The sequence below is a fragment of the Gymnodraco acuticeps genome, unplaced genomic scaffold, assembly GCF_902827175.1.
Source record: "Gymnodraco acuticeps unplaced genomic scaffold, fGymAcu1.1, whole genome shotgun sequence".
NCBI classification, from domain to species: Eukaryota; Metazoa; Chordata; class Actinopteri; order Perciformes; family Bathydraconidae; genus Gymnodraco; species Gymnodraco acuticeps.
The window spans coordinates 4,286-131,777 of record NW_022990254.1 but is presented as its reverse complement, the minus strand read 5'-3'; the positions used below and the strand labels follow the sequence as shown (position 1 = coordinate 131,777).

Here is a 127,492-nt window from a genome sequence, read left to right as displayed (position 1 = left end):
CAATATGCTAATGTGGGCTGTGCTTTCTCTGCCCTCCTCTGGTTTCAGGTGCGTGTCCGAGCATATAATAGGAAAAAGGGAATTAATGAATAAGTCTTCATGCGGCATGACCTGATCTCTCTTTGTTGGTGTCAGTCTTTTTCATACATCACCCCCATCACAGCCAGGGTCCACCAGCTGGTCTCTAGAACTAGGGGTAACTAGTGACTGTAACCATGGTGACAAAGCCCTGCAGATGAGGACCCATGTGTGTGGTTTATTGCTTGTGAGTGAGGTTTAACAATGTTTTAATAATGCATAAAGACAGGCCTGTGTGTGTGTGTGTGTGTGTGTGTGTGTGTGTGTGTGTGTGTGTGTGTGTGTGTGTGTGTGTGTGTGTGTGTGTGTGTGTGTGTGTGTGTGTGTGTGTGTGTGTGTCGCATAGCCTTCAGGTTTTCTTGTCTGTATGCCAGACAAAGAGACAGAGTACACAGTGATGAGAGATAATCGTGTTGTTGAAACACACAGATGAATGAATGTGTTTCTTGTATTGCATGCATTATACTGTTAGAGACATAAATAATCTTTAACTGCTAAACCAATTGTTTTAAGTGTTTAGAATTGTACAACAACGGCCTATATCACTCTCTATAGCTTGCCAGGATACAAAAGGGAAGGAATGTTCTTAAAATAGGGGAGTTTTAAAGAAAAGGATATAGGGTGGGACAGAAAAAAGGGAAAGCATAAAAGGTGCTAGACTGTGACGGGTGAGGGTGAACATATAGGGGAGAGAGGACAAGGGGGGAGTTAGAGATGCATTAAAGGAGCTGCATGGTGGCTCAGACTACCTACCACTCATACAACAAGCTACATTTTAATATGTTGTTGTATGAAGCCCCAAAGAATATTTTGGTAGTTTATTTTTGTATAACATTAGGTGAATTAGGTGGAAAACTGGAGTGTTGATATCAATTACTGAACAATCTATGCAAAAAGTAGGATGGTTATAAAGTTAAAAAAAAAAAACAGATATTTTATTGACTTTCAATTTCGGACAGTTTTTTCTCCTAAATTACCACTTTAATCTCACAGGTCATCCACATTTTGTTCTGGTATATTTACGACTAATCTTATTTCCCACCTCCATCGGCTCCGTAATCATAATGTGTACTTCCAATGGCACAAAAACACCTTAGTCCACTGCTCCCAACCTTGTTTCAAATATGTAGTTATTAATAGCCCTGAAAACTCTCCAGAGAGGACTATCTGCATTTCTTGTGATTGTTTTTGTCCTACCAGGTGTCAAATTGGAGAGTAAATACAAATTACAGAACAAACCAATGTAAAAATAGATGTCAGAAATATTAAAATAATAGGAAGCTATATATTTCCCAGGTCGAAGTACTGTAATGAATGAGGTTACTGTTCACAATAAGGTTTGTGTTTTGGCTACAGGAGCAAAAGATATGTACAAACTCTTATACAAACATAATTACTAAGTAACCATGAAAGGCTATAATATTTTTTATTTCATACACATCTTAATGCTTGCTTCTGAAATGTAAGTATAGATAATTACTTAAAGCTACAAGTTTTTAACTAGTTTTGAGTCTGATACCTTATGACCTACATGCACAAACAGGACCATGAGCAATATGATTCGTTAAAACTGAGTCATCTTTAATGCTTGTCAATATCAAACAAAACTATTTACAAAATGCAGACCAGTAAAGTATATGCAATGCAATGGAATACGTGTATTTTATTTATGAAATACAGTGCAAACGTGATTTTACACCAAAATGAATGTACGTTGGAGGCTAAGAAAATCTAGCTAACTTTGGTTGAATGTAGCTTACGTTAGCTGCATTTGTCGCGCAGAGCAAGCAACGCAAAGATTTCTGTGATTATAAGCATGATCCCAACATGCAACAGATAATAGTTAATTATGCATCCTGCAAACAACGGTGTTAAAAAATAAATTGCATATTTTAACATTAGGTTCTGAAACAAATGCGCAAGCTAGCCAAGATCTAGCCCTTTACAACACTTGGCGATGGTGCTCATGGGAAATGCAGTCTTTATTCCTGGAAAACACGACTGCTTTTGTCCTCAAGTGACACATGTCAGAGTCAGACTAAAGATTAAGTGTCCACGATTTCCTGTCGTTAAACTCAGGATGACCTGAAAAGACAGAGGTCTGATTTATGCTTGTTAACTTATCATTGCTAGCATGGATGTTAAGTATAACTCAAGTTCAACTTTGACAAACATTTACACATTTTAAAGGTCCTGTTCAAAAGTGTTTTTCTTTTTTACCTAATTTACATTTTACATCCTAAATGTACCTTCTTATACATACACTTAAACATAGTTCAACCTAGTCTGTTGTCTATATAAGATTGAAATCCTGACAGTCTCGTTTCCAACATCCTGGGCCCCTCTTGGGCTAAACTTGGTAAACATTACTTTAACATGAGTTTGCTCCGTCTAAAGAGAGCTATTCTGGGACTTAAAGATACCTGAGGGGCCTCAGGGATCTATAACTATACTGCAGTTCCTCCTTTAGGCTTAAGGGGTTCTTTTTTGTTATCAGCCCTTCAATGAATACTCCAACAAGCCTCTGTCCTTTGAATGAAGCACTTAGCTCGGATGTCAAATGTTTTTATTACAGATCAGAATAATCTTTGCTTTCAGATGTCAGTGACCTAAATCAGGTCCTGCATGCTATCAGGTCAGCGTTAGCTAATACCACAACAACCTTTACGATCGAGCATTTCTATCCACATTTTGTATGCACATTTTCTACTTGGGCATAGAATCACCTAGTTGAAAACAAAAATTCTAGAAGAATCATGAAATGTCACAAAAAAGTATTTTGTCTTGGCAAAACGCAGTGCAATCAAAAAGAGATTTGGCAAACAAATGATGACATACATGAAGCATGTAACTTCGGTGTCCACTATAGATGGAAACGAGTATGCATTTGCAAGTATATTTTTCCATTTTCTTGAAATTCGATTAAAATTTGCCCTAGATTTGGATGTAAACTTGGCTTAATGAACCATGAAATGAACAGACAAAAAATAGGACCCAAAGACACCCGTTGCAGCAAAAGTGATGGTTAATTTGTCCAGGAAAACCTAAATGAAATATCATTATCTTTAGACTAATGTGAACGGTTCCACTAATCAATATCTGAAACAAATGAAACTTGGAAATCTCAGAGGATAGAAGTGTGTATTCTAGTGACAGCTGGTTTGAACACTGTAATGCTGTTTTTTTCGTGGCGAATGCTGCCTTTCGCTTTTATGAGCGTGCTGTAAAATCATTTAAACTAAAGAAGGGGTAGCCCTGATACCCCAAAAGGCTCTCACTATTGTTGGTGAACTTAACAAGAAAAGGTTTCTGTGAGCGGCCTGCATCCTGAAAATAGAGGCATATGTGTTTTGGAAAATGTGCCCCGTAAGATTGCAACTGAGATACTTATCCAATACTCAATCAAAGTCTTCGTAAATCCATGTAAGTAAAAGTTTGGTGTAAATGGGTGAACAGTTGAAAGTAAAGACATAGGTTGCAGTCGAATGGTCCATTTAGCTTAGGAACCTTCCTAACGGAGTGAAATGACCCGGAAGTACCTCAGTGGTAATATGAATATGGGTAATGTCAAAATTCAATTTTGAAATAGGAAAATCATTTGTTAAAAATATGTCTTGCAAAAGTGTGTTGTTGTTGACAGTGTTGGTCCTTACAAGTCTGGTAAAAGAACGTGTTTCGCAGTGCACAATGGTTCATTGCTCTCACCTCGGGCAGTGTCTCACTCTGAGAAGGTGTGTGTGCTTCCCTTCACTGGGTGGCTTATTTGCTCTATCACACATAAAAACACACATTCATAGACAGAGCCCTGCTTTTACAACAAGTGATATTTGTCCCAAAATAATATGTATTGGCACGACGGATTAAGACAATTGTGTATGGGTATTATCCTTTACTGGTTGCTGGTAGGAAACTATAATTGCAGGGTTTAAGATCATCTACTAAGTGAATGAATCACAAAGTGCTGTTTTATTTCCTTTTAGGTCAACAGTAGTGTCACGTTCAGACAGTCTTTCTATTGACCATATTTGGAGTTTTTGACAGGAGATGACGTAAAGCTCCGGGGGTCTAATATACAAGTTATTGTTTGCTGCTGACAAGCATGCAGAAAAAGATCAGCTCTGCTACACCTTACTCTGTTACCAGCAGGCCTACTAGTTCATCTATTAAGGAAGGGCCTCAGTCACGCAGACTGCTATGGTTTTTACATGGAGATTGATGATAAGATAACTAACTGCAGGCTTGTGATTGGCTGGCTCGTTCTCATGCTTCTGCTTCAATCTGTTTATTCTTTCTCTCCGGTAACTGTCACCAACCTCTCGTCTGTCCGCACAAATCTCGCAGCAGATCTTTTACGTCATAAATTGTCTCTGTAGTCTTTGACTCTGACTGTAATCCCTAACCATGCACACATACAGCATATTCAACTATTCAACTACTTCTAAGAAGAATATTTTCTTATATTGAATGTCACATCTTAGGATGTAAAAATATTAAATATGAAAATGTTTTGGACAACTTTGGATTATACATATATATAATTCCTGTATGCCTCTTCAATGTTTACAGTCAGCTCTGTGCATTGTACTCACTACTAGCCAAGAGTTTGCAAGACTCAAGTAGAGATGAATACCAAAAAGGAAAGCTCACATTTCTGGAAAGAGGGTGAAACACTATTTTTAGACATTCTAAAAAACGTATATAGGATAGGATATAGGATATACCAGGTTTTGTTTGAGAAAATCGCAATGCCAACCTCTTCAAGAAGTTGGTTGAAGGAATAAAAAAAGGGTGGTTGTGTTCCAACCGCCTGAAAAAGTCAGCCACCAGCATCAAAATGGCACTATGTACAGTATTGTCTTTGGTTTTCAGTCGTTTTTTTACTATCGAACAAGGGAGTGTGTGTGTGTGTGTGTGTGTGTGTGTGTGTGTGTGTGTGTGTGTGTGTGTGTGTGTGTGTGTGTGTGTGTGTGTGTGTGTGTGTGTGTGTGTGTGTGTGCATGCGTGTGCGTGTGTGTGTGTTTGTGTAAGATTCCAAGCACACCTGTCAACACCGAGACACTGGGCCCTTTATTACCCAAGCCCACGCAATTCAACCGACAAAATCCTTCTACTGACAAACACACACACACACACACACACACACACACACACACACACACACACACACAATTCAGGCGGTTGAACAGAAAAGAGGAGCCAGGTGCTGAATCAAACCATTTCCTCACCCCCCCTCGACCCCATCTTAATCCAAAGCGAGCCTACATTCAAACATTGTTGAGTTTGTTTAGAGAGAATTTTAATAAACAAAAACAAAAAAGAATACAACAAAGATAACTACAGTGCAAGAAGAAGCAGAAAACCCACTTGTTAACATTTCACAATATTAGAGTTGAAGGTTGAGTTTTAGTGTGAATTGCTTTTAAGTTGTGGGGCAAGCATGAACAATGGCATCAGGAAAGTGCGAGTTTAAATATGAACTGGCTTTAACACCTGCAGCTGCAGGTGCGTCACTTTGTACGAGTCAAAGTCAAGTTCATTTAGACTTCATTTCAGAATCAGAATACCTTTATTCGTCCCACAATTTACATTGTTACAGCAAAAGTGAAGATAGGGACAAAAAGATAAACTATTAGAAAGGTCATTCACATAATATTAAAACAAGTTATTTCAATGTATATATTGCACAACGTTTAATTTCTTTTCAGGCTTGTCATGTTTTCGGTTTCTAGGGCACATTCTGTGATCACATCAAGCCGCACAAATACAAGGAACATGCAATTGTCTTGCAAAAAGCTTCTTCCATACAGTGTCTATGTTTGTTGGCTCATATCTTACAACATAGCCAGACATGTATTGTCATGCTATTATGATGACATGTGTTTGTTATTTTTCACCCTGATAGGGCTGATTGCACATTTCTATTTTTTGTTGTAGCTTTTCTGTTCAAATATCACACTAAGGCTTGCTATTCAATCTTGGCTCTGCAGCTGCACACTTCAAACCGTTTCACCCAAGGGGATTTATGTTTGCCAGACAATGTGTGTTTTCCAGAAGCAGTTATAAGAACTGGTTATTCCCTCAGTTGAAAGCCACCTTAGATGAAGCTGCGGTTTGTGGTCACTTTTGAAACCTGCAGGAGTGTTGGCTGTGTGGCATCTAACACTACGTGATATCAATGCCAAAGAGAATATAAAACACATTGTGTTAACACTTTTTGGAGATAACCAAGTCCAACCCTGTTGAAAGACAAATATACAGGTGCCAAGGCATTGACGGAGCATGTATTTTAGAACATGTTCTCGACACCAATACTTATTAAGCCACTGAAGGGCATGTAATGATTGTGTGGCTTTGGAAAGGGAACATAACTCATTGTCCTTTAGCTCCTCCCTCCTCCTTGCTCCCAGATTCAGGGCCAGTCACTCTGACTGGCTTCCCGTTTTTTAACACCTTGCTGATAGAAAGTCTGTCAAGTCAGACAGATAATAGGACAAAAAGAGGAAATAACTTTGCCTTCAAAATAAAAGCGCAAAATTCGACACAAAAGAGATAAATCCGCTTTCATTGCCAAAGACTTTGAGAATGCAAATTGCTGTCAACACTCAGTGCATTGACATCTTTGGCCAAGTGCACTTAATATCCCAACAAGAAACTTTCATATTCAGCCAATGACACTACATTGTAAAAAGTGATATATGACAGCAGTACATGATAGATTATGCCATGCATTTGCCCAATCAGGAATTATATTATTTCATAATATGTCCCACATGACGTGACACGTCATCTTTTTTGTTTATTTGATGCAAAACAATACTTTACAAAACATTGTAATTGAGTAAATCAAGAAATTGTACAATTTGTAGAGCCATAACTTCTGTTCAATATGGCTTACAAACTTAAGGGAACAAATGTGGCTGGACTGGGACTTTGACAAAATCTAGAGTAAAACAATATTTCTTCATGAAGGTGAACTCATATCGACATCAATTATGAAAAACACGGTGAATTTAAGTGTGCTTTGGTTCTCTTTTAAGCCTGATGTATTTTGAAATTCTTCACCGGAAACAGCTTTCTCTTCATTGTAGCGTGGGTGACAGCTCTGGCTCACACCTCGCTCGCGCTGACAGTCTCTCCTTGAGCAGAGGCTCTGTTTGACTTCTTTAGTCCACGCTTCATCCCGGTGCCTTGTTCTTTGGATTTATCTATTTTTTATCTTTAACCTTCTCAAATATTAACGTCAGAAATAACCGGAGAGACAGTAAGTGACGGCAAATTAAGTTTGTTCAACCGTCTGGTCAGCCCTAGTCGTTGTTAGTGGTTGACTGATTGAACGCATCCATCCCAGGTGTCACTGCGGTGTGGAACATTAGCTAATTTTCAAAGCTGTCTAGATTTACATTTTTTACTCGGTCCAATTTGCACGGAAAGTGGCTGGAAGTTAGAACTGAAAGTGCTGAGCATCAGAAAGTATTGTAATCTACAGGAGGAGACCAATAACCCCAACTGCCGACAGTACAAGGCTTCTCAAGGTAAGGAAAAATACGAACCTTAAGATATTGAAACAAGCTCTCGTCTAGGCTATAGGGTTGTGCTTAAACGATATATATTTTAGCATGACATTTGCTCTTAAAGAAATATATTATGTGTCACTGTTCAATAATACAATTATTAAAGTGTGTTTTTTGTATTACAATACATATTAATAACTTGTTTTAATTGTTTATCCTGTAGAATTGATAATGAGGCAAACCTCATGCTGCCAATGGGGATGATTTTTTACTTTAATTAGCACGTAACATTTGGCTAATTATTGATTAAATTGCCTGATTTGCAGCCCTTTAATGTTCCCCTGATATCTCATCTATTCATGTTATTCGATAATAACTTGTTTTGTGGGGTTGGGGTCATGGAGGCATCTGTATTGTTACAGTAACATATGCCTCTTGTATTGTTCCATTCCTTATACTGTAAACCTGTCCCGTATCAAGAGATGATGTTTGTGTTCATGTTGCTGTTCAAAGATAGACTTTGAACTTAACCTGCCTTCTGCTTTCAGCTGTAGTGTGTGGTTTCCTGATGTGTGCAATCAAAAGATTTCACTCATGGAAAAAAAAACATAGTGTGAAAAAACTAGGGCATTGCATCACTTGAACCCATGCAGATCTAGAAGCTCTTGATGTTTGCAACTGAAAGTGACCAAATGACAAAACAGTAGGGATTTTTAGAAATGCAAATATTGCAGTGTGGATGTGTGACTCATTGCCAAAACCCCTTCTCCTTTGTGCACACTTCTTTTTTCATAATGAGGAAAAGAAAGCCCCTGATGGCAATCTGAACCTTGAGACCCACACCTTAAGGCCATGCTGGGGGGTAGTTTAGGCCCTGATAACATGCAGGCTTCTCTGTCTGTCTGTCTGTCTGTGTGTCTGTCTGTGTGTCTGTGTGTCTGTGTGTGTGTGTGTGTGTGTGTGTGTGTGTGTGTGTGTGTTGCAGCATTCCACCTGCTCCTCCAATTTCAGATACAGATAAAGGAGCACATACACACTCGTGCAGACACAACACTGCGTTGTTATGGTGCTATCACGAAGAATGCAAGGACCAACACACATGTAGCCTAGGGTACATTCCACCTCAGCCGTATTACGTCTCGCGTTCCTCTTCAACTTGATACGTTTTTGCCGTCTTGACTTTGATGCTCCTTCATGAATTACTGAAACAATGTGTTGCATCTGAAGAGAAGAACAACCTTTATTAGGAATACTTTCTATTAGGGCTGCTAAATTAATCGTATTTTAATCGCGATTACGATTATGGCTTGCAACGATTACGAAAACAACGTAATCGAAATAAAACGATTATTTGTTTATTCTTATTACTTTACTTTTTTTTGGTTTTTCAGTTGAATTATACTCAGGGTAATCAACTGTTAAAAACATACTGTTAAAAAAAAAAATTCTCCAATAAATGGATGTTTTCAAAGTCAATAAATAATCGCATTTAATAATCGCAATTACAATTATTGACCCAAATAATCGAGATTATGATTTTTGCCATAATCGAGCAGCCCTACTTTCTATTGGATGTCATGGCTTTCACTTTCAGAAGCTTCTTCAGTAGCTGCTCTGTGTATGACTGGAACCTACCATTTTCACACGCAAGTCCTGAAGTGATAATACCACACGCTATACGTCAACAAATGTAACAGCAGCCATAACATGCAAGTTGCTTCTCGTATTTTGTATCCCATGTTATCTCATAACCTTGTTGGCAGAAATGCACAATGTAGCAGTCTTCTCACAGCAGCTGCTTTTGCAAAAAGACTAAATGAAGAAGCGTAACTATGTCAGTGTTTCTTCTGAAGAAAACGTGAGAAAATACGTTATTTCTAATCAGTTGCATCAATGTGATAGGGCTGTGTTTTACTGCACCCAACACAATAAAACAAGTTATTTCCTACCCTTTTAAGGAGAGTTATTAAGAGCTGGAAATTAAACCCAATACATCCAAATACAATGTTAGCAAAGGTTTTGCAGAGAGCGAGAGCTGTATGTCGGTTTGTGTTACTTCTTCAGTCACTGGCTTAAACAGCCTTTAAAGCAGCCAGTGATCTTTGACCCTTATTCACGCTCGCTGTCACTTCAGCTCTAAAGCCCGACAACAAAGGGCAGCTTTTGTTCCTTTAAATTACTCTTCCGTGCACATTCCTTGCTCCTCACTCTGCTGTGTGTAGAGGACTGGGGTTAGTGCAAACTGAAACTGTCTAAGGTGAAAAAAACCGACAAAATATTCAGTCTACTGTGAAATGGGGGTGTGCAAGATAATGATGTAAACTTGACTTTGAGTCGGAGTTCAGTGATAGTTGAACCAAAGAAAGTGCTGTGCAAACACTCACTCATTCCAAAAGGAGATTGAGACACGAAGAAAAAGCAACAACGTTTGATTCAGGTGAGCAGTCGGCAGTTCAGTTGCTCTAACGTCTTGAAGAAAGGCAGGAAGTGGTCGTCTATTGACAACGTGTTTTACTATACGGAAATCAGGTCATATGGTTTTGAAATTTAAATCTGAAATGCAGCTGATCACCAAATGTGTTCTTTAATAGAATTCAGTCAAATATGTACAGGGCTGTGAAAATATCTGAACAAAGTATTGTGACAATCCGGCCTACAAATGGTATTCTAGTGGCTTCCTTGTTAGGTACAGATCAGATACAAAAACCACACCATTATCAATTAAACCTATTTGTAATACAAAGGAGAATGAAGTTTGAAAATCAATCATTGCCTTTTTTTTTTTTAAATTGCGATTTCAGTCAAAATAATCCAATTTTTTTTTCCAATTGTTCAGCATTATAACACAACCTTCACACAATGCTAATGTTTAGCAGCAGTACTGCGTCTCACTATTCTTATGATAGCGTGATATAGGGCATATCGTTTAGCAGGTTTTTGGTCATAGGCCAAACAAACCACTGGGGAAAAAGGTCATCTATGACGGTGTGCATCAGCCAGGCCGTCACTAAAGTCATGGCAACCCATCCTACAGTTGTTGGTACACGTCCACAAAAGATTCAAACTTAATGATGGTAGAGTCACTGTTAAAAGTTAGTATGGCCATATCCATGGACACAAGGTTCCCTCCCATAAAACCAGATACGTCATGTTGCGTGTCTCTTTTTGGGTGTTTGACATCATGCTTGATATTTTTGGGCCTGTTTATGGTCTTTTTGTGTCTCTTACTGTTTTTTATTGTGTCTTCTGGTGGTTTTACATCAACCACGTCACGGCAGTTGTGTGTCAGTCGTCGGTTATTTGGGGTCTATACTCCTGCTGTCTTGTTTGGTCTTGTTTATTTTTGGTTGTATGCTGTCTTTTTTTGGGTGTTACACAGTATGTGTGTCCTGGTTATTTTGCTCTTTGTGTGACTGCTTTCATTATCTTGAAACTCTTTTGCTAGTTTGGTCTCTTTCATTTCAAGCAAGGCACCTGGCTCATTCAGTCATTTTAGCATGTTACCATCGGAGCTCAAAATGAATACATAATGCTGCACTTCCTTATATCTTGAGTGGCTCAGACATTACTCGTTGCCCACTCTCTGTCTCTCACCCTTATGCTCCGTCTGTGTCACACATTGTTTTGGCTTCCATTGCACTTTGCATGGAGGCGACCAGACTTGTGAAGATGTCGGTATGAGTCATACCCCCATATGATCTGAAGCGGGACCAATCATTGGACCATTTTTACAAAGCAATATACATAGAGGTCAGGTGGCTTATCTGGGTTTTGTGGAGGATATGCATGCATGAACATAACACGCATCCCGGCTCTATATCATGTAGGAGTGACGAGTTCAGTGAAGCAACAAGTTTCAGAATGAGTGTGGGCACTGAAAAATTAGAAATGCTCCACTCTGTGAACAGTGTTCCACACACACACACACACACACACACACACACACACACACACACACACACACACACACACACACGCACTGGGAAGTGAAAGAAAAGGGGAAATTCTTGCGCTGAATTGATGCCTGGGCGTCCTGCTGGGACAATAGAGAGGGTGTGGGGGTAGAGAGAGTTAGTTTACACGTCATGCACTTCAGCAGGTTGAACAATTGTGCGAGAGAAGGAGATTATAGTTGTTTGAGCTGTCAATAAAGGTTTTCTGGTATCCAGGAAATGTCACTTTAATGTTAAATGCACACTTACGCTATGCATTGGTAAGAGGGGCACACAATCACATGTTAACACAAAAGGGTTCTGTGTAGGTGGGGGACATTTTCGCATTCTCTCAAACATTTCTAGAGAACTGAGCCGTCCACTGTGTTCCCCCCCTGGCAGCCTGTGGGTGGGCGACTGGCCGCTCTTCAGTGCCACTAGATTTCTTCTTCATCCATACACTGTCTATATTCAGTGAGGCTGAAATGAGTCAGGCATCCTTCGCCACCAGTGTGACACTGAATTAGTGTTGTACACTCTTGTTGTTCAGTTATGTGTCATTGCTTTCCCCGAAACGTGCTTACGCCTGATTTGGTTTCACTTTAGCCCGTGTGGACATTGTTCAAAGTATGCCATCGCTAAACTTAGGCACGTATAGTTTACATCATTTCTTATTACTTTGTTCAAAGAAAATCACTTTAACATCTATTGTTTTATCCTTTGATTTTCTGTCAGTTGGATTTGAGATATCAAACTGAACAGTTACATAATAAATGTAAGACGTTGTATTACTTCTAACAATATGATGTCGTCTTATTAGTGGCTTTTATTTCAGTATTGTAATCTCTCTGGTTGATTTGGGTCATTGTGTAATGAATGTGTTAATGTTGGAGAGTTGATCTTGTGATGTGTATTTCTTGTTGTTTTAATGCATTTTGAATGTCAGAATGAACTGCTGTTTTCAGTTGTGTGTCCGTAAAGAGAACACTTTGAAAAAGAGAACCCACAAAAAAAGTGCAATTTGAAACCAATGACCAGAAAAATGGGTTTACAAGCTGAAATACTGTCTTTTACAAAGTCAACAAACAGCCTTGTCTATATCTGTGAAGTTTCCATCAGTGTTTTTTTCTTACAAATGCATGCTGGGTAGTTTTCCCTATCTTGCATTACCAAAGTGAACAACAATAGCCGAGTTTACTGAGACACAGCAGGGTATTCAGTAGATCAGATCACAAAGATATGAAAGGTACATTTGATATACTCTTCTCTTGACCCTCAAACTGATAACGCCGTTGGTTTGAGAGGTATTTGTTGCGATTGATTCGGGGGAAAAGCAGTCCTGCTCCTTTGTTTCCACAACAATTGCAGATTAAATAGCAAAACTAAAAAAACACAAAATGAGAAGTTTCATTCTTAGATAACATGACGAAAAACTAAGTGACCTTCTGGTACTCTCTTAAATAACTGCCAGACAATGTTACTTTATCACAAAATATATAGATGTTACCTTTAACCCCTTTGTATTGTAATTGTAGATGGAACCCACGTTGCTGTTGGTTTATGTAGACCTCGGTGCACCCACGGCATGTTGCTTTAGCATAGTAGACCACTACCACAGCTGTAGGCTGCTTGACTGTGTCTTTGGTTGTTGAGAGCCACTTAACCAACGCTAGGCTGCACATATAAGCATGTGTAAATGCCAACCATTATTAGTTATTGAACTCAAGAGCACCCGAGGCATGATTTTCACGGGTTAATTCCATTCTGCATGAGGATGAGTTCATTGCATAAACCACTGAGAAGTCCCGCCTTAACACCCTATTCCGCACACTTTTATTGTCACTCTTGAATTGATAGAAAAGGGAAGTGCCAAACCACAAAAGAGAACCATATGATGCCGTGTGAAATATTCAATAGTTGCTGTTTCACATGATCTTCACGCGCTTTAACTGAAGTGAAAGTAGGGCTGTGCGATTATGGCAAAAATCATAATCACGATTATTTGGGTCAATAATTGATATCACGATTATTTTGACGATTATTCATTGACCATTTATTGAACTTTAAAACAAATAATATTTTACCAATAAACAAGATCAAATATGTTGGAGCGCACTTCCAAAACCATACTAAACATATATTATTAATATGATAAATAAAAATAAATTAGACCAAAATAAATTAAATCCAACATGTTGCAGTGCACTGTCACAACCTACTGAAAACTCCTTAACATATAGCCAACATGTTGGTAAAACATATTCAACATATTCCACTCAGTTAAACGTTGAAGGCTGGCCCACCGTCATGGTCCAGAAGTAACAGGAAATAAATGTTGAACTACAATTTAAGACCAAATAAAAATGTTTAGGCCACCATGACAAATGCTGGTAGGGCTGCTCATGTCATCTCTTAAAGATGTTTTGCAAGAAACACCAGCCTGTTGACATGGTCTGGTTTCAGAGATGAGCGCAGGCAGGTGACAATATTGCCACCTGTACTGAAGACCCTCAGCCACGCCCTGACACATGGGTGACGCCGGCCAATCACAAAGCTTTGATGCGTTCAAGTGCATTATTCTGGCACAGGAAGATTATGTTACAGGACATTAACGATAAAACAGAATATTGTTGTTCTATTTTTAGACACATCTCGCGATCGACTGGTTGGGCACCCCTGGGCTAGACCATAGGTCTGTTGTGGTCGCAAAGTAGTCAGCTGAAGCCACATCTCTCTCAACTTCCCCACGGCATTTGTCACATAGCGCAGGCAGCGCAGACCTGCTGAAATAATACCGAGACGGCATCGCGTAACGCTTGTCCAACGTGTTGACAAGTTGCTTAAAGCCCTGGTTGCTAACAGTGCTAACTGGGCACATATCTTTAGCGATGTGGAATGTAATGGCACCTGTAATATCTCTGTGTCTCTGCGAGCTCGTCGCGTAGGCCGTTGCTCTGTACAATGCGTCCTGAATCGATGACTGTGATGATGTGGTGGATGAAGTCGAGCGGGCATCTGCTTTTTGTTGTATTACTGCCCGGTCGTATTGCACTTTGTGGTTGTATTTCAGATGATTAAAGAGATTGGTTGTGTTAGCGTGTGGTGCCAACACAACCTGGTAACAAATCCTGCACTGTACTTTGTTTTGCTCCACGTCGGACTCCTGAAAGCCAAAGTACTTCCAAATAGTGGAAATAGTTTGACCCTTCTTTTTAACGAGTTGCTGCTCTTGATCTGACATCTTCGCTCGCGCTGAACACTCACAACACATGTCACTCCCACGTGGCCGAGTGGGCTTTCAGGGAGGGGCGAAAGCGCACCCAGCAAAAATAATCGTATTTTGTCAATTATGCTGTTTTCATAATCGTCGCAAACCATAATCGCGATTAAAATACGATTAATTGCACAGCCCTAAGTGAAAGCATATCATATTTTTTTTAAATGTAGAATGGTTTATTACAGTATGTAAAAAATAATTAGTTTTTCTTCCTGATAATACATTTGAATTGAAAATCACCTTTTTAAAGACAGACATACTTCAGAGTTCAGTTTGAACTAAATCTGAATTTGGGTTGGAGCTGGTCAGTTCCACAGATCCTACACCAGGATTTATCTGATGCAAAAACCCCACCTAAAACAAGCCGGTGTAAATACTGCCTGATCATCATAATGCACAACATCAATTCAAACGCATAGTGAAAACTGAAATATATAACTTAACCCACAAAATACATACATATAAAATATGCTTTGGCAACAGTTTGGTCTTCATGAATGTCCCTCATACTATTTAATCACACATTTATTTATTTTTGTCTTTAAACATGACATTTAAAAACATAAACAAACACACATAACTTTTGCTACAAAGCTCAGCCATGGGTCAAACGTGTATAATAATTTGATTTGGCTCCACTAACCTAATGCCAGAAATAAATGTGTTTTTTAAAAGTGTTGCCAATGTCAAGTTTTCAAAAGTCTTAACACTAAATAAGAATCACCACAACTACTTTATTCATCCCAGGGGACATTTGGTTAAGTGACAGTTGCTCCATTTTAGAATGAAATCTAATGAATGATAAGTCAAAAAATAAATATGTATAGAAACCTAAGAAGGGGCAATACATAAAAAAATATAGAATAAAGATATTTATATAAACACAAGTTAAAGCCTGGTGAAGCTATGAACCTAGGTGTGTTCTAATTTAAACACCATTCAATTTCAAGCAAATCTCATAAAGGACACTTAAACAGTGTTTTGCAATCCAAAAGCCTGAACTGTTGGTACAGTTTCATTGCAGTTGTTCATCGACATCGTGACTTCTGTAGTGAGACTTTTGCTGTTTTGAGGTTCCAGACAGCCTTTGAAAGATTGCTATGTGCAGGGAATTTAGCAGGATACCATCCTATATAAGCTAAAGGTTAACGAGCTAGATCAAGTCCCAACAGGAGATATATGCTGCTCGCACTGCTGATTTTGTGTAAAGAACTTTGAAACACATGAATCAGACTGATTACATTCAAAGTTAAGGGATGCAAGCTACTGTTAAAGTGTCACAACAAGTTCAGGATTTCTACGTTTTGCTGACATTTCTGTGTATTTTTGTTTATCAGTCTGTCTATGAGAGGTTGTCCACGGCTCTGTTTCTGCTCGAGTATCAGGTGTGTGCTTCAGCTAACCCTACAATTATAAATAGTCCACTGACCAGCAGCCCCCCACCCCCCAAACCCCCCAGAATATGCAGCTTGATATTTTTTTATTTTTCTCTCAGTTTCTGTCCGTCTGTCTTTTTCTCTGTGGTTCAACCTGTTGCCATCTCAAGATGTTGAGCCGACGACCGCGGCTGCTGTGTTTCCCCTTAAAAAGCTACCGTCTGGATGTAGACAGTACTAGACACACATCCCACTATATATGTCGCACACGCACGTAACTCCACAGTCATCACAGATCCAGTGTTTATTTGATGTGTTTCAAATAGCAACGTGTGACCACAGTGAATGTGCCAGTGTTGTGACAAAGCTGAGTTATCATACTGCTAGCAGCAAGAAAACCTTGAAGTCTGGTCGCTGACGACTGTCTGTATGAATTGTTTGATGACAGAGTTGTGTGTGTGTGGTAAATTGACACACGTCTGTGTGGTAACACTCACATGATTCTCAGGATGTCTAATTTGATGCAAAGTTGTGTTTTTTCTGGGAAATCCATGCTCTTATTGTCTGTGGTGTGTTGATATAAAAACAAATCGGCTATGTTACTTATTACTTGCTAGTGTGAAGGAAAGACTGCATTGTTGGAGGGCTTGGCTGAATGTGTGTGCGTCAGTTAAAAGGAAAGACTGTTTCCATTGATAACAGCGCAGAAAGGTCCCCTGTGTATTTTCGGCATGAACTCATTTGTATTCATTGATAAGAGTGTAGATAAGAAAGCAGTAAGAATTATATCATTTAAAGAAACGTGTTCAGTCTAACCAATGCTGCCTCGAGATAGAGACTTTTTGTTTTATTAAGGATGTGTGTTTGGAAAGAAAGAATGTTAGATATGTTTTCCTTTTATTGAAATGTGCCTTTTACAGTTTGGCTTTTTCCTTGAATCCTCCACTTTACCAACAGCACGTGCAGTGGTGGGCGTTTTTAATGTGTTGCCTATGCAGAAATAACATATATATATATATGTGTGTTCCTCTTTTACAACTGCATTTCTTTCTCACCAACAGCAGCAGTTAGAAATGGAGCCCCGACTAATGAATAATCTGAGGGTGGTGCTCCTCTTCTTCATCCTCATCTCTACAGGTAAGATAAGCACACATGGAAAAAAGCACCTTTTATCTTAAGAAGCTTTTTTAAACTCCTTTTCATTGTCTCAACAGTGTTGCTCAACTTTATGCTTGTTTGTGTACGTGGTGTTTCAGACGTATTCAAGACTAGACATTCTAATACAATTTATGATAGACTTCAAGGTTCAAGGTTCTTTATTGTCAAACTAACATAGCTACAGAGTACTTATGTCGTTGAAAATCTTAGGTCACAGGCTTCTCCAACAATGCAACACAATAATACAGATAAGCAGACAATAGTAAAACAATATTAAAGTATACTATATTAAAAGTAATACAAAAAGAAAAATAGTTTTTTAAAAAGTGAGAAAAAAAAAATACAAGTTATTGGAATGATATATTAGATAATAGATAAATAATTACTAAGTAGCAGATGAATGTTATGAAATAGTTTCAGTTGTTTAGCAGTCTTATTGCCTGCGGGATGAAGCTGTCTCTGAAACTTCTAAAATACACAACATGTTTATTATGACAGACAACACCATTTCTCAGGTAATGGTATAACTCATGAGCCAATTGCCTTTCTTTTTTATGTTTAACAATATACGATAACTGTAACATTGTGAGAATTAGGCACCTGAAGTGCCTCCTTTTTAAAACAACAAGAAGGATCATTTTGCAGGCAAAAAGGAACGCTTTTATCAACAGCAATGTGCAATTAACCATAAAACATACAAACTCAGACCAACAAGAAACATGCAGGTGCATCCGCTTCAAAGCCAACCCATTTTAAGTGCTACATATTCATACCTTTTATGGCCAAGTACAAGCAAAACAGGCTGGTTTTCAGTGTGCAACAGAAAATGTGTAACCTTTCTGCTGTCCTCTCTGAGGTAAATTAAAGCATGGTACCAGTAAAGGTCATTTAAATGTTGAGGTTGTCAAATGAACTCTCAGACACTGACTGAAACACCTGCATGTGTATATTTACACATCACTTAACACACATCACAAATGTTTTGTTGCACGCCAAAGGGGCTTTTATTCGTTGCAGCAACAACTCATGCATTTTCTTCTTGCATCAATAGCTGCTTTCACACCAAGTACTTTGCCGTCCTTAGTTCCCAGTACTTAGTCCCGCTGAACTCTTTAGTCCCGGAACTGTCCAAGTAAATCGCGTTCACACCGGAATAAGTCCCTGAGGGAGGATTACGCAAATGAGCCGCTGACGTCACTTCTTCTTCTTCTGCTTTGGGTTTACTGGCAGGCCGCAAACAACTTCACGGTGCATACTGCCACCCGAAGTCCCGGAGTCCCCCGGAGTAGGGGACTGGCTTCAGTAGAAGCTTCTGGGTCGTGTCTTCCGGGTAAATCGCCAGAAGCGCAGACACCTCCTCATAATTCCACCGCTCCCGTGTTTTATTTTGTGTTGCCATGTCTTTCTCCGTTGGTGCACTGGCCTAATGCTAATAATGCTAATGCGAGCAAATAAAATGGCGGCTTCACAAGACTTTTCGGAGTTTTACGAGGCGTGGTTTGCAATTCACCCAGCCAATCAGAAATTGGAACCTTTTCCTTCCCAGGAAAGTACCACCTCTCGAGCAGGGACTGAAAAGGGGTGAAAAGGTTCCCATGAACTAGGTTCTAGTTCCAGATGTTTTTGATGTGAAAGCAAAATCCCAAGAACTATCGGAACTATTCCTGGGAAAAGTACTCCGGTGTGAAAGAGCCTAACGCTTCCATTCCGCAATTCGACATGTACTATAAGCTGGGTGATAGGGCTCTCCCGAATACCATTTTTCGGGCTCCGGATATTCTGTAGTAATCAGCAGCGAACCGCTTCAACACGTGTATTTCGTTTTTTTTTTCACGCCATTGTTATTCTACAGTATTGTTGTTTTATAGTTATTTGTTAATGTATGTAAACCAATTTGTGTTCTTTGAAATTGAAAAGGATATTGCATTGTGTTTGTTACTTTCGTTGCAGTTGTGTCTTAAGTGTAATTTGGCTTGGCTTCCTATTTCGTATGGACATGCTTTTATTTTGAAGGAGAGTTAGCGCTGTTGACAGGAAGTTGTTGTTGCTATGGAAACAACGTGATGGAGATTAACGGAGAAAAAGTAATATCTATATATATATAATATAAAGACAGAGAAAGTAAACGATAACGTTTATGGTTAAGTGTTAGCACCCCCCGAAGAGACGCAAGCTCTTACGTTGATATTGGAGTTTTCAATAAATTCAATTTGAAAAAAAGAAACGAATAACGAAATTGAAACCCGAATAGTACTCCAACAAAACGAATATTCGCATATTCGAGCCCTACTGGGTGACAATTTTTGTTACTACATTTAGAACCTCCACAATGTTTTATCACCATTAATTGAGCGTATAAGGATATTGGAAAATATATTGGAAAAATAACACTCAATCAATGTTTTTTTTTTTTTTATGACCACTTTTTTGTTGTGTGAGCTCATCAATGTATTTCAGATAAATTATACCAAACATCAATCCAATGTGTGACTACGTTTTGTCTCTTTCAGCTTCCTGTGAAAATGACCTGGACTTGAAGTTTTGTGGCTTGTGGCAACACGGTAAGGGCAGTCTGAGTCTGAACGTCAACCTCTCCAAAGGCTGCAGCGGGATCTCAGTCTCAGCCAATCAGAGCGCTCTGTCCATCGAGGGCCAGATCACAGCTCAGTGTAAACAGGCCAATGAGATCCAGCTTGGACTGAATTTGAAGGAGGAAACTCCCTTCTGTCTGTACTGGGACCCATTGCTGGACCACTTGATGCTGCAGGTAAATCAGAAAAGAAGGAGGCTAGCAGCAGATTTGTTGAGGAATTTCCATGCAGTGGAATCTAACCCTGGCTTTTATTTTTGTTGTACAGGTGGGAGGAAAGAACCTGACTCTGTGCTACCCTGGCAGCCTAAAGGGTTCCTCCTGCTGCACCGATCTGTCTGACGGTCCCAAAGCAGACCAAGCCCCCTACGGCATCAAGAATGGAATCATCAAAACTGATTTCATCTCCTCTAAAACACGAACTCACTACAATTTCACAGCACAACCAATCAACTGCAGTAAGAGAGAATATTATCTACAGCTCATATCTGTCTATATGTAAATTCAGCTACTCAGTGTTTTGTTGTATCTTATTGTTGTTATTTGTTTACTTTTCCCTGCTGGAGGTGTTATCTGTGTTTCATTTTGTTATTCTGTTGCTGCTTTGACACAAACTTTCCCCACAGGGATTAATGATGCTCTATCTTATATTTTCTTTTCATTTTCTATCCTATCTTATTTATTTTCTGATTGTACATACATTTTCTGTATGGTTTTATAGGTCACTGCTTGTTAAAATGTTCCTTTTGTCCAGGGTGAATGTTATCCTTTTAAAGATGGTTTTAAAATTGTCTTTAGAGTCATACAAACTCCAATTCCAATGAAGTTGGGGCATTAAGTAAAACGTAAATAAAAACCGAATACAATGATTTGCAAATACTTTTAGACCTAAATTCAATTGAATACACTACAAAGATGAGATATATAATGTTCAAACTGATACACTTTGTGAACAGGTTAATTGGAAACAGGTGAGTGAAGCGGAAAAGGACCATCCAGATTGTTATCAGCGCAAAGTTCAAAAGCCAGCATCTGTGATGGTATCGGGGTGTGCATGGGTAACTTGCACATCTGTGAAGGCACCATTAATGCCGAAAGGTACATACAGGTTTTGGAGCAACATGTGCTGCCATGAAAGAGACGTTCCTGCTTATTTCAGCCAGACAATGCCAAGCCACATTCTGCACATGTTACAACAGCGTGGCTTCGTAGTAAAAGAGTGGGGGTACTAGACTGGCCTGCCTGCAGTCCAGACCTGTCTCCCATTGAAGATGTGGGGCGCATTATGAAGCGCAATATACGACAACGGAGACCCCGGACTGTTGAGCAACTGAAGTCGTGAACAAGAATTGGAAAGAACTCCACCTACAAAGCTTCAACTATTAGTGTCCTGAGTTCCCAAACGGTTAGTCAGTGTTGTTAGAAGGAAAGCTGATGAAACACAGGGGTAAACATGCCCCTGTACCAGCTTTTTTGGAACGTGTTGCAGGTATCAAATTCAAAATAAGTTAATATTTAAGTTTATCAGTTTGAACAACACATATCTTGTCTTTGTAGTGTATTCAATTGAATATAGGTTGCAAAGGACTTGCAAATCTCTATTCTTTTTTTAGCGTCAAAACCCCGTGGCGCAATGAAAGTGAGGGACGGCGCGCGCGCGGGCTGAGGTGGGATCCCGGCCCCTCGGGGCTGGGCGCACCACCGGCCCGCACTGTCGGGGAGGTGGAGCGTGAGCGTGTGCGATAGGACCCGAAAGATGGTGAACTATGCCTGGGCAGGGCGAAGCCAGAGGAAACTCTGGTGGAGGCCCGTAGCGGTCCTGACGTGCAAATCGGTCGTCCGACCTGGGTATAGGGGCGAAAGACTAATCGAACCATCTAGTAGCTGGTTCCCTCCGAAGTTTCCCTCAGGATAGCTGGCGCTCAGAGTCTCGCAGTTTTATCTGGTAAAGCGAATGATTAGAGGTCTTGGGGCCGAAACGATCTCAACCTATTCTCAAACTTTAAATGGGTAAGAAGCCCGGCTCGCTGGCTTGGAGCCGGGCGTGGAATGCGAGCCGCCTAGTGGGCCACTTTTGGTAAGCAGAACTGGCGCTGCGGGATGAACCGAACCGTCCCAACTTCATTGGAATTGGGGTTTGTATTTCAAGTGTCATGTTTTAACGTTTTAAATCCCCAGCTGTGCTTTTCTTTTTGCAGAAATGTTATGTGATCAACAGAGCCAGCAGTCCACCAGAGGCAACATGTAATTTCCTCTCTTTTGTTCTCCTAACGCACCGTCACAGTAACCGTCAACATCCTTTGTCACATGGCGTTGTGTTAATTTCTAAGGCCTCTTTAGTGAAGCCTATGTAATGAAATGCACTACAAACAGGAAGCTAAACTGTATACTATTTTAGGGTGGTGGGGAGGGGGGTTACAAAAATATGCTTGCTCCTTTACCATCGAAAACCACCGTTTTTAACGTAGTATCATGGTGTGTGTCCAGGACTGAACGGGCTGCGGTGAAGTCCTTCGCTGGTTGGAACATCGAGCATCCCTGCGCTCGCAGCTCCGAGGTGGAGATGACGGAGGATTTCAGAGGCGTCAACGTCACATCGCCTGTAAGACTAAGCTTCAAGATTCAAAGATATAATGGCTTTATTTTCATTTGCACAACAGTTACAGTGTAGTACTAAAGACATTAAAATAAATAAAGATGTTAAGTAGTGCAAGTGAGATGCCGGAACAAGTTAATGTTGTACACGCATAATCAAATAAGACGAGACATATTGTAACATGAAATACTGTACAGTAGAACAATTACTTAGATGTAGACTGTTATCAAATGTAAGTGACTTATATCTTCTTTTTTTCAGCACATTACAGACCTTATTCATGTTTTAAAGGCTCAGTGTTATAAAATAAATATAACAGAAAATGTACTTAAAAGTATTTCTGAGGCACCAGAATCGTATGCATTGTAAAAAAAATCCAAAGTCCAGGCAAGAATGTCTTTTTGTGCAGTTTATTCCAAGAAACAAAGGGTTTATCATTATTGCCTTGCATCGCCAGGTGCCCAAAACCACCTTCACAATAAAAGCATATAGAATGACTTTAACTAAAATAATTACACTAAATAATAATAAATGAATGTTAGAAAAAGTCAAGAAAATAAATATTTAACTATTACAAATTATAAATAAACATATAGCTCCAACACGCAGATTCAAAGACGTGTAAAGTAAACGGCACTAAAGAAAACAAACTTTCTACAAGGTCCATTTGTTTGCTTTTTATCGAGTCATCGAGTCATCATAGCATAATGTACATAAGAGCAGAAGAATAACTTCACACTTCAGAATTCCCACTGAAATGTCGTGTCACAGCCACATCAGCAGGATTTCATAACAGTGTTTCCATCTTAGTTTCATTTTAGCTGCATATCCAAAAAATGACACTAATTTCCTGGGACACAACAGAAACTGAAACGCATTACTTATGTATTTCCTTATGCATGCTTTGCTGTAAATTGAAAGGGTGTATAAGCAATCGTTCATAACACTGAAAGCAAGTGACTTCATGCCAGAAAACAAAGAAAGCTGCTATAAAGATGAATTAAGAAGTTCAATTGTATTTGAACAGAAAGCATGTCCGGGTAGAGACGGTAAAGGATTTAGTTATTTCTGAAATTGTTCATTAATTCAGTAAAAGTGCCATTGACTCCGCAGTATATTACAGGTCAGCTGAGTGGGCAGCATCTCTGTGACTGTGCACGTCCATCTTTAATCAGAGGCTAACTTTATAGCAGGTTTCAAACTCAGTAAATGAGTAACTTTTAACATTATATTTAAGTCAAGAGTGGTGGTGATTTAGTTGAGAAAATAGGTGAGAGGGTAACCACATGAAAGTGAACGATACAAGCATTTTACTGACAAGGACAGGACAGATTTTGGAAGCTGGCATTTTTCCTTCCTAACTATCTTAAAATAGGGCCATTTGTGTTAAGTGCCCAGCAATCCACATGCAGATGTACTCATTACAACTCTCACAAACAGAGCAGAGGCTGCTTCAACTCATTGATTTAGCTCCAAATATGTTTGACATTGTTCCTGCATCCTGTATTTATTGCAATATGAAGAACTGATGTTCTGTTTATGGTTAAGGGTTATCCAGTTCACTTTTCTTGCATTTACTAAAATTGACCCACTCTAACTTTTCAATGTATTGTTCCTTTTCTCTGTTTTCAGTTCTCTAAAGGTGAATCTGCAGAGTCCGCTACCACTGTCCACCTCCCTCCCGCTCTGAAAGAAGCTGCAAAAAAGTCAAACAAAGTAGTCTGCACTTTCTTCCAAAATAACTCTTTGTTCCAGGTAAGGCTCTGATTGCACGCACCTTTCTGTCTGCATGAATCACGCGAGCATGAAACACTTAAAGAGAGGACATTTTATGCCCATTTTCAGGTTCATATTTGTATTTAGTGGCTCCACTGTGACATGTCTCCATGCTTTAATGTTCAAAAAGCTCTTTATTTTTCTCATACTGCTCTTTTCCCCCTCTGTCTGAAACCAGAGCCCAGTCTGCTCTGATTGGTTAGCTGGACGGCTCTGTTGTGATTGGTTAACCACTAAGTCACCAATGTACAAGAGAACATCAGAAATATATAGGTTGTTTTTGCTGTTGTTGACACCTCGCCTAGCTTTGCATGGTGGGATCAATCTAGTCACACATTAGATTTTTATTTTCACAAATCAAATGTACTTGGTAATCAGATTTAGGAATAAGTGCATACTTTTGCTACATTGCTATGAATCGTGCCTATTCAGAAAAAAACAATATAGTGATATTGAGGAGATGAAAGCTTTTGTGAATCAGGAAGTGGAACACAATTGACAAATGTTCAATGCTGTTGCACCACAGTGGCAGTGGCTCAGTCAGTAAGGGCTTGGACTGGGAGCTGTAGGGTCGCCGGTTCAAGTCCCCGACCAGACCTCAAATATGGAGTGTTACTTGGAGAGGTCCCAGTTCACCTCCTGCCCTGCCGTGGTGCACTCGAGCAAGGCGCCGGACACCCCCCTTCCCCCCTCACTCCCATTGCTCCCCGGGCGCTGTACAATAGCTATTCACTGCTCCTGGTACTAGACTCCTGGTACTAGGATGGGTTAAATACAGAGAACACATGTCACTGTGTGCTGTGTGCTCTGCATGTGAGACCAATTATATCACCTTTGCGGGTGATGTGAGATGATCTTGCAAAGTAAAGCAATCAGTGGTTCCTTGTCAAAAATGTAATTTCTCTTTAGAATTTCTGACAAATATGTCGGGTGTGTTATATCATCATATGTATATCAATGTTTTTGTTTGTGTTCCAGGAGGTTGACAAGGAGGCCAGGATTCTTGATGATGTGGTGGGAATCACCGTGGAGAACGAGATCATCGTCAATCTTTCTGAGCCAATCAGGATTGCCTTTCACCATGATGTCATACCTGTACGTTTCAGGGTTTCCGCTAGGATTTTTTCTCGCCGGTCAAATGTCCGGGCAGAATTTATTTTACCGGACAAATTTGAAACTTACCGGTCATATTTCACTAATAATTATAAGAGTTGTGTAGCAGAGTTTCCGTTAGCAGGTAATTACCGGACTATGAGCAGATATGCTGATGTTTAAAACTCAGTTCACGGGGCTCATTTTTATATTGCTTCAGTTTATAATCGTAACAGATCGAAAAATTCAGATTCATTTTTCAATAAATTATTCCACAAACAACAAACAACATAATTATTACATTCAAACTAACTACTTGTAGTAGATGAAGTACATTATTCAAAAGTTTACATCAACTTTGAATAATAACAGGGGAGAAACGAATCCTCTCTCTCCCCCTCTCCCTCCCTCTCCCTTCCTCTCTCTCTCCTGACAGCCCGTCAGTTTCTCATGCAGCTCCTGCAGCTCGCTAAACAGTGGGCGGGGCTTCAGGTGATCATGCAGAGCTGCGTGTCTCGGTCTGACTCAGCAGCTGATCTGATCTCTCTCTCGCGTCCGGTTACACTTCACTCGCATTTATGTCCATATCGATCAGATCCAGCTCTCCTGATCGGCCTTTATAGAGAGCACCGATCAAACTATTAAGAGTGAATATCGGCCGATAATAACCGGCGGCCGATCTATCGGAGCATCCCTAATTATTACCAGACATTTTGACCGGCAGGTTTTGAATTTACCGGTTTTGAATAAATTTTACCAGCTAAAAACCGGTAATTACCGGCTAACGGAAACCCTGGTACGTTTGTGTTTTCTTTAATCTCAATTATCATTCTGAACAGTGACCACTTTATATTGTCTTAAAGATCTCCTATCATGCTATTTTTGGTATGTATATATATATATATATATATAGGGTCTCGGATATATACAAATATGTAAAAAACATGTCTATGATGTGTTTTGCTCAAAATACCAAACAGATCATGCATTTTAGACATCCCTCATATCCCTCTATCCCAGGCCTGTTAGAGAACGGCTGATTCTGGGTCCTTAGCTTGAAAAATACATACAGCTAAATGCTGCCGTGATTAAACGCCATATCATGTTCCAAATCACACAAAGGATTATTTCTGAAACAGTATGGAGCTCAAAAGCTTTTTCTCTTGCGGGTTTATCACAAGGTGAGTTCCTCTTTTTTTCCCCTGCTTTTTACACAGGGTGTTTCTCAATGTCGAGGAAGGCTGCTCCAGAGCCACTATTTCAAGCATACTACGTCATCGAGTGCTGCCGAAGGACTGTTCCAATGTCCAGCATACTTGGAATTCTACCAAGGCCGGCGTACTTCGTAGCGAGAAATTTAGAGGCTCCGCGGTCTTAAAATCCCCACAATGCTTTGCGCACGGACCAATTTCCAAATCTTTGCCGGAAATCGCGCTCCATTTAAGGCCGGGCCACGCATATGACGCACACCTGCACACCTGTTAGCCTGTTCCACAATTCTTCGATTTCCAAGGCTAGGAAGGATTCTTGCTTCGCTTCTGAAGCAAGTGACTCGGAAGACATGTGCTACCAAGCAAGCCTCCTCGACATTGAGAAACACCCACATACTCTCTCCAGTACAGGTTAGCTCTGAGTGTTTCCCCTAGATTCCACCGGGTCCATTTGCGCCGTGTTACGGCTGCGCCGCGGCGTTCACAGCGATTGCAGCCACTCGAGTCAATGGGTGCTATTCCACCAGACGCGCCACGTTGCGGCTAGAAGCGTTACGGCTAGAAGCGTCCCAGAAGCGTCTCGGCGCTGGGCTCCGCTAAAAATAGGCGGCTGGTCTATTTTCGACGCGAGGTGTTGCATAGCGCCGGACAGAAAGTGGAACGGTCAGAGCATCCAGTCAATCCCCAAAATAAACACATTTAGCAGACCCTATCACTCCGTAGTCTTTCAAGTAGGAGAATAAATGCCAGCGTTCTCCTCCGGTTTACTGGCACGGTGTACATTTTTTATATATATAGAATAATTATGATGATGAATGCATTTTATTACCACTAAAATACAGTAACACATCTTGTCGTTTATAACTGGACTATTACAATCATTAACTTTGTCTGTACAAAGTAGCCTGTCCAGGAAATATGCCCAAATCAACAAAAACTGCGAGCCGGCACGCAAGACGTTCCGCTTCTGAAACGCGCCCGGTTGGGTATGGCGCTGTAGGAGGTCGGACCAAAACCGCGGCGCAGCCGTAACACGGCGCAGACGGACCCGGTGGAATCCTGGGGTTAGCGATGCTTGCTAATGTAAACAAAGACCATATAAAGTCCAAACCACGTCAAGCATTGTTTCTGATGGCAACGTTTATGATTCAGATATTACGTCATACCGAACGCAAATCTGGATCAGCTCCGTTGTACCCCCGTGTTTAGAGATTTGGGTACGGAGGAAAAGAGAGTTTTATTTTCTGACACTTTGAGTTCCCTGACACACCGGGGACACATATTTATGTGCATTTTGCATGATAGGAGACCTTTAATCTGTACTTTCATACTGTATTTCTAACAAATTTGGTAAACAATATAAACATAAAATCTCTCGTACAAAGTTCAGCAAGTATTTTGATGCTACATAGATTTTGGTGAACTCAATTAAAGAAACGTCTGGTGGTGCACGTCATGCTCATTGTTTACCTTCGGCCACAGGAGTATATTGTTTTTATGAAAAGCAGAGTTGGATATTTCTCACAAACTTGCAACAAAATGTTATTTCAAAACGAGACACTTTTTTTTTGTTCAGTGACGTCTGCTTTAGGCAGTCTACCTCAACAAGACACAGAAACCACTTGTGAAGTAAGAACAGTAACTTTCATCTCGCAGAAAACCAATGCTGCTGTTTGTAACTTCCTCTCTGCAACGCGCACAAAGCCACCATGTCTGGTTCACATTATTTCTTACAGTGACACGCAACAAGCCAGATTTTGCACGTAGGTCTTAAATGAATGCAACTCTTTCAATCACTATAGAATCAAATTCTGCAGTGGTTACCTTTTTAAAATGTCGTAAATATGAATACAAATGGCCTGAAGATTAAAAGAATAAAACTCACATCTCTTTTTTTGTTTTTGTTTCAGAAAACGCATTCAAGGAGTTGTGTTTCATGGGACACGAGGAAAGGTAGGAAACCTTAGAACAGCCGAACAAGCAATATTAATTTGTCAGAAATATAATTTACTGTAACTCCCCGAGATGTTTATTAAGTACAGTACGTGTCAATCTGTGTTTTCTTTGTGCAGATCCGTTGCAGGTCAATTGGTTAGGAGATGGATGTGAGGTCGGACAGAAAGGAGAAAAGTACACTGAGTGCCTCTGTAACCATCTGACATACTTCACTGTGCTCGTGGTGAGATACAAACAGGAACACTGCTACTGCCTTCACACAAGAAACAAACACATGTGTACTTATCAATTGTTCCGTATGTGACCTACAGTATAGTTGGCATGCCCACATTTTGGAGAAAAACACAGTTACGGGAGTTAAGGCATCTAATCTAAGCAGTATACAGCTGCATATGAAGAACCAGCAACACTTGAGACATCTAATATACAAATATATATCAGTTTAAATATACGCTATATTAAGAATATTTGTAACCCTTTACTTTACATATATAACGGCTTCAGTTCCTTGTCAGAAAGGGCTGTTATCTTCCTCTTCCAAACTACCAGACTCCATTGATAAAAAATGCAATTTTACCATGCCAATACAGAAGTTGCCCGTCTACTGTTGCCTAGATACTGGTTAGATTGTGTTATTGTATGACTTTGGTGAATCTGAATAACCCTTTAAAAGCACCAAAGTCTCACATTAAGAAACACTAACTGTTGGAGGCAGTTTCCTGCGAGGTAACATGACTGTTTTTGTATGCAGTATGGTGGCTTTGAAGATAGCATAGGACAAGTAGATATACAGTAACTAGTTCACTTCAGCTTTGCTCATGTGCCGTAACTCATGTGTGTTTCTAAAAACTTGGGGCGTACCAACCACAATCTACTACACTGAGTATGGATGAGTACATATACAACCCCACTTTGAACAAATACGAACACTTATTGAGGAAACTGACATTTGGAATAGCAACACATTATGTTGGTGTATGAATTCCTTTCTTTGTTTCCCCCTGACAGCAAATAAAGCCTCGCCCAGTGCGCCACCTCCTGGCTCTGACTGCCATTTCATCTCTGGGCTCTGCTGTGTCTGTGATCAGTTGTGTGGCTGTCATCGTTTTTCTCGCCAGGAAAAGGTATTACTTATTTTTAAGGGATTATATAAAATATACTTAGATTTTTCCTTACAATTAACCCTGTTATTTCGCTCTCCCTGTAGCAAGCGATGTAAGGAGGCATCTATCCACATCCACCTGGGCTTAGCTGTGTCCCTGGCCTGCCTCAACCTGCTCTTCTTCTTCACCGGGGTCCTGGCTAACGTGGGAGGGGAGAGCGTGTGCGTCTGGGTGGGGGCGCTTCTTCACTACAGCCTACTCTGCTCCTTCGCCTGGATGGGTGCAGAAATTTTCCACACCTTCTGGTTGATCTGCATCATTTTCAACCCCTCCCCGAAGCCCTTTGTGTGGTACACGGTCGGTTTCGGTGAGTACATGAAGATATATTTATGAAATGTAAAATCATGGCACAAACATGATACTAATGGTCGAACTGAAATTGTTTTCTCCAGTTCTCCCTGCTGTTCCCACAGTCATCCTCGCTGCAGTAGGGGACATTTACGGAGTGAAAAAGGTGGCGCCGAGCGATGACATCAACAACCCGTATCTCATGTAAGCAACATTTGTAGGACCAAGATATTTGCTATGGAGAAAAATATGCAGTAATGCTTTAATAGTGTCAACCACAGCAAATAACAAAGTGTTACAACATATTTTTTAGGAAGGAGGATGTAGACATTTCTGTTTTTAGGGAAAGACGATAATTACATAATTCCTGGATTTGATTCCTCCCTCTTTGGGATTATTTGCTTTCCCCCTCTGAGTGCATTTTGGTGTTTCCAGGTGCTGGATGAAAGAGAACCCCAAGGCCTTGCTGGCCCATTATTTCACCAACATGACAGTCACAATGGTCCTGGTGTCCTCGGGCTTTGTGATGCTCTTCATGGTCTACAGAAAGATCCGCACCAGAGAGGAATGGAGGCAGAACCGCAAGGCTTTTCTCAGCATCTGGGGCCTCAGCTGCCTCTTTGGGACCACTTGGGGTCTCACCTTCCTGGACTTTGGACGTCTCGCTGACTTCATGCTCTTCATTTCCTGCATCCTCAACTCCTTACAAGGTCTGAGCTTGCGATATACCGTGTTAGTTATTTAGATAGATATATGGTTGTGAATGTTAGCTTAAATAATAGGTTTTGGGGTTTTCCCTTTACTGTAATGTGTTAGAGGTTTTTGTGCATGAAAATGGTCCGCAAAGGCTAACATCTCAAAGTTCTAGTCAGATGGAAAGAGCATGTTAACATATTACAGGAGAGGCACAATATACAAAAATGAACCTGAACATTTGCATAATAGGGTCCTTTAACATAGCATAAGGAGCTTGGCTATCACATAACTGTCAAAACAGGAAATAGAATTGCCTTTTTACCCATCTTATTAGACTGTTACCCTTGTGCATATCTTTAAAATGTTGAACAATTTCTTGAAATATTTATATGAACATTATTTTCCACTTTCACTTAGTTCAATCTTTTAACCAACTTCAGTCCTATGCCTAACCTACCAAATAATGTGTTATGATTTCCATTTTAAGCTTTGAGAGGCCAGTGTGTATATTTGCCTTATAGGGCAAACATAAGAAAATGGCTCAACCTGGTGGAAATAATTAGAATGACACTTTGAAGCCAGGGCTCTAGATCTAAAGCCATATAACATGTGAGGTGTAAATGTGTTTCTATGGGCGCATCTGTGTCCTTTAGCGTCCGAGTGTCTGTATTTGGCTTTAACACTTTATTATAGAAGCCCAGGTTCAACTTCCAACATTTGAAAAAAGAACTTGAGCCCCTGGAATAAATGAATTACATATGCATTAACACAGTCAAACACAAAATCATGATCTTATCAAAACCACTTTCACCGAAGGTTTCACTTGATATAATCAGGGTTGTTTTGTTGCTGACTATATTTTGAGCCAGTAGCCCATTGTATCAGCGTGGGAACGAGACAATGGCCGTGCTTATCAAGGCCTTCTGTTACTGCTGCCTATCAGAGGAAAAGCTGCTTCCTCTCACATGCAGGGCACTCGTTTTTGAATCGGGTCCAAACAATTCAACACAACCCCATTTTTGCTTCACATTACTTGGTCATTAAGAGCATTTTCTATGCTAACATGCTAACACTAAAGGGCGAGTTATGCTGAAAAGATGAAATAGATAAAGAACACAGATGAATGACTGACCCCTGGTTCTGCCCCCTCCTCTCAGGGTTCCTCCTCATGCTGCGGTTCTACATGCTGGACTGGTTGAGGAAAGAGAGCGGAGGATCGACTCTGGGCACCAGCAGCACCGGCTCCACCCGGCAACACATGCTGAAGGCCCAGGAGCAGGGCAAGAGGGACAGCGAGCAGAGCTGCAGCAGTCACGCTTTGTATGCCAAAATGCAGAATCCTTTTCAAAGAAAATGAAAGAATGTTCCTCCACCGACTGCCACAATGTAGACTGACTGCCTCCCCTGCTGGAGTTCTGTGGGAAATGTAACAACCCACGACTGAAGAGAGAGAAAGCAGTGAGCGAGCTTTCCTACACTTGTTCTAGTATTAGCGGCTTTGGAGCACCCGCTTCTCAGATGGAATGGATTCAACCAGTGTTGTGCATGCACTTGTGTCCGTTGGTCATCTTATGAAGAGTTTGGATCTGTTTTGCAGTAAATAATGTTTGCAGCAAATGAGAAGACAATTCTGGTGAATCCATTTTCTAAGTCTGATCTCAAAATAAATCTCATGTGTTTAGGACCTACTAGAAAAGTAAAAAATAGCTGTTGCCAGTATAATCTTTCCAAGTTCCTTAAGAAGGATGTAAAGTCATTTAGAACATGTGTTGCATGTTACCAGCCTCTTGTGGACAGAATGAGTATTTCCTCAACACATGTAAAAGAAAAGTGTGTTTTCAGATGGAGCCTGTTTGACCTGTTCTTAAGTCGTAAACACAGCAGAGGAAATATTTTAAGTTGGACGTAGGCATGGATACCAAGACTTTGACCTTCTTGTTGCCTCTCAGGGCTTCCATACATTGCACTGATGGAGAGAATCTGAATATAATCAACCTTGCTGGAAGTTTTTTAAATAACATAATCCGCTTTGCAGTCAAAACTGGTTAAAAAAGCCTTGATTCATCTTCTCGTGGACAGTGGAGAAGGTGTGACCCCATCACTCAGGAAATCATAATACAGGCCTGGAGCCTTTATTTATAAAATATCTAGACTGGGTCTAGATATAGAAGGGAAAGAATTTATTTCAGATTTGAAACTGGTAATAAAGTTAAGCTTTCTTTCCAGACAGCGAAACATGAGCATGCTCAATGTTTCAAGTGTCTATGCTGTCATTTCCATTATGTTGTCTACAAAAGAAATATATTATTATTGAAGATCTCCTTGAACCTTGGATAAGCTTTTTATTTGTTTTTTACTGTGTAATTGTTTTGTAGCTAATTGTAAGTCTTTTTAGCACTTTAGATTTTCAATTTTTTTTATTAGACCCTCAGTGAGTTGTCTTTTGTTTTCATGTATGCATTATGCAGAACGTTTCATATTCAGAGCTGAATGTTGTATAATAGATGACTTTTCCAGGCCCTGTTGAGACCTTCAGTAAACATTATATAAATAAAATATAACAGTCTTTCATTTCAACATGTTCCTAATTGCATTTCAATTGAGGTCCTTTGAACAAAACTGATGGCAGAATCTGATTTAAAAACATTTGATATTTCTGTAAATATAATTTCAGTGAATGTTAAGATACTGTGATATTTGCACTTTTTTATTTTTTTCTAATGAAATAATGTCACTTAGATGACTGTATATGATTTTTTGTTGATGTAAATAGACTGTTAATAAAAGTTATTGTGGCATAAAGGAATGAACAGCTGTGTGTGTCAATAAGTGGTTGTACAAGTAAGCACATTTCTGTTTCCCTGCTCTGTCATCCCTCCTGATCTGTGCCTGTGAGTTTCCTCCCTGGGGGTTTGGATGTGTTGTTCTCTTCACAAACTCGCGGTTTGTTTGTCATTGAATTACTCATTGTCTCTGCTACAGTTGTTTTCCCCCTCAGGGTGTTGGAGGCCACCAGGGGGGTATACTACGAAGCAGGATTTTCGCTTAGCGGGCTAACTTCAGGGAAAACTCGGGGTTTCCGGTCCTACGAAGCTGGTTCTCTTTTAAGCAGGCTAGATCTCCATGGTAACTTATGCTGTGCGGCTAACCTGGGGGGTATACTACGAAGCAGGATTTTCGTTTAGCAAGATAACTTCTGGGATTTCCGGTACTACGAAGCTGGTTCACTTTTTAGAGGGCTAGATCTCCATGGTGACTTATCCTTATGTCTGTGCTCCGAAACAGGATATGTTCCAGAATAAGAGATCAACTCAGGGAAAGCACCACGCCTGCTGACCAATCAGAGATCAGTGTGCGGAGGAAATAGTTTAAACTGCCGTTGCAGGAACTATGTGCAGGAAAGACGGCCGGCCAAAATCACCGACTGTGAAAATGAATAGAACATCACCTCCCATCTTCAGAGCAATCTGACTATAATAACTATTATACTATTATGTTAAGAAAGCTTAATTAAATATCTGCCACAACATGTAACCGGATCAAAGTAACATTACGTTGCCTACAGTCCGCGGCACTGTGAGTGCAGACGTCGATGTGTCCCATTATCATTCATATCACATCATAATGTATCATATATCTCCTTATCTGAGTCAGCTGAGCCGTATCTGGCCGTGCAACACTCACAGTGTCACATAGCCGCAGTGACCACCAACTGGCGGCCCGCGGGCCACATCCGGCCCACCAGACATTCTCATCCGGCCCGCACGACGGGGGTGACTGTGGCGTTACTGCGTTCGCCCCACACCCATTTTTTTTTTACAACGTCTCGTGAGTAAGGTAGAGTACCGGAGTCCAACAAAGAGGCAGCAGCTGCGGGACAGTAGACTGCGAAACCTTCCCTGCCTTGAAGAAGAAGTGATCCTTCGTTGTGAAGAGTCTGCTTTGTGCGCTCCGCAGCACAGCAGTATCCCCGCTGCGACAGAGTCCAACAGAGAGGCAGGAGCTGCGGGACAGTAGCCTAGAAGCAGGGTTGGGTTGTAACGGAATACATGTAACGGCGTTACGTAATCAGAATACAAAAATCAAGTGTATTCAGCTGGCGTTACATTTGAAAAACGAGTAATCTGATTACAGTTACTTTCGTAAACCTGAAGTGAATACATTTTGGAATACTTATTGGAATTATTGGTGGAAAAGTTTCCTCACAAAATGTAATATTCATTACCGGCATAACTGTGCGCACTGCACAGCGCTGTATGGAAGTCCTCAAGTGCCACTATTCGCCCGTTTTTTGTAAAAAACGCGCGTTTTTCGCGCGTTTATTTGATCAAATAAACGCGCGTTTTTTTAATATGATAATGAGCCCCACCTTCTGTTTTTCATAGCCAGTACATTTAAAGTGTGTGCAACCAATCAGTGAAGAGATAAGCCAGACTAAAGCAATCTGTTGATGAAAAGTTCCTGTAACCTACCCCATTGTGAGATTTAGATAGAAAATAATCACAATAATTAAATCTAAATTAAACATTTACAGTAAATAATATAAAGTATAAACATATCTACAGTCACAATTTCATTAATGTTATTCATACTTTCTGTTGTGTAGTTTATTAATGTTCCCGTGCTTTCAGTTTCCATCCAGTAATATAATCAGTAGAGGAAAAGTGTGTGTGTGTACAAGATAGATATTAACTTTACTCCACAATTTCCTACCGTATTATTAAATAAGTCTGCACAGCTGAGGGGACACCTGTAACTCAATTCATGTGATTTTTGGGTGATTTATTCAATAAAAAGCTCTGTATTTTCAGAGTTAATCAAATGACAGCCACATTGTTATCTAAAGTGTCTCAAACACGTTTTAGGACAGTCACAATTTCATTAATGTTATTCATACTTTCTGTTGTGTAGTTTATTAATGTTCCCGTGCTTTCAGTTTCCATCCAGTAATATAATCAGTAGAGGAAAAGTGTGTGTGTGTACAAGATAGATATTAACTTTACTCCACAATTTCCTATCGTATTATTAAATAAGTCTGCACAGCTGAGGGGACACCTGTAACTCAATTCATGTGATTTTTGGGTGATTTATTCAATAAAAACCTGTTCAAAAAAGACATGTCCTTATTATCCACTGCACACTTTTTTAAAGCAACACTGACAACGTGCGCCTGTGAGACATGTAATCTCTGAAAATGATTAGACATGCATAACTTCTACAGTGAAAATCGGTCATACTGTAAGTGCAACTTCTGAACACAACACTTTTTCGCAAATGTTTTACAATGCATAATTATTATAAAACCTTGGTTTTAGAAACCTTACCATGTAACAATGGTAACTGTGAGTGAGTGCAACAAAGTGTCTACCAGCTGGATTCTCAGTCTATTCACTTTTGGGCTCATCTTTTTCCCCTCCATCAGGACTTTTTGCACAACTTCAAAAGTGGATTGCAGTTATTTCTGATATCTTAAGTTCAGTCAGACAACTCACGTGTTCCTTTAACATGTTTATTAGAAGCAGCATATAGTTGAGTTTGGCGACTAGGCTCGGGCATCATCACTCCATAGATACATAGCACGATGAGTGATGATCAAATAACTAACCCCCGAGCCTACAGGTGGAAGCTGGGGTGGTGGTGGGGCAGCGAGCAGCAGCGACGTAGAGGTAGCTGCGGCAATAGCAGCAGCAAGCAATGCATGGAGAGAGATCTGGCAGGTTAAATAGAGCGGCATATTAAGGAGACTCTGTTTGGTTGGTTGTAGAGTGGCAAGGGGGCGTTATGTATGAATGCAGCATAAGTGCTCGAGTTGACTGCCTGAACTAGCTCGCAGGCTTCGCCCCATTTCAGTGCGTATATGAGCCCGAAGAGCATGGCAAAAGCTGTCGCAACCGAGGGCAAGCCGCTGAGGACCTCTGTTCCTTCGATGAGAACCTTGACGTCTTTGGGTCGATGAAGCTGATCCTCTTTCCCAGTGTCAAAGGCTTCCATTGTTGCCTGCTCCAGTTCTCCAGCCTCAGCGTCCTGCAGATCATGCAAAAAAAAAGGGGAATGGATGAGGACCACAGAGTGTAGTTCAACAGGCCTGAGGCGTCAGTTCAGTCGGCCCAAGAGGAAAGCTCAGGAGGTCATCACAAATGACTATCTTTCTAACCAAGCAGTTATTTGCATGCAGTACAAATATGTTTTCTTTTATGAACAAACTTCTTGTGAGTGAGTGGGAGGTCTTACCTGGAATTCTTTGATGAGATGGTCAACAGATTCACCCAGGTAGATCATTAGAGATTTGAGGACGCATTCTCTTCTGATGGTGATGTCCACAGTCTGAGTAAGAACAGAGATATATATATATAATAAATTAAATGCAAATAAAGGAGGATTCAGCCACTGATCCCACAGATAAAAAACTCATTCATAGATACCTCATCCAAAACCTGCAAGATCCCGGTGGTCTTCTGTTTCACAACTCCTCCCCTGCTCCTGATGACCTGAGTGTTTGTCCAACTGCGCCAAGAACTTTGTCTCCAATGGAATTGTTGTTATGCGCATTAACTCAGCATTTACCTAGAAAATATAAGCAGCATAGAAAACAAAAAATACTAAGAATTTATAATACACATGTTTTTTATAAAGAGCCAATGGTTTGATTAAAAGTACTCCAAGTCAGCTTGTATGAATGTAACATTTAAATTAATTAATCCACATATTTATTGAAAACCACCACCAAATAAAGACACTAAGAGTAATAGATGTAAAGCTTATATTGTGATATATATTAAAAAATAAACGTCAACATATTTGCCTAGGCTAGTTGTTAGTAAGTTTGGCCCTCAATTCTTCTCCACTACAGGCTTACAATCAAGGGTTTCATCAAAATAATTACCTCTTCCATGTGAAAAAGTGCAGGCCACCGCTCCAAGAGGCCTTCAATGCTTGGCCTCCGATGCACTATTTCTTGTCTTCAGTATCCAAACGCCTTCGCCATCTTTTCTTTATTGATTGCCGGTTGTTTCTTTTCTGTTGTTCAGCCAAAAGGGAAATTGTCTCTTGCTCCATGCTTTCTGGAGTCTCACCGAGGCGGTGCTAGGCAAGACTTCTTTGCTGGCTGGGTTGATCGTGATGGCTGTGGTGGAGGCCTTTGTCCCGAGGTGTATCTTAATCTTGTGGCAGATGGAGATGGAGGCCACTGTAGTGATGATGGTCCTCTGGTCCTTTGCGGTGAAGGCCCTTGAGCCACGGTAGATCTTGACCTGGGGGCAGGGACAGATGGAGGTTCTTGCTGCTAGGCCCAGGCAGCTGTGAAATCTGAAAAAAAATATGGGCAATAATTACTACTAAGTTTGTTAAAATAAAGTTCAAGTGGAATGTTTCTCAAGCACAAATAACAATGCACAACTCAAAATAAAATGATCTCTCTCTCTCTGGAGGAGGAGGAGGAGGAGGAGGAGGAGGAGGAGGAGGAGGAGGAGGAGGAGGAGGAGGAGGAGGAGGAGGAGGAGGAGGAGGAGGAGGAGGAGGAGGGTGTGAGAGATAGAAAGAGAGACGTTGTTAGTATTTGGTGCTAGCTCGGAGCTAACGGAGATTAGAAGCCGTTTCAACAATAAGGAGAGGGAGAGCTCTCTCCTGTGGGACTGAGAGAGATAACGTCAGCTCAGGGAGGTTTGGTCATCATATCCATCTATGTAATATTAGTTGTATATAAAATGAGTTAATAAATCATTCCACTGTGTGCAATAGGTCAGTACAAAATAAAAAACACAATTTGAAAGGGGAGTGATTAGTAAAATATGCATAAATAAAAAGAAAGAATGCAGACTAGTAAGATAAAGATAGGAGAGAGGAGTTGATCAAATATGTGTTATTGCTTGTGAGCAAGCAGGATTTTTGATGATTGAAATATATACTAGTACCCCCCCTAGAGGATGTGAGGTCATCACAAATAAAACAGGTTCACATGGATAGGATACTAGATAAGTGTGCACACTCATTATATACACTACACATTTTTCTTGGATTTGTTAACACTATAGTCCCTAATATATTTGTAGAAAGGCAGGAAATGGAATTAAATTGAGAAAATGTTTCATTGCCCCCTGTTTTGTGTCCCCCCCCCCACTTCGCAAACCAAAGTTACACCCTTACACCCACACAATGCAAGTACACTATTACTGTAATATTTACATTTACCTATCTTCAAATGGATCCTTGTTGCTGTATTCTTCTTCTTCAGGAGAGTAGAAGCCTCCAGGTTCTGATGCTCCATCTCCACTGCTGCTAGTGTTACAAGTCCGCTGTGCAGAGCTGGTAATCAGATAATAAGCCTGTTGATCAGGAGAAAAGAATGAAGCAGAGGGAAAGTTGCTGCCGTTTGTGTGGTCGTTCTAGCCAGAATGTATTAAACAAATTAATAAATTCACTTACAAATTATATCTGTTTTCTCTATTTATCATTCTTTGTGTAACCGGTCTGGATTGACGCCACATGTATCTCTGCGTTGTGTCGAATGAAAACGACTTCCTTCTTGTCAACCAGGTTTATTATCTGTGCAAACAGAATATAATGACAGCAGGAAATGGCTTCACCAGCTTTCTACCTCAATACTTCGCCTCGGTGAGGCCTGAAGCTAACTGAGAATGTAAACATACATTTAGCAAATCAAAATAACCGTATGACATGTGTCTCTAATAAAAAATGGACATAAATCCACATGCCATATTATGACTTTGATGAAGGATTAAAGCCTTTTTCATTTACAGTATATAATACAGTGATTACAGATAACACATACAACCCGGTCGACTGTACTCACTTTAACATTGCTATGTTGTACAGGCACACTATTAGCATAGCATTAGCGCTTTAGCATTTAAATAATATGAACAATTATGACCTCAGACCAGCATTTCACATATTTATACAAACAGAATAAACTTGAAATGTAAGCCAAACTAGTGCAAGGGAGTCATACACATGGTAACATGGTAGAGCCCTACATTATTCAGGGAGCAACAGCCTGCGCTAAAGAAGCTAGCGGACGCCATTAGCCACACGCTAGTGGCGTAGCTCACAGAATGACATTAAACTACACATAAAACAGTTTCAAACACACTTCTTTGATCGAAATATGACATAATCTGTGTCCACACTACTAACCTGTTGAACAGGAGACATGAATGAAGCAGATGGGAACGTTGCTGCCATGTGTCTGGTCGTTCCATGGATGTATAATCGTTCTTCTTCTTCTTCTCTCGGTTTTTTGGCGGATTGCAAACAACTTTAAGGTGCATACCGCCCCCTACTGTACAAGAGCGTGTATCAACATATCATCCTGTCAGCACTTGTGGAATTATACCACTGTGTTTACGTTGTTTTCAATTCTTCCAATCAATCCTTTTTCACTCAAATACTTAAGAATGGCCTTCCTGGTAGCTCTTACCCCCTCACCTTCTGTTCCCAGTATCCCCATCAGGCTCCACTCTCCCTGTCTCTTAGTTTTTCCCTCTCTGTTTTGTACATGTTGCAGTGTAATATGATATGTTCCACATTTTTTTTAACTCCACAGTTCCTACGACATAGAGTAACATTCAATGCTGTGTGATCCAGTCTGAGTCTAGCTATCATGATTTCCTAGATTAAGTTATATGAGTAATTCTTCTCTGACAGTTGTTGTTGACTGTATACTTTTTAAAATGGATAATGAATCTGTGCATATCACCACCCTATCTGGTCTGACCTCTTCAACCCACTGTAATCCTATTATTACAGCCAGCATTTCTGTTGCACACTGATAATTGATCTGACGCTCTTTTTGAAATTGATATTTTAAAGTCTGGGATATATATATACCAACTCCAACACACTCTTCCTTGTTCTTAGAACCATCGGGCGGTGGTGGCGAAGTCCATAGGGGCTTGGCAACTGGAAGGTCACCAGTTCAAGTCCCAGAAAGACCAAGTGCTACCGAGTTGTCCCTGAGCAAAGCACCGTTCCCTACACTGCTCCCCGGGTGCCGTACATAATGGCAGCCCACTGCTCCTAACACTAGGATGGGTCAAATGCAGAGAAACCGTTTCGTTACACGGTACCTGTACTGTGTAATGACAATAAGTTGAATCTATCTATCTGTGTTGGCTATATTTTGAGGTAATTGTGATAATGATTGATTAATTGTTGATTGCACCTATACACAACCGTAATGCTTTATATTGTAATCTATCCATTTTTAGTAATGACGTTTTTGCTGCTGCTGCATATATATTATACACCCGTAATCCAGAGTTGTCCTCATAATTGCCCTATAGATGTCAATTAGTGCCTGTTTGTCTGCCCCCAGTCTCATCCAGCCACTGCTCTTAATAGGTTCAAAACTTTTTGGGATTTTGTTTCCAAATGTTTAATATGGTTTTTCCATGTACATTTACTATCTAACCATAGCCCCAGATATTTAAATGCATTGACCTCATTCATCGGCTTTCCATATGATGTAAGCTTCTCAGTCTCCATCTTGCGTTTATTTGTAAATGTCATGAAGCAAGATGTGCTTGCTGACAGTTTGAAACCCCAGTTGTATGACCACTTCTGGAACATTTCTTCCCCTTATCCCTATGTCCCCGTCATCTGCATACAACGCAGATTTGATGCATCCGTCCAACTTAGTCAATATGTCATTTATCATAATGTTAAATAATATCAGGCGGATTGAACTCCCTTGGGGAATACCATTTTCTATATTGAAGTCTTTCGAAACCTCTGCCCCTACTTGAACTCTGAATTTCCTGTCTGAGCCAAGATCCTGTTACTGTCACTGTTACTGTCACCTGTCACTTAATTTGATGAGTAACCCATCCCTCCACATAGAGTCATAAGCCTTATCAATGTCAAAATATACTATTGCCATAACCTCTTTCATTTTCAGTGTCTTCACACTGTATTCCCACCTCATTGATCACTCTAACCAAAGCATTGTGGATCTTCCTTTGCGAAAACCAGTCTGGAAATTACTCAGCAACCCTCTTTGTTCTAAGACATGTCTATGTCATCTTCTCCATCCATTTACACAAGTGTGATGTTAATGCTATGTCTGTAGTTACTGAATACCTTGTTTTGTTCTTTAATAGCTCTGCTACATTCCTCATTCCACCACGGCACCACTTTCTTCCTATACCTTCTGTTGTTCTTTTTGGTATAATTATATTTGCTGCTTCTTTAATGTGCATTGTGATTTGATTTGAGCACTCCTCTATACTTCCTTCTAATGCTAACAATTGTGCTGACTCCTTACAGCGAATTCTACATTTCTCCCAGTCTGCTTTACCAAAGCACCACCTGGAAAATATACTCACTTCCTATTTGTGTTGATGATAGAGAATACTGGGTAATGATCACTTCCTATGGTATAGTCACGTTTACATTCCATTCACACGATTTAACTAAACTATCCGTCACAAGTGTGAGGTCCAAACATGATTGTGTCCCCCTATTCACGTCTATTCTTGTTTTTTGTCCATCATTAAGGCAAAACAATTATCTTTCCTCTAACATCACCATTACTGTCTGTTTGACTGCTTCCGCATAGGCTGTTGTGAGCATTAAAATCACCACACCATACTTCCCTTCTATGACTCGTCCCTGCTATTGTCTGTAAAGTTTCAATGTGAAGATTTTTACACGGGTTATAGAAATGTACAAGCTCTATGCTTCCTTCTTTCATTGGGCTGCACATTTCTACTATGACACATTCCTTGTCTTCAGGGGATGGAACTATGCTATTGGGTAGTAAATGTGTTTAGGTTAGGTAATTAATCTGGTACTGAGAGTTATTACAAAGCACTGTTCCTAAAGGCTAAATATAATTAATTGTTTACTTTTTTCGTTGTCTACTAAACCGGAAGCTAAAGAAATGGGCGGGGCAGGGCAGGGCCGGCCCTGACCAATTTGCCGCCCTAGGCAATATTTTAGCTGGCGCCCCCCCCCCCCAAAATGCAGACACTCACTATGACTCGCGTGTGCACGGTTGTGGCATGACCACCAAAACAAAGATATTGACACAAGATGTGTGCAACTGTATTTAGTTTCCTATCCATTTGAACATGATTTAAGTGGGGGGGGACCTCACCTCTTCTAGGGGGGTCTGGGGGCATGCACCCCCGGGAAGACTTTTTTTTAAAATATTGAAGTTAAAAGCATCAATCTGGTGCACTTTGAGAGCAACATTAGGAGATCTATGGATACATCTCTCAACATCCATATGAAACAGAACTGTAAGCAGATTTTCTTTTTCTTTATGGATATTTTACAAATCACTCCCCTTTCAAACTGTATTCTTGTTTATTAATAACAACCTATTTGTACTGTCAGTATTTTATACCTGTTTTTCACCTATTCTCTTATTTTTTTATAACTATAATGATCATATAAAGGTGTGCCTTTACCTCACTGAGCTGAGGTTATCAGAGCCTCTCAGTCTTTCAGGAGAGAGCTCTCTAAAGCTCGCCCCCGCGGCCGCTTACACAGTAAATTCCAATGTTAATAAAAGCACACAGAAGCTGTGTAAGTTTTTTTGGGAGTTTGATTTATTTTAAATGAATACAAATACAAAATTAAAACCTATAATTGCACACTAAAACCCTTATTTTAAAAAAAGAACAATTTCACATAAACCTCTGGTTTTTACTGGGACTGGGGCAGTTCAACTTGATTTTGGGGGGGGTGTGCCATAGTTTATGGGCGCTGTACGCAATATAGGCGTAGTTATGTTAGTATAAGATAATAAGATGTACTTTGTTGATCCAAAATCGGGAAATTGTGTTGTTATGAAATAAAAAACGTTTTTTTTAAAATTTCTAATTTATTTATTTTTCGGCGCCCCCTATGCGCCCTTAGCATTCGCCTATATTGCCTATGCCGAGGGCCGCCCTGGGCACAAGGCAGAAGGCAGAAGAAGAATCTTAGTTGTAGAAACAGTAGACTCGTCGAAAAATGTCCACGAGAAACTTCATCTTGCATTGCAAAAGGACAATAAATGACTGCACAAGACTTCTCCAAACAGATGATGGTCATGCTGTGTTACAATCCACAATAGTGAGGTAAGGGCCCAGCCTATCGCTACTATCGAACACAAAGGAATGCAGTTTGTTTTTGCATGTAACTTACTGAGGGGCTGCGAGATCTTTCACACTTACAAATTCTGTCTTCTCCCCTATTTCACCAAACCGTTTACTGGCAGGTTAGAAACAATGGAGAGGAGCATCGAGTGGTCACGGGGCAGGCTAATTAACGTCCATACAGATCTTTTACTTCAGGACCTTCGGGAATATATAGATGAAGTCCGGAGATCTTGGCCTACCACAACCGCACAACAAGGTAGGTCGATGTGATGTTACTTTGGTGTTCGTGACAGGTCCTGTTTAACTGCTATTACATGAACACAAAAACCATTAATCATCACCACATTTAATGTAACACCCTTTCAAACTGTAGATATTGTATCAGACTACTGGTGGTATACATGAAAAACTGCAGTAAATATACAAAGAATATACACCTAAGGGGATGGGCACATAAGAGCAGGAAATGTATCAAATTGTTGCGTGTGCCAGGTGTGATTCACATGGGGGGGATGGCTACATAAGGGGTGGGGGTGTGTGTGTGTTTTATCTGATCCGGATGGTTACTAATTCCTTTTCATTATGGCTGTCATTTTTGAGTAAATCATCCAAAATTCAATGAAAGTGGTGATCAGCAATTGTATTCAAATGTCTACTGTGAAGGATATCATAACGCCTTAATGCAATCGAATGTAAAACTAAAAAGTTATAATTGATGAAAGTAGTAAATCGGTCAGCTTTGACCCGAACACAACAGGAGGGTTAAAGTAATTATTTTGTATTAAAATATCGGTAATACCAATATAAAAAAGTTTTTAATCTGTAGTTGCCAGCTATTAATTAGCACATTCTGGTGAGACGCTGAGTCTGGAGTTGTCCACTGAAACCTTAAAACTTGACTCCAAATTCCACCTTTATCTCCTGCTGCACTAGATGCTATTCCCCCTCCCCTATCGTGGGAAGTCTGGCCAGCTGTCATTGTAGAACACATACCACGTATCATCAAACGTGGGAATGAGGACATTGAAAGTGCGCCAGAGGGGGGAGTCTCTGGCTCTTTCTCATTTCACTAATTCCCCTCCTCGACTCCTATCCTCATGTCTTAGTCCTTAGTTTCAGAATCAAACAGAGCACTGTCATAATAACGTCACACTATCAGAGACTGGATATATCCCCATCCACATTTTATGTTTTTGTTCATACTGTATACTACAACTATAGTGTGTTGCATGTCCACTGGTTTAATGCCAAACTGCATTTCCTTTTCATTGTAACTTTTGGCTGGGCAATGACACTAAAGTGTGGGTTTCCGGCACAACGACAGAAATGCAACAATGACAATAAATGTAATCTAATCTTTTGCTGTTGTTGCAGGTCATTCTGGCTACCACGCCCCACTCATTCTGTTGGGTGGCCGAGGTCCCCCACAATACAGCATTTCGAGGGAGCAACTCTCTTTTTTGAGGAGCTGTGGTTTTACAGCTACAAAGATGGCGCAGATATTAAAAGTATCTCTGCGCACAGTGAGACGGCGTTTGAGGTATGTAGCAATTTCTTCAATATTGGAATGGGCTTCTTGTCTCTTTATTGTAAACATCCCAAGGAGGGGTTGTAGCCATGTTACACTATGCATGTTGTAAAGTAATTCTGAATACCGTAGGTCTCATATATTTAAAACATGTTTATGTTTCAGGCAGTTCCACAGGCCTGCACCTTGTCGTGGTGAGTGGGCTTTCAACCAAGCCAGGCCACACCGTTGAAAAGTACTGATCTAATAACAGATTTGTTCTTGAATCAACTTTTTCATGTAATTTTATTTCATTTTAAATACAATGAAACATTCACAGTTAATGTAATTAGATTATACATTATTAATGCCATATATTTTTGCATACATTGACAGTACATATTTATTCAGTATGATAGTCTAACAGAAGTTACATCCATTTCTCACTTATTCTGACAATCTACTTAACCCAAAATAAAAGAACCCAATAAAAATAGTTGTTAAATAATAGAGAAGTCACGTTATAATATGAAGTCACGTTGTAATAACAATAACTAATCTAACTAATCTCTCTCGTTCAGATTAATATTGTCGGGTGTTCTTTTTCTGCTTTGCCAAAGACCATTGTGTCAAGTGTCCCATTTGGGTTGCCGTATGTAGCAGACCATCTCGCACATGCGCAGTACAGATCGGGCAGGGGGTGCAGATCATGTGGGCAGATCGGTAGTGACCATGGTAGTGACAGAGGTAATCGTCGTAACCAGCAGTCTTCATCCGCCTCTATCCAGTCTTTGACACTTGGAAAACGAGCACATGTGATACTGGTAAGGATACACTAATGTTAAAATATATATATATATATATATATATATATATATATAAATATATATATATATATATATATATATATATATATATATATATATATATATATATATATATATATATAAATATAATTTCACATACCGAAACGTTAACGCTTGTCTGAGTATATCTTCCGTTGACTCTGGCTGTGGGTCTTACCGGCTGTTGATAGCCCTTATAAGCTAACGCTAGCATGCTTTATTCAGACATTAGCCTTTAGCCCGCTTGGATTTATGGGTGGCTAACGTTACTACAGTCCGGTAGCTCATTTAAGAAAATGTAACGTTATTTATGGGAAACGTTAGCCTACGTGTGTCTGGCCGTGACTGACTGAGTAGGCCGTAAAAGCTTGCGCTAATGTTTAGCATGCGCTAACGTTTATCTTGTGCTAATGTTTAGCATGCGCTAACGTTTAGCACGCTTTATTCAGACCACGCATTATCCAGTGAAGAACACTCAGCAGAGCATATATTTCTCAACACAACATTAACTGTAACGTTAAATGTTCTTAACCGAACTAGTGGACTGTAAAAACACTACCCACCCATGACTCCAATTCGACTACAGGCAGGGGCGGACTGGCCATCGGGACGTTCGGGACGAATCCCGATGGGCCGGTAGCCCGGTACCGAAGTGGGCCGGTCGGACCAATCGACGCGGCCCACTGCCCCACTCCGATCGGCCCACTTCGGTACAGGTGAAATTGTAATCAGCTTAATGCTTGGCCCATGTAGTGAACGTGGATCGCTTTATTTAGTGATCGGATACGATCGGAAAAGCATTCCATGTAAACGGGGCTATTGATAGGTTGTCAAACTTGTCAATCTTATGTTTTAGAAAGTAGGCTAATAGATGAACTGAAGGGGTTGGGCCGGGAGAGATGAGTCGTCGCTTCCAATTGGAAAGAGGGCGAGGCCCGCGTCAGAGGTCCACTCATCAGACAAGCTCCCTAGCTTCGTTTGATGATTAATCAGTAAGTTAGCTAGCGAAATTGAGAAAGACAAGATGGAGAACAGTAAAAAAAGAAAGGGTGGGGCTGAAAAAGCCAGAATGAAAAAAACAAAATTGCTACACGAAGATGCTGGAACATTTTCGAAAATCACAGAGCTGTTTAGTAGAAGGGCTCCCGCTCCCAGTCGCAGTAATAAGGAGGAGAATGAGAAGGAAGATGATGAACCACAGACCCGGCATATAATGACAGCAGGTGCAGGGCTGTGTTAATTTATGTTACTGTTAGCAATAGCATTAGTTGACTGAGAAAACCGTCAAGAAAAAAGTTTAGCGATGTTACGACTAGTATAATATGCCCACGGCTGTGATTGACAACCTGGACAGCCAGTCAGAAGCTAGAATGCTAACCTAGAGAGCCAATCAGAACCTAGAACGGGCTGCAGGGCTGGCCAGACTATTATATTGGGCATACAGTTAGATGCATTAGGATAGAGTCATATGCTCATGATATTCCAAGTTAAATTATATAATATTAATATTAATATTATAATTTTAAATAATTATATTAAATAATATTAATATTCAATAATATTAATATTGCATAATAAGGACACAGAGATGTGTGGCCAATTCACTATTGCATTCATTTTAGTGATTGACATTACTGTGCATGATATTGTATTCCTTGAAGTTGGTTATTTAATACTGGACTGTGCTCTCATAATGACTATTAGAATCATTTGTTGGTTAGACCACATGGCATTGATTGAATATCTGAGCTGCATGTGCATTGGCACTTCTTTTTGTTTACAGCCAGGCACAGGCAACCATTTTTGACTATACCCATACTTTGTCCTTAATCCCAATTGTACATTCACGTTACTGACTCCTACAGTCAGCCCCTTTGACACACTTCACACATGACACAGACATTTTTAAGAAACCTTAACTAAAGGAATGTTTCATTTTGCACCTTACTTCTGTTGTCCATCTCTTTTATGTTATGGCTTGACTCTGGGGAATCTAGCCATAACAGTATACAGTATATGAGCATAGTAGATGTATCATTCATTTATCTGTAGGCTACAAGGGTGGCCCGCATGCGTGGGCGGCGGCCCGGTGCGTCTGAACGTCCCGGGCTGAATTTGTGTCCCAGTCCGCCCCTGACTAAAGGCTAAAGTCAATGTCTGAATAAAGCATGCTAGCGTTAGCGGTCTACCAGCATGAGTCATGGCCAGATTCAAAGGTAAATATACTCAGACAAACATTAAGTATATTAACTTTACCTTTTCTTAACTGAGGCTTGGTGGCCTGTAAACAGTATGAACAGGCGGGCTGCGTGTTTTCTATTGTAAATAAATAGATAAGACTATGAATTTGTATTTATTACCAGAGTAGAAATTCTGGTGTTAAACGTCAATTTAAGGACAGAGTAAGTGTGTTAATTTCATATTGACGAGTGACTTATATTTTAATTTTCAAGTTCAATTGATAAAGATATTGTAAATGTAACTTTAGTTTACAACATCGTGTTATATATTTTTACATCACCAAAATGTTGACCACTGTCCTAAAATAAAGTATAGGCTTTGAGTAACGAATTTTAGTGGGCTGTCTTTCATTTTGACACACAGAACAATGTTATAATAAACATACATGCATGTATGTTAAATGGATATATCCGCCTTCTTTCATTTATCTTTCCATTCCCACAACAATATACATAAATAAATGACATATTTTGGACATAGTTCGAATGGTGATTAATCATGATTAATTAATTTTTAAGCTGTGATGTAATCGTTTGACAGTCCTAATATATATATATATATATATATATATATATATATATATATATATATATATGAACTTTGTATGTAATACTTTGTAAAGTACAACACAATGCAATTTGAAAAGAAAGAATGTATTGAGTGTACACCTGCATTTCATTAATTCCCTCTTCACATCTCTATTTCTATTTTTCTCTTAGAGCGCCATGGCTGATATTGAACCACCTGTTCGATTGCTGATCATCTTGAACGACCACAACAGCGTCAGACTGGAGCTTCGAAATGGGATTCCCAACTCAATGGAAGAGCTCATTGAGGAGGTCAAGAATTCATGTGGATTGGAAGATTACATAAGGCTACAGTATAAAGACACTGATTTTTGGAACACATTTGTTAATCTTACATCTACACATGCGATTAAAGATTTAACAATTATCAAAGTTGTCGAATTAGACCCCGATTCTACAACTGTGGTCTTGTACCCAGTTGAGATACCATTAAATAGTACCCCTACAAGTGGACTGTACAGTGAAGACTCCTCTGGATCTGTGAATACAGATGACACAGTACTACTTAGCGGCTCTTCCTCAGAATCATTAAGAATAGGGCTGTGCGATTATGGCAAAAATCATAATCACGATTATTTGGTCAATAATTGATATCACGATTATTTTGACGATTATTCATTGACCATTTATTGAACTTTAAAACAAATAATATTTTACCAATAAACAAGATCAATAAATATGTTGGAGTGCACTTCCAAAACCATACTAAACATATATTAATATGATAAATAAAAATAAATTAGACCAAAATAAATGAAATCAAATATGTTGCAGTGCACTGTCACAACCTACTGAAAACTCCTTAACATATAGCCAACATTTTGGTAAAACTTATTCAACATATTCCACTCAGTTAAACGTTGAAGGCTGGCCCACCGTCATGGTCCAGAAGTAACAGGAAATAAATGTTGAACTACAATTTAAGACCAAATAAAAATGTTTTGGCCACCATGGCAAATGCTGGTAGGGCTGCTCATGTCATCTCTTAAAGATATTTTGCAAGAAACACCAGCCTGTTTACATGGTCTGGTTTCAGAGATGAGCGCAGGCAGGTGACAATATTGCCACTTGTACTGAAGACCCTCTCTGAAGAGAAACTTGTGGCAGTGCTGCCACATATGACACAGGAAAAAAAGAAAAGACTCTGAAGAACCCTTTCTTTGCCATTATATACAAATAGTGTTGCTACAAAAGTATAAATTAGGCTTACTAATAAGACAACTCAGATCTGAAGCTACACAGTAATCTGCTGCAGCAACAGTGCAATAAAAAAAGACAACATTAATAGAATCAAACCCATTTTTTGTTGCATTTTATTAGAGTATAAAAAGAAATGCCTTTTAAAATAGGATGCAAGCAACACTAGTTTCTGAACTGATAGACTATAATCAATTTAAACAGAACAGATCTTAATGTTTGCATTCTTATACCATTTTGTACAATAATTATCATGAATAAATTCAAACAAACTAAAACTTACAGCAGATTAATAACGGTATCTAAATTGAGTTTTTATTATATCAAAAACCTGTTGAAATGCTGCTGTTATTTTTTACTGTCCCACAAAAGCGCGTCGCAGCCTCCAGGAAAGCTTCTTTCATAACTTCACCGTCTTCGAAAGACTTCATGTGTTTCGCAAGAACGTGACTGACACGATAAGATGCTCTGGTAGCAGCCTTGCTCTTGTTGTTGGGCCTGGTGAAAATGGACTGCCGTGCATTTAGCTGTCCTTTCAGGCCCCTCCCCTTTTGGAGCGTAGGGCAGAATTAGGAGGGAATTCCGTCTCCTAGCGTTTGTGCACTGTTTTGAAATGCCGCTCCTAAATTACCCTTCTTCGATAAAGCCACGCTCGCATTGCAGATGAGACAGATGGACTTTGAATTGGAATAGATACAAAAATAATGATCCTCCCACTCGGAGTGAAAATGATATATTTTGGGCTTTTTTGCTTCTGCCATAATTGCGGTCTTGTGTGTGTGCGGACTGTCACTCCTGTTGACCATCCATGCTGTTGACACGGACAACGTCAGCGAACTAGTGCACTGCTCACCAGCCACGCCCAGACACATGGGGTGAGGCCGGCCAATCACAAAGCTTTGATGCGTTCAAGTGCATTATTCTGGCACAGGAAGATTATGTTACAGGACATTAACGATAAAACAGAATATTGTTGTTCTATTTTTAGACACATCTCGCGATCGACTGGGAATCTCCCCGCGACCCTCCTTTTTAACTAGTTGCTGCTCTTGTTCTGACATCTTCGCTTGCGCTGAACACTCACAACACATGTCAGTCCCACGTGGCCGAGTGGGCTTTTAGGGAGGGGCGAAAGCGCACCCAGCAAAATAATCGTATTTTGTCAATTATGCTGTTTTCCTAATCGTCGCAAACCATAATCGTAATCACGATTAAAATACGATTAATTGCACAGCCCTAATTAAGAACACAGCAGTGGCCAAAAGTGTTTCCAATCCCGGTCTTCTCCTATGACACAGAATGTCAATTACAGAGAGGAAATGCAGAGTACACAAAGAACCAATCTAGACTGACACCAAGCTCAAATCATCTGCAGAGCTTGCTGTGAACTCGTTGAAGACCAAGTCTCAAGAAGAGTCCTACCCTGCGAAGAATTTTAAAGAGAGCCAGGCGAGCTGATGCCAACCATTTTCCATCCTTGCCGATTGGTGAGACTCCAGAAAGCATGGAGCAAGAGACAATTTCCCTTTTGGCAGAACAACAGAAAAGAAACAACCGGCAATCAATAAAAGAAAAGATGGCGAAGGCGTTTGGATACTGAAGACAAGAAATAGTGCATCGGAGGCCAAGCATTGAAGGCCTCTTGGAGCGGTGGCCTGCACTTTTTCACATGGAAGAGGTAATTATTTTGATGAAACCCTTGATTGTAAGCCTGTAGTGGAGAAGAATTGAGGGCCAAACTTACTAACAACTAGCCTAGGCAAATATGTTGACGTTTATTTTTTAATATATATCACAATATAAGCTTTACATCTATTACTCTTAGTGTCTTTATTTGGTGGTGGTTTTCAATAAATATGTGGATTAATTAATTTAAATGTTACATTCATATAAGCTGACTTGGAGTACTTTTAATCAAACCATTGGCTCTTTATAAAAAACATGTGTATTATAAATTCTTAGTATTTTTTGTTTTCTATGCTGCTTATATTTTCTAGGTAAATGCTGAGTTCATGCGCATAACAACAATTCCATTGGAGACAAAGTTCTTGGCGCAGTTGGACAAACACTCAGGTCATCAGGAGCAGGGGAGGAGTTGTGAAACAGAAGACCACCGGGATCTTGCAGGTTTTGGATGAGGTATCTATGAATGAGTTTTTTATCTGTGGGATCAGTGGCTGAATCCTCCTTTATTTGCATTTAATTTATTATATATATATATCTCTGTTCTTACTCAGACTGTGGACATCGCCATCAGAAGAGAATGCGTCCTCAAATCTCTAATGATCTACCTGGGTGAACCTGTTGACCATCTCATCAAAGAATTCCAGGTAAGACCTCCCACTCACTCACAAGAAGTTTGTTCATAAAAGAAAACATATTTGTACTGCATGCAAATAACTGCTTGGTTAGAAAGATAGTCATTTGTGATGACCTCCTGAGCTTTCCTCTTGGGCCGACTGAACTGACGCCTCAGGCCTGTTGAACTACTCTGTGGTCCTCATCCATTCCCCTTTTTTTTGCATGATCTGCAGGACGCTGAGGCTGGAGAACTGGAGCAGGCAACAATGGAAGCCTTTGACACTGGGAAAGAGGATCAGCTTCATCGACCCAAAGACGTCAAGGTTCTCATCGAAGGAACAGAGGTCCTCAGCGGCTTGCCCTCGGTTGCGACAGCTTTTGCCATGCTCTTCGGGCTCATATACGCACTGAAATGGGGCGAAGCCTGCGAGCTAGTTCAGGCAGTCAACTCGAGCACTTATGCTGCATTCATACATAACGCCCCCTTGCCACTCTACAACCAACCAAACAGAGTCTCCTTAATATGCCGCTCTATTTAACCTGCCAGATCTCTCTCCATGCATTGCTTGCTGCTGCTATTGCTGCAGCTACCTCTACGTCGCTGCTGCTCGCTGCCCCACCACCACCCCAGCTTCCACCTGTAGGCTCGGGGGTTAGTTATTTGATCATTACTCATCGTGCTATGTATATCTATGGAGTGATGATGCCCGAGCCTAGTCGCCAAACTCAACTATATGCTGCTTCTAATAAACATGTTAAAGGAACACGTGAGTTGTCTGACTGAACTTAAGATATCAGAAATAACTGCAATCCACTTTTGAAGTTGTGCAAAAAGTCCTGATGGAGGGGAAAAAGATGAGCCCAAAAGTGAATAGACTGAGAATCCAGCTGGTAGACACTTTGTTGCACTCACTCACAGTTACCATTGTTACATGGTAAGGTTTCTAAAACCAAGGTTTTATAATAATTATGCATTGTAAAACATTTGCGAAAAAGTGTTGTGTTCAGAAGTTGCACTTACAGTATGACCGATTTTCACTGTAGAAGTTATGCATGTCTAATCATTTTCAGAGATTACATGTCTCACATGCGCACGTTGTCAGTGTTGCTTTAAAAAAGTGTGCAGTGGATAATAAGGACATGTCTTTTTTCTAAGAGTTTGATGTTTGGAAGCGGCCCACATATTACCGCATTTTAACTGTGGTACTTATTAACATGTCTAAGATCAGGTAATGGCTGCCTCAGAGGCCAAAGCTGGTTGTGTGAACAACTTGTTTTTCATTCAAATAAATGTGCTCTGGTGTTAAAATATACAGATTGATCTGAAGAAATTGAGTCATTGTAAAATATTTCCTGTGATTGATTACTCTAATGTTTTTTTGTTGGTACAACGTTTTACTTTTATTAGTGTACCTTTCAGTTGCATTGCACTCCTTAAACGTGTTTGAGACACTTTAGATAACAATGTGGCTGTCATTTGATTAACTTTGAAAATACAGAGGTTTTTATTGAATAAATCACCCAAAAATCACATGAATTGAGTTACAGGTGTCCCCTCAGCAGACTTATTTAATAATACGGTAGGAAATTGTGGAGTAAAGTTAATATCTATCTTGTACACACACACACTTTTCCTCTACTGATTATATTACTGGATGGAAACTGAAAGCACGGGAACATTAATAAACTACACAACAGAAAGTATGAATAACATTAATGAAATTGTGACTGTCCTTAAACGTGTCTGAGACACTTTAGATAACAATGTGGCTGTCATTTGATTAACTCTGAAAATACAGAGGTTTTTATTGAATAAATCACCCAAAAATCACATGAATTGAGTTACAGGTGTCCCCTCAGCTGTGCAGACTTATTTAATAATACGATAGGAAATTGTGGAGTAAAGTTAATATCTATCTTGTACACACACACACACTTTTCCTCTACTGATTATATTACTGGATGGAAACTGAAAGCACGGGAACATTAATAAACTACACAACAGAAAGTATGAATAACATTAATGAAATTGTGACTGTAGATATGTTTATACTTTATATTATTTACTGTAAATGTTTAATTTAGATTTAATTATTGTGATTATTTTCTATCTAAATCTCACAATGGGGTAGGTTACAGGAACTTTTCATCAACAGATTGCTTTAGTCTGGCTTAACTCTTCACTGATTGGTTGCACACACTTTAAATGTACTGGCTATGCAAAACAGAAGGTGGGGCTCATTATCATATTAAAAAAACGCGCGTTTATTTGATCAAATAAACGCGCGTTTTTGACGCGTATAAAACGCGCGTTTATTTGATCAAATAATAAACCAGCTTCGTAGTATAGGCCCCTGGCCTACTGTATGCATAAGTATTATTTTAAGCAACACATTAAGTTGACGAAACACTCGAGTCAAATGTAGGCCTAATTAAAGTCAGATCGACTCGTGTCTTGGACGGGGCAGTGATATCATAAACCTGTTAATGTACGCATTCAAACACTTTTTCTTTTACCAGCTGTATTCACCTTGCAGGTGCAGCTATGTGGCTTTGATCCTGGATAAAGTGTTTAAGTCATGGATGTTTAAAGTTTAACTTCTTCATATGTCTAATATTATAGTTCACTTTTCATTCAGGAAGTATGACGCTGCGCTGTCAGTACGCTTCTCCATGTTTGTGATTGGTCGAATGCTCCAGATACCACCCCTTTCATGTGAACGCGCACCTAAGGACACGGCTGGCTTGAGCGAACGAGTTGATAGCCAGCGTTGTAGGACAGTTTAGCGAGAGCGGCTTCGTTTTGGATTAAGTCAACCGGATAACTCAAAACATATCCAGGATAGGTTGAACTAGATTCGTAGTATACCCCCCTGACCCAGAGCAGTGCTGTTAAACATAAGAGAGATCACAAGGAGTCTCCACCACCGATATGAACTGAAAAGCAACCATGTATTGTTCCCTTGTACAGTAATAACAGGAGCTGGCTGCAGCTGTGGTGTTTCTGTGTCTGCAGATGGCGCTGTTTACTTTGTGATCTTGGTATTCCACTGGTTTGTAGCATCTATATTGTAGTAAAAAGGGAAAGAAAGTTATTGTATCCATTAGTCTTTCGGCTATTTTTCAGCTTTATTTAGAACATTCAGTAGGCCTACATTTATTACATGCAGTTGCGGCGCCAGGGTATGGCTGGGGTAGGCTACAGCCATACCAAGAAATGGCTTAGCCCTACCTTAGCCCGACCATGAAAAAGTATGTTAAAGTAAGCATGTTGAGAACACGGATTGCGAAAATCTACCGGTCGTGTCCACAACATGCAAACTGATCCTGCTGCAACAACAAGTGCACGTTACTGACGCAATATGGTTGAGACCATTCGGGCTTATGCTAGAGGGGTGCACGGAATAGTCTAAGTAGTGGGGGAGTTTGATACACTAAAGGTGTGAAAATTCTCTGGCGTTATAATGATCAAAATGCCTTCGAATGCAATTTGAATAGACCTACAGCCAATCAGAGCAACGAAACATTACTGATACGTCGACACGTCACGTTCAGTGAAAAGTCCCCAAACTCTCGCCGAGTAAATTGCAGACAGACAGACAGCAGAACTTCTAGGATTAATTGTATATTTCGGATGGATAGATGTGTTCTTAAACGCCCTCGCATTGAGGTACAAGTCGAACAGGTGCCAGAGTTACACGACCCACCTGAAGAGTGAATAGTGAGTTTTGAATATATTTTGTAATAATGGGTCATTTGAAAAAGTGTTTTGTATGACAAGAGAGACACAGGCCACCTGTTGTGTGCTGTGTCAGTCCCTCTCTGTTTACCTGTGTCTGTGTCTCTCCCTCACTCTCCCCCTCTCTCTCTCTCCGTGTCAATTCTATATGCCAACTTTTCTTGTTTCTTCCGCTGCGTAGCATGTTGTAACAACGTGGAATTAGCAGAATAGGCTATTGTATTGTTTAACTCACACCTGTTGCTCTCGATGTAATTTAGCTGATAAAAGGAGACTAATAAAAGTTAATAAAAGCCTCACGCGTGGCGTTTCACTGTCAAGGGGGGCGATATAGCGTGTATGTAATTACATTAGAAATACTGACTTGAGCCCCACCACTGTATGGGTTAGCCCTACCATAGATTACCCAACACAAATACTCTGGCGCCGCCACTGATTACATGGAATATACTCCCGGTATAAAAGTTACGATATAGTATAAAAACAACAATACCAAACGTTTTCTTTTACAACAAATCCAAAAATGTAAGAAAAGGAAAGAAGCATAGCTAACAAATACCATTTGCTGGAGAAAATGCAATCTATACAAATATCTATGTTCAATATTGTTCCCTTTATAATCAAAATAAGAGCATTTATCTTAAACAATCAGAAAGATACAACAGAAATAAGTTGAAGTAAGATGGTGTTTTTTTTATTATCAAACATATACTTATATATGGTAATAGCATCATGCTCAACATGATTGGACACTTGTGAACAAGTATTATTCAGGTATAGAGACCCCAGTAAAGGGGGTATCATCATTAAAGGTGGTGTCCTTCTCCTCGTAAAATAAGCTAAACTACAATTTTTTTTTTTTTTTTTTCAATCTTATTTTTTTTTTCAATATTCAATATTCTTTAATGAAATCCGCTGCCTCATTGTACCTTTTATTGACAGTACAACGTGACAAGTACATACTGACCTAAGGTGAGACATATAACTATAAATTGGTCCTGCACTTCAACGCCCAACTTTTTGTGTGTGAATGTGCGCGTGTGTGTGTGTGTGTGGCGCACGTGCGTGTGTGTGAGTGTATTTCACCATCCCTGACACTTCACTAACTTGGCACATACTGCTCACCCCTCTGCCTCTGCCCCCCCATGCCCCTAACACGACCGCTCTAATTACACTTCTGTTCTTCACACACCCACAGTGGCTCAGTGGAAATCATGGGACTGATTATAATTATATGATAGATAGAACATGATGTAAATGGCGAATCAGCCAATAATAAAAAATAGTAGGCTATATTGTATTTGTATTTAATGCAATCAAAGTAAAACATTTGAATGCATACAGCCCAATAAAACGTCAATGTTTCTAATTCTCTGGGCGTTACAGTTTGTACAGAAAACATACAAACTGTAGGTATTTGTATATACTTCTCCTGCAATACTTGCACATTAATCTTGCAACATTTTCTTGCAACATTTTTTATTGTTTTAAAAATGACTTTTATTGAACTTTCAGTGAACTTGCATAGTTTATTTTTTGTAAACATATTTCCCGATGTTTATGGGGACAACGTTTTCTTTTTGACTAGTGCATTAAACTAATTTCCTTATTAAGTTGTGATTGGAATTTATCTGTCAAACACAAGCAATAAGTATCCCATAACAATGACTCTCTTTTATCTTGTACTGCTTTTGGTGGTATCACAGATAAGAAAATATTCCCTAAATAGCCCTAACCATAGACTGGCCCTAACACATAATGTATGCATACTGTAGTCATGAACTGGTGTACAGTATGAGCGGCAGCGTCACATGACGTCTCTAGTGAGCAGCGCAGCAGCCAGTTGTTTACCGGCACTGATGCTAATGGACATCGCGTTGGCTGGTTGTCAAAACCGATAGGCAGGAGGAGGTACAGGTAAGACTGACAAGATGCCCTGAAAGTGTTCCCGCTGAACAACGAGAATTCCTGTTAAACGGGACATTATCTACTTATTCGCTGAAGATAGAGCTACCTGAACATTTTCAAGCAACGGGACAAAATGAAGTCCCGTCTGTTTGAAGTCCCGGCAAAGTAACCGCATTTAGCCCGGACATTACCGGAAGCTAGGAGGTTCCCATTCAAAATAAGCCATTTATTATTTTTATTTCACATTTTTTATCATTTACCTCAGCTGTGACATTTTGTTGAGGGAACGTGAATATTTGTTAGCCACAGTAACATGTTAGGCCATCATTTGGGAGCGGGTCTTATCAAAGAATAAACCAGCGTTAACCGAACGAAAGTAAAGAAAAAACAAGTGTACGGTATGCCAACGCGTAAATACGTTTTCCTTTTGAACTGGCCGCTCCATTTGCCTTTTGGTTCGTAAAGTCTATATTAAACACATGTGGGTTTAGTCAATGCAAATAGCCTGACTTGACGTGTTAAGTGAAACACAGTTTGAGAAAGACAACAAAAGAGTATTCCACATTAGTTAAGTGTGGCTTTATTTTGAAAGTCATCAGCGGAAGTCGGGGTTAGTAATTCTCTGTTACTTGTCGCGGGTTATTTTACTAAGGAAACGCCGGCTTGGGATGCTTTGTAGCGTTTTCTTATTTGATAGCGATGTATTTTTATGTAGTAGCAAACATGGGTCAATCATAGAAATGTAACATTGTATCAGTAAATAGACAGATCCCTACTGACCGAGCCTCAAAACGGAAATGATTCAAGCTAAAAGTGGTAATCATGAGAGCTATGTATGATATAATTCAACGCAACCCACCCTTTATTGTTGTAGTGATGTTCCACCTTTGTTTAGCATCATTATCCGTATGCTATACATTATGCTTGCATATTTAGTTTTTTTAAAACATGTCTACTGCATAGTATACAGGTTGAACATTAAGGTCACGTTTTGATCAATAAGATGCAAATTGGCCTTGTCGAAGTTCACATGGTTACACATTTAAAGTGCAACCTCTAAATGTAAGCTTTCTTGCAAAAATATCTCAGATACAATTTACCGAACTTGGAAAATGTCACTGACAGTTTTATTATCCATTAAAGGACATGTGTTTGAAAACAGTTCGGAAATAGATTTGAGTAATCTCAGGTCAATGTTACTCACATAAAATTACTAACAAAGGGCTGGCTTATCTAAAGCTAGTTGAGTAATGCAATGTTTTGGCTCTATAAAACCTGATGTACTTATATGATTCTGCTAGTGAATTGTCCGACCGGCCCACTTCGGTACCGGCCCACCGGAAAAACTCCCGGTATTCCCAATGGCCAGTCCGCCCCTGGCTACAAGTCAACATATTAACAAACTGTATTAAAGTCAGATATTTGAAAATAAGAAAAGGGAAGAAGTAGATCAATGGGTTTCATTATCAGGAGCTCTGTCATGTGTACCTGGCCGTAGCTCTTTTAACTCTACTCAGTAACACTCAAACTGGATTGTGATAATGGTCTTGGTTTCTGGGACGAAAACATACTCAGAAAAAGTCTGAAAAAAAGAAACAAAATGATCAGTGATAAGAGAGGCTGCAACTAAAGATTATTTGCATTGCCAATGATTTCCTTGGTGAATCCATTATTGGATTTTTTTCTATAACATTTCTGAAATGAGAATCAAATACCCATCCCAGTTCCTCAAAGTCCAAGGCGATGTCTTTAAATATCTTGTCAGACCAAAACCCAACAAAAGTAGGAAATCTCCATATTGCAGAGACTGAAAACCGCATTTTCTGACATTTTTAACCATTATTATCAAATAATGAATGAATCCAGAGTCTTATTCTTCCTGTCTAACTAAGTGTACTAAGTTTACAATAACAAATTGTAAAATTGCTTGATAAATTACTATAACACTGAATCTGTTAAATAAGCAAGAGATACATTTTCTGTTGACAATCTAATCTTGTAATTCTTCAGCTCATAATGAAAGATAAACGATTAGCTTTGAAGTGATCTCAGCAGACTAGATAAAACCGAAAAGCTGCTTGTGAGGTTTGTCTGAATTATGCGAGGGGAAGATATTGCACCTCCTTGTGTGAAAGGCCTCTTCCAACAATGTACTACTTTACACTTAACTTCCTATGGAGGGTGGGTGACACAAGGTCCGGGCCAACATTCAAACCAGGACATCACAATGACATGGAAAGAGCTTTGGCGTCTTCCACGTAGCAGCAGGAAAACAAACTGGCCGATCTTCTAATGAATCCAAAAAAAGTCAAATGATTGCATCAAATGACGACTGTGACGAATGTACATACTTTTTTATCAATGTATTGCTAACTAAAGCATCACAAGGTATGGCTGCACACCACACCTACGTGATGTCTTCTTCTGCATTGTTGACGCATTTCACAGGGCGACGCACACACGTTCACACACACGTAAAAAGACTCACACCACTAACACTTTTTTAAAGGGGCCCTATTGTTCTCATACTGCCTGTGCCGCAGCACCTCTTTTCACCCTCTGTCTGTTGTGATTGGTCAACCGCTTAGAGGTGTCATTGCCATTAGCCTATCACAGACAATTTGTTGGAGCATTACTCAATAGAAACGTGAGTGTTACATAGTGATGTCATTATGTTACGCTAGTAATCTATTGATTAAGTCCAATGGAGGCACTTCAGGCAGGGGGGGAGTGTGTGGGAGAGAAACTCCCTCTGGGGGGAACACAGGGAATTTAGCCTTTGCAGACCATTGACATGCACAGAAGCCTTTATACCAAATTACATGAAAGTGGTATCCCCCAAAGTTTGAATACATCTGTGTTTTGATTTGGCAGTATAGTTCATGTTGTTGACCTGCGTGTGGGACAGTCTCATTGACTAATGAGATTAAGTTAACAGCGGTGCGGTTCTTTGAGTCATCGATTGGTCTGTTTTTGTCAGATAAGCAGGTGTGTGGTGGTGAGTCACAGCATGTGGAACAGATGCCTAATGATTGAAGTGAAGCATGCACCCCACATGGACACAAGCACTGGTCTAATGGGAACACTGAGCCCTCAGTCCCTTATATGTATAGTCATGTTATTGTACTGTAAAGTGCACATTTCACCCCTGCTTGTACACTTGTGCTATTATACCCTGCTCTTATGCCACTTAGTCCAGAATATTCTCTGAAGTTACACCATCTTCAGACCCATTTTAATTGTGCATGAAGTTCTATCTGATGTCATGTTTTTGTGTGTGAGCTACAGCTGTGGAAGAGACATTTATACCCAAGTAAGTGAAGTTATACCACAGTGTAATACTATTCTGTTACATGTACAAGTCAAATGTCGCTTATGTAAAAGTACAAAAGTAGATGCATCAAAACATGTAGGTACTTAATTTGCCAAATGGCCTATTTCAGAATAGTGTTTTTTTTAATGGGCCTTTTATTTGGATGTCAAATGAAGTTTTGCTGCTGCTCCAGTCTGTGGAAGTACATTCCTTTCTGCTTCGCCAGCTTGCTGCTACAGACCCCCCTCCGTTGTAGGCAGGGGCGGCGGGTACTGTAGGCTAGGGAAGGATAAGCCTTCCCAAATATTTGTGTCACTGCATCCTGGTAAAAGAAAAATATAATGTATAATGTTTGTGTCTTTGACATTAGCGCTGCTATGCAGCCACCTGTGCCCTGTACCACGAAGCCAGTTCAACAGACCCTGGATATGTTTGAGTTATCTTAACTAACCCTAACAAACGAGATCTCGCTAAGCGGTCCTACGGCGCTGGTTATCAACTCGCTAAATCAAGCCAGGGTTTCTCTCTCCAGCTGAGAACGCGTTCACGTGAAAGGGGCGGGGTTAGCTACATTTGACCAATCACAAACAGGGACAGCGCAGCGTCATGCTTCATTAATGAAAAGTAAACTAATATTAGACAAATATGAACTTTAAACATCCATGATGACTTAAACATATAATCCAGGATACAAGCCACATAGCTGCACCTGCAAGGAGAATACAGAACAACTCGTTAAAAAATAAACTACCGAGTGTTTGAAAGCGTACAACAGTTTTATGATACTGCCCCATCTAAAACACGAGGGGATCTGACTTTATTACATTTGAGTTGAGTGTTTAGTCAGCCTAATGTGTTGCTTAAAATAATACGTCTGCATACAGTATATGTCACAATGTAAGTGTTGCACGGCCAGATACGGCTCGAGAAGCTGACTCAGATAAGGAAATATTGTGATATCGATGTGAGATCGATGATCTGATTGATGATGTGATGTCAGTGTGATATGAATGATAAGTGCGACACGTCGGCGTCTTCTCTGCATACAGCAGTTTAAACTGTATTTCCTTTATCCTGTAATATGACTTGATAGATTTAAACTCCGCACACTGAGCTCTGATTGGTCAGCAGGCTTTCACTGAGTTGATCTCTTTTCTATAGACGCCGGACGCGGGCAGCGTCAGGTAAAAAAAGTTATTTAGCCTTCCCAAACCTGAGCCTCACGCGCCGCCTATGGTTGTAGGTAATGGACTTTAGAAAAGTACTTCATACAACCCCACTTTAAAACATCCTAACTCTCCCTCAGGCTGGTACGTTTCCACCCTCGCTGCCCTTTCTGTTACCTGTTCATCCCAACGCTCTCTGCTCATGACCTTTCTCTCCCCCCTGTTACACACACTAGAGATTACATTTACTGTAGCAACTCCTCTGACTCACCACTCTGGCATTCAGCTCCTCTCCGCGTCACCAACAATGACTTGTTACATCTATGTGTGTTGGACAGGTTGCTCCAGAGGTTGCCAGGCAGGGACTTCAGTCTGCAGCGTCCACGTCTGTGAGGGTCTGAGACGGCGGTACCATGGCCGACCACGAAGAATCCCAGAAGATGAACGGCTCCTCCCATCGTGAGGAGGCTCCCAAAGAGAGCATGCAGCTGAAGAAGGAGATCTCGCTGCTCAACGGAGTCAGCCTGATCGTGGGGAACATGATCGGCTCCGGCATCTTCGTCTCCCCCAAGGGCGTGCTGATCTACAGCGCCTCCTACGGGCTGTCGCTGGTCATCTGGGCCATCGGGGGGATCTTCTCTGTGATAGGGGCCCTCTGCTACGCTGAGCTGGGCACCACCATCACCAAATCAGGGGCTTCTTATGCGTACATCCTGGAGTCATTTGGAGGCTTCATTGCATTCATTCGTCTGTGGACCTCTCTGTTGATCATTGAGCCCACCAGCCAGGCGGTCATAGCCATTACGTTTGCAAACTACCTGGTGCAGCCGCTCTTCCCGACGTGTGAGCCGCCGTACGCAGCGTCCAGGCTCATCGCTGCCGCCTGTATATGTGAGTGCTGTCTGCTCATGTCTGTGTTCCTGGAGGAGTAAATACAAAGAGCATCTCTGAAGTATTTCTGTCTTCCCCCAGGTCTACTGACGTTCATTAACTCTGCCTATGTGAAGTGGGGCACGCGCGTGCAGGACACTTTCACCTACGCCAAGGTGGCAGCCCTCATCGTCATCATCATCACAGGCATCGCCAAGCTGTGCCAGGGTCAGTGATGTCTCTTCAACATGTACCTTTTCAGTGTTCTTTGTTTTAAGACATGCTCAGATTTAAAGCTGGGTTAATGACTAATACATTGGTGAACCGTGTCTATCACAACTGGACCTTCTGTATACACACACACCCCCCGTTATAATGTCCGTCTTTTCACTGAATTGTCGTCTTGAAAAGGGTACTCACAACAATTCCGCAACAACTTCATCTTCACCTGTTGCACTTGGCATTTCAACGTTAAAAACAATAAAACGGCATGAATTGCTTCGTCGCATTCATCTAGATCCTCTGTCTAGAGCCAGTGAACTAGCGGGCCTTCTAGAATACCCTGGAACCGAGGGGAACTCTGAAAGAATACGCCCATTGGCTACAAATCAATATATGATTGGTTGATCAAACTGTCAGTCCAAGCGTACGCTCTCATTCAGTGCAACGGCCAGGGCATTCTATCAAGGATGTAGAATATCTTGGTGAAGGATATTCTACCCAGAGACCCAGAACAAGATCTGATTGGTTGCTTTCTTTTCTAACACAAAACCACTGAAATGCGTAGTGCATGGTCCGAGAAGGACAAACAAATCAACGTCACACTGTAATATTACAGATCAACACAGATACCATTCTCATTTATTCATTTTATATACATTTTATTTATATAATTAAATGGATTTTTTGTTTGTTGTCTCTGAGTGCTCCAGGGTATTCTCTGAATACCTTGAAGGCCCTGACAGTTCGCCACTGGTGATATCGTGATATGAAATTGTCTATATGAGTTTTGAACATATTAGTATCTTCTATACTCATATAGACAATTTCATATCACCATAAAATGATATACAATAATATATAGCATTTTTTTTTTCTTCTGGATAGTCAATAATTACATATTCAATATAAAATAACCCCATGGTAGAGCCTTGTTTTGTTTACTCCTATGTTTATAAAATACTCGGTAAATGAGAAGTACATTCTAATTTGAATTTAGAACTTGAACCATGAAGTAAATTAAATACATTAAAAAATATATAAATATGTTTACAAGCATGCATATACTGAGTGACAGATGAAGCATTAAGAGAAAACTGAATATTTGTCATTACACTATGGTACTCCACTCCACTATCGAGCACTACAACCCTGTTGTTTAAACCAAAATGTTGGTTTCCGAATGGGTACACACACTATTATATATATATATATATATATCCCCCATTATTATGTCCTGAGCTGTATTGTATTGTATTATGGGTAATGTAAAGCGCAACGTAAAAACAAATCCACCATCGGCTGTTATTATCAATATAAACACCATAGCAGTATCATGTTATCTTCATATATGATTTCATCATGCATGACTATTGAGAAGACACCATCATATCACCCGGCTCTTGCAAACTTACATTTTAAATATAAAATTAAGCACAGGAATTGCTTTACATTTCATACAACCTTACCAGTCTGAAGTGGATTATTTAAGAATTGTTTTCAGTCCTTATAGCCACAGGGAACCCTCTCGTACCTCATGTGGCAGGTTCCTTCAGTTAATGGCTGAACACCACACTGACTTTACAGGAAGTTTGAAATCCCAGGATCCATCGACGGTGGGATTATAGGATCAATGCACAGAATTATGATCATGTTGTATCAAAAGTATCTTTAATTATTGTGTCTCTCTCTTAGGTAACACAGCCAACTTTGAATCATCCTTTGAGGGATCGTCTACAGACCCTGGCCACATCGCGCTGGCGCTCTACTCTGCCCTCTTCTCCTACTCGGGCTGGGACACTCTCAACTTTGTCACTGAGGAGATCAAAAACCCTGAAAAGTAACTTTGGTGCTTCATTTTCTGTAGAAGGTGTGGACCCAATACGTAAAGAGCCAGCTAATAATCCGATGCGGTGTGTTTCAGAAACCTGCCCTTGGCCATCGCCATCTCTATGCCCATCGTCACCATCATCTACATCCTCACTAACGTGGCCTACTATGCTGTGCTGGATGCTAGTGCTATACTGGCCAGTGATGCAGTGGCAGTGGTGAGTTAAGCAGCTGTGATGAAGCCCCTGAGAGGCACGAGAGAAAGATAGGTATCATTCATTTTCTGATATTTCTTTCCTTTGTTTATGACTAAAGAAAAGCTGAAAGAGAGTGTATGCCCGTACGGTATCATATTTCTAAGTTCATTCATTATCCTTTTTTCATCTGATACTTTTTCTTTAGTTATGTAAAAGAAAAAATGTAAAGATTATTAAGCTTTTATTTCCTCTTTGAAAGCCAGTGAGAACAATTATTTTAGCCTTATATATATATTGTTTGTTGTAGTTCTCATTTGGCGACATAAGGCTAACGTGCACACCCACGCTATATTCTAAATGGGACTCAAAGCGTTCATGTTTACTTCCAGGTGAGTTTTCATTTCTTGATACATTTTTACTATGGTATGTAACATTACTGTCATATTAAAAAAATATAGATATTATTCTTTATTTTAGCTAAACATTTATTTTAATCATATCAATTTAAAAAAGAGTAATTTAGCAAAATGATTAGGGCAAAATGTTTCCCACCGGTTTCACAGATAAAATAAATAAAGGAACTAAGAAAAAGCCCGTCCACTCATAAGCAGATGAGACAGAGAAATGTGTGTGTGTTCAGACATTTGCAGATCACACTCTGGGTGTGATGAGCTGGACCATCCCCATCGCTGTGGCTCTGTCCTGCTACGGAGGACTCAATGCCTCCATTATAGCTGCCTCCAGGTACTATGAGCACCACAATTCAATAATATCTTTCCCTCAGTGTTCTCCGTCTTCATTTCTGTTTCTTACGGCAGGTTGTTCTTCGTGGGCTCTCGTGAGGGTCACCTCCCAGATGCTCTTTCCATGATCCACATAGAGAGGTTCACCCCCATCCCCGCTCTCATCTTCAATGTACGAAAACAGATCCATTATTATTGGATTCTAGCAGAGGAAGAACAGGAAACTCCAATTTAGCCCACATCAATCACTAGGGATACTTTTAGCTTTTTAAGTTATCGCCTGGTTTGGCTGTGTTATACATATTGCATCATTTATGGCAAAAGTGTGAGGTCTTGTCTTAAGAGTTTAAAGCCTTAAAGAGGCCCTAAAATGGAGTGTTTGAGACTGTAACTCACTGTTTGATGTCTCCCTTCCTCCTCTGTCCTCTGTGCAGTGTATCATGTCTCTGATCTACCTGACAGTGGAGGATGTGTTCCAGCTCATCAACTACTACAGCTTCAGCTACTGGTTCTTCATGGGGCTGTCCATCGCCGGGCAGATCTACCTGCGCTGGAAGGAGCCCGACAGACCCCGACCTCTCAAAGTAAGACCCTTTCTTTATTATCTCCTAAATAAGGATTTTAATATCATGTTCAAGATTGATTTTTTTTCTTCTAAATGCTTCATTTAATTATCTCAGAGAATTTTCATTTTTGTCCCCTCTTAAATATAAATAGATATTTTTTCTTCTAAATGTTTCATTTGAACATTTTTGGGAATATTCAATATTTGATCTATGAATGATTTTATAAGTTTAGGGAATATTCAAGATATTACCTCACATTTTGTATTTCTTTTTGGAGGGGGGTTTTACCACTTTAATTTCGTAGAATATCAAAGTTTGTTTCTTATAAATGTATAACTTTAATCTGCAGAATTCCGTTTTATCCAGAATATGACTCCCCTCAGGCTAAATGTTGTCTTTACTTCCAATGACCCTGTGACTCTGTCATGTCAGAGCCAATGAAGACTAACCATTCTTGTCTTGTGTTTCTCTCCTTAAAGCTGTCTCTGGTGTACCCGGTGATTTTCTGCATGTGTACTGTGTTCCTGGTGGCGGTCCCTCTCTACTGCGACACCATCAACTCCCTGATTGGCATTGGCATCGCCCTGTCAGGGGTCCCCGTCTACTTCCTGGGCATCTACCAACCAGAGTCCAAACGGCCCCCCATCGTCACCAAGCTGCTGCGTGAGTGCACTGCACATCCTGCACTCACCAGAGGCCTATACTACGAAGCTGGTTCAACCTAACCTGGATATGTTTGAGTTAGCCGGTTGGCCTAATCCAAAACATACGCGCTGTCGCTAAACTGTACTACGACGCTGGTTATCAAGTGGATCGCTCAAGCCAGCCGTGTCCTATTTAGTTAGGTGCGCGTTCACATGAAAGGGGTGGTATCTGGAGCATTCGACCAATCACAAACATGGAGAAGCGTACTGACAGCGCAGCGTCATACTTCCTGAATGAAAAGTGAACTTTAATACTAGTCAAATATGAAGAAGTTAAACTTTAAACATCCATGTCTTAAACACTTTATCCAGGATAAAAGCCACATAGCTGCACCTGCAAGGTGACAGCTGGTAACAGAAAAAGTGTTTGAATGCGTACATTAACAGGTTTATGATATCACTGCCCCGTCTAAAACACGATCTGACTTTAATTACATTTGACTCGAGTGTTTCGTCAACTTAATGTGTTGCTTAAAATAATACTTCTGCATACAGTATGTGACACTGAGTGTTGCATGGCCAGATACGGCTCAGCTGACTCAGATAAGGAAATATGATTATGACATTATGAAGTGATATGCCGCGGACTGTACTTAATGTTACTCTGATCCGGTTACTTATGTTGTGGCAGATATTTAAGTAAGCTTTCTTAACGCTAATGTTATAATAGTCAGATTGCTCTGAAGATGGGAGGTGATATTCTATTCATTTTCACGTTCACACAGTCGGTGATTTTTGCCGGCCGTCTTTCCTGCGACGGCAGCTTTTCTGTATTTCCTTTCTCCTGTAATATGACTTGATCGCTTTAAACTCCGCACACTGAGCTCTGATTGGTCAGCAGGCGGTGCTTTCACTGAGTTGAGCTATTAGCCTGCAACATAACCTGCTCTGGGGCAGGTTAGCCGCACAGCATAAGTTACCATGGGAGATCTAGCCCGCTAAAAAGAGAACCAGCGTCGTAGGACTGGAAACCCCGAGTTTTCCCTGAAGTTAGCCCGCTAAGCGAAAATCCTGCTTCGTAGTACAGGCCTCATGCACTCTTCAGCTGCCCCCCCCCCTCTCCCCCCTCTCATGCTGTCCTCTCTTCTCCCTGCAGGTTCCCTCACTCACTGCACTCAGCACATTGGCTACTGTGTGCTGACAGAGATGGACAAAAGTGAATAGCCCTGAAGCAGCAGTCTCATCCTCACTGGGGCTCCTGTGTGGGTCAAAAGAAGGACTTTATAGTACTGTTTACCACGTTGAAGCCCTCAGACTCCACTGACTTGTTTACAAAACTGAAATGCTGCCACAGACGCCCTCGTTCACATGCAGATGAATCCTGGAATTCCTGGATATTCAAAGACTCCGAGACATATTGTGGATACTGTTACATTTGCTTCATCACATTATTTAATTACCTCTATTATAAAGGATTGCCTTGTTATTTTAATATGCAGTGTATATATATATATATATATATATATATATATATATGCCTCTTCAACATCATGTGCCTGTGAGGCACTGCACATGACCACAGGGACCTGTTAATGATGCAATGCATTTGTATTCTATGGTTTAGTCCTATTTTAACTGAAAGTGCAGTATACGGTGTTAATGTACTCAAATCTCACCTGAGAATTCAGACAAACCATGAGTTGTCCGTCATGTTCAAAGGGAAGAAAATGTCTTTCTGTCTTCTGCTATGTGAAGTCATCATCCTCCATTGCCTTTAAGTATGTCTGTCCTTCATTTGAACTAAATAAAACATTGTTGAGGGGATTGAATCCAGTGATATGGCAGTGATACGATAAGAAAACAGTTCCGACATTCTTCTTTGTGTAATCCAGTATTGTTTTTCAAAAATATAAAAAGAAAACAACATAAGTGTGTAAAAAATAAATGCAAAAACGGCATTCTTTCACACACACATACGGGTATTGGGCCGAGCGCGACACCGTACTTCCGGTATCCGCCGTTTTACGCGAGGTGCAAGCAAGCCAAGGGTTTAGCCGTACACCGTCTAGGTGTTGCTAAGCTTCCTGTACTGAATATCATTGTCTATTGCCTTAATCAATATCTAGTCAACTCTAAAATACCACATATATGCAATGGCATGATAATATTATTGTGACAAGTGGGGAATTCACCGGGGGGGTATACTACGAAGCAGGATTTTCGCTTAGCCGGCTAAATTCAGGGAAAACTCCGGCTTTCCGGTCCTACGAAGCTGGTTCTCTTTTTAGCAGGCTAACTTATGCTTAGCGGCTAACCTGGGGGGTATACTACGAATCTAGTTCAACCTATCCTGGATATGTTTTGAGTTATCCGGTTGACTTAATCCAACACGAAGCCGCTGTCGCTAAACTGTCCTACAACGCTGGCTATCAACTCGTTCGCTCAAGCCAGCCGTGTCCTATCTAGTTAGGTGCGCGTTCACATAAAAGGGGTGGTATCTGGAGCATTCGACCAATCACAAACATGGAGAAGCGTACTGACAGCGCAGCGTCATACTTCCTGAATGAAAAGTGAAATGAAACTATAATATTAGTCAAATATGAAGAAGTTAAACTTTAAACATCCATGACTTAAACACTTTATCCAGGATCAAAGCCACACAGTTGCACCTGCAAGGTGAATACAGCTGGTAAAAGAAAAAGTGTTTGAATGCGTACATTAACAGGTTTATGATATCACTGCCCCGTCCAAGACACGAGTCGATCTGACTTTAATTAGGCCTACATTTGACTCGAGTGTTTCGTCAACTTAAAGGTGGGGTATGTAAGTTTCAGAAACCGGCTCGTGATACACTTGTTGTTATATTCCATAGAATGCTCTTAACATCCCGATAGCAATGAATATCTTAAGTGCTTTGACAAAAAACCCATAAAAAAAAGTCATCTGTGGAACCCATAATACTGTAAAAAGTACAACCAATCCGTTTAGCCGCCCTGTCTGTCAGCCTTCCATCTCGTGCACGCACAAATGTATCTCGTGCCCTCATTGGGCGTGCATTGCGCCTCCATGTGTGTTGGAGGAGGTGCTCTGTAAGGACGTCTGAAGGAAGCGGCGGATTCTTTTCGGCTGTGTACTTTCAAATTTTAGCGCACTCGAGCCGGTTTCTGAAACTTACCTACCCCACCTTTAATGTGTTGCTTAAAATAATACTTCTGCATACAGTATGTGACACTGTGAGTGTTGCACGGCCAGATACGGCTCAGCTGACTCAGATAAGGAAATATATGATACATTATGATGTGATATGAATGATAATGGGACATATCAACATCTGCACACAGTGCCGCGGACTGTAGGCAACGTAATGTTACTTTGATCCGGTTACTTATGTTGTGGCAGATATTTAATTAAGCTTTCTTAACATAATAGTATAATAGTTATTATAGTCAGATTGCTCTGAAGATGGGAGGTGATGTTCTATTCATTTTCACGTTCACAGTCGGTGATTTTGGCCGGCCGTCTTTCCTGCAACGGCAGTTAAAAACTGTATTTCCTCCGCACACTGAGCTCTGATTGGTCAGCAGGCGTGGTGCTTTCGCTGAGTTGATCTCTTATCCTGGAACATATCCGGCTTCGGAGCACAGGCTAGGTTCCAGGATAAGTCACCATGGAGATCTAGCCCGCTAAAAAGTGAACCAGCTTCGTAGTACCGGAAATCCCAGAAGTTGTCTTGCTAAACGAAAATCCTGCTTCGTAGTATACCCCCCAGGTCGGGACCAGGTTAGGTTGCAGGCTAACGGCCCCTACACACGGCGGCGTGCGTTACCGCTTGGCGGTGGGCGTGTCTGAAGCTTGGGGATTTTTTACGAACAACGCGACCAACAACCAATCACATGAATGTCCCGCCCCGGACATACAAAGCAAAGAATTAATGCTACATCCATGCTGGCTAAATATACTGTCTATGCTTGCTAGCTGTCCATTCAAACGAAGAACACTGGATATAAACTCCCCAAACAGCCGAACACCTACCAGTTTCACCCACTGTCTCTGCCACCTCCCCCCATGCCTGGCTCCTCCGGTTTGTATCGCTGTATGTAAAGAGGGACTGGTCATATAGTACCGCCACGATCATTTTCTCCTCCATTTTTTGACATATGGGAAATAACTGCGGTCTGGCTCTCCCAACATACACGCGGTTTGATTGGCTAGCGCTTGTAATGTCAGATTTGCATACGCGGGATTTGATTGGCTGACGCCTCCGTCGAGGCGGCAAAAGTAGAACATTGCTCTACTTTTGCAGCGAGCACCACGAGAAAAGCTACGCTTTGCTCCCACAATGCAGTTCGGCGAATCGTGACGTCACCCCATTCAAAGTGAATGGGCAGAAGCGTTGAAGCGGCAACGCACGCCGCCGTGTGTAGGCTCCGTAGAGCTCAACTCAGTGAAAGCACCGCCTGCTGACCAATCAGAGCTCAGTGTGCGGAGTTTAAAGTGATCAAGTCATATTACAGGAGAAAGGAAATACAGAAAAACTGCCATTGCAGGAAAGACGGCCGGCAAAAATCACCGACTGTGTGAAAATGAATAGAATATCACCTCCCATCTTCAGAGCAATCTGACTATTATAACATTAGCGTTAAGAAAGCTTACTTAAATATCTGCCACAACATAAGTAGGCCTACACTGAGTGCAGACGTCGATGTGTCCCATTATCATTCATATCACATTATATCACATCATAATGTATCATATATTTCCTTATCTGAGTCAGCTGAGCCGTATCTGGCCGTGCAACACTCACAGTGTCACATACTGTATGCAGAAGTATTATTTTAAGCAACACATTAAGTTGACGAAACACTCGAGACAAATGTAATTAAAGTCAGATCGTGTTTTAGACGGGGCAGTGATATCATAAACCTGTTAATGTACGCATTCAAACACTTTTTCTTTTACCAGCTGTATTCACCTTGCAGGTGTGGCTTTTATCCTGGATAAAGTGTTTAAGACATGGATGTTTAAAGTTTAACTTCTTCATATTTGACTAGTATTAAAGTTCACTTTTCATTCAGGAAGTATGACGCTGCGCTGTCAGTACGCTTCTCCATGTTTGTGATTGGTCGAATGCTCCAAATGCCACCCCTTTCATGTGAACGCGCACCTAACTAGATAGGACACGGCTGGCTTGAGCGATCCACTTGATAACCAGTGTCGTAGTACAGTTTAGCGACAGCGCGTATGTTTTGGATTAGGCCAACCGGCTAACTCAAACATATCCAGGTTAGGTTGAACCAGCTTCGTAGTACAGGCCCCCGGTGTTTCCAGAAATTAGACGTAGATGCATACATCTGCAGTCAGTCTGTAAGGGGCAATCCGACAACCCACACAGCTCTAGTTTACGCTGGTAACGACCTAGAGCACACCCCTCAAGTCCAGAGATGTAATCCGAAGACATGCAGCGATTTCTTCGGTCGTTAATTCAGAAAAAAAAACGAGTGCGCTCTGCCTAGCTACGTTAGCTAGGTGTTTATATTTGCACTTCCAGGATATTTGCACCTCCATGAAAATGGCGTATTTATATATATATTAGGGCTGTCAAGTTAACGCGTTAATAACAAAACAAAAATTAACGCCACTAATTATTTTAACGCGATTAACGCATGTGTATTTTTTTCCTCTACCGCCCCGTAGTTTCAGAACGCATCGAGTTTAAAATATCATCTACAAGCTGATGCTGACAGCCCCGCTCCTGCCGCCCGCTTGTGGCAGACCACACTTCCACGCTCACCGGCAGGCACCGACTGGCTATTGGGAGGACCGGGAGGGCGTGTGTATGTGTGGCCCGAGCGAGCGAGAGAGAGACCTTACGTGCATTGTTGTTGTTAGCATCTGGTGCTAGCTAGCTGCGCTAACGGATATAAGGCGCTGTTTCGATGAAAACAGAGGAGCGACATTTCGCCACAACTGCGCCGAGCACTTGACTTTATGCAGGAAGCCAGACAGTGGGACATTGTACGAAAAGTCAGCACACTCAGCACGGATAGTGCGCAACATGATTGCAGAGTCCAGGCAGCTCCCGTTCGAGCATATGCCTTGAGTTGCACATAGCTCCAACGATCCATCTCACACACACACACACACACACACACACACACACACACACACACACACACACACACACACACACACACACACACACACACACACACACACACACACACACACACACACACACACCACACACACACACACACACACACACACACACAACACACACACACACACACACACACACACACACACACACACACACACACACACACACACACACACACACACGCACACGCGCGCACACACACACACACACACACGCGCACACACACACACACACACACACGCACACACACACACACACACACACACACACATTAGGTTCCAGGTTGAATTGAGGTGAATATTTGTAATGTTCAGAGGTTGTTGTGTTTAATATTCATGAGAATATTTGTCATTGTTCAAATGATAATAAACATTAGCATAAAGCATATTTGTCCACTCATATGTTGATAAGAGTATTAAAAACTTGAAAAATATTCCTCTAAGGTACAGATCAAAAATGTGCGATTAATTTGCGATTAATCGCGATTAACTATGGACAATCATGCGATTAATCGCGATTACATATTTTAATCGACTGACAGCCCTAATATATATATATGGCTCGTGTTGCATTGTGGGTAGCTCGTGACGTCACTGTGTGTGAAAGAATAGTATAGGTCCTATACTATGCCGTTTTTGCATTTATTTTGCATTTACCCCGAGGATGTCCAAAATACTTTTTAAAAAACGGCATAGTGTAGTATTATGAAACAATCATACCATACAATTATTTAAATGTATTACATTAATTGAGTAGAACCAACCTATTTGTATAAGTTAATAATGATTATTTAATTGATATCAACCAACTTATTTTTACAAGTTAAAGGTGGGGTATGTAATTTTGGAGAAACCAGCTCGAGTGCGCTAGAATTTGAAAATACACAACCGGAAAGAATCTGCCCCTTCCTTCAGACTTCCTTACAGAGCCCCTCCTCCAAATGGCTAGAAAGGATCCGCCTTGTGTAAATATGAGTGAGTTGCTTTGGATTAAAGTTTCAAATGTAATGCAATGCAACTTCCCTGAAAAGAGACGTTTATTCCACCCTAAATTAGACTCATATACAACTGAAAGCACAATACTATGGACAACCATTTGGATTTTAAGCTGATTAAAGAGGTGAGACACAAATCCAAGTGGACTGGAGTTGCTCTCGGTCTCATTATATCCTGATTGCACTTGTATAAACAGCTCAGAACTCCAGCTGAAAATGCGTGTGAATGCTGTAAATGTGTGGCTGAACTTAGGCAGAAAAAGCTGAACATTTGAATAGCTGAATGGTGTCTGTAGCTGCTGTTAGCTACATACACCAAGTAAGTGTGTTGCTGAACTTAGAGGAAAAATGCAAAAAGTTAAATTAATAAAAACTAAAATTGTTAAAGCTCAAATGCATTGCACTGACTTTGTTGGAAAACTTGAGAGTGAAATGTAAAACTGCATTCACAGTAATTATAGAAAAAAGTGCAGACAAGTCACTCCAACTTAGCTGAAGTCATAAAGACTCGAATTAGATTTTCCCTGTCGCACAGAAACAAATCCATCCAAATAACACCTGTCCGTTCATGTGACTTCCTTTCCAATTAGCCAGTTAGCAAACAACACCAAACAAACTCGCTCTGCTGTCGCTCTGCTTCCCGCCTTATTACCTTTCCTCCATCAGGGACAGTGACTTAGTCACTTAGGTTGACTTAGGTCAATTAAAAACACTTAAGAGGACTCAATGCAGCATCTCAACCAAGAATCCAGGCTAATTCAAACAGACTTTTTCATTTGGGGACTAGTTCTTGGTAATCGTCTCTCTCCTGGGGGCCTGTTAAAAGGGACATTATCCTTTTCAACAGGAGAGCGGACTTTTTGCTTCTCTAGAGAATCACAGAGCTCAGAAAAAGGAGAAGAGTTGCCTTTTAAACAGAAACGCATGAACTCTCTCTTCCTGTCTGTCTGTTACTGCTTTCACACTGAGCTGCAGTCGATACTTCAAGCTGTGGTCAGAGAGGTGAGTTATCGAACAAAAATCTCTGTCAAAGTGCAATCTGTCCACTAGTGATGACAGTTTGACACTGAAGCTTCGAACGGAGCTTCAACCCTGGACTTCCTATTCCATAGAAGCAGTGCTTCGAAGCTTGCTTCAAATCACGTGACATATGACGTACGAAGCAGCAACTGCTTCAAATCACGTGACATGTGACGTCCGAAGCAGCAACTGCTTCATTTCCTGAATGAATCACTTGACTGGTTCGCGGTCCATTCACGCGATTCAATGCACTGCCTCGTCTCGATTCTGACAGGTGACAGGTTGAAACAGTTTCAAACTTGAGTGCTTCAACACTTTATGACCGCTCTAAACAATGCACAATGTGTGGGTTGTTGTCGTAGTTTGCGTTGTTGCTCTTGAGTTGTTGTTGGTATTGCATTTGATATCATTATAGAGCAAGCCAGGAAGAAAGATAGGTCGTTCTGGCTCGGGAAACACTTCGAAATGTGGAGAAGTTGTGAACAAAAAGACAATTATCAGTAATATAAAAACAGTTAAATATTTCAAGGAATAGATAGCCCAGTGGGTAGAGCCGGCGGCCCGAATGTGGCGATGTCCTCCGCGCAGCTGGTTCAAAGCCCGGAATGGACGTATTTTAATCATTGCTTTTCAACTTTAATAACTGATAAAAGGCCCTCTCCTCCCCAAAACATGTCCAGCACTCTCTAGTCTCTTCTCAATAACCCAATACACACAATTATCAATCTTTAATTGCAAATAGAACATGATATTCAGTCTTAGTGTGTGTGTGCATCGCATATTTTTCAAGGCAAAGATACGCATATTTTTCAAGGCAAAGATACGTTAAACCCACTGCAGCCTTGCACTTCGCCAGGAGAGGTCGCTGTAACTGAAGCTTCGAGAAATGAACCTATTTCCGACACAATTGTCCAAGTGGTTCGACGCTTCATTCAAAGCTTCATTTTGCCATCACTACTATCCACGACAAACATATTCTCATGTTCATAATGGATCCATCCCAACGCTTTGTTGCATCTAGATGGATCTCAAAGGAAAGACATACGGACCAAGTGAGTTTTATAGGTAACAGGAACTTATTTACTCTGATACATCGGGGTTCATACTATAACTGTGGTGCATTCGGCCGAGGCTATATACAGGACCGTCCTGTAAACAGCTCTCTGAAATGGCTATATACAGGACCGTCCTGTAAACAGCTCTCTGAAATGCATATACAGGACGGTCCTGTATATAGCCATTTCAGAGGGTTGTGTACAGGACGGTCCTGTATATAGCCACTCCCGGTGCATTCAGCTGGTTGGAATAACAATGAAAATGGCTGATATGCTAAAGTCATAATAAAATGGTATAAGGCAAGACAAGATATGACATTCTAGAATTAGGTCAAAGTTATGGGCCTTGGGAAATATTTCCCCAACAATAATCATAAGCGTGCGACAATTCATGGGCTAATTGCCTGAATTGGATTGGCAGCCCGTGATTCAACAGTGTGCTACCTCTTCAGTTAGCAGTCCTTTCACTTAGTCACCAACACATCATACAACAATGTGTTCATATGTTTAAGTGGGGTGGAGACATTTAACACAAACCTTTCTAATTTTAATTACATTTATTTAATTTGTATTCAATGAAAACACATATCTGAATTTAATGCCTGACTTTTTGAGCCTTGGCAATTAAATTCTACAAAAATAAAAGAGCACTTCAAAAGTAAATTTAGACAAATGTAATGCGGGAAAACCTGAACACCAGGGAAAGCCCCAACTGATAGAGGATTGAGAGGGTGTAGAAGAAAAGGGTGAAGGAGAAAGGGTGAAGGAGAAAGGGTGAAGGAGGAAGGGTGAAGGAGGAAGGGTGAAGGAGGAAGGGTGGAATAGATGGAGGGGCTTGAGGTGCATGGAGGTATTTCTTTAAGCGTTTTTTTTTTAGATATCACTCGATATAAAGTGGGGAAACCCGGCACTCTGGGAGAAAACCCTATATATAAATACGATAGAGAGGGTGAGGATGAATTGTAGATGGAGGTGGGGTGAGGAAGATGAAGGAGAAGAGAGATGAAGAATGGGAAGAAAAGGCAGCTACTGTCGTCGTAAACAACTAGCAGTGGCTTCTATTATACTCCTCTCTTTTCTTCTCTTTTTTCTTATCCTTTTTGCTTTTCTTCCCCACACGTAGCTTTCCTTCCACGGGGGTCTGCTTTGGGTCAGAGGCTTCTTCTGGCTCCTTCCCCTGGTCCTCTTTCAGCAGCACCTCCTCTTGTGCCTCGATCTGCTTTGGGTCAGGGGCTTCTTCTGGCTCCTTCCCCTGGTCCTCTTTCAGCAGCACCTCCTCTTGTGCCTCGGTCTTCTTTGGGTCAGAGGCTTCTTCTGGCTCCTTCCCCTGGTCCTCTTTCAGCAGCACCTCCTCTTGTGCCTCGGTCTGCTTTGGGTCAGGGGCTTCTTCTGGCTCCTTCCCCTGGTCCTCTTTCAGCAGCACCTCCTCTTGTGCCTCGGTCTTCTTTGGGTCAGAGGCTTCTTCTGGCTCCTTCACCTCTTCCTCCACCTTCTTCTCTTTGGTGTAGCAGCTCTGGTCTTTCAGCACTGCCGCCCAGCTCCGTTTGTTCTCCTCTCCGCTTTCCAGTTTCTGCAGACCTACCTGTCCGGCCTCGGTCTTCGGTAAGTCGGGGAACTCTTCCACTTCTTTCTTCTCATCCGTCGCCTCTGAGGTTTCACAGCTCTGGACTATATTGGCCAGGCTGTCCATCTCATTTACGATAATCCCCTTCGCTTTCAACGCCTTTTCCCTTCTCCTCTCATTTTTTTTCTTGTTTCTGTTTTTCTCTTTCTGAAGCATTTCCTCTCCGGCCTCGGTCTGCTTTAAGTCAGGGGACTCTTCTGGTTCTTTCTCCTCTTCCTCTTCCTCTTCCTCTGGGGTGTCACAGATCTGGTCTTTATTGGCCAGGTTGTCCTCTGTCGGTTTGACCTTCCACATCGGTGTGAAGTTAATTTCCCAGCAATTTGGTGTCTCAACAACGAGGTCATTTATGGACTCCTTCTCTGGTTTCATCAATTCCTCATCCAAGCTAAGCTGTTTCTCAGCCTGGGCCTCAGGGAACTTCTCGTCCAGTTTGATGTCCTTGACTCTTTTCCATTGTTGTTTTTTCTTCTTTCTGCTTTTCTCTTTCTGCAGCACGACCTCTCCGCTCTTCTTTAAGGAGAAGAACTCTTCTGGTTCCTTCTTCTCATCCTCCACCTCTGTGGTTTCACAGCTCTGGTCTTTAATGGCCACCGCTGCCACAAGGCTAAGTTGGATCTCCTCTCCGCTTTCCTCTGTCTGCAGCTCTACCTCTGCTGCCTCGGTCTTCGGGAAGTCTGGGAACTCTTCTGGTTCTTTCTTCTCATCCTCCACCTCTGGAGTCTCAACCACTTCCTGTGTGGACTGTTCTTCATCCTCCACCTCTGGAGTCTGAACCACTTCCTGTGTGGACTGTTCTTCATCCTCCATCTCTGGAGTCTCAACCACTTCCTGTGTGGATTGTTCTTCATCCTCCATCTCTGGAATCTGAACCACTTCCTGTGTGGACTCATCCTCAGTGAACTTCTCCTCCTGATATTCTTTCATCAAGGAGTCTTCCTCTGCCTGGCTGTGAAGTGTCTCAGCTAGGTCCTCAATGGATTTATCTTCTGGATTCTTAATTTGATCCTCCATCTTTCGGACTTCTGTCACCATCACTGTCTCCCCGTTGTGTTGTTGCTCCGCCGTGCCCTGAGGTAAATTCTCCTCCAGGTTGTTTTCGACCTTGACTTCCTCCTCCAGGATTTCTTGCTTCACAGCCAGGAGCTTTGTGGACATTTCCTCCAGATGTGACTTCTTGTCCTCAATCTTCTGGAATTTCTCCTTGATCAGTTTGCTTAGAGAAGCCCATCCCTCTCTTTTTTCTGCCATGTCTTTTCTAATCCTCTCTGCCAGGGACTTGTTATCTTTCTCAACGCTTTCAACGTTTGTCGCCTTTTTCTCTTCCAGGCGCTTTGAAGATTCCTCCTTCAGTGCATTGTATTTCTCCTGCCAGTTTGTGGCCACTGAGGCACTGTGAGAGAGCGACTCCTTCTCCTGTTTCAGACCCATGATTTCAGAGTCTTTCTGGTGGATCACTTCCTGCCAGCCATTCTCAGCTCGCACAAATCCTGCATTGTTTTGCACCAGCAACTGGTTTGATTGTGTCAGACCCTTTATTACAGCTTCCCACTGCTCGATCCTGGTAATCACCATATTCTGGTGATAAGAGCAACTCACCTCCCAGTGCTTGTTTTTCATTGCCAGGTCCTTTGCGTACTTGTCCAGAAGTTCATATTTGAACTCCCAGTGTTTGATAACCTCTACAAGTTTAGCTCTGCTGAAGGTATTTGTGGCCTCTGGCCTCTGAGCGGCTTCCTGCTCACACACTACTGGGCTAATTATTCCAGCCATGGCACAGTTAGTTTGGACTTGAATTGTGCGTAGTTAGAATAATTGAAGTGTGTCTGTAGGAAACCGTGTTTCTTTGTAGAAAACGGTAACTGTCTTTAGTAGATTTTTTCTCTGTAAAAGACTGTATTGCTCGTATGTTGAATGTAGTTTTCTGTAGAAGTTAGTGTATCTATTGAATCCAGATGACCTGCAATTAACACGACCTGTTCCGAGGGAGTACCAGAGTATTCATGTGAATCACCCTTGCATGTTTTGAATGTTCCGAATTCCATTCCAACATCAAGGCAGATGATGTCATGAGGTGTAGGTGCTTGGATGTTCTTTATCATGGCCTTCAAAATGGATTCTCAATTGAAGTGTAAAAGAACAATACTCAACACCATGTTCACTTCAAGCATTGAAATATATTATCATTATGTTAATTAACCCAAGGTAAAATGTGAAATTAATTGATTAATTTTGTACTTGCTTTGTCTATTTTCTACTGATTTCTCAAGTGTTAGGAATCACTTATGGGTGCAGTTGTTTATATGTGCTTTTAAGCTAATTGCAATTACAATGTGTTGATTATGTGCCATTTATATTTGAAGAAGGAAATGTAAATCAACAAAGAAGTCATGTTCTAGGAATCTCTGTTACGATACATTATTCAACACCAAACTTTTTAATCTGCTCAGTTATTTTATATTATTATTAGCATGTTTTCCTTTTCTTCAAGGTTCAAGGCTTTTATTGGTCATACGTACATAGCTACAGTGTAGTTATGACGAACATCTTAGGTCACAGGCTTCTCCAACATTGCAACACAATAACACAGAAAAGCTGAAAAAATAGTGCAAGTAAATAACTAAAAATAGTGAAATAGTGCAATAAGACCAATAAGAGTCTATATACAAGAGATTGGAATATTATATATTGGATAAATCATTTCTAAATTGCAGCCATGAATGTTATGGATGTTGTGTCAAAGTTCAGGTGTTTAATAGTCTTATGGCCTGTGGATGAAACCGTCTCTGATACCTCATTCAACGCAACTCCAGTTCAAGCTCCGTGCTAGAGCTTTTCAGGTTCAGAACCGGTTCTTCGGTTTAGCGGAAGCTCTTTTCACACCGCCCAGAGTCCGACTGGTGCTGCGTCATTGCGTCATCGTTTGCGTTATGACGTAACCGTTTGCGTGCCTGCTTCATAAAGCCAAACCGCGCGGAAAACCCTCACAGCTGACACCAACAACAACAACAACAATGGCCGATTGTGTTGAAGCGCTACTCGTTTTGGTTTTGCTCTGTCTTAACGAAATGGAAGAAATGGGATGACTTTACTACCAACTTTACAGTCGTTACATGTTAAATTCAAAACTGCTTTACAATCCTAAACATCAACGACGATTCAGATTCCGTAGGAGAAAGAAGGTACATATACGTCCTATTATTTCACACACAGTGACGTCACGAGCTACCCACAATGCAACACGGGCCATATCTATATATTAGTGCTGTCAAAATTATCGCGTTAAGGGCGGTAATTAATTATTTGAATTAATTGCATTAAAATATTTAACGCATTTAACGCATGTGCAGAATGGCCCGCCCCATACGTGCCACCAGTGGCAGCGCCAGGGTATGGCTGGGGTAGGCTACACCAGAAATGGCTTAGCCCCACCATGAAAAATGATGTTAAAGTAAGCAAAATAAAATCAGCCAACTCGCGCGGAGTAAATTGCACAGACAGCAGTTAGTAAGATTGATTTCAGTAGCCACGGTTTTGAAAACTTTTGTCACGAAGTGATCGTCTTCTCAATAGAACATATTTGATAACGGCGTGGTGTTGTTGCAGGAAGTCCCGACGGAAAATACTTTTGCTGTAGTACAGGGGTGCACATAACTGGTACGCAGGTTATGTGCGTAATCTGAAATGCGTACCGTCACTTGTGTCACAAAGCGCATTTGCGTACATACGTATTTGTGAAGCTTTTCCAGAAGGCGGTTAGATCACCGGACGCAGGGCCGCCCCTTGCCAACTTGGGGCCCCAAGCGACATTGTGAGATGAGGCCCCCCCCCCCCCCCAACCGACAGGAGTGAAAAAATGTTTGCAAATATAATTCCTGTTTATTATTATTATCAACAGTTACTTTTTTATACAGTGAGGTAAATGGTAAATGTGCATGTATGTCGTTCAGTGTGCGTTTACAGGTGAATACGTCTGCATTTCCTGCCAAATACTATTCTCACTACTTCTACTAATAATAATAATCATAATCAATTCAATAATAAAAATACTATATTGTTTTATTATAATATAGTCAAGACAAAACATGCTTATGACATGCTCAAAAACTGATATTTCTTAAATCTGTATTAAAATGTAGTTCCCTCTGTCAGCAATGTATCAACAACTACACACATTTCTATCAGTATTTCTCTGTGTTGTGGTTGACATGATGACTGTTAGGAGTTAAGGGGAGAGGCTGAGCATTACCATGAAATGTGCAAATTGACATAAAAATGAATAAAAGGGGAAAAAATGCTCCATGTTTTTTAGGCTCTAAACTTTAACTGTTATGTAAGCCAACTAGACAGACAGTTGATCACTCTTCCTCCTGTACATTAGCAGATAAAAGGCATAACATACTTGAATGAATGGTAAATAAAGAATGCTGGAAATAACTGCATCTCCATTAGCCTATATGCTATGCAGAGACTGCCTTCTTCATGTCGTGAATTGCAGCTGATGTTTTAATATGGCAATTGGCAATTTGACTTATACAACATTCGCAAGTTGTACATTTGACTCATACAATAACCCACCTTCGAGTGATGCTCTAGTTTCTTCATGTTATGTTTTTTGCGCTGGACTGAAACTGTCTTTTCACCGACATCTCTTTACCTGCACTAGTGGCCGTATCAAAGCCGTGATTAGTCAGATGTCGATACATTACAACGGTGTCGGGTTACATACATGCTCCCCTTGTCATCTCTCACTCACTCTTGCGGGGGGTGCGCGGAGAACTGAGCGGAGAACTGAGCACAGCAGCTGGGGCCCTCTGGGCGGGGCCCCCTGCGCACGGCGGGGCCCCATGCAGCCTGTGTGATTGGCCTGTAGGGAGGGGCGGCCCTGACCGGACGACAGAGTCGGTCTCCGTGTGCACAGACAGGGCTGCTGTTAACATCGGTCTGTACAACGGAATTGTGCCAAAACTACGCCAACCGGCTGCAGAGGGAGACTCCCCCCCACTGCGCTAAAACAGCTGATCACAACGTTCACACTCTGTGGTCACGAAGTACTCCACTAGCCGCCGCCCCCCCCACCCCCCTCTGTCGACTTTCCTGAAGTACTCCCCCGTTGATAGAAATAAACACGTAATGAATTAAGACCCCACGGTTTGATGATTGATAGGTCTGTGGGCTTTCATGTTGACACACAGAATTTTTTTATAATAAACATAGATACTGTATGTTAAATGGATATATCCGCCTTCTTTCATTTATCTTTCCATTCCCACAACAATATACATAAATAAATGGCATATTTTGGACATAGTTCGAATGGTGATTAATCATGATTAATTAATTTTTAAGCTGTGATTAATCTGATTAACATTTGTAATCGTTTGACAGCCCTAATATATATATATATATATATAAATACGCCATTTTCCTGGAGGTGCTAATATCCTGGAAGTGCAAATATAAACAGCTAGCTAACGTAGCCAGGCAGAGCGCACTAGGTTTTTTTTCTGAATTAACGACCGAAGAAATCGCTGCATGTCTTCGGATTACATCTCTGGACTTGAGGGGTGTGCTTTAGGTCGTTACCAGCGTAAACTAGAGCTGTGTGGGTTGTTACAGACTGCCTGCAGATGTATGGAAAAACGACAGTGACCTTCGTCGATTTTGGCTGCATCTACGTCTAATTTCTGGAAACACCAGGTGAATACCCCACTTGTTTCAATAATATTATCATGCCATTGCATATATGGGGTATTTTAGAGTTGACTAGATATTGATTAAGGCAATAGACTATGATATTCAGTACAGGAAGCTTAGCAACACCTAGACGGTGTACGGCTGCTTGCACCTCGCATAAAACGGCGGATACCGGAAGTACGGTGTCGCGCTCGGCCCAATACCCGTATGTGTGTGTGAAAGAATTCGATGTTAGAGTTAGCTGTTGTTAGCCTCTGCATGCGCCAAGCTCAAACTACCCAGCTTTGCTAAATTAATTACTATGGTATAACATTAAAACTGATTCTCAATGTTATTTCCACAGATCATGTTGAAGCTGGCGGAAAGGCGGAGGTCGCGTGTATTTGGACACAGCCCAGATCTTCCAACTGGTGGAACACCATTGTTCCAGACTTCTCCCCTCTGCAATTCATGCAGAATTTCCGCGTGTCCAGGCAGTCCTTTGACTACATCTGCAACCAGGTCAGCGGCGTTATGGGGAGAAGAGACACAAATTACCGTCTGTGTATACCCAATAAAAAATGGGTTGCAATTGCCCTCTGGAAGCTGGCCACCGGAGGTGAATACAGGACCATCAGCCATCTTTTCGGGGTAGGCCAAAGCACCGTTTGCCTCTGTGTTCAGGATTTCTGCAGGGCAACCATGGAAGTGCTGCTTCCACTACATATCACATTTCCTGATGTGGAGAAGTTGGTGGAAATGGCCACTTTTTTCAACAGACGTTGGAGAGCACCACAGTGTGTTGGTGCAATAGATGGAAGCCACATCCCTATTTTAGCACCCCGAGATTATCCCAAGGACTATTATAACAGAAAAGGATGGCATTCTGTTGTTCTACAGGCTGTTGTTGATGGCAGGGGGATGTTCTGGGATGTGTGTGTTGGCGACCCAGGTAGTGTACATGATGCTAGAGTGCTAAAACAATCTAATCTTTGGGTGGCTATCAGTGATGGAGTGTTGCTAGGCCAAAACAAAATGACCATCTCTGGCTGTGATGTGGGACATTACCTGATTGGTGACCCAGCCTATCCAATGCAAAGATGGCTAATGAAACCATTTTCGGACACTGGGAGACTGACCCCTGAACAGCACACCTACAATTACAGGCTGAGCAGTGCACGGTCGGTTGTTGAGATGGCGTTTGGAAGGCTAAAAGGAAGATGGAGGTGCCTCCTAAAAAGGAACGACTGGGAGCTGGAACTCAGCAAAATAATGACAGTGACTTGACAGTGAGCTGATGTTAGATCCGCATTGATGGACTATTTCAACATGGGGGACCACTAATATTACTGCAGTTAAACCTGATCTATTTTGTATCATGCCTCTTTTTTTTTTACAATAAAATCACTGGATCAGACTTGAAGTGTGTTTATTTTGTATACAAATCACAGCATCTAGATACAAACACAGGTATGAACTATATTCTTATAAAAAAAGTGCATACCCAAACGGTTTAGACTATATTCTTAACTCAAATACACAGTGGGCCAAAATAAAAATAAATGGGTACTAGTCGAGGGCCGGACTGGTTCAATGTTTATTGCAAAACGTATTGAAATGAACTTATTGCACATATTAAACCTGGAACTAACAAAGCTTAAATTGTTGCCTATAAAAAGATTACACATTAAATCAGTTGCATTCCTTTCTTATGGCTCTATCTGCAGCTTTTCCAGAGTCATTTCTGTGGTTTAGACTATATTGTAAAATCAAATGAAAAAAACTATAAAAAGCACATCGAGTTATGAATACAATTGAAACTGGACAAAAGAACTACAAATAATATAGAACATTATCATACAGTCCTGGCCTCCCCAAAATCATATAACCATTGTTAACGGCAGTCCTTATTATATATCCATAATAACAATGACTGCTGTTCATCTACACACAACAGTGGAACATGTTGATTTCATTATTGGCAATACTCAATCTTATTACCCTTTATCAAAATAGTATATTCTTACTAAAAACTATATTAATTAATTTGACAGGAAATACAAAGAAAAAGGATCCCTATCAATGTAACTTGTTTATACTGATGCTTCTATACTGTTATCATAATAAAAAACATCATATTAGCCTGTATTGATAAGGCTCATATATAATGTACAGTATGTCATATCATAAGTGAATGCCCTGTATTTAAATGTGTGTCAATCTGTGAGTGGGCCTTCTCCTAGGAAGACATTGCAAGTATACATTTACATTTCAAACATCATTTTATGGGCACTTTAAATGATAAGAATAGCACACATGATTCACATCTGAGTAATAAATCAGAAAATATTGGTGTCTGTAAATGCTACTAGTATACAAACTGTAGTATCATATAATGTCCTTTGTTTTCTGTCATGTTTGTATTAATGTTTGGAACTAATTGAAGCAGGTCACCATTGTAAAAGAGGTCTATGATCTCAATGGGTTTTATCTGTATAAATAAAGGTTTTGAATTGAATTGAATTGAATATTAAACCTGGAACTAACAAAGCTTAAATTGTTGCCTATAAAAAGATTACACATTAAATCAGTTGCATTCCTTTCTTATGGCTCTATCTGCAGCGTTTCCAGAGTCATTTCTGCGGTTTAGACTATATTCTTATAAAAAAAGTGCATACCCAAACGGTTTAGACTATATTCTTAACTCAAATACACATGCCTATCCGTTTTTTCAATAAAATCCATGGATCAGACATGACTTTTGAATTTTGTTTATTGTACAAATCAAAGACATGTATGGACAATAATTCACCAAAAAGTTTGGCGAATATACTATAATAATAATGTGTATACAAAAAAAGAACGTGTATACAAAAAAAAAATATGGTCAGCTTTTGTTGTTGGCCTCCATCACCTTCACAAGCCTGTCTACCATGCCAAGCATTGAGTGGCTGTTCTGCTCGATTCTGGTGAAAACTCGTAGGAACTCACTCAGCATTGGCCACATGCACCTCCTGAAGCATCGCCTGGCCCTGCTCCTTAAGCATCGCCTGGCCCTGCTCCTTAAGCAATGCCTGGCCCTGCTCCTGAAGCCTTTCCTCCCTGTCCTCACTTTTCTCCAGATACTCCAGAAGGCCAGATGATAAATCCCGCTTCCTTTTAACTATAAAAAGAGAAAAATAAAGTCAACACTGTATTCATGGCATTTTATGAGATGTATATTATATACTGTGTAATGAAATGTTGTATTGTTCTTATGGCTGCAGTTGTATAACTTGAACAACTACTACAATGACTATGCCATGATAAATGCACATGGCAACAGGGAACAGTATTACTATTATGACCACTGTAAACCTTACCCTGTTTGTGTCGGCCCACTGGCTGGATTAGGTTCACCAGAGATTCCTGGGAAGAGCTGCTTGTGCAGATATTTCTGTAAACACAATATAAACACAATGAATTATAAATCGTTAGTGAGAAGAAAGAAGATACATTGGAGGCTTTAGCTGTCTTTGCCATGGGGATACCTTTGTTTATTATTGTTAGCATTAGCATGCTAGGGCTATTATTGGTTTGGTATCCGGTAGCATCCGGTAGCTGTAGTAGGTCAACTTTAGCTTTATTACCAGGTCTGTCGATAGCTACATGGTTTAGTTTATGTTGTAAAACAAAAAGTCACAAATAAAACAAATGGGTAATGCATAACTCACCGGCATCAAATGAGCTCTGCACATTCAGCGACTCGTCCTGCAACATCATCGACGTGAGAGAAAGTGAGTTCACCGTAGATCCAAAACCACTCGTCGGTCTGTCCCCGAGGACCGAGTCTAGCATGTCATAATGTGAACTTGTTTTCGGACGACCGCTACCACTCCGTCCGAGGTCTCGCTTTTGGTCCCGATAGTCCTTCTTGACTTTTTTTAATTTGTTGCCAATCTGTTCCACGGTACGGTAAAAACCAGCGGTTGCCATCTGTTTCTGCAATTGTTGGAGAATTGCTTTGGACCGCATGCTCCCCTCCAGCTTCCTCTGTACCTCTTCGGAAGACCAGATTCACAGTAGGTAGCTGGTCTCTTCAGTGGACCACTGCTTTTGTTAAGTTTCTCCATCGTTGTGTACAAACTGGATAACACGCAGGCTTCTTGTTGTTGTTCAGGAGTTGATCTGTCTCTGCCCCTGCCCCCGCCTCGACGTAAGCGTGACGTATGTGGTGCTTTTGCTCTGGCCGGACAATTTTCTGGTGCTTGAAATGAACCGGATTCCGGAGCTAAGAGGCTGCTCCGCTGCAGTGTGAAGAGGAAAGCCCGGTGCTTTTCAAGCTCCAGCTCCGAACCGGCCCCGAAACACCGTTGGTGTGAATGAGGTATGAGTCTGGTGGTTTTAGTCCGGATGCTGCGGTACCGCCTGCCAGACGGCAGCAGACCGAACAGTTTGTGGCTGGGATGATGGGGGTCTTTGATAATCCGGAGGGATTTCTTCCTGAGGCGCTGGGAGTATAGGTCCTCCATGGATGGCAGCTCCGTCCTGGTTTTCACCACCCTCTGTAGAGTCTTACGGTTGAGGGTGGTGCAGCTGCCGTACCAGGCCCTGATGCAGCCAGTCAGGATACTCTCTATGGTGCACCTGTAGAAGGTCAGGATACTCTCTATGGTGCACCTGTAGAAGGTCAGGATACTCTCTATGGTGCTCCTGTAGAAGGTCAGGATCCTCTCTATGGTGCACCTGTAGAAGGTCAGGATGCTCTCTATGGTGCACCTGTAGAAGGTCAGGATGCTCTCTATGGTGCACCTGTAGAAGGTCAGGATACTCTCTATGGTGCACCTGTAGAAGGTCAGGATCCTCTCTAGCACCTGTAGAAGGTCAGGATGCTCTCTATGGTGCACCTGTAGAAGGTCAGGATACTCTCTATGGTGCACCTGTAGAAGGTCAGGATACTCTCTATGGTGCACCTGTAGAAGGTCAGGATCCTCTCTAGCACCTGTAGAAGGTCAGGATGCTCTCTATGGTGCACCTGTAGAAGGTCAGGATACTCTCTATGGTGCACCTGTAGAAGGTCAGGATACTCTCTATGGTGCACCTGTAGAAGGTCAGGATCCTCTCTATGGTGCACCTGTAGAAGGTCAGGATGTTCTCTATGGAGCACCTGTAGAAGGTCAGGATCCTCTCTATGGTGCACCTGTAGAAGGTCAGGATGTTCTCTATGGAGCACCTGTAGAAGGTCAGGATGCTCTCTATGGTGCACCTGTAGAAGGTCAGCATCCTCTCTATGGAGCACCTGTAGAAGGTCAGAATGCTCTCTATGGTGCACCTGTAGAAGGTCAGAATGCTCTCTATGGTGCACCTGTAGAAGAGATTTTGAAAGGGTATTTGGTAACATGAGAGTGTGAGTGCCAGCACCCCCGGTGCACCGGATTATCTTCAATATATTAAAGATATACAGATTAACTTTGAGTAATGATTTTAGGCCGGAATGGGAATGGAAGTGAGGAAAGGCCTGCATGCCATTAAAGTCTGAGATATGAGGTGTCTGTTAGACGGGTGGCTTACATTAGTCATCTCAAAGTGCTCTTTCATATCCCCTTCACAATTCAGTCTATTTGCACCCTATGCATGAGTGAGGAGAGAAGCTGAGGTCAGTGTGTGTGTGTGTTTGTGGGGGGGGGGTGTGTGTGTGGGTTTGTGTGTGTGTCTAATTATGTGGCAAATTGTCCAAATACTGATGACACTCGATGGGCATGCCATGTTTCATGGACTGAAGGTACTGAAACTTCCTCTCCTTGACTGCTCCACCTCTTTAACGACGGTCTCATTTTCATTAGATGATTCCTGATCGGTGTCTGAAAAGTCAAGTGCATCTCCTACCAATAAGGAGTAGGAGTAGTGCAGGCGTACCGTCACAACTGTGTGATCATTATGAAAAACCTTTTTGTAATTGCACTGTGGTCCTATGTATTAATACATTAAAGCTATTTTGATGAATATTATTTGGCCAAATTCAATTAAAGAAACCTTTAATCTTTCCTAATAAGATGAAAATGTAATAGAAAAAGGAAACAATAATACAATATTAAGAATTGAAACAGACAAACGCAAAATATACTTTTCCTAATTCATAATTATGCAGTAATTGTAACCGTTACTTTTGAAAGATTAGTTTTTAGATGAGTCTTTATTGTCCCAGAGGGAAATGTGTGCATGCTTCATGGAGCTACAGTAAATCGGGCGAAGCCTGCGAGCTAGTTCAGGCAGTCAACTCGAGCACTTATGCTGCATTCATACATAACGCCCCCCTTGGCACTCTACAACCAACCAAACAGAGTCTCCTTAATATGCCGCTCTATTTAACCTGCCAGATCTCTCTCCATGCATTGCTTGCTGCTGCTATTGCTGCAGCTACCTCTACGTCGCTGCTGCTTGTCTGCTGCCACTGCTGCTTGCCTGCTGCCACTGCTGCTGCCACTGCTGCGTTCACTTGCTATTGCTGCGTTCACTTGCTATTGCGGCGTTCACTTGCTATTGCGGCGTTCATGTTCCGGCTGCTGTATTTCATGTTGCTGCTGCTTGCTTGCCGGTGCTGTCCTTGCAAATGTCTATTGCAATCTCCGACTCTGGAACCGAATCATCACACGCAAGAAGCCGTAAGAAATGCCTCATTCCCGAAACACAGGTTAGCTCAAAGCATGGTTCAGACGCCGCTGGAATGAGCCACAGCTCCCGCACGACACACATTCAGGTGTCCCTTCCGTCCTCATCTGGAGTAGCTTTTAATATCCTTTGGGCCAGAGGAAGTCCCGAGTTCTACGCCAGCTCCGGTAACAACCCCTCTCTTGTGTGTCAGCTAAGAGTCGCACTGTCTCTCGGTCGGTGGGTATTTAAACACCAAAAAAGGCAGGAGCAAGCTGACTCCGGCATTCCCAAAGTACCTGCCATCCTGTCCTACCTTCTCGAAGTAAAATCAGCGCTTGAAGCCTTTAATTGCACGATATATTCCCGTGAACAAACTCGATTTCCTCTACCTGCAATGTAAACAAATGTTTCTACTTCCGCGTTCAACCACGTTGTGCCGCTGACGTCACACTCCCGAGGATTCTGGGAATTGGAGTCCCAGATCCAGCCACGAGTTCTTGCTTCCGGCCCCCTGCAGCAGCAGTTCCTTAGGAATCGCATCTTGGCAGGTATATAACTATTCTGCATAAGCAATGTTTTATTATGGACATATTTGGCCTGCAGTAAGTCATATTTGAGGCAATTATACAGAAGTTGTATGTGTATAAGTATTTATACTAGGCCTACTATAAATCAATGAAATTAAAAACGGAAATAAATTAATAATTTCCATCACGTGAATATGAAGGGAAGCTCGATACATTTTTGACCATCATTTTAGACTTCAATCTCTCCTACAGTGTCTTTTCTATGAATACCATGAATCATTCTCTGCCAAGCGGCCATGTACATTTAATCACCTACCAAAGAAGAGTTTTTCCTCACAGGAATTAAGCTCTACCTGCAATATCTGCCCCTCGCTGGGTGTGCCTCAGGAGGCTTCATGCTGCAAATCTGCAAATCACATCTATGTTCGTCAAATGACCTTATCACAGGCTTAAATCAAGGTTTCTTAGCAGGTTATGCTGGCTCCTAGGGACCCATGTCTGTTGAAACCTGCACTCAAGACTGAAGTTTGCACTGAAGGAGCCAGGAGTATTACACGTGCTGCTATTTAAACGTTTAAAAACACGACAGGCCCCTAGCCTAGTGCTAGGAGGAATTATTCTAGCAACGTTTCTTTATTGAGCCGTTAGTTCCTCACGATTATTCTGTCAAGAGTATAATAAACTACTAAAGATTGTTCCCGTTTCTTTGCTCTGTAGATGACATGGCAGGGAAAGCAGACATCCCGTATGCCTTCTGTGGCATATATATTTTAAGGTTTTACAAATCAAATGTGCATTTGGTTGTCATAGTAGCCCACGTTTCTTTGACACCTCATCAGAAGCATTATGCTGGATTCTCTGCAACACTGTAAGCACCCCTTGGTGTCCATCTTTTAACCATTTTCTAGTTGTTAACTTTCCCAGATAAAACTTTTCAACAGCTAGGACTACCTCTTTCAGAACAGGAACTGGAAGCCCTTCCACACGTCTAGAATTATCGGTATCATTCTCGATAGTGTGCTGATGCAAGCTTCACTGCCACCAGACAAGCTGTCCCGCATCAGAACAGCCATAATTACAATTCATGTTATTTATTTAGCGCCTTTCCAAATGTTCAAAGTGCTCTACGTTATACTACATATTAGACTTGTAATACATTCAATACTGATTACTGCCTTCAATGATGGTCTCCCACTGGTAGTCTCTCTAAAAGAGATGTTTTATATTTATAAGGAACAAGCGCTAGCCTTTCTGTTCAAACCTTAAGGCACCATAGTCTTAGGTCACGTTCACACCTGCTTGGTTAGTACTATTGAATCGGTCCCTGTAGCGTTAACCCCTTGATGCGGTTCGTTGGATTGGTGTGGAAGCAGTCTGATACCTCTGCTCCGCCTAAAAGAGGTGGCCTCGGGTCGCTCGCTAGTAGACTCTGGAGAGGTTCATTGCTGGTGTGACGTAGTCCGTATCAAAACATGGGAAACAACTATTTGCGCGTCATCGCTTGTTTTGCTATCTATGCTGTGTGCAACATCCAGTAACCTATATGGTCATGCATTCATTCTGGTGACTGCTTACCTCACTGGTCCCCTGTGTACAGAGAAAAGGCAGTGGTACAATCTCATCAGAGCCACCTGTCATCGGTGAAACCTCCTCACTGCATAACGTCTCATTTTGTGTTATAATGTTTTTAATGCACGTCGTCTGATTTATAATCCTATGCACCGGCCGCAGAGTCTGTTGATGTACTCTCCAGATTAACAGCAGTATGAAAATAACCTGCCAATAATGCAGGCTACTGTAGAAATGGCTGGGATCTGCATTTTATCCGCTTAATGTCCCGCCAATTGTTGAAAAAGCATCTCCGTACAATGACTTTAGTTTACAGTTCATAGTCTGTTTGAGGTTGCCTGGGTGAACGCAAACCCAACCTTCTGCAAATGAAACGATGTAATACACTTGCGTCTGGTGTAAAGACGCGGACTATTCGGCATGAATGCAATCTTAGAGATGGCTATTGCTCAGATCTTTGGTCCTTAGCCCCTCTGCGACGAGTGGAATGCTATGTTCATTCTTTTATAATGACCTTGCGGTGTCCTCAGATCCCATCTAGTTACTTACAGATGCTGCGCCTTCTGCTGGTTCGGGGGATTTCACAATGAGTGGTTTGCCCCACCAGCTTGCCATGCCCTTTGTTCAACCAAATGACTCTGGATCTACACGTCAAGCCCCTCAAGGATTTCCCATATTCTGCCTCCAACCAAGAGCATGATTCAAAGCATACAATTCAGCTTGGTACTTTATCTTCTTCTGTCCCAACCTCCTCTGTGTACTTATGCAATAGATATAATAGTTGTTCATGTATTAATTGTATTTTCATTCGAATCCTGCAATCTTCAAGTGCTAAGTATTAAGCCACGCTAGAGTTAATTAATTTGCTCCTCAAGGGCCTTAAGAAGGCACGTCCTACACGCAATGATAAAGACTGCCTCTTAACTTTGCACCCGTGCAAAGGTTAATGTATAAGTTCAGGCAAAGGGGTTTCACTATACATTGATAAATGTCAGATGCAGTTGTTACATTACATTACATTACATTGCATTTAGCTGACGCTTTTATCCAAAGCGATTTACAATAAGTACATTCGACCAGGAAGACACAACCTTGAAGAAAACAGAATCATATAAGTACATTAGGTTTCATAGAGCCAAACATTTCAAGTGCTACTCAACTGGCTTTAGATAAGCCAGTCCTGTTACAGCTTTCTCTTGGTTTCTCAGGTGGCGAATATACACAGACCTCTCACCTTTTAATCCTCTGCATAATCTCTCCCTTACTGAATTAACTTTGGAGATCAAATATACACACTTTTTTGAAACATTCAATGTCTGACATTTCTGTTTGGGGAGTCAAGGAACCCCGAATAATCATTGCTAAAACTAACACTGTTTTCTTTGTCCTTTATCTTCCATGCTGAACTTCTCGCATCATTGCCCTCTGACACATGGGTCGGCACCCATGTTTATTCGATGGCTGCAAACCCAACGACGAGGGTTCTCCTCCAAGCTGCGTGATCTCTACCTAAGCTGCGACCTGCCCCCAGATCGCTATTCCCACTGTTTAAGAATCTGCACAGCCACAACCGCAGCTCTATATCGGCCTACCTCAACCCTGAGTATCCTGGGCCGTCGGTCATCTTCTGCCCACCAGCGCTATATCATGCCTCACATGAATGAGATCCTTTCAGCACAAACAACCATGAGCTCTTGCACTACTCGATGATGTGTAACGTTCAAAGATGTATATCTATAGAATTCTGTTATTGCATACCAGATGGTTGTTGGGTTAGATTATATTTATTTCATTATAGTATATTCCCCTCATAGCTGCATGCTTGGGGGGGAAAGCTCATTGTCGCTGCCACAAAGACCTAGACACAGCAGTCTTGATAGTTAGTATATTCCCCTCAAAGCCGCGGTGCTGGGGGGGGGGTCGGCACTGGTCACTTCCAGGCCTACACATAGCAGTCTCTCTAGGTAGTATATTCCCCTCAAAGCCGCTGTGCTGGGGGAGGATGGCTTTTTGGGCTGTTCCCGGGCCTTCACATAGCAGTCACTAGGTAGTATATTCCCCTCAAAGCCGCTGTGCTGGGGGAGGATGGCTTTTTGGGCTGTTCCCGGGCCTTTACATAGCAGTCACTAGGTAGTATATTCCCCTCAAAGCCGCTGTGCTGGGGGAGGATGGCTTTTTGGGCTGTTCCCGGGCCTTTACATAGCAGTCACTAGGTAGTATATTCCCCTCAAAGCCGTGGTGCTTAAGGGGAATGGCTTTTCGGGCTGTTCCCGGGCCTTCACATAGCAGTTTCATTAGGTAGCATATATAGGTAGTATATTCCTCTCATAGCCGCTGTGCTCAGGGAAGAATGGGCTCTGGGCTATTCCTCAGGCCTACACATAGCAGTCTCACTTAGTAGTATATTCACCTTAAAGCTGCTGTGCTTAGGGGGAATGGCCACATGGCAGCTCGCCAGGCCCTCTGCTTATCAGTCTTACATCACCAGCGTCAGGCTCGGGCTATGCAGTTTTGGGGGATAGTATCTAATCTCCACGCAGTTTTGGGGGTTAGTTATTTAATCATCACTCATCGTGCTATGTATATATATGGAGTGATGATGCCCGAGCCTAGTCGCTAAACTCAACTATATGCTTCTAATAAACATGTTAAAGGAACACGTGAGTTGTCTGACTGAAATCGGGCGAAGCCTGCGAGCTAGTTCAGGCAGTCAACTCGAGCACTTATGCTGCATTCATACATAACGCCCCCTTGCCACTCTACAACCAACCAAACAGAGTCTCCTTAATATGCCGCTCTATTTAACCTGCCAGAGATCTCTCCATGCATTGCTTGCTGTTGCTATTGCTGCAGCTACTTCTACGTCACTGCTGCTTGCCTGCCCCACCACCACCCCAGCTTCCACCCCAGCTTCCACCTGTAGGCTCGGGGGTTAGTTATTTAATCATCACTCATCGTGCTATGTATATCTATGGAGTGATGATGCCCGAGCCTAGTCGCCAAACTCAACTATATGCTTCTAATAAACATGTTAAAGGAACACGTGAGTTGTCTGACTGAACTATAGTAGCTACGGTAGCTACTATAGTTACTGTAGCTACCGAAGCTACATTAGTTACAGTAACTATAGTAGCTTCGGTAGCTACAGTAACTATAAATCGTGAAAGTAAAAGACTAAATAACTACACATCATTTATAGCCTAGCCTATAGTATAGTAAACATCACTTGCCAACACGGGATGAGCCCTAAACCATGAAAATAACTTCATTTATCTGTTAGTTTTTCTTTCTTCTTGAAGCAGCCATTTTGTAAAGCTTGTAAAATTGCCTAAGTCACAAGACAATGCGACTCAAGCTATTATCTTTGTTATATATATTGGCCATCAAGAAGAGATGATTTTGGCAAAAAAAAATCCAAGATATGACTTACGTCATTAGTTTAAGAAGGTGACTATGTGGTCATTCAATGATCCAACCCAGTCTCACAGCATTTCGTGTTATAGTCACAACATTTTTAAAAATCTTTTTTTCCTTCTAATTTGTTATTCTTTTCTAAATAACACACTGTTATTTACACACCAATAACACACAATTATCCTTGTTTTTATTTATTTGTTTGATTCCATAATCTCAGGCTTTTTTGGCGTCCGTCAGGAACTGAATTTCAAAATAAAAATAACCGGAAACAGACGTAGCATCGTTGCGATACACAGCCGCTGAACTGATTACCCAAGATCCTCAGCTATGGTTTAAGCTCGCTGATTGGATGTTTTAGCCGCAATGCACATAGGGATATGGTGTTAATGCGATATGAAATCCGAAAAACATTTCGGAGTTTAGGATGGTCGAAGACACTACACTAGGGCTGAATGATTAATCATGTACCAGCCATTGTTAATCAATCAGAAGTAGCCCATGATAGAAGGTGATAGACAGATTGATCCAATCACCTGCCAAGTGCTTTTGAATGTGCCTGCCCTTTCCAAATGGCTTCCAATGGAGCTTTAGATGCTTTGGTGAAACCAACCATCTGAGTCAGGTTAGTAATGCTCCATCACATGTTTCTATTACAGGGTGAATCTTAAACTGAAGCTTGACTTTAAAGCAACCCAACGAAAGTTTCATGTAAGTTTAGTTCTTTCACTCGTAGCTCGGGCTGCGAGGGTGCTAGAGACGGGAGTATGTTGATACGACCTTCCTAGCCGGAGTTATGGCCGCATTTTACAATAAACTTCCGTTGGGTAGCTTAAAAACAAATATCGCAATTCGCAATCGCAATATTTGTCAGAAAAATCGCAATTAGATTTTTTCCCAAAATCGTGCAGCCCTGCACTACACTACCCATAATCCCCAGCTATCGTTTAGGACTACTGTCCCCGTGATTAATCTTCAAGCTCTGGGATTGGATGTTGGAGTGGCAGTGCGCCAAGGTTACGCCGAGCGTCAAACAGCTGTTTGAAATGGAAAGAAACCAGGCCAGACTATCCAAAACTGGAATCGAACGCACCCCCAGAACTACACATGCTTATTGTGTTTTCGCAAAATGTTCTATGGGACGTCTCTACTGAACGTTTTCGTTTTTCCCACAATTAGAAGTTGCCAGTATTAAACACATTGGTGTTATCAAATGTAAAACATATAATTAATACATGGGTGAAAATCGCTTGTGTCCATAATGCGCAGCATTAATATATACCCACATGACAGCTCATTGTTACTTTGTAATTCTACTCCATTACAATTCAGAGGTTAACCTGGTAATTTTACTCCACTACATTTATTTGAGTTACTTTGCAGATTCTGATTAATGATGTGAAATATAAACAACCCTTAAATCAGACTTTAGTTACACCTGAGTAAAATTCAGGTGAGGTGATTTTCAAGTGCCAACAATCAGGAGAGATATTTGATAGTTGGTGCTTGAGAAGACTAAACATGTATCTGCAATTGACATGAATGGAAACGAGTAATAAAGTATATTCATTACTCGTTATTCTCTAATAGTTCATTAAAGACTGTATATTATGGCTATTTTGCACATCCCTTTCAAGATTTAAGGTTTATTATCATATACACAACTATGGTGTAGTTATGCAATGAATGAAAATCTTGGGTCGCAGCTGAGGTTCATCAACAGTGCATAAGACATCTATCAATAGCCTATGTGTGTACTGTAAGGGAAACTTCTGTGTAGCAGCAATGCAGTGGGAGTCACCGACTCAGGAAGGAGACACGGGAAGAGCAGGAGCTTTGATGTCAAACACTGATGGTTTATTTGGAGCTTCGGCCAGAGAATTCACAACACAAGTCACAGCAGTCACGATCTAACTGCACGGTAGAGTTGCCACGTCAATTCTGGAGCGCCTCTCTCTCGTTAGCCCATTTAACTGGTTTCAGAGAGAGTAATCAACATATTTTAGACGATTCTGTAGTGACGTTGTACACTTTTCAACTTTTCAGCTTGGAGTTCTTTTCCTTTTTCTGTTAGTGTTCGATTTCTTTCACTTCTTCGATTTGGCATTTTTGTGGCAGGTCTCAGTCCCTGCTTCTGACATTTTGAGATGACTTAATAACTTATAACCGACTGTAATAGAGCATATGTAACTACTAAGCTTGAATTGGATCTCTGAATGTATAAATGTAAGTAATCAGTGAGGTTATCAAATGTATGCACTCCTTAACAAGTTTAACTTGACCTCAGCTTTACAACAAAATAACAATAACAAGAATAAGATTTAGCTTGTTACTAATACACTTTAAATGTAGTGAAATATGCTCAGAAAGGCATTACATCACTTATACTTTACAAAGAAAATGTTTTTGTCATCAGTGGAATGACCCTTTAAAGCTCAAGTAAATGGTCCTTTAAGTTTAATACCTTTCATAAAATGTGAAAACGTTCTTCTTTTTTAACTTGAACTTATAAATAATATCTTCTTTCTTTAATATTAACTTATAATTTCTTTACTTTCTTATATGATTAATGTTCGTCTTTAAACCCTTTGACATGTAACATTCATGAACACCAACACATTAGCTTCATCACCAGCATGTAGGCTTAGCATAGATGATAGACCTGAGTCCTTTTTTGCAATTTCCAGATTAACCACTTCTCACACCACCTTTAACTTGAAGGATGTGGTAGAGCACTTCCTGGCTTTATCCTGAAACATTGCGACTTTGACACAGTCTAATCACCGTCGTTTGCGGTCGTCATGCCGACAGTGCACCGCTGGCGTTGCTTCTCTGATGTGCTGGATGGTCCTTGAACGCAGCGTCGTCTCTCGCTCCAGTCTCGTTGTCTTTCCCACCCGCGCTGAGCAGGCGAGTTCTCACTGTAGCTCTTTTCACGACACAGACACAGGTCGGTTCTTTAAAACGGGCCTTTATTTCTTGGGAGTTTTCATCCTGAAGCCTTCCCTCTTCCGTTACGCCTTGAGAACTCGTTGGCCGCTTGTCGTGAAAGTAGATTAATTTAGTTCCTTTTCTGCATAACTTTGTCACAGACTTCTTGTCACATTAAACTTTATCACAGACTTCAGCAGAGCTTCAAAAAAGACAGTGTAACAGCAAAACACGCAGTAGGTTACCAGCACATGAACACACATTAGTTCCTAGGTTTAACATGTAAAACAAACTGTATTAAATCATGCCATATTTAACGATTATAAAATAACATGAAATAAAGTATTTATTTATCTAATTGAACTATGACATTAATTGTGTTATTCTTTTTAATAAAGATCATACAGTGCAACTGCATGCAGCAAACTCCGGAGTCCACTCGGCCAGGTTAGTGTCGGTGTCTCCTGGGGAGTTTTCATGAACATATCGGACTCATTTTATGGATTGCTGTGCATTAGACTTGTGTTGTGTTTATACTTTATTCCAACTTTAAATATTTTAATACCTGAACACACTGCTGCTGTTAAATAATTTCCCAATTTGGGATTGATAAAGTGTCTGTCTGTTTATTTATTTTATAGATAAAACACATCTATGTATTTTCAAGCTAAAGGTGATACACAATATAAACCGTATACTGTTATTTTTTCAAAGACATTTCATTTCAAAAGCATATATTGCTATGTTTAGGACACACAATTAAAGACTGCTTTAATTTAACAAATTCTACAATATAAAAGTGGCAGATTTGCTTTATTAAACAGACCAGACCAAGGCTGCATACCAACACAATTAGGAACATGCTCACATCTTACTATGTTGGTCTGAAGAGCTGAAGCATTCATACACAATGGATAACAACTGTGTTGTCTCATTCTATATCCTGTGAGCAAATGATATACATTTAGCATTAAAACTATATGAATAATCAACAGATTGGAATGGAATCTCTAACATTTCCATGTAGAATAAAGACAAAAGAGTGATTATACAAATTACATTTATTGACATTTCAACCAGAAGATGAAGTCTCAAAGAATGTTTTAAATAAAAGGACATAAAACAAAAAGGTGGATAATAATAAATCTATTAAATGTATATGTAAAGACATTTGGTCAAATGAAATGACACTGAGCCAGTGATAACAGTAACGCCAGCGTGGATGAAGCTGGTGCAGTTCTTTCTTCATGCCCCCCCTCCGTGCTGTCCCCTCAGAGGAAGTGGGAAAACGGGATAAGACCTCTGGACGCCACGCTGTCTCAATGATCCACACTGTTAATATGAGAGGAAAATAAATGTTTTAGGAAATGAAAAATATGAAGTTAACAAGTAAAACACAGCTCAGGGGCATCATGGACGGTAGGTTTTCCTACAAAGTTAACTCAGCCTCCATTGATTTTCATATCAAATTAGCGTGTTCATAAAATAAGCTATCATTGCTTATACTTGCATATCTAAACAGAATCATGAAAGCCTGTTGGTAGAGTCAGGCACACGAGTCCGTTTGAGTGTGTGCGCCGGTGTCTGAACGCTCACTCACTGCTAGCTATGTAGCTAACTGTTAGGCTACTTAGCTTGCATTGTTATGGATCTAAAGGTAGCAAACGCTAACTTTCATAGCACAGCTTTACTTCTCACTTACCACAATAAAGAAACAGACCGTATAGTACAGCACAAACAACACAAATGATCAATACTTACATATATTTTCACTTGTAGTATTATAATAATTGAAATGCTGGTTCTTCTGGAGGTGTTGTTGGCGCACCGCAGCTGCCTGCACTGTACAATCACTGGAGGACAGGGCTGTCACTCAAAAACTGAGTAGCCAATAGGGACGCACCCCTGAAAGTCCCGCCCACCTGAGAGGTTTGTGTCAGAATCTCAAACAAAAAATGAGGGAGGCAAAAGAGAAAGCTGCAGCGAGAGCAAAAGTCTGATCATTGAGAAAGAAGAAACAAGAACTGCAAACAAAAAAACCATGTTAAAACAAAGAAAAAAGACTTATAGTTTACATGATTACACAAATGATTTGTTTGCAACTTATAGTTTTATTTTTTACATTTATTTTATTTTGCATGACTCCGTTTTTTTTTCTTTTAAACTCATAGTTTTGCTTTATTCTGAGAAAGTGTTGCTTTATCTTTATGATACAAAACTAATCCCATATCCTTTCACATCATTTTACAGCATATTGCTATACTATTTCAGACTCAGAGTATTTACATTCTTATATTCAAAGAAAATCAGTAATATCTTTAAAACTACAAGGCAAGGCAAGTTTATTTATATAGCACTTTTCAACACAAGGCAATTCAAAGTGCTTTACAAAAAATGAAAGACATTAAGAAAATGGCATTTAAAATCACTCATTAAAAGAAAAGCTAATAAAATAAACATTAAAAGAAAAAATACATGGATAAAAGTTACAGTGATAAAAGTTACAGTGCAGTCTAAGATATGAATAGTTCAATTAACACTAGAACCGCCAGATGTCGCTGTATACCTAAAACCGCCAACGGGTAAAATGTACCCGCTATTGATTTGCAAGGTACAATGTTATTTTATTTATCATACAGAACAGTGAGTTTTGATCGCACAGGGATGAAACGTATACCAATAGAATCTGTGGACTCTCAGCTTTTCATATGATATAGTTTGTGCAGATAGCATGAAGTATAAAATATCGCTAAGAATGCTGATTTAAACGCTTGGTGTTAGACTTGTGTTTTGTTTAGGTACAAATCTCTCTCTCTATCCATCTATAACTATCTGTAATGTTCTGTTCTATGGACATATAATTGTCTACACAAACAGACGACGCGGACTACTTCTTTCATTCAGTGTCCATTTTATTCAACTGGCACGTAACCTGCACACATGCATTACGTCCTCAACGTGAGCTCAGTCATCCAAGATCGTGTATTCTCCAAGATGTTACACTATCTATAACTATCTGTCTGTCTATCTCTCTATGTATCTCTCTCTCAATCTATAAGGAACCGCAGTAGACAAAAGGCGTTGCTATAGCAACACGTCATGTTTACGCTGCATTTTCTATGAGGTAAATATTACCCGCTGGCGGATATAGGTATAAATGGCATTTTTTTTGGCGAGTTTTTCAATCTGACTTCATATTGACAATTGTTAACAACAGAGGGTGCTACATAACACACTTTCAGGAAAAGTCACGGACTGGGAGACTTTCATATGTTATTGAAAAAAAGTTACATAGGCTACAGTCAAAGAACAGCTGCGGGTAAAATGTACCCGTTGGCGGTTCTAGTGTTAAAAGCAGCGACAAAAAGAAAAGTCTTCAGCCTGGTTTTAAAAGTAGTCAGAGTTGCAGCGGACCTGCAGGTTTCTGGGAGTTTGTTCCAGATATTTGGAGCATAATAACTGAACGCTGCTTCTCCATGTTTAGTTCTGACTCTGGGGACAGAAAGCTGACCAGTCCCTGAAGACCTGAGAGATCTGGATGGTTCATAATTTAGCAGGAGGTCAGAAATGTATTTTGGGCCTAAACCATTCAGTGCTTTATAAACCAGCAGCAGTATTTTGAAATCTATTCTTTGACACACAGGAAGCCAGTGTAAAGACTTCCGAACAGGAGTGATGTGATCGACTTTCTTAGTGTTAGTGAGGACTCGAGCAGCGGCGTTCTGAATCAGCTGCAGCTTTCTAATAGATGTTTTAGTGAGACCTGTGAAGACACCATTGCAGTAGTCGAGTCTACTGAAGATAAAGGCATGGACAAGTTTTGCCAAATCCTGCTGTGACATTAGTCTTTTAATCCTAGATATATTCTTTAGGTGATAGTAGGCTGATTTAGTAACTGTTTTAATGTGACTGTTGAAACTCAGGTCAGAGTCCATGACTACACCTAGATTTCTGGCTTTATCTGTTGTTTTGAACATTGCACACTGAAGCTCAGCGCTAACTTTTATACGTTCTGCCTTCGCTCCAAAAACCATTACCTGAGTTTTATCTTTGTTTAATTGGAGAAAGTTCTGACACATCCAGTCATTGATTTGTTCAATGCACTTACTCAGTGTTTGAATTGGAGCATAGTCTCCTGGTGAAATTGTTACGTACATTTGTGTGTCATCCGCATAGCTATGGTAACTTATTTTGTTGTTTTTCATTATCTGAGCCAGTGGTAGCATGTAGATGTTAAAGAGAAGAGGCCCCAAGATGGAGCCTTGAGGAACCCCACATGTCATATTTGTCAACTCAGATGTGTATTTACCTATAGAAACAAAGTTGTTTCTGTCCTTTAAATAGGATTCAAACCAATTTAGAACTGTTTCCGAAAGTCCCACCCAGTTTTCCAGTCGGTCTAGTAATATGCTGTGGTCAACAGTGTCAAACGCAGCACTGAGATCTAATAATACTAACACTGAAGTTCCGCCACTGTCTGTGTTTAAGTGGATGTCATTAAAGACCTTTACAAGAGCAGTCTCAGTGCTGTGGTTTGGACGAAAGCCTGACTGGAACACATCGAAACAGTTATTTAAATGCAAGAAATTACTCAACTGTTGAAAAACAACTTTTTCAATGATTTTACCTAGAAATGGGAGGTTTGATATGGGCCTGTAATTGTTCATTACTGTAGCATCTAGATTATTCTATTTTAAGAGCGGCTTAATGACTGCAGTTTTCAGGGCCTGTGGAAAAATACCTGAGTGAAGAGATGTGTTTACTATATGAAATAGATCTGAGGCCATGCAAGGCAAAACATCTTTGAAAAATCCTGTTGGAATAATATCAAGGCAGCAAGAGGAGGATTTCAGAAGTTGTATAATGTCCTCTAGGTTTTTATCATTAATCTGATGGAATTGTGTCATGGTGTTTGAATTGATGTTAAGTGGACACAGAGACAACACATTTGCTGTACCTGATGCAGAGGCACTGACTGCTTGTCTGATTTTCTGAATTTTGTCAGTGAAAAAGGAGGCAAAATCATTGCATGCCCTGGTGGATAGAAATTCAGAGGCTACTGACACTGGGGGGTTAGTCAGTCTGTCGACGGTAGCAAACAAGGCACGTGCGTTGTTTTTGTTTTTGGTAATGATGTCAGAGAAGAACGATTGTCGTGCGTTTTTCAATTCCAAATTATAAATGCCAAGTCTCTCTTTATAGATTTCAAAGTGAACCTGGAGATTTGTTTTTCGCCACCTACGTTCAGCTTTTCGACACTGTCTTTTTTCTGCTCTCACGGTCATGGCCTTTCTCCATGGAGATATTTTCTTCCCAGTCACTTCCTTTACCTTAGTTGGAGCAATGGCATCTATAACATTTTTAATTTTTGAATTAAAATGATCTACTAGCTCATTTACTGAGATGTTAGCAGGGGCAAGTGTGGAAGAAAAATTCTGATTAAACATTTCCCTAGTATTTTCAGTTAAATATCGCTTTGTGGTTACCTCTTTTTGAACATTTTTGTAAACAGAAATAGAGCTCTCAAAGAAAACACAGGAATGATCAGAGAGTGCAACATCAGTCACCACAACCTTAGAGATATTCAGACCCTTTGAGATAATTAAGTCCAGAGTGTGCCCCTTATTGTGCGTGGGCTCCGTCACATGCTGAGTCAGTCCATAGTTATCAAGAACACAAAACAGTTATTTAGCCCCTCTGTCCTGGGGGTTGTCAACATGGATGTTAAAATCACCAACAATGACTAGACGGTCAAAGTCAATACACACTATAGACAGCAGTTCAGTAAAGTCATCAAAAAAGCTTGCACAGTATTTGGGTGGTCTATAGATATCTAGGAACAGAGCTCGAGAGGAGCATTTCAGCTGAAGGAAAGAGGCAAAGAAGCAAAGTTCCCATAAGATGTCTTCCTGCATTGAAGGGAATCATTGAACAGAATAGCAACTCCACCCCCTTTCTTATGCATTCTTTCCTGACTCATAAAACTAAAGTTGGGAGGTGTTGATTCGATAACAGCTGCACTGTTATTTTGTTCAATCCAAGTTTCTGTTAAAAACATAAAATCGAGATTGTGCTCAGTGATAAAATCATTGATTAAAAATGTTTTTTCCTGCCAAAGACCTGACATTTAATAAAGCTAGTTTAAGTTAGTTAAACACACTATCAATCATGTTTTTTGTAACAAGCTGTGGCTGACATGGAATCACTGCTAAATTAGATGAACTCACACAAACGTTTGAGCGCTTCCTGTATCTAAGATGATTCACCGCTCTTAATCTATTACCTATCAACACAGATATCGGCAAAGCTATAGGCAGGCAGGGCCCCGGCATGTCCTGGAAAGAGTTGAGAGTGCCATACGCCCTTGAGCCTGGACCCAGCACATATCAGTAAGAGTTTGTTGCATTTTGTACACACACATCCTTATCAGGCTTCGGAGACTGCAGATGCTTTCTTGATGAAGACGGGGGCGTCGTTGAGGAACGGGGGTAAAGTCCTTTTATATCAGCTGTGCACCGTTATGGTGTAAATATAACCTATCTATGAATTAGATCAAATGTAAAAGTCAGCCGAATTAGTGTTGATACTGCAAGGAGACGTATTGTGTGAAGATAAATTGAAGATGTTGTTTAATTGTTGATATATTTATGATCCACGTCAAGTATTCAGTTTCGGCGGCATTTCTTCCAGTTTTCCCAAAGGTCTTCTCATCAGGGCTCTATAAATAAAGAACTACGGCAGATCTGTAATATGTAATGCAGCCGAACCGTGTATTACAATGCCGTTATGTGATGACTTCCAAAGAGAAAAGCAAGAACACTCGGAATAAAGTTTTTTTTTAAAAAAGTTTTTCGGATTTTATATGGCATTAACACCATATCCCTACATGCATTGCAGCTAAAAACATCCAATCAGCGAGCTTAAACCATAGCTGAGGATCTTGGGTAATCAGTTCAGTGGCTGTGTATTGCAACGATGCTACGTCTGTTTCCGGTTCTTTTTATTTTGAAATTCAGTTCCTGACGGACGCCAAAAAAGCCAGAGATTATGGAATTAAACAAATAAATAAAAACAAGGATAATTGTGTGTTATTGGTGAGTAAATAACAGTGTGTTATTTAGAAAAGAATAACAAATGATAAGGAAAAAAAATACAGATTTCAGTATTCTGAGGCTCTGAGCCCCATTTATTTTCCCCACAGTCGACAAAAAAAGTCTGACATTATACGATTTAAAATAAAAACAATAATCGTGGCTTGATATTGAGTAAGAACATGTTTTTATGAACCACACAGCTTCTGGTATTCCAAGACCCGACCAGACAAAAAGACATGGTGCAGGCACGAAACATAGCCTACTACCAATAGAAATATATTGCTTTAAAAATCGTTCTGTGTGACACGAAAAAAAGGGGGAAATCGTGTTGGTGAACACGAATCAACAGATTAAATGTCGTGACTATAACACGAAATGCCGTGAGACTGCGTTGGTCCAGGAGGGGAAACGCTCATACTCAGCTCTATGGAGTAAACACAAAAACAGACGTTATAAAGAATAATAAGAGCTAGAATAAAGTGAACAAACGTCCATAGCCAGTTTCCCGGGTTGCTTGGCTGGTTACGAGCACGGCTACACTCTGCAAAACACGTACAAGTTGCTTAGAAACGATTACAACTTTGAGTAAAACACCATATTAAAAACACATTGCTTGCAACAGACCTGGGGCCTCATTTATAAATGGTGCGTACGCTCAAAAGATGGCGTACGCCGGTTTCTACGCACTGTTTGAGATTTATATAAAACAAACTTGACGGGAAAATGTGCGATCCTCTACGCACACTCTGACCCATGCGTACGCGGTACGCACAACTACAGGAGAGACGAGAAACTGCGACACCGTTGGCAGAAGGAAGAATGGAGAGAAATATGTGAAAACTCCATCATATGCCAAACCCAAAGACAGTATTTTCCAGAGGAAATGACAGCACTGCAAACAACAACACGTGGTGTCAAAAGGACAAGCAGCCTCTACAAGCTTGATCCAGTATTAAAGGATGGAGTGCTAAGAGTGGGAGGACGCCTGAGGAGGGCAGCTATGCCAGAAGAAACTAAGTTCCCTGTCATACTGCCAAAAAACTGTCATGTGTCAACTCTCATATTAAGGCACATGCATGAAAGAACTGGACATGGAGGAAGAAACCACATCCTCTCTGAAGTTAGGAAGAGGTATTGGATCATCAAAGCCAACTCTGCTGTAAGAAAAATATTGGGAGATTGTGTTTTGTGCAGACGACAAAGGGCCAAAGTTGGAGAGCAGAAGATGGCTGACTTGCCACAGGAAAGGCTTGAGCCAGACATGCCTCCATTTACCAATGTTGGTGTGGACTACTTTGGCCCTATTCAAGTCAAAAGAGGACGTACCACATTAAAGAGGTACGGAGTGCTGTTCACGTGCATGACAAGCAGAGCTGTGCATATTGAAGTCGCCAGCTCACTTGATACAGACTCATGTATCGACGCTTTGAGAAGATTCATATGCAGAAGAGGTCAAGTGAAACTTCTAAGATCTGACAATGGGACCAATTTTGTTGGAGCTCAGAGAGAGTTAAAGGAAGCCCTCTCCATTCTGAACCAGCACAGAATTCAGGAAGCTCTGCTGCAAAAGGGCATAAAGTGGAGTTTCAACCCCCCAGGAGCATCCCACCATGGAGGAGTATGGGAGCGTCTGATTAAGTCTGTGAGGCAGGTTCTCTATTCTGTTTTGAAGCAGCAGACTTTGGATGAAGAAGGGCTACAAACCCTTTTATGTGAGGTAGAGGCCATTTTGAACAGTCGACCAATCACAACAGTCTCAAATGACCCTCAAGACCTGGAGCCTCTAACCCCAAATCACATCTTGCTCTTAAAAACCAAGCCAATTCTGTCGCCTGGAGTTTTTGATAAGAAGGACCTGTACGCAAGACGCCGATGGAAACAGGTGCAATACATGGCAGACTTATTCTGGAAACGCTGGTGCCGGGAACACTTACCCCTCATGCAAGAAAGACAGAAATGGTGCAAGGAGAAGAGAAGCTTTAAACATGGAGATGTAGTAATGGTAGTTGACCCTACTGCTCCCCGTAGCTCTTGGATCCTGGGAAGAGTGCTAGAAGCTATGGCAGACACTAATGGCGCGTTTCCACTGCAGCGGGGTAGCCCCGTTTAAGCGTCCCTAAGCGTCCTCGCTCTGGCCTCGGGCTGCCTCGCTGGCCGTCCGAGGCCGTGGCGCATTTCCATTACAGTTTAGGACCTGGGCTAGCAACGCAGTGTAGGCGGGGCGATCAGCTTTTTGGCGGGCTTTTTGGGCGGAGCGACGCTGAGATAAAACTGCAGTGGCGTCATCTTCAATGCGACACAACTCACACACAACAATGGAGGATATGGAAGCGATCCTGTACTTGTTTCTTGGTGTGTGGCTTTTTATCACAGCAAGAAGAAGGAAAGGGATCACAGCACCTCCTCGGTCGACCACGGTGTGCTTTTCTTAGAAGTAGCCATTTTTGTAGCTCCTCCGTTTACAAAATGCTGTGTATAAAAATGCTGCAAGCTTGCTTCTAGATACATATGCGACGCTAGGGATGAACTCGCGCGCAATCTTGTGACGATTCTCTCTGACCAATCAGCAGTCGAGAGTGTTGACGTCACTAGTTCAGCCCTGGCCCTGGTCTGAGGGAACCACGATTTTATGAGGCCGGAAAAAGAGGGAAAAAGTACCCGCTGGCCGGTACTAGGCTATATGGAAACGCCACCAAAAACCGGCCTGGCCGCTTGAGGACGGTTAAGGACGCTTAAACGGGGCTACCCGCTGCAGTGGAAACGCGCCATAAAGGACTGGTTCGAGCTGTCAAAGTTAAAACACAGACCAGTGTGCTGGAGAGGCCAATCACCAAGATCTGTCTGCTGTTAGAATGTGAAGAGTGACGGCAGCAAAGAGTCTTCTTCCGCTGATGGCACGATGATATCATGTAGTCAGGATGAGTAACACCACACAACTCATATTAGGCCGCAAGGTGAACCTCGAAAAGTCCTTTAGAAAAGAAATCCCGCTCCACAGAAGTGGAACTACATAATCTTTAGTTCATAAAAAAGAACGAGTCATGCTTATCCACCAAAGAAAAGTTTGTCGCTAAAATTCCTGTCAATTCTTCTAGGCACGTAATTATTGGCTGAACTAGTCCCTTCAAAGCGTAATAATATCTTGGTCAAAAGTCGTGCCACGGTTTGTCACGTGATCGTGCTACACCAATTGGGTAGCTGCATATTGTCAACAGAAGTGAAAGATGGCCGCCTACATGGTTACGCTAAACCAGACCAAATGGATTCTAAACAGTGCTGTATGCTTGTTTTATGTCATGTTTTGTCATATGTCTTAATACATCACTAAGTCCGAGGTATTTGCGTTATATACGCGGTATTTGTGAGAGGTTTTACTATCTGGGAACAGAGTTGACCATCGAATCAACATTGGCTAGCAGCGTTTATCAGCCAACTCCAGCTACAACAACATTCCTGGACTACCATGTTCGCATCGCTAGGTTCATTGGCTGAGCTCGTGGATTATTCCATTAGACTGAGGACTTTTTGTTTGTCTGTTGTTATTGTTACCCTGTACACGTTAAATGCACTCTTACAATAAACATGACTTGATTTCATACATAGCTGCGTCCAAGAAGGTTAACTTGTTACGTTGACCATTGATTCATTTATTTACTCATTCATCATATAATAATTTGATGAATTGCATTATTATTATTATAGATTATTATTATAGATATATATAGATTATTATTATATATATAGATTATTATTATAGATATATATGGATTATTATTATAGATATATATAGATTATTATTATAGATATATATATATTATTATTATAGATATATATAATATATATATATATATATATATTATATTATTATTATTGTAATATGATAATATTGTATTTGTAACTTCAAAATCAATGCCACCGTTGTAAACTTGTCCTGTACGTATTCCATCTTGTATTGGTAAAATAATCAACCTTTTCGTGCTTCACAGACGTAATATACTAATACGTAATACGATAATTTTGACTTTTTGAGACTTTCTGGTGCGTTTTCCTCGTCCCCGCTACTCGATGAAACCATGGCGGTCGCCATTTTTTCCAAATCTGTTTGTTGATACCGGTATATATGCATCTACCCAATTGGTGTAGCACGATCACGTGACGGACCGTGGCACTACTTTTGACCAAGATATTATTACGCTTTGAAGGGACTAGTTCAGCCAATAATTACGTGCCTCGAAGAATTGACAGGAATTTTAGCGACGAACTTTTTTTTGGTGGATAAGCATGACTCGTTCTTTTTTATGAACTAAAGATTGTGTAGTTCCACTTCTGTGGAGCGGGATGAAACGATAACAGGGTTCACCTTATGGCCTATATTGATAGATGACTGGATTCATGAAATGAATAGAAGTCCTGACTGTATAGGCTCCTTTTTTTTTGTATATTTGATAATTGTTTTTGTGGTACTCCAAAATACAATTAGAGGCCGGTTATGTAGGAGCCATTTCCTTAGATTATAGTATTTTATCTTTTTAGAGTATAACCTGAGATTCTGTGGTGTATATTATTTATTTATTATTTGAGTGCGTAACTCTGCAGGTCGAGATGCATAAAAGGAGAGGTGCTGCAGCCTACTGGTGTGGCTGACTGAAGCAAACCGTTTTTAGACCTTGCTGGTTGGGAGCGTCACAGCTTGGTTCTTCTGCCTTTAACATTGAAGTATCAGTTTATATGACAAATAGTTTGTTTAAAAACGTTTATTTATTTTTGCCTTTTTTGGAATAAACTATCTTACTTTTCAATCGCATCTGGACATTTCTATTTTTTCTCTCAAACTACAAGCGTCTACTCGTCGGTCAGCCCCACGAGTGAGCCACAAACAAAGGACAAAAAACAAATGGATATCGTGGTCACTACAAATACCATAAATAGAATGTTACCTCTCATTTATCATAAGAATTACTTTGCAAAACTTGATTAAAGCCATCTTAAAATGATGAAACAAACGCCTGTTTGAGACTCTTCAGTGCACACAAACACATTGGAGGAATAAATACGGAAATGTTATTGATCACCCCTCGATGACATGTTCTCTTGTTAAGAAATGTATTCTCATAATGATGCGATAAGCAGGACAGAATTTCTTTTTTTGTGTTGCTTTTCTATAAGTTAGATAGATACGAGCATGGTTTTTATATAGGCTACTATCATTTTTAATCATGTTTTATGTCGTTTGCCAATACTTGATAAGTCGCTCGTAAAACACAGGAGGTATGGAATCTAAGAACACCTGTGGTAAATTGTGCAGCTAATTTAACACAACACGTGTGTTTTATTTCATTTTAACTGGTGGATATGGAGTTGCTGCGGGGAGGGGGGGGTTGAGACACACAGGCTGCAGTTGAGACGCTGCGCACAGCTGATCGACAGCTGGAACACAAACTACCAAATACAAATTAATAATTCAGATCCAGTCGTCATGACTCCACTCCGGAGGGATTCCCCGAAACTTTCTTACAGTGTCTCATCAAGGGGGGGGTCTCCTGTCCCCGGCACAAACACACTGACAAACTGCCTGAGGAAGGTTAGGTGTATTTTGTTTGTCATTCACTTTAACTTAATTTTTCGGACCACTTATTTATTTTGGTGACGATCCGACCTCCATGCTGCTACTCTGGTTCAAACTGCATCCAGCAAACAATGTGATTTGTCTCCACCTCCCCAAAAGAACCAACATCTGACTCGGTGTGAAATGTCTTTTTTAACTGTTCTCGTCATTTCCTGCAATCTTCTTCAAGCAGTCAGTCAAAAATGAATATTAATACGGGGCGTTTCTTTGAGTATTTATAGGCAAATATGGGCATTACGTGAAGCTCGCAAAAGCTGCGCCCCGGTACGCTGTGTTTTATGAATCGGAAAATGTCCGTGCGTATTTATTTGCTTCCTCCGTAAACCACCTTCCCACGTGAATCCTATGCAAAGCTTTATAAATGAGGCCCCAGGTCTCGTGCTTTGAATGTCTGAAGAGTTTCCCTCCATGATGTTAAAACGTATCTTGCCTCGACCCCTCGCCCTAATGAAATCCAAACTGACCTGAGACCCTTCCATAGGTTCATTGAAAATACCATAACACCACCTTAAACCCGCGAGTCCTACCTTGAGGGAGATAACTGTGAGCGTGCAGACAAGAGAAAGGTTTTTCTGAAACTGCCGGAAAACTTTTATAACTTACATTTTACCGGGCACCGGTCATGTGATCACGTCCCGTGACAATGACGTCACATTCCCACACATATATAAGCAGCCTGTCACTTGAAGCTTCACAATCTCCATCCTCTCCAACGGTTCAGTGCAACTTTAACAGACAGAGACGGTGACATCATGATCATGCTGACTTTCCTCTTCCTGTTGGGCCTGGCTCTGGGTGCTGTGTCTTCTTCAGATGACCGTCCAATGGAGCTACAGCAAGACACCTGTCCCTCCTTCTGGTTCTCCTTCAACGGCCGCTGCTACAAGTACTTCAACACAGAGAGTACCTGGGCTGATGCAGAGCTCTACTGTGTGTCACAGGGAGGCAACCTGGTGTCTATCCACAGCACAGAGGAAGAGGATTTTGTCAAATTCCTGATCAAAATGTCTGACCCTGCTGAGGGATATACATGGATCGGACTCCATGACATCGCCAAAGAAGGAAGATGGATGTGGTCTGATGGGTGTGCAGCCAAGTATTTCTTTTGGTATAGAAGACAACCAAACAACAGCGGACGAGGTGAAGACTGTGTACTCAACAACTGGAGAGGGAAGTGGAATGATGGGCCTTGTTCAGATACTTTTCCCTCAGTTTGTGCATCTCGCACAACTTGTCCTTAGCAGCTGAGATGTTATGTGTTCACCTGTTTTGTTAACATGATAACAATAAAGACACAGATGTAAACTTGTATATGTGTGTGAACAGAAGTCCTTTTGTCTAACCTTTATTTTCATGAATGTTACATATTCACACTGGTCGCTCCAGGGGTTAATAACTTCATTTATCTGTTAGTTTTTCTTTCTTCTTGAAGCAACCATTTTGTAAAGCTTGTAAAATTGCCTAAGTCACAAGACAATGCTACTCAAGCCATTATCTTTGTTATATATATTGGCCATCAAGAAGAGATGATTTTGGCACAAAAATCCAAGATATGACTTACGTCATTAGTTTAAGAAGGTGACCATGTGGTCATTCAATGATCCAACCCAGTCTCACAGCATTTCGTGTTATAGTCACAACATTTTAAAAATCTTTTTTTCCTTCTAATTTGTTATTCTTTTCTAAATAACACACTGTTATTTACACACCAATAACACACAATTATCCTTGTTTTTATTTGTTTGATTCCATAATCTCAGGCTTTTTTGGCGTCCGTCAGGAACTGAATTTCAAAATAAAAATAACCGGAAACAGACGTAGCATCGTTGCGATACACAGCCGCTGAACTGATTACCCAAGATTCTCAGCTATGGTTTAAGCTCGCTGATTGGATGTTTTAGCCGCAATGCACATAGGGATATGGTGTTAATGTGATATGAAATCCGAAAAACATTTCGGAGTTTAGGATGGTCGAAGACATTACACTAGGGCTGAATGATTAATCAATTTTCAATCGAAATCGCGATTTGAAATGATGCGATTATCAAATCGCAAAGCCTGCGATTTTTTTTAACATTTTTTTGTATTATTGTGTGTCAGTCATCCACACCAATCAGAAGTGCTGTGCTCCACATGTACCAGCCATTGTTAATCAATCAGAAGTAGCCCATGATAGAAGGTGATAGAAGGTGATAGACAGATTGATCCAATCACCTGCCAAGTGCTTTTGAAAGTGCCTGCCCTTTCCAAATGGCTTCCAATGGAGCTTTAGATGCTTTGGTGAAACCAACCATCTGAGTCAGGTTAGTAATGCTCCATCACATGTTTCTATTACAGGGTGAATCTTAAACTGAAGCTTGACTTTAAAGCAACCCAACGAAAGTTTCATGTAAGTTTAGTTCTTTCACTCGTAGCTCGGGCCGCGAGGGTGCTAGAGACGGGAGTATGTTGATACGACCTTCCTAGCCGGAGTTATGGCCGCATTTTACAATAAACTTCCGTTGGGTAGCTTAACAACAAATATCGCAAATCGCAATATTTGTCAGAAAAATCGCAATTAGATTTTTTTCCCAAAATCGTGCAGCCCTGCACTACACTACCCATAATCCCCAGCTATCGTTTAGGACTACTGTCCCCGTGATTAATCTTCAAGCTCTGGGATTGGATGTTGGAGTGGCAGTGCGCCAAGGTTACGCCGAGCGTCAAACAGCTGTTTGAAATGGAAAGAAACCAGGCCAGACTATCCAAAACTGGAATCGAACGCACCCCCAGAACTACACATGCTTATTGTGTTTTCGCAAAATGTTCTATGGGACGTCTCTACTGAACGTTTTCGTTTTTCCCACAATTAGAAGTTGCCAGTATTAAACACATTGGTGTTATCAAATGTAAAACATATAATTAATACATGGGTGAAAATCGCTTGTGTCCATAATGCGCAGCATTAATATATACCCACATGACAGCTCATTGTTACTTTGTAATTCTACTCCATTACAATTCAGAGGTTAACCTAGTATTTTTACTCCACTACATTTATTTGAGTTACTTTGCAGATTCTGATTAATGATGTGAAATATAAACAACCCTTAAATCAGACTTTAGTTACACCTGAGTAAAATTCAGGTGAGGTGATTTTCAAGTGCCAACAATCAGGAGAGATATTTGATAGCTGGTGCTTGAGAAGACTAAACATGTATCTGCAATTGACATGAATGGAAACGAGTAATAAAGTATATTCATGACTCGTTATTCTCTACTAATAGTTCATTAAAGACTGTATATTATGGCTATTTTGCACATCCCTTTCAAGATTTAAGGTTTATTATCATATACACAACTATGGTGTAGTTATGCAATGAATGAAAATCTTGGGTCGCAGCTGAGGTTCATCAACAGTGCATAAGACATCTATCAATAGCCTATGTGTGTACTGTAAGGGAAACTTCTGTGTAGCAGCAATGCAGTGGGAGTCACCGACTCAGGAAGGAGACACGGGAAGAGCAGGAGCTTTGATGTCAAACACTGATGGTTTATTTGGAGCTTCGGTCGGAGAATTCACAACACAAGTCACAGCAGTCACGATCTAACTGCACGGTAGAGTTGCGACGTCAATTCTGGAGCGCCTCTCTCTCGTTAGCCCATTTAACTGGTTTCACAGAGAGTAATCAACATATTTTAAACGATTCTGTCAACACATCCTCACTCCCAGGTCGGCCTATGTTGACGTTATGTCAAGTCCTGTGTCGGCTTTTTCCAACGCAAAGGGGGGGGCCTTAGCGTCCATTTTCAGCATTCCGGGATGTCCATATGCTTCTATGGACGCTCATGGAAGCACGGCATTCGTTTGTGTCGGCTGCCCTTAAAGGCAATGTGAGCGTCCATTCTCATTGGATAATGGAGAATTGTACACCCGGAAGTAAGTATTCCCCTTACTGTCGATTGAGTTTACAGTGATATCTGCTCTACTCATCGACTAAAAAACATCAGATTATCCTTGTTAATTACACAACATTCGATTCGGAGAAACAAATATTTTGTCGGAGTGAAGGATGGCAGAAGACACTACACTACCCAGAATCCCCAGCTATCGTTTGGGACTACACCATGTGCTCTGTTTGACGTCACGTGATCTTCAAATTTCTCCCCTGCAGAAAAAAAAAACATGGCCGAACTTCGTTTTATTCTCGGTGGAAAATGCCTATTTTAAAGTTAGTTTGGCCATTAAAATGCGTTTTAATGTCATTTGATGCGAGAAAATATGAGTTGTTATTTCAGATTATGTGTGCAGTGGATGTACATGATCTTTAGTTTGCTAGTTATTACGAAGATTACTTCAGGAAATTGCGTCCATAACGTTTTCATTGTTACCAAGGTGGTTGCTAGGGACGCTGCTATCGATATTATTTCTGTTATGTTGTGTAACTGTTTAATGGTGTTATCTTTATTGCTACCCCCTTCCCCGTCAATGTATAGTGTTGGTCCACAGCGCAAACATATTAGTTTAACAAAATCCGCATCTAAAGATACGTTATTTTCCCCTGTGCAATTCCAGTCTCACATCTCAGAGCACATCGTCATTAACAAATACCGGAAACAGACCGAAAACATTTAAAAAAAATAAAATAATACTTTATTCCGAGTGTGCTTGCTTTTCTCTTTGAAAGTCATCACATACTGGCATTGTAATACACGGTTCGGCTGCATTAAATATTTACCCTATCTGCCGTAGTTCTTTCTGATTTATAGGAGCCCTGATTGAGAAAGACTTCTAGCACAAACATGAGGAACTGAAAACGTGACGTGTGGATCATAATAGATCAGCCATTTTAAACAACCTCTTAACATTTATTTTCACACAATACGTCTCCTTGCAGTATCATCACTAATTCGGCTGACTTTTATATTTGATCCCATTGTTCGATAGGCTGTATTTAACCCATTAAAGGTGCACAGCTGATATTAAAGGACACCTAGTGGTTAAAGCATTGTTATTGAATTTCATTATTTTATTTATTAGATATTAATAGGATCCCTATAAATGTATATTCATTACTCGTTATTCTCTACTAATAGTACTTATAAGACTGTATATAATGACTATTTGCTTACATCCCTTTCAAGATTTCACGATTTTCTAAGGTTTTATTGACTATATATAGCCCACAACTACACACAACTGCATGTTTCATGGCTTATCAATTAATGTATGTAATCAATTAACAACAGGGGGTCACAAACATAAGACCAGCTGTTTAAATAAAGCTCTTCTGACCTTAGCTGGCATGTGTGTATATATATTAATGCTGCCCATTATGGGCACAAGCAATTTTCACCCATTTATTAATTATATGTTTTAAATGTGAGTGTTTCCTATCCCCTAAACCTCCAGGGATGTACACAGTTTAATACTGGCAACTTCTTATTATGGCCAATACGAAAACGTCTTTTAAAACTACAACTCCCAGTAGAGACGTGCCATAGATAGAGAACATGTTGCGAAACAGAATAGCCAGCATGTGTAGTTCTGGGGACGGGGGGGGGGGGGGGGGGGGGGGGGACGCGGTGGTCCCGTTCAAATCCAGTTTTGGACAGTCTGCCGATCGAGGCTCGGCGTAACCCTCGGAGCACACTCTCCAATCACAGAGCTTGAGGACTATCACGGGGTTTGTCAAACAGAGCACATGGTGTAGTCCAAACGATAGCTGGGGATTTCTGGGTAGTGTAGTGTCTTCTGCTATCCTTTACTCCGAAAAAACATTTGTTTCTCCGAATCGAAGGGGAAAAATACAAAAGCATTGCACACAATTTAAACCAATCAATGTTGTGTAATTAACAAGGATAATCTGGTGTTTTTTAGTCGATGAGTAGTGCAGATAACACTGTAAAATCAATCGACAGTAAGGGGAATACTTACTTCCGGGTGTACAATTCTCCGTTATCCAATTAGAATGGACGCTCACATTGCCTTTAAGGGCAGCCGACACAAACGAATGCCGTGCTTCCATGAGCGTCCATAGAAGCATATGGACATCCCGGAAAGCTGAAAATGGACGCTAAGGCCCCCCCCTTGCGTTGGAAAAAGCCGACACAGGACTTGACATAACGTCAACATAGGCCGACCTGGGAGTGAGGATGTGTTGATTCTGTAGTGACGTTGTACACTTTTCAACTTTTCAGCTTGGAGTTATTTTCCTTTTTCTGTTAGTGTTCGATTTCTTTCACTTCTTCGATTTGGCATTTTTGTGGCAGGTCTCAGTCCCTGCTTCTGACATTTTGAGATGACTTAATAACTTATAACCGACTGTAATAGAGCATATGTAACTACTAAGCTTGAATTGGATCTCTGAATGTATAAATGTAAGTAATCAGTGAGGTTATCAAATGTATGCACTCCTTAACAAGTTTAACTTGACCTCAGCTTTACAACAAAATAACAATAACAAGAATAAGATTTAGCTTGTTACTAATACACTTTAAATGTAGTGAAATATGCTCAGAAAGGCATTACATCACTTATACTTTACAAAGAAAATGTTTTTGTCATCAGTGGAATGACCCTTTAAAGCTCAAGTAAATTGTCCTTTAAGTTTAATACCTTTCATAAAATGTGAAAACGTTCTTCTTTTTTAACTTGAACTTATAAATAATATCTTCTTTCTTTAATATTAACTTATAATTTCTTTACTTTCTTATATGATTAATTTTCGTCTTTAAACCCTTTGACATGTAACATTCATGAACACCAACACATTAGCTTCATCACCAGCATGTAGGCTTAGCATAGATGATAGACCTGAGTCCTTTTTTGCAATTTCCAGATTAACCACTTCTCACACCACCTTTAACTTGAAGGATGTGGTAGAGCACTTCCTGGCTTTATCCTGAAATGTTGTGACTTTGACACAGTCTAATCACCGTCGTTTGCGGTCGTCATGCCGACAGTGCACCGCTGGCGTTGCTTCTCTGATGTGCTGGATGGTCCTTGAACGCAGCGTCGTCTCTCGCTCCAGTCTCGTTGTCTTTCCCACCCGCGCTGAGCAGGCGAGTTCTCACTGTAGCTCTTTTCACGACACAGACACAGGTCGGTTCTTTAAAACGGGCGTTTATTTCTTGGGAGTTTTCATCCTGAAGCCTTCCCTCTTCCGTTACGCCTTGAGAACTCGTTGGCCGCTTGTCGTGAAAGTAGATTAATTTAGTTCCTTTTCTGCATAACTTTGTCACAGACTTCTTGTCACATTAAACTTTATCACAGACTTCAGCAGAGCTTCAAAAAAGACGTCAACCCACGTTGAGTTGTACAGTGTAACAGCAAAACACGCAGTAGGTTACCAGCACATGAACACACATTAGTTCCTAGGTTTAACATGTAAAACAAACTGTATTAAATCATGCCATATTTAACGATTATAAAATAACATGAAATAAAGTATTTATTTATCTAATTGAACTATGACATTAATTGTGTTATTCTTTTTAATAAAGATCATACAGTGCAACTGCATGCAGCAAACTCCGGAGTCCACTCGGCCAGGTTAGTGTCGGTGTCTCCTGGGGAGTTTTCATGAACATATCGGACTCATTTTATGGATTGCTGTGCATTAGACTTGTGTTGTGTTTATACTTCATTCCAACTTTAAATATTTTAATACCTGAACACACTGCTGCTGTTAAATAATTTCCCAATTTGGGATTGATAAAGTGTCTGTCTGTTTATTTATTTTATAGATAAAACACATCTATGTATTTTCAAGCTAAAGGTGATACACAATATAAACCGTATACTGTTATTTTTTCAAAGACATTTCATTTCAAAAGCATATATTGCTATGTTTAGGACAAACAATTAAAGACTGCTTTAATTTAACAAATTCTACAATATAAAAGTGGCAGATTTGCTTTATTAAACAGACCAGACCAAGGCTGCATACCAACACAATTAGGAACATGCTCACATCTTACTATGTTGGTCTGAAGAGCTGAAGCATTCATACACAATGGATAACAACTGTGTTGTCTCATTCTATATCCTGTGAGAAAATGATATACATTTAGCATTACAAACTATATGAATAATCAACAGATTGGAATGGAATCTCTAACATTTCCATGTAGAATAAAGACAAAAGAGTGATTATACAAATTACATTTATTGACATTTCAACCAGAAGATGAAGTCTCAAAGAATGTTTTAAATAAAAGGACATAAAACAAAAAGGTGGATAATAATAAATCTATTAAATGTATATGTAAAGACATTTGGTCCAATGAAATGACACTGAGCCAGTGATAACAGTAACGCCAGCGTGGATGAAGCTGGTGCAGTTCTTTCTTCATGCCCCCCCTCCGTGCTGTCCCCTCAGAGGAAGTGGGAAAACGGGATAAGACCTCTGGACGCCACGCTGTCTCAATGATCCACACTGTTAATATGAGAGGAAAATAAATGTTTTAGGAAATGAAAAATATGAAGTTAAAGTAAAACACAGCTCAGGGGCATCATGGACGGTAGGTTTTCCTACACAGTTAACTCAGCCTCCATTGATTTTCATATCAAATTAGCGTGTTCATAAAATAAGCTATCATGGCTTATACTTGCATATCTAAACAGAATCATGAAAGCCTGTTGGTAGAGTCAGGCACACGAGTCCGTTTGAGTGTGTGCGCCGGTGTCTGAACGCTCACTCACTGCTAGCTATGTAGCTAACTGTTAGGCTACTTATCTTGCATTGTTATGGATCTAAAGGTAGCAAACGCTAACTTTCATAGCACAGCTTTACTTCTCACTTACCACAATAAAGAAACAGACCGTATAGTAGGCTACAGCACAAACAACACAAATGATCAATACTTACATATATTTTCACTTGTAGTATTATAATAATTGAAATGCTGGTTCTTCTGGAGGTGTTGTTGGCGCACCGCAGCTGCCTGCACTGTACAATCACTGGAGGACAGGGCTGTCACTCAAAAACTGAGTAGCCAATAGGGACGCACCCCTGAAAGTCCCGCCCACCTGAGAGGTTTGTGTCAGAATCTCAAACAATAATGAGGGAGGCAAAAGAGAAGCTGCAGCGAGAGCAAAAGTCTGATCATTGAGAAAGAAGAAACAAGAACTGCAAACAAAAAAAACTATGTTAAAACAAAGAAAAAAGACTTATAGTTTATATGATTACACAAATGATTTGTTTGCAACTTATAGTTTTATTTTTTACATTTATTTTATTTTGCTTGACTCCGTTTTTTTTTTCTTTTAAACTCATAGTTTTGCTTATTCTGAGAAAGTGTTGCTTTATCTTTATGATACAAAACTAATCCCATATCCTTTCACATCATTGTACAGCATATTGCTATACTATTTCAGACTCAGAGTATTTACATTCTTATATTCAAAGAAAATCAGTAATATCTTTAAAAACTACAAGGCAAGGCAAGTTTATTTATATAGCACTTTTCAACACAAGGCAATTCAAAGTGCTTTACAAAAAATGAAAGACATTAACAAAATGGCATTTAAAATCAGTCATTAAAAAGAAAAGCTAATAAAATAAACATTAAAAGAAAAAATACATGGATAAAGTTAGTGATAAAAGTTACAGTGCAGTCTAAGATATGAATAGTTCAATTAACACTAGAACCGCCAGATGTCGCTGTATACCTAAAACCGCCAACGGGTAAAATGTACCCGCTATTGATTTGCAAGGTACAATGTTATTTTATTTATCATACAGAACAGTGAGTTTTGATCGCACAGGGATGAAACGTATACCAATAGAATCTGTGGACTCTCAGCTTTTCATATGATATAGTTTGTGCAGATAGCATGAAGTATAAAATATCGCTAAGAATGCTGATTTTAAACGCTTGGTGTTAGACTTGTGTTTTGTTTAGGTACAAATCTCTCTCTCTATCCATCTATAACTATCTGTAATGTTCTGTTCTATGGACATATAATTGTCTACACAAACAGACGACGCGGACTACTTCTCTCATTCAGAGTGTCCATTTTTATTCAACTGGCACGTAACCTGCACACATGCATTACGTCCTCAACGTGAGCTCAGTCATCCAAGATCGTGTATTCTCCAAGATGTTACACTATCTATAACTATCTGTCTGTCTATCTCTCTATCTATCTATGTATCTCTCTCTCAATCTATAAGGAACCGCAGTAGACAAAAGGCGTTGCTATAGCAACATGTCATGTTTACGCTGCATTTTCTATGAGGTAAATATTACCCGCTGGCGGATATAGGTATAAATGGCATTTTTTTTTGGCGAGTTTTTCAATCTGACTTCATATTGACAATTGTTAACAACAGAGGGTGCTACATAAACACACTTTCAGGAAAAGTCACGGACTGGGAGACTTTCATATGTTATTGAAAAAAAGTTACATAGGCTACAGTCAAAGAACAGCTGCGGGTAAAATTTACCCGTTGGACGGTTCTAGTGTTAAAAGCCAGCGACACAAAAGAAAAGTCTTCAGCCTGGTTTTAAAAGTAGTCAGAGTTGCAGTCGGACCTGCAGGTTTCTGGGAGTTTGTTCCAGATATTTGGAGCATAATAACTGAACGCTGCTTCTCCATGTTTAGTTCTGACTCTGGGGACAGAAAGCTGACCAGTCCCTGAAGACCTGAGAGATCTGGATGGTTCATAATTTAGCAGGAGGTCAGAAATGTATTTTGGGCCTAAACCATTCAGTGCTTTATAAACCAGCAGCAGTATTTTTGAAATCTATTCTTTGACACACAGGAAGCCAGTGTAAAGACTTCAGAACAGGAGTGATGTGATCCACTTTCTTAGTGTTAGTGAGGACTCGAGCAGCGGCGTTCTGAATCAGCTGCAGCTTTCTAATAGATGTTTTAGTGAGACCTGTGAAGACACCATTGCAGTAGTCGAGTCTACTGAAGATAAAGGCATGGACAAGTTTTGCCAAAATCCTGCTGTGACATTAGTCTTTTAATCCTAGAATATTCTTTAGGTGATAGTAGGGCTGATTTAGTAACTGTTTTAATGTGACTGTTGAAACTCAGGTCAGAGTCCATGACTACACCTAGATTTCTGGCTTTATCTGTTGTTTTGAACATTGCACACTGAAGCTCAGCGCTAACTTTTATACGTTCTGCCTTCGCTCCAAAAACCATTACCTGAGTTTTATCTTTGTTTAATTGGAGAAAGTTCTGACACATCCAGTCATTGATTTGTTCAATGCACTTACTCAGTGTTTGAATTGGAGCATAGTCTCCTGGTGAAATTGTTACGTACATTTGTGTGTCATCCGCATAGCTATGGTAACTTATTTTGTTGTTTTTCATTATCTGAGCCAGTGGTAGCATGTAGATGTTAAAGAGAAGAGGCCCCAAGATGGAGCCTTGAGGAACCCCACATGTCATATTTGTCAACTCAGATGTGTATTTACCTATAGAAACAAAGTTGTTTCTGTCCTTAAATAGGATTCAAACCAATTTAGGAACTGTTTCCCGAAAGTCCCACCCAGTTTTTCCAGTCGGTCTAGTAATATGCTGTGGTCAACAGTGTCAAACGCAGCACTTGAGATCTAATAATACTAACACTGAAGTTCCGCCACTGTCTGTGTTTAAGTGGATGTCATTAAAGACCTTTACAAGAGCAGTCTCAGTGCTGTGGTTTGGACGAAAGCCTGACTGGAAACACATCGAAACAGTTATTTAAATGCAATAAATTACTCAACTGTGAAAAACAACTTTTTCAATGATTTTACCTAGAAATGGGAGGTTTGGTATGGGCCTGTAATTGTTCATTACTGTAGCATACTAAGATTATTCTATTTTAAGAGCGGTTTAATGACTGCAGTTTTTCAGGGCCTGTGGAAAAATACCTGAGTGAAGAGATGTGTTTACTATATGAAGTAGATCTGAGGCCATGCAAGGCAAAACATCTTTGAAAAATCCTGTTGGAATAATATCAAGGCAGCAGGAGGAGGATTTCAGAAGTTGTATAATGTCCTCTAGGTTTTTATCATTAATCTGATGGAAATTGTGTCATGGTGTTTTGAATTGATGTTAAGTGGAACACAGAGACAACACATTTGCTGTACCTGATGCAGAGGCACTGACTGCTTGTCTGATTTCAGAATTTTGTCAGTGAAAAAGGAGGCAAAATCATTTGCATGCCCTGGTGGATAGGAAATTCAGAGGCTACTGACACTGGGGTGTTAGTCAGTCTGTCGACTGTAGCAAAACAAGGCACGGTGCGTTGTTTTTGTGTTTTGGTAATGATGTCAGAGAAGAACGATTGTCGTGCGTTTTTCAATTCCAAATTATAAAGGCCAAGTCTCTCTTTATAGATTTCAAAGTGAACCTGGAGATTAGTTTTTCGCCACCTACGTTCAGCTTTTCGACACTGTCTTTTTTCTGCTCTCACGGTCATGGGCCTTTCTTCCATGGAGATATTTTTCTTCCAGTCACTTCCTTTACCTTAGTTGGAGCAATGGCATCTATAACATTTTTAATTTTTGAATTAAAATGATCCTACTAGCTCATTTACTGAGATGTTAGCAGGGGCAAGTGTGGAAGAAAAATTCTGATTTAAACATTCCCTAGTATTTTCAGTTAAATATCGCTTTGTGGTTACCTCTTTTTGAACATTTTTGTAAACAGAAATAGTGCTCTCAAAGAAAACACAGGAATGATCAGAGAGTGGCAACATCAGTCACCACAACCTTAGAGATATTCAGACCCTTTGAGATAATTAAAGTCCAGAGTGTGCCCCCTTATTGTGCGTGGGCTCCGTCACATGCTGAAGTCAGTCCATAGTTATCAAAGAACACCAAAACAGTTTCTTTAGCCCCTCTGTCCTGGGGGTTGTCAACATGGATGTTAAAATCACCAACAATGACTAGACGGTCAAAGTCAATACACACTATAGACAGCAGTTTCAGTAAAGTCATCAAAAAAGCTTGCCACAGTATTTGGGTGGTCTAGATATCTAGGAACAGAGCTCGAGAGGAGCATTTCAAGCTGAAAGGGCCACATATTCAAAAATAATCAAAGTTCCCATAAGATGTCTTCCTGCATTGAAGGGAATCATTGAACAGAATAGCAACTCCACCCCCCTTTCTTATGCATTCTTTCCTGACTCATAAAACTAAAGTTGGGAGGTGTTGATTCGATAACAGCTGCACTGTTATTTTGTTCAATCCAAGTTTCTGTTAAAAACATAAAATCGAGATTGTGCTTCAGTGATAAAATCATTGATTAAAAATGTTTTTCCTGCCAAAGACCTGACATTTAATAAAGCTAGTTTAAGTAGTTAAACACACTATCAGTCATGTTTTTTGTAACAAGCTGTGGCTGACATGGAATCACTGCTAAATTAGATAAACTCACACAAATGTTTGAGCGCTTCCTGTATCTAAGATGATTCACCGCTCTTAATCTATTACCTATAAACACAGATATCGGCAAAGCTATAGGCAGGCAGGGCCCCGGCATGTCCTGGAAAGAGTTGAGAGTGCCATACGCCCTTGAGCCTGGATCCAGCACATATCAGTAAGAGTTTGTGCATTTTGTACACACACATCCTTATCAGGCTTCGGAGACTGCAGATGCTTTTCTTGATGAAGACGGGGGCGTCGTTGAGGAACGGGGGGTAAAGTCCTTTTATATCAGCTGTGCCACCGTTATGGTGTAAATATAAACCTATCTATGAATTAGATCAAATGTAAAAGTCAGCCGAATTAGTGTTGATACTGCAAGGAGACGTATTGTGTGAAGATAAATTGAAGATGTGTTTAAATTGTTGATATATTTATGATCCACGTCAAGTATTCAGTTTCGGCGGCATTTCTTCCAGTTTTCCCAAAGGTCTTCTCATCAGGGCTCTATAAATAAAGAACTACGGCAGATCTGTAATATGTAATGCAGCCGAACCGTGTATTACAATGCCGTTATGTGATGACTTCCAAAGAGAAAAGCAAGAACACTCGGAATAAAGTTTTTTTTTAAAAAAGTTTTTCGGATTTTATATGGCATTAACACCATATCCCTACATGCATTGCAGCTAAAAACATCCAATCAGCGAGCTTAAACCATACAAAAAGACGTGGTGCAGGCACGAAACATAGCCTACTACCAATAGAAATATATTGCTTTAAAAATCGTTCTGTGTGACACGAAAAAAAGGGGGAAATCGTGTTGGTGAACACGAATCAACAGATTAAATGTCGTGACTATAACACGAAATGCCGTGAGACTGCGTTGGTCCAGGAGTGGAAACGCTCATACTCAGCTCTATGGAGTAAACACAAAAACAGATGTTATAAAGAATAATACGAGCTAGAATAAAGTGAACAAACGTCCATAGCCAGTTTCCCGGGTTGCTTGGCTGGTTACGAGCACGGCTACACTCTGCAAAACACGTACAAGTTGCTTAAAAACGATTACAACTTTGAGTAAAACACCATATTAAAAACACATTGCTTGCAACAGACCTGGGGCCTCATTTATAAATGGTGCGTACGCTCAAAAGATGGCGTACGCCGGTTTCTACGCACTGTTTGAGATTTATATAAAACAAACTTGACGGGAAAATGTGCGGTCCTCTACGCACACTCTGACCCATGCGTACGCGGTACGCACAACTACAGGAGAGACGAGAAACTGCGACACCGTTGGCAGAAGGAAGAATGGAGAGAAATATGTGAAAACTCCATCATATGCCAAACCCAAAGACAGTATTTTCCAGAGGAAATGACAGCACTGCAAACAACAACACGTGGTGTCAAAAGGACAAGCAGCCTCTACAAGCTTGATCCAGTATTAAAGGATGGAGTGCTAAGAGTGGGAGGACGCCTGAGGAGGGCAGCTATGCCAGAAGAAACTAAGTTCCCTGTCATACTGCCAAAAAACTGTCATGTGTCAACTCTCATATTAAGGCACATGCATGAAAGAACTGGACATGGAGGAAGAAACCACATCCTCTCTGAAGTTAGGAAGAGGTATTGGATCATCAAAGCCAACTCTGCTGTAAGAAAAATATTGGGAGAATGTGTTTTGTGCAGACGACAAAGGGCCAAAGTTGGAGAGCAGAAGATGGCTGACTTGCCACAGGAAAGGCTTGAGCCAGACATGCCTCCATTTACCAATGTTGGTGTGGACTACTTTGGCCCTATTCAAGTCAAAAGAGGACGTACCACATTAAAGAGGTACGGAGTGCTGTTCACGTGCATGACAAGCAGAGCTGTGCATATTGAGGTCGCCAGCTCACTTGATACAGACTCATGTATCGACGCTTTGATTCATATGCAGAGGAGGTCAAGTGAAACTTCTAAGATCTGACAATGGGACCAATTTTGTTGGAGCTCAGAGAGAGTTAAAGGAAGCCCTCTCCATTCTGAACCAGCACAGAATTCAGGAAGCTCTGCTGCAAAAGGGCATAAAGTGGAGTTTCAACCCCCCAGGAGCATCCCACCATGGAGGAGTATGGGAGCGTCTGATTAAGTCTGTGAGGCAGGTTCT

At 40.7% G+C, this 127,492-nt stretch overlaps 3 protein-coding genes and 2 long non-coding RNA genes across 10 annotated transcripts; 3 read left to right on the top strand and 2 right to left on the bottom strand.

Annotated features, from left to right (window-relative positions):
* The first annotated feature begins 7,184 nt into the window (after positions 1–7,184).
* adgrg1 (adhesion G protein-coupled receptor G1) lies at positions 7,185–33,496 on the top strand. Of its 2 annotated transcripts, none has more exons than XM_034220593.1 (15): positions 7,185–7,610; positions 17,239–17,311; positions 19,843–20,099; positions 20,191–20,380; positions 22,121–22,166; positions 22,410–22,524; positions 24,151–24,273; positions 25,273–25,389; positions 28,508–28,550; positions 28,670–28,776; positions 29,562–29,677; positions 29,761–30,023; positions 30,109–30,208; positions 30,440–30,714; positions 31,858–32,142. In XM_034220593.1, the coding sequence occupies exons 2-15, from the start codon at positions 17,248–17,250 to the stop codon at positions 32,055–32,057; spliced, it is 2,016 nt and encodes a 671-aa protein (XP_034076484.1). In that variant the 5' UTR covers positions 7,185–7,610; positions 17,239–17,247; the 3' UTR covers positions 32,058–32,142. The 2 variants fall into 2 exon arrangements, with proteins under 2 accessions (XP_034076484.1, XP_034076485.1); XM_034220594.1 differs by having other exon boundaries at positions 7,186–7,610; positions 17,236–17,311; positions 31,858–33,496.
* Positions 33,497–36,372: 2,876 nt separating this feature from the next.
* Positions 36,373–39,330, bottom strand: LOC117549026. Of its 2 annotated transcripts, none has more exons than XR_004569411.1 (6): positions 39,122–39,330; positions 38,882–39,021; positions 37,584–38,005; positions 37,123–37,264; positions 36,932–37,024; positions 36,373–36,724 (listed from the first exon to the last, which is right to left on the bottom strand). It is a non-coding gene; the product is annotated as an uncharacterized LOC117549026 (long non-coding RNA). The 2 variants fall into 2 exon arrangements; XR_004569410.1 differs by having other exon boundaries at positions 36,375–36,724; positions 38,888–39,021; positions 39,122–39,326.
* Positions 39,331–43,574: 4,244 nt separating this feature from the next.
* On the top strand, positions 43,575–69,514 carry LOC117549028 (Y+L amino acid transporter 2). 4 transcript variants are annotated; one of them, XM_034220588.1, is made up of 13 exons: positions 43,575–43,785; positions 44,002–44,062; positions 45,181–45,346; positions 45,500–45,528; positions 62,949–63,501; positions 63,583–63,708; positions 65,395–65,539; positions 65,624–65,747; positions 66,367–66,470; positions 66,545–66,641; positions 66,904–67,053; positions 67,515–67,698; positions 68,836–69,514. In XM_034220588.1, exons 5-13 carry the CDS (start codon positions 63,024–63,026, stop codon positions 68,901–68,903), a joined length of 1,476 nt encoding a protein of 491 aa, XP_034076479.1. In that variant the 5' UTR covers positions 43,575–43,785; positions 44,002–44,062; positions 45,181–45,346; positions 45,500–45,528; positions 62,949–63,023; the 3' UTR covers positions 68,904–69,514. The 4 variants fall into 4 exon arrangements, with proteins under 4 accessions (XP_034076479.1, XP_034076478.1, XP_034076482.1 ...); XM_034220587.1 differs by having other exon boundaries at positions 43,926–44,062; XM_034220591.1 differs by lacking the exons at positions 66,367–66,470; positions 66,545–66,641 and having other exon boundaries at positions 43,926–44,062.
* A 17,250-nt stretch (positions 69,515–86,764) lies between these two features.
* LOC117549032 lies at positions 86,765–88,366 on the bottom strand. Its single transcript, XR_004569413.1, has 3 exons — positions 87,919–88,366; positions 87,568–87,641; positions 86,765–87,368 (listed from the first exon to the last, which is right to left on the bottom strand). It is a non-coding gene; the product is annotated as an uncharacterized LOC117549032 (long non-coding RNA).
* Positions 88,367–112,678: 24,312 nt separating this feature from the next.
* LOC117549025 (ladderlectin-like) lies at positions 112,679–113,307 on the top strand. The gene has a single exon (XM_034220582.1). It carries the CDS (start codon positions 112,749–112,751, stop codon positions 113,235–113,237), a length of 489 nt encoding a protein of 162 aa, XP_034076473.1. The 5' UTR covers positions 112,679–112,748; the 3' UTR covers positions 113,238–113,307.
* The last annotated feature ends 14,185 nt before the right edge of the window (positions 113,308–127,492 follow it).

Coding starts and splice junctions, on each gene's coding strand:
- adgrg1 (XM_034220594.1), top strand. CDS start 17,248: ATGGAGCCCCGACTAATGAATAATCTGAGGGTGGTGCTCCTCTTCTTC. Junction 22,167..22,409: donor CAGTCCACCAGAGGCAACAT/GTAATTTCCTCT, acceptor GTGTGTGTCCAG/GACTGAACGGGCTGCGGTGA. Junction 28,777..29,561: donor CATACTTCACTGTGCTCGTG/GTGAGATACAAA, acceptor TCCCCCTGACAG/CAAATAAAGCCTCGCCCAGT.
- LOC117549028 (XM_034220588.1), top strand. CDS start 63,024: ATGGCCGACCACGAAGAATCCCAGAAGATGAACGGCTCCTCCCATCGT. Junction 63,502..63,582: donor CATCGCTGCCGCCTGTATAT/GTGAGTGCTGTC, acceptor GTCTTCCCCCAG/GTCTACTGACGTTCATTAAC. Junction 65,748..66,366: donor CCAGTGATGCAGTGGCAGTG/GTGAGTTAAGCA, acceptor GTGTGTGTTCAG/ACATTTGCAGATCACACTCT.
- LOC117549025 (XM_034220582.1), top strand. CDS start 112,749: ATGATCATGCTGACTTTCCTCTTCCTGTTGGGCCTGGCTCTGGGTGCT.